The sequence below is a fragment of the Toxorhynchites rutilus genome, chromosome 3 (genome assembly GCF_029784135.1).
Source record: "Toxorhynchites rutilus septentrionalis strain SRP chromosome 3, ASM2978413v1, whole genome shotgun sequence".
Taxonomy (NCBI): Eukaryota; Metazoa; Arthropoda; class Insecta; order Diptera; family Culicidae; genus Toxorhynchites; species Toxorhynchites rutilus.
The window spans coordinates 23,329,375-23,473,553 of NC_073746.1; the positions used below are offsets into that span (position 1 = coordinate 23,329,375).

At 38.5% G+C, this 144,179-nt stretch overlaps 7 protein-coding genes and 1 pseudogene across 11 annotated transcripts; 3 read left to right on the forward strand and 5 right to left on the reverse strand.

Annotated features, from left to right (window-relative positions):
* Positions 1-11,814: 11,814 nt before the first annotated feature.
* On the reverse strand, positions 11,815-22,573 carry LOC129778588 (zinc finger protein 91-like). Of its 4 annotated transcripts, none has more exons than XM_055785578.1 (7): positions 22,444-22,573; positions 22,239-22,381; positions 21,160-22,182; positions 20,999-21,106; positions 20,308-20,940; positions 13,192-13,299; positions 11,815-13,135 (listed from the first exon to the last, which is right to left on the reverse strand). In XM_055785578.1, the coding sequence occupies exons 2-7, from the start codon at positions 22,359-22,361 to the stop codon at positions 11,867-11,869; spliced, it is 3,264 nt and encodes a 1,087-aa protein (XP_055641553.1). In that variant the 5' UTR covers positions 22,362-22,381; positions 22,444-22,573; the 3' UTR covers positions 11,815-11,866. The 4 variants fall into 4 exon arrangements, with proteins under 4 accessions (XP_055641553.1, XP_055641552.1, XP_055641551.1 ...); XM_055785577.1 differs by having other exon boundaries at positions 22,239-22,392; positions 22,444-22,557; XM_055785576.1 differs by having other exon boundaries at positions 22,239-22,544.
* A 7,257-nt stretch (positions 22,574-29,830) lies between these two features.
* Positions 29,831-32,686, forward strand: LOC129776272 (uncharacterized). Its single transcript, XM_055781819.1, has 2 exons — positions 29,831-30,072; positions 30,210-32,686. The coding sequence occupies exons 1-2, from the start codon at positions 29,950-29,952 to the stop codon at positions 32,439-32,441; spliced, it is 2,355 nt and encodes a 784-aa protein (XP_055637794.1). The 5' UTR covers positions 29,831-29,949; the 3' UTR covers positions 32,442-32,686.
* Positions 32,687-37,096: 4,410 nt separating this feature from the next.
* LOC129776322 (zinc finger protein 729-like) lies at positions 37,097-39,832 on the reverse strand. Its single transcript, XM_055781902.1, has 2 exons — positions 39,603-39,832; positions 37,097-39,451 (listed from the first exon to the last, which is right to left on the reverse strand). The coding sequence occupies exons 1-2, from the start codon at positions 39,723-39,725 to the stop codon at positions 37,301-37,303; spliced, it is 2,274 nt and encodes a 757-aa protein (XP_055637877.1). The 5' UTR covers positions 39,726-39,832; the 3' UTR covers positions 37,097-37,300.
* A 2,143-nt stretch (positions 39,833-41,975) lies between these two features.
* Positions 41,976-46,988, reverse strand: LOC129772958 (DNA damage-binding protein 1-like; annotated as a pseudogene).
* Positions 46,989-48,490: 1,502 nt separating this feature from the next.
* LOC129777722 (palmitoyltransferase ZDHHC23-B) lies at positions 48,491-70,536 on the forward strand. 2 transcript variants are annotated; one of them, XM_055784165.1, is made up of 5 exons: positions 48,491-48,766; positions 63,310-63,558; positions 63,627-64,190; positions 69,265-69,340; positions 69,417-70,536. In XM_055784165.1, the coding sequence occupies exons 1-5, from the start codon at positions 48,603-48,605 to the stop codon at positions 69,522-69,524; spliced, it is 1,161 nt and encodes a 386-aa protein (XP_055640140.1). In that variant the 5' UTR covers positions 48,491-48,602; the 3' UTR covers positions 69,525-70,536. The 2 variants fall into 2 exon arrangements, with proteins under 2 accessions (XP_055640140.1, XP_055640141.1); XM_055784166.1 differs by lacking the exon at positions 48,491-48,766 and adding an exon at positions 48,811-49,000.
* Positions 70,537-75,093: 4,557 nt separating this feature from the next.
* Positions 75,094-81,670, reverse strand: LOC129779513 (calponin homology domain-containing protein DDB_G0272472). Its single transcript, XM_055787031.1, has 4 exons — positions 81,266-81,670; positions 75,779-77,768; positions 75,564-75,718; positions 75,094-75,383 (listed from the first exon to the last, which is right to left on the reverse strand). Exons 1-4 carry the CDS (start codon positions 81,529-81,531, stop codon positions 75,236-75,238), a joined length of 2,559 nt encoding a protein of 852 aa, XP_055643006.1. The 5' UTR covers positions 81,532-81,670; the 3' UTR covers positions 75,094-75,235.
* Positions 81,671-81,800: 130 nt separating this feature from the next.
* LOC129779514 (RE1-silencing transcription factor B-like) lies at positions 81,801-83,273 on the reverse strand. The gene is made up of 2 exons (XM_055787032.1): positions 82,949-83,273; positions 81,801-82,886 (listed from the first exon to the last, which is right to left on the reverse strand). The coding sequence occupies exons 1-2, from the start codon at positions 83,069-83,071 to the stop codon at positions 81,981-81,983; spliced, it is 1,029 nt and encodes a 342-aa protein (XP_055643007.1). The 5' UTR covers positions 83,072-83,273; the 3' UTR covers positions 81,801-81,980.
* A 10,413-nt stretch (positions 83,274-93,686) lies between these two features.
* Positions 93,687-96,399, forward strand: LOC129775987 (lactosylceramide 4-alpha-galactosyltransferase). Its single transcript, XM_055781306.1, has 2 exons — positions 93,687-94,677; positions 94,738-96,399. The coding sequence occupies exons 1-2, from the start codon at positions 93,905-93,907 to the stop codon at positions 95,099-95,101; spliced, it is 1,137 nt and encodes a 378-aa protein (XP_055637281.1). The 5' UTR covers positions 93,687-93,904; the 3' UTR covers positions 95,102-96,399.
* The last annotated feature ends 47,780 nt before the right edge of the window (positions 96,400-144,179 follow it).

The window sequence follows — 144,179 nt, forward strand, 5'->3', positions numbered from 1 at the left end:
ACCGGAATCGAAAGCATAAATAGGAAACGTTTGCGCATTTGCGCAAGCATGTGTTTGTCATTAAATTCACGCTAGCGAAGCTAGCGAAGAAGTGCAAAAGTAAACAAAGGAAGTTAATGGTCAGCGCGTCATATTATGCAATAAATAACCATCGGAACCTTGGCCTGAATTTACGACATGGTTCGCATGTTTATTTTGGTTGCACAGCGTGACGCACTTGCTAGAATTTTGTTGCCATAAGGGCATGTGTATCGGGTTGTAGGTGGTCCAGTGATCCTGTTACACCTTCCCTCTTTTTGAGAATGATGTAATCTAATGGAATCATTCGTGTTCAGTAAATTTCGCCTAGAATTCGTCTGACCTTACAATTATTCTGGTTTTTGTATGTATAAACATGTTTGTTTAATATTTGGAATATGTACATTTTTTTTTGTATTCGAGTTAATTAACTAACTAATTACTAACTTGGTAAACTGTTGTAGTATACAATACAACATAGGTATTTGAATAGGTAATATTATAAACTCGTGATCGTCTGGGAATTTAATTTAGTTATGCATTCCCTTCCCCCTAATGGAGATGGGTTGCTCATTAGTTGCATTTTATTATGCGATTTTTATGTATAGTCTGTTTGTTTTTAGTTTTAATGTCTACAATTGTGACATTGGGATGCTCAATTGATATTATTTGGAATGGTCCAAGGTATATTTTATCTAGTTTTCTTCTGTTCTCATTCGTTAACAGGACTGAATCTCCTATTTTTATTTGTATTGGTTTGGCAAGTTCACTTTGTTTATCTGTACGCTTCTTTTTTATTTTATCAATTAACTCTTTAGTAGTCTTTGCTGTAACTTTTAGTTTGAACTGTAGCTCTTTGTGGTAGTCTTCGAGATTGTATATTGGTTCTATATGTGTAGGATTTTGGATATTGAAGGGTAGTATGGCGTTTCTGCCAAAAACGAGTTCGAAAGGTGTGTAGGAAAAGTCTGTGTGAGGAGTCGTGTTGTAACAGAATGTGTAGTAAGGCAGCCAGTCATCCCAATCACTTTGTGTAGGGTTGACAAATTGTCTTACGTATTCATTCAGACAACGGTGATTCCTTTCTAGTCCTCCTATGGATTGGGGGTGATAGGGTGTCGAAAAATTTTGTTTTATCTGTAATAGTCTAGATATGTTCTCGAATAATTCATTCTTGTATTCGGTTCCTTGATCTGTTTGGATAACAGAAGGAGTGCCGTAAACAAGGATGCAGTTTTCGACGAAAGCTCTTGCTATTGTAGATGCTTGTTTGTCGGAGGTTGGTTTTATTATTACATATTTGGAAAGGTTACATTGGATAGTTAGGGCGTATCTGTTTCCGGAATTTGATTTATTGAAGGGGCCAATCGTGTCCATGGATATATGGTCGAAGGGTTTTTGAGGGGTTTTGGTTTGTATATAATTTTCGTTAGATGTCGTTAAGTGTTTGTTCTGTTTGCACTGTATGCAATTTCTGACGTAATCATAAATTTCTTGTTTCATTTTTGTCCACGAATAGAGTCTACTGAGTTTTTTGTATAGTCGGCTGGCACCAACGTGTCCGCCTATTGGTGTGTTGTGAAAATTTTTTAGGATACTTAGTTTTTCTTCACTGCTTTCTATCACACGCTTGGGTGTGTAGAGCACTATTTGCAAGTCTTTTAGTGAGTCGTTACAAGTCTTCTTGAAGAGTTGAACGCTGCATAATTGGAATATTGCGCTCGATAACGCTAGAGCTATCACGCTTATTCTCAGTTTCTTGGTCATATTTTCAATTTTTTGTAATAAGTTTCCTAGGGATTTTTCGTCATTGCTTGCAATTTCAGTGTATGTCGACATTTTTTCTCTATATCCTGTTTTGTTTGTTATTGCGCATTTTATTATTTCAGTTTCATTTTCACAAGTGATTTCATTACTTTCAAATGCGCGTCCGCATTGAAGTTTGGGTAGACTCTCCCATTCTCTAGGTTCGACTGCCTCGTACACTTTAAGTTGATCAGACTCGGTGTTGTCGAGTGCAGTGAAATTCGCTTTTTCGGGGTTATTTTCAATTCTTTGTGTTTTCCTAGTCATGGCTCTAGTTTGCATGGCCATCACTGTTTTCAGTGTTTCAGAGTCAATTTTTATTCTTGATAGGGCATCAGCCGTTACATTTAGTTTTCCTTGTAAGTATTCTACGTCGAAATTAAATTCCTCTAGATCCATCCTCATTCTAGTGAGTTTTGATGAGGGGTCTTTCATAGAAAATAGGTAAACTAAAGGTCTATGATCTGTCTTCACAGTGAATTTTCTACCATAAAGATAGGGTCTAAAATACGTTATTGCCCAGTGAATTGCAGTCAATTCCTGTTCAATCGTTGATTTATTTGCCTCACCTTTCGTGAAGGCTTTGCTCGCATAGGCTATTGGAAGTTCTATTCCGTCTTGTTCTTGGGTTAATACTGCGCCACATGCCACTTGCGAGGCGTCAGTTATTAGTTTGAATTCTCGTGTAAAATCAGGAAATTGAAGTAACGTTGGTGAAATGAGTTCATTCTTTAATTTATTAAATGCTATTTGACATTCGGGGGTCCAGTCAAATTTTACGTTTTTTCTTAGCAGTTTGTTCAATGGGTGTGCTATTTCTGCGAAATTCGGTATAAACCTTCGATACTAATTGCAGAAGGCTACAAAACGCCTGACTTCATCGGGAGTCGAAGGTGTGGGGTAATTTAATATTGCTGAAAATTTTGTTTGGTCGGGCTGTATGCCGACAGCTGAAATATTGTGTCCTAGGTATGTCACGTCGGGTCTAAAAAATAAGCACTTTTGGGGATTTAATTTTAGGTTATACTTTTGTAGTTGTTGAAATACATTTTCTAAATTGTTGAGGTGATGAGTTACAGAACATCCAACAACGATTATGTCGTCAATATAAAGAAATGCACATTGGGGAGGTAGTCCGCTGAGAGCTATGGACATCATTCTCTGGAAACTGTTTGGGGATATATTAAGGCCGAAAGGTAACCTAGTGAATTCGTAGTGGCCGTTAGACGTTGAAAATGCTGTGTATTTTTTTGATTTGTCGTCAAGTTCTATTTGGTGAAAACCTGACATTAAATCTAATGTGGAAAAGTATTTTGCTCTACCTAAATTATCAAGGATTTCGTCTATTCTTGGAAGTGGAAATTTATCTGGTGTAATTTTTTTGTTTAGTTGGCGGAAATCAACCACCAATCGCCATTTCTTATCTTGGTTGTTAGATTTTTTGGGAACCAGTAATATTGGTGAGTTATATGGTGAGATGGAATGTTGAATTATTTTATTATCGAGCATGTGATTAATTTGTTTATTTATTTCTGTTGTTTGGGCTTCAGGTGTTCTGTAATTTTTTATATATACTGGAGTTTTGTCTTCTAAACATATTTTTTGCTTGTAGAAATTGTTTGTTGTTAATGTATCTTTTTCCAAAGCGAAAATGTCGTTATAAGTTGTACAAAGTTTGATAAGTTTAGTTTTCGCATTGTCTGGTGTGTTTTCCAGTTTTAATTCTTTGAGTAGTTGGGTAATTCTATTCGGAGAATCCTGATTTATTGTTGTGTTAAGTTGATTAATGGAGTATTCGCTTAAAGGTATTGCTAGTGGTTTGAAATCTGTTGGTATTGTTGTTTCACTTGTATTAGTGTTTATGAGATTAATATATGATGAATTTTTAGAGATTATTGAGTTTGCGCAGAATAGGCCTGGTTTAATTTCTTGTGCTATTATGACGGTATCCTCTTCTATGTTCGGTAAGAAAAATTGTTTTATTAACTGACATCTTGGTGGGATAACGTAATTATTATCCCAGTTATCTTGAATTGGTATCTCTATCTGCGTATTATCATAAAAGAATGTCATTAGCCATGTTTTCAGACATAGGTTACATTCAAATTTGGTTAGAAAGTCTCTACCTAAGATGCCATCAGCTTTTATTGGAAATTTATTGCTGACGATTTGGAATTGATGTGGAATTTCTATGTCATTGAATATAATGTTTGTGCATGTGCTTGCAATTGTTTCTATTTTTCCTTCTGTAACTCCGTTAATAATGCATTTATTGTTGGTGTCTATTATTTGCTTTCCGTTAATTGGGTCTTCTTTGATTATAGAGATGTCCGCATCTGTGTCGATTATTAATGTGCATGGTCTTTTAGTCATTTGCATTTTTAGGGTGACGAACATTGAACAAGTTACGTCACATTTGTAAATGTTTAACATCGGTTTCCTAACTGTTGGTTTCCCTCCAATGACATAACCGGCTCGGACTGGAGGTCGTCCGTCGGAATTTCTTCGTTTCCCGTCAATCGGATGTATTGTACCGGACGGTTAAAATTAGCATTGTGTTGGTTGTTGTGATATCGCTGCGTGTTATTATTTGTAAATTGACCTCGAACTTGGTTCTGTCGGCCCTGGTTGTTATTATTTCTTTGAGGAAAAGTTGAGTTGTTGAAAAATTGTGCGTTTCTGCGTTGTTGATTATTAAAGCTGTGTTGGTTTCTACCTCTGTTGGTAGAATTAAATGGATAACGCTGATAATTGCCCCTGTTAGCAGGGTGGTTGAAATTGTTATTGTATCGATTTGTGTTTCTGTTAATTTGCGAATAGGAGAGAATGTTAACGTTCGAACTTGTGGAATTTTCTTCCAGTGCTTTTGTTGTTGCATCTGAAAATGAGTTGAAAGTACCCGCTCTGATGATTAGAGAGGTTTTTTCGTTTTTCAGTCCGTTAGCTAGGCTTTTTATTCCTTCCTTTGTTGCCAATGATTTAGCAACCTGTGTTGGAACTTCAATTCCGATGTACGCATTTTCTAATTTGTTGACCAGTATTTCGAGATCTTGGCAAAAATTTTCTATATTACCATTTTGTCTCAGACCGGTCATTTTTGCTATTATTTGAGCGGGGGGTGTGCATTTAATTGTCGATTTAAGGGTTTGAATGATTTCTTCCAAGGAAGATGGTGTGTCGGGGAAGGCATTTCTAGCTCTTCCTTCGAGTTTTGTTAAAATAACTGTTATGATAGTCGTTTTATTGTCATTTGTTTCTAGTGTTTTTACTAGGTTCAGTGCGTCCAAAAATGATTTTAGTTTGTCGATTGTTCCGTCAAATTGAGGGACTATGGAGGAAGTGAGTTTAATAGTTTCTGGAAGGTTTGCCATTTTTGATTTTATTTTGTTCAATCCTACTGTAAATAAAACCGCTAGTCCAATCTCTTTTAGGCTACGTCTTTTATACTGTTTATTACTAGTTATAGTTTCTCTAATATTTTGGATAGCTTCTTTAGCTGTTGATATGTAGTGGGTGCAGTCCGATCCCTTAATAGTATTTATATTTAGTTTTAAAATTCGTTTTACTTCGGCATATAATTGCTCTGCTTCTTGTAGTTTAGCCCTCAATGTAGTTTTTCTAAGATTTTTTACTATTTCTTGTTGGATCGTCTTGTTGATTGTTTGTAGTTTTTGGACGTTTTTATGTAACTTAGCTGTAGTTTGATCCATCTGGTTTTATACTAGGTCGGACGCCGCTTGCATTTTACGTGCCGCCTCCACAGCTTGAGCTGTTACCCATGTTTTGTAGGCTTTAAAAAGTTTCATGAGCGTTGTTATGATAATTACGCCTAGAAGAATACAAAGGATTGTTCCTTGGTATTCGTGCATTTGACCATGATTTTCTAAGTGGTTCAATATTTGGACCTGAGGGTCTCCTGTATTTGCTACAGTTTTAGAGCTAAAAAGACCCATGCTGGTCTCAAAACACATTGGGCAACAACTATCTATGTATTTATTTCTATGTATTTTTATCTATGTATATATTTAACTTTTAGTTTGAACTGTAGCTCTTTGTGGTAGTCTTCGAGATTGTATTCGTTTTTTTTTTGATTGATTTCGTTTTTTTTTTTTTTTTTTTTTTTTTTTTTTTTTTTTTTTATTAAGAACTGCTTATATATATAATGATTTCAGGAGCTCACCCGCCTTGCTTTTCCATCCGGCACCTCTGCATGTGATGGCTGCTTCCTGTCTGACTTAGTTGATTTCCTTCTATGTTGACGAGGGGGTAACACTTAGCGATGCTGTGGTGAAGTAACGCTACTGCTGCAGGTGGTACCAGTACGATTGCAAGTACCAACGGAATCACTGTATTGCGGGAACGCCTCTTTAAATGGGAATGCCTTGCTGACCGTTGAGGCTACCCAGTGGTGTGTTTTAGCGTCATGCCCTCGCGCACCTGTTTTGCTGCTTTCAATATCGATTCGCTGATTCTGTCATGCGTCTCATTTATCAGCACTCACAAATCACAAATCACTCTCTTTTTTTTTTCACCAGCACCAGCTAAAATAATTTTTTTGTCTTTTTGTCTCGCGCTGGGCCCCGACGGCTCGGTGGTTCTGATGTAAGGATAGGTTTGTTCAGTTAATGACTCTTTAAGGATTAGAGCACTTGCAGTTCAACGTAAACATCGATCGTGAATCAAACTTCTCAGCAGACAACGATGGCACAAACAAATGAGCTTCTCCAACCGACTCCGTGCAGGAATCATTTTCCTTCAACATGCTTTCCACTTTGCTGTATATGCTCGACAGCATGTCTTTATTGTTCAATCAATCCGGAACAAGCGATTCATTGTCGGAATTTTCTTCTTCTTTCACTACAATCTTTGACCAACGTCTATCACTCACTTTATTCTTTCGAGAGAAATAAATTTGTAGATCACTGTTTGCACCTTAATTTGCTTAATTGGTTTCTGTTCAGTCGCACATCAACACTTTCCGGCTCACCCTTAGTACCGCACAGATCACACTAGTCCTGTCACGGTCGCCATGTCGCAGGTCGCGGGATCGCCATGTGGACACCCAGTAGTTTCTTTCGGTTATATGAAAAGACTTTCACGTACGCGTTCATACTGAGTCCGCCCAACTGGGTCAGACTCCCTTTTATTCAATTCGTTTATTTCTTACAACTAGCTACAACCTAAATTCTATTATTATGCGTGGTCAGGCGAATTGTAGTAAAACACATAACACATGTGTCCGAAAAGATGTCAACCGGAATCGAAAGCATAAATAGGAAACGTTTGCGCATTTGCGCAAGCATGTGTTTGTCATTAAATTCACGCTAGCGAAGCTAGCGAAGAAGTGCAAAAGTAAACAAAGGAAGTTAATGGTCAGCGCGTCATATTATGCAATAAATAACCATCGGAACCTTGGCCTGAATTTACGACATGGTTCGCATGTTTATTTTGGTTGCACAGCGTGACGCACTTGCTAGAATTTTGTTGCCATAAGGGCATGTGTATCGGGTTGTAGGTGGTCCAGTGATCCTGTTACATCACCACACGGCCATGAACCATGTCTGTCGTAACAATATCGAACAGTAACCCATATTTCGTCATAAGCAGACCCGAAAGCAAATGTAAGTTGTTAAAAATAGAATGAAAATTTTTATTCGATGTTGTTTAAATACTTAGAAGACATAGTCCTGACCCTAACTTAACTATTTTCCAATAAATCTCCTTGCATTTCAGCAAAACAATCTTATCTAGAAGAGAAAATATTTATCAGAGACAATTTTCGTTCAAGATTTTTCCTTACCTGCAGAGAATGCAATTTTTCATTAATTGTGAATAACCGTATCCTCTCTTTCGTCTGCAATGATGTCAAGGCAAAAGTTTATACACACCAGATGGGCCAACCAGAAGGACTGCTGGGCCGCAGGTTGAGTATCGCTGGTCTAACGTCATGTGTATTGATATATACTAAATATAATAACTTTTCTGTATTAAAACTATGGAAAAATGTCATATGGTGAGTCAAATATTTTTGATGTGATGAATAGATGTGATGAATGTTTTACAGATATGTCTGTAAATTTACAAACATATTTGTAAATCTGGCATCTCCGGTGGTCTGAGAATTTATTGCAAGAAATCGCTTGAAAACATGCATGAATTTGCTTGAGAATGAAGTGGATTGAGTCCGCACCACTTAGATTCTATAAACAGTATCAATTATTCTACAATATAAAAATTATCATTGTGAATAATAATAACAGTACTTAATAACATCAATTATTCTATGAGCAGCGTACAAGGGGAAAATTACTATCGCAGCCTCAACCACATCAATTTCATATGCATTTCCAAAGTCTCGAGTACTCGAAAAATCACAGGAGGGTTGTGTCCGAGAAACGACCGCATAGTTGACGTAGGATTCCGTTAGGCTATCTGTTGATTTTGGATATGTTTGAAGAATTACATCGTTAAACTCTTTGATAATGATTTAGTAGCCCTGAGAAGGGCAATTTTGTTTGGTAGTTGGGTATTGTTTGTTCACTCCATCAGTGTTGACCGAGTGATGATGACAAAAGTATGGTAAACAGTCGTTGGGTGGTGCGTATCAGATAGAAAATGCCGAAATGGAATGAGATATGATGAAAACCGCCCTCTGTGACCCTAGGCGAGATGCCTCCTGTGTTATGTATGGATGAAATAGAGAAAAAAACTTAACAATGTAATATAAGATAATTACCAATACCGAACACAATTATCAATTTTTCTCATCAGTAAAAACATGTTATTTTAATATAGAGAAAACATATTAGAAAAGGAAAAGGTAATTTTCTTTTATAATTTTTACTTTCTGAGTGTTTATTCAACCCAATACGAATTCTAATTGGACTAACAGCACCTAATACTTTATGTAGAGCATATGGGAAATCACTTTCTCGAATATTTCTTCATTGTTCCAATTTTTTCTCGCCGCATGAACTTTCCTTGGGTGAAAATGAACACAACAAAACAGACAGCTTAAACCGAACGACCTGTTCTCGAACTTGGGGGGGAACATACTTGGTTTTTAATTATGAAAATTGAAAAAAATAATTGAAGTTCCAAATTTAAATTTTCTTTGCTAGAATTAATCGAATCACTCACCCTACTTGCAATATAAAAATGCCCCCGACTTGTATATATTTGAAATGCCGATTTCCCTCGGGCATCTTGGTTTTGATGTCTCTGTTAGTGAAGACATTTCGGTGGGAACAAAAGCTCCCCTTACTTTCATGTATTTGCAATGTCGATTTCCCCCAGGCAGCTTGGTTATGATGTCTCTGTTAGGGAACACATTTCGGTGGGAACAAAAGCTACCCCTACTTTCATGTATTTGCAATGTCGATTTCCCCCAGGCAGCTTGGTTTTGATGTCTCTGTTAGGGAACAGCCGCATGTGTCGTCAATTTCAACCAATTAGAAGTCGATATTTCCGTTAGGATAGAGGTTGAGATTTTTCAATTGTTCGATAGTTAGTTTCATGACAAATATTATTTTATTCAATATAAAAAATTGTTATGGAGTGCAGAAATCGATTGACGCAAAAATTTCAACAATCCATCATGAAATGACTGAGCAATAAGCGTTTGAAATTGGACAATTGTCACGATGTGCTCGATTTTCGATTTTCAATTTGTACCCCAATATGTTCCCGAAAGACGTAATCCTACGTCAAAAGATTCCGTTCCTCTTCCTGCTGCATCGCTCTGGTTTGCATTATTTAGGGACGGGGATAGCTGATTAACAGAGTGTCGGTAGCACAGCACGTTTCATCCGTATTTTGTTCTCTCGTGTCCCCATGAACAAAGGAAAAACATATGTTAATAATATTAAATATGTATACATGTAATGAAACGTAACATCAACAAAATGCTCACCTCCGAATATCTTCGTCTCCAAAAGAGAAATGGCAATTGCAAAGTGCGCGCTTCACAGATGTTAGGTATGACAAAAAAAAACAAGGTTACTAATGGTATGAAGTAACGTATACGAATCCTTGGTAAGAACGTTCATTGCGTCTGACACCACTTTTACGCGATTTTGGTAATATTTACAAAAAATATGTATATTTTACCAATGTTTTGGCTACTAAAGATTTGGTAGCTGCTTTTACTAAACTATTTCTCCAGTGTAGAGTTGACATGAACGGTACAATCCGCGTTGATGGCATGGCAATATGGGTTTGCAGAATGAATGAACGCACTTTCATAACAACTCAAACATAATTAGTACTCTATGTAAATGAAAATCACTTTTGCTTGCAAGTAGTGAACAAATATCATACAAAAATTGTGTCTAAAGATAATTTTATATTATAAAGTTAAGTTTTGATGAGAATATCAGAAAATTAATAGAAAATAGTTTAAATTAGGATCAGAACAATGTACTTCTAGTAGGTAAATAACGCCAAGAAAAAAATTTCATACAAATTTTAGCAACCTAAAACTGCCTTTGGACCGACTAATCTGATAGCAAAGTTTTTCGTTTCATTGTGGAAGCTACATTACTTTTTAACTTATTTATGATACCCGAATCGATAACATATGGGAACACGACTTCAAATCTCACTTAGTGACAAACTATAGTTAGGCCATTCGCCTACGGGAATGCAGTGACTTGAGCCATCTCACCTCACTCGCCGCGCGGAATAAAGGGGAAAGCTTATAGAGCGAGTAGGAGGGATATGAAACAGGAATACAACTAAGCATCTTTAAACTTTGAAGATTGAAGATTTACTGTTATCTCGAAAACAATTTTTTGTCTCAATTTTTTTTTTATTTTGACACTTGGTAGTTTTTCTGTCTAAAAAGTCGTTTTTGACAAAAAAAAATTCTTGAGATAACTGTAAATCTCGACGTGTCATGCAATTTTAAGACATTTGACAAAAAAATGGCATAAAAAACGGCACAGATATTTTCCGTAGAGATGCCAGCAATACAACCGTTGATATTTCAGTATCCAATCTTGACTTGATAGGGTCGTGCAAATCCGAGGACCTTCATGGTGACGATCATCACTCGATAACCATCAGCTTCAACGGCCATATGGTTCTTTGAAAGTGTTGAATGGGTAACCTTTCAAACATCCTTCGACTTCTTGCTGTCAAGAAACAATCCAATCACAATTGTCACTTCCAAGAAATAACACAAGAAACCGACCGAACCCTCCATCCCAAGAACGAAAACAACTCCTGGCAAAAAGTACTGCATTGGCAGTCCGAGGACATCAAAGGGTACGTCAAAAACGGGGAAAGTTTCTGCGTGCAGCCAAACGGCTACCAGTTGGAGATCCGATGAAGTAAGCTACCACGAACAGACATCGATCGCAACACATTAGGATAGGGTGGTTAATCCGAAAGGCGAAGTTAGACAATTGGACTGGTTTTCTGGAGTTTATTTCGAACACGCTCGGAAAATATTTCGTGGGATTGTCCTCCCTCGCCGAATGACACTAATTTCATCCGTCGACAGAGAGCGGATACCACTTCGGTCAGCAACTTTGTGATTCCGGCGGGTCGTCCCAATCACGGGACTCCGCTGGAACCTTATCATCGAGGAACTTTCGAGGCGCGACGCATTACGTTCCACCGAAGGTGAATTAACTGGTCCTGAAGGTATCGATTATAACGTGCTGAAACAGTTGTCTCTGCTCGGACAGTCCGTCATTCTCAGCATCTTTAACGACCTGTGGAGTAAACACGAATTTGCCGAGGGTTGGACAGCCTTGTTACTTTTGCACAACAATGAGAATGAAAATACTGAGCAAGGAGCGTTTAAAAATTTTCACGATGCGATCGTTTTTCAATTTTTACCCCCAATATGTTCCCGAAATTCGTCATCCGACGTCAGAAGGGATTCGGGTTACACACAGCGGAATAGCGAATATAAATACAACGTAAAGTTGAAATTCTACAAAGGATTTTAGTGTCATCGGAAGTAAATAAGAAACTAGAACGTTCATTCATTGTTATTCAATACCGTTAATCGCTCAACATTGTTACGAGCAGGTTACATGTTGGTGGTGTGCTCTTTTTCGTGATTCTTTAATGTTGAGCGAAAAACAAAACTTGCTTCACAATAATTACACTTGAACGGTTTCACGCCCCTGTGAACCCTCCTCTCATGAATACGTCGCGCTGCTAAAATTTCAAATGGTTCGCGACAAATCCGGCACGGAAAACAACGAATAGGCTTGTCTCTCGCCATTTTTGGTTCTAATTCATCGTTTTTGGTTGCGAAAGGACGTCCAGCATGTTCTAATTGGGGTAATTTTTCTTGTCCTGTCTGGTTGGGGAAAGACTCGTCAACATTCTCATCGTTGATGGTTTCACGTTCACTTTTCTCCCGGCACGGAAACTGATGACGACGTAACGAGACATCTGATGGAAAACCCTTGAAGCATTTCCAACAAACATAGTCTCCGGTGTTTTCTGAACGATTTTCTCTTCTTTGGAAATTGTGTACGATGTCAATATGAACGTTTAGCTTATCGCTGTTATCGAAAGATTTGTTACAATATTCGAAGCAACAATATGACGTTTTGGATTCACCATTGTTTTGAGTTGTAATGTTCGTTTTCTCACAAGCATCAATATGCACAATCACTTCCTTTTCATTTGTGAACTCCATTTGGCATTCGGTTCTCAAACATCGGTAGAATATTCTAGCCGTGTTTATTTCTTGATGTCTTTGCAATTGAACTGATGATGTGAATGTTTTAAAACATTTCCCGCACTCGAGCTGCGATGGACCGTGCGAACGCTTTCTCTTTCGATGAGCCTTAACCTGATGTTCCTCCAAAGTCGTTAGGTTAGCGCACAACTGATGGCATCCACAGCATCGGAGTTGTTCTCCTGCTACCACTGTTTCATAGAATTCGTTGGGAACATTTCGGCTATGCCACACCTTGCAGTGGGTAAACCAGGCACTGTTACTTACAATCATCGTTTCGCAAGAAGTGCAGAATAACAATTGACGGGATAGCTCAAGTTGCTTATGGTGTTCAATGCTATCTTTTTGGATAAGCCATTGATTACAGTTTGCGCAAGTCGCCAACGGTGCATCATAGCTTTGGTGCTTTTTATGCTCCGTTACCCGGTGCTCAGAGAGGGCCGTGTCGTCATTGAAAAACTTGCTGCACCCACAGCAGCGTCTCCCACGCATGGTGAGCACGAGGCAAGTTTCATATACCACAACGGAATCGATCAACTTTGCGGGGGGTTGATATGTAGCGCTCTGTCCGTAGAGCTTTTCTTCGTAGTCGGTTGGAAATAGAGGCTACGGAGATAACACTGAATTCAATATAGAGAATACTTGTACGCATCTAAACTAACCTCTCCTGACTTGAATCTGAGTTTCATTATTTCTGTTAGTTCCGTGATAATCCTTTTTGGGTTACCTTCGAGCATCACATTTGGTATCGTATTTTCGTTCACATATATCTATAATGGTAGATCATTTTATATCACAGTTTTGTTAATAAATATATAACAATACAACCATTCCATGTCAAACCGATATAGTGGTTCTCAAATGTTCGTGAAAAATTGTAGTTTTGTTCCTTACCCGAAAATATTAGAACCGTTTTTTTAATTTTTTCATTAGGCTGTCTATTCCCATTTTAGGGTGGTCCGAAAATTTTTTTTTTCCAAAAATCATAACTTTTGAACTATTGGACCGATTCAGATGATCGACTCCAAATTGAAACCAATGAGCCTTCTTTGAAAAAATAGTACACTTTGATTTTTGAATATGTTATGTAAGCTTTCAAGGAATAATATAAACAATCCAGCGCCTCTGGTTCCAAGACCATGTAAACCATGAAAAACAAATGCAATAAAAATTATGAAAACAAAATCAAATTGTTTTTACAAGTGTAAAATTTTTTGAAAAAAAAAACTAGCTTATTGGCTCCAATTTGATATGTCGATCATCTGAATCGGTCTAGTGAATCGAAATATTTTTTCTTTAAAAGGCATTTTTGGAAAAAGGGAAAAAATGATTTTCCGAACATCAGTTAACTTTGAAAACTGGGGAAGGCACATGATGTATCTGAAACAGAAAAGCCAACAAAGAATCAATTTTCTCTGAACAATAACCGGAACATGGTGGGTTGCCCATTCAGAAGTTCTCATTAGGCTGTATAAAACAATGATATTATCGGTGGTAGTTTGGACGTGGGACTACGTCTAACCGGAGTATATGGGAATGAAATGAAAACTTAGACACCGAACATGCTTCCTGCATGTTCTGTGTAAAATAAAAGATTCCGAATGCTCATAACTCGAATATTTCTTAATAGATCGGAAAGAAGTTTGCATCAATTGACGGGAAATATTTCTTTTGGCCCGATTTACGGTTTCCCCAACACTGACTTCAAAATCAATGTACCTATGGGAATCCGCTTTGCAAATATACGAGGGCAGTCTGGTAAGTGGAAAAGTTGCGATTTATATCTCAACATAGTCTCCTTTCAACTCGATACACTTGACCCAGCGATGCTCCAACTTCTTTAATACATCTGAAAAATACGGCGGCGATGACCTCCTCATTCGACTCAAATTTCTGGCCGGCGAGTGACTTTTTCATGTTTGGAAACAAAAAAAAGTCACACGGGGCCAAATCTGGAGAATACGGTGGATGGGGCAGCAGTTCGTAGTGCAATTCGACCTATTTGGACGTGGCGACGGCGTAATTTCAATTTTTTCCATTTTTTTTAAATCCGCGGATAAGGCCGCTTCCACACATGGTCAAAACAAAACTACGAGTCCGATTCGGCAGAAATTTTCACAGTAGCCGTTTACAAGAATGTACTCAACTCTTCTTCTTCGTATTCATAGTTCTCAAAACCATGAAAGTCACTTTTGTCACTCGCATCTCCATACACTGTTTCGTCGGGCTCTTCTGTCACTTACTCGTCTTGATCTCCCATCACAATCACTGTTGGGTCTTCAATTCCGTTGGATCTTCAGGAACAACCACAACCAACCTCATCCTGCTCGGAACCCATCGTGATCCGATCCGTATCACAGTACACGAAGCGATACGCCTTATGGTTGTCGGAGTATCCCAGGATGCTCAACTTCATCGCTTTCCGCTCGAACATTTTCCGCTTCACGTCCGGGATGTGCACGTAAGCTTGACAGCCAAAAATTCGCAGCCTCGATAGATCCACAGCTCAAACGTAGTTCGACGGTAGACGAGTCTGGATGTGAGCAGCTGTTAAGACTGCCTCACCCCAATAACGCTTAGGTAGTCGCGCGTCATTCAACATACAGTTTGCCATTTCTTGAAGTGCCCTATTTTTCCGCTCGGCAACACCGTTAGACTGAGGTGAGTAGAGAGAACTGAACTACGCCGTCGCCACGCCCAAATAGGTCGAATTTCACTACGAACTGCTGCCCATGATGTGGTTCCATGATGTGCGCTTTCAGAGCTTTCCAGAGTATTGAGACACAAGGCAGACAATCGGATATCCCCGTCCGGGATATTTCAGATTAGAATTAGGCGATCTTTATAAAAAGATCTATCTTGTCGAATTCATTTTCCAAACGGCGTAAGGATTGATCCACTGTTTAAATCGGTACCTAAGAATAGATCTTTGAAACATTAAAAGATTTTTTTTCGATTTATCTGCCTATTCAATAGGATTATCGTCTTTTCTTTAAGCAGGGAATACAAATTTCATATTTCTATTCAAACATCAAAAGCATTTTGTTTTGTTGTGCAGTTAAATAAAATAAATTAATTGAAAAAGATTTTTTAGGAATTCAACGGCCGCCCAAAACTCAGCTGATAATGATCCCATAAAAGCCAGTTGTGCCATATATATGTCATTTGATCGAAGACGATTCTTGATTTTGGTGCTATTTCCTGAAAACAGACTTTTGCCTGTATTTGATGTCAGCCCCTCAGTAGCTGCCGCTAGTTCTGTCTCCGTCAGCATTTGTACAGAAGTATATCGTAGAGGGAGCTATCCAAATGTTGACATTATTTTTAAAAAAATATTAGGTTGCCTTTGGCGAGAAAAAGCCGAAAACAAATCTACAAAAAAAAATCTAAGATCGAAAGCAAAAATAATCGATTTTCTCACTTTTATCGAGTACAAAAGATCGATCAAAAAAATCGGAAATCGAAATGGAAAAGATCGATCTTTTAAGAATCGATCTGAGATCGCCCAATCCTATTTTGGATAGCCGGAGTTCTGATCTTCTGCTTCATCTAAACCTAACATCTAATGATGTTTCCTCTGCTGTATCTCTGTACCTTATCTCTCCTATCCGACCAACAAACTTACTTAATCGGAGCAATACATACACATACTCTTCACAGATACAAACGACACGGGTCAAAGATAGTACACCCAAATCGGTCCAGTAGTTCAAAAGTTATAAATTTTTGAATAAATTCATTTTTGGAAAAAAAAATGAGTGGGTTATATCTATGATATAACCGCAAGGTTGACGTGGAACTACCTCAGCTTAGAAATCATTCGTTTGTTTTGATTAAATTCTTGATTGAATGAAACAGTTTCCAAATTCAATTAAGTTCAATATATTTGCTCTGTGAGTGAAAAAAATGAACAAATGCCGTATAAAGTCAATTCATTTATTGTGATTGATTGTTCTTCGTTACAAGTAAATTTAATGACGGACCTTTTACGTTTGGTATAATGACTAGAACAAAATATATGTACGGAAGAATTATCAAACGTTTGATGAACCAGCCTAAGGCTGAAAATCTTTCCAATAAAGACAAAAAAAAAATTATCAAACGATTATTTTATTTTACATTTCCCTCTGAAGTTTACATCCCAAAAGTGTGCATACTTCTCGAATCTCGAATTTGCTTGAAACTGGGAAGTTCATTCGCTTCTAGTGTCTGCACGATTTTCCCAGGTTCCTAAGTTTAGAAGATCATGTTAGGACAGACATATTCCACTCTGCACAAAGGCAAGCGAGGACAAAAGTACTCGCAGTTTGCATTTATTTGCAGAGCCGATTTCCCCAGAAACCTCGGTTTTGAAGTCTGTTAGGAAAACACATTTCAATCGGAACAAAAATACCCCCGATTTGTATGAATTCGCAATGCCGATTTCCCCACGCTTCATGGATTTGAAGTCTGTGTTAGGGAAACACATTCCAGTCGGAACAAAAATACCCCCGACTTGCATGAATTTGAAATACCGATTTCTCCAGGCACCTTGGTTTAGAAATCTCTATTAGGGAACACATTTCGGTGGGAACAAAAGCTCCCCCTACTTTCGTGTGTTCTTCTTCTTTTTGGCTTTAAGAGGGTTTAAACTTTTCAGTTCACTCGCCTCTAGGCTCTTTCGTGTGTTTGCAATGCCGATTTCGCTGCTTGGTTTTAAAGTCTGTGACATTTTTCGATGAGAACAAAAGTCCCCCTACTTTCATGTATTTGCAATGCCGATTTCCCCAAGGCTGCTTGGTTTTGATGGCTGTGTTAGGGAAACCGTAAATCGGGCCAATCAAAACGATGCAGTTAGGGCGTTTAGATAACGCCTAATATTTTACAGTTATTCAATTGTTTATCTAATGAAAAACATTTTGTTAGTTGCGATAGATGCGTAGAAATATTGTGATGCAAACATCTCTCCTATCCAGTACGAAATGTTCGAGCTATAAGCATTCGAAATCTTTCATTTTTTCCTGCATGTTCTGTGTTTAGGTTTTCATTTTACCCTCCATATATTCCGGTTAGACGTAGTCCCACGTCAAAAAAAGAGGAAATAGTTGGTTTTTCGGATTTCTGCGATAAAAAACAACAGTGTTTGCCAAATGATCCATATAATGAAAAAATCGCTTTCGTTCGTTCAAATATGATCACACAGAAATCATTACCCACAGCGGCATTCTTTTGTTGTTACGTGCTATAAATCACGACACAACATAGAACGAGACAAATCTGCATCGGTTCGCACTTCATGATACACAAGCAAGCAAAACCATCATATACGCTTTCGTTGCAGAAAGTTTATTTTCTTATTTGCCTCTAACATATACATATCGAACCTCTCCATGCATCATGAAACAGCGGGGTCGTACAGACTACGCAAAGCGAATGATTCATATTTAGCTAATGTAGCAGATCCTGATTTTTAAGTCTCAGAGAGTGTAAACTATGGTCCCTATTCCAGAAAACGAGACGAGCAGACGAGCGCTCGTCTGGTTTGTTTTTATATTCCAGAAGCCGAGCTCGACTAAAAACAGACGAGTAGTTCGTCCGGCTCGACGACCGTTTGGCCGCGCTCGTCGATGAATCAGTCGAATCGTCTAGTTTGTTTGATGTGTTTGTTCACCTTGTTGATTGAAAGCATCGGTATTCTTCTGCTCCGCCTTTATCTTCAAAAATTGTTTCACGGCTAAACCAGTATTGTATAAGCAATGTATGTTTTCAACTGCAATCATCAAATATAATAATAACATAACAAAACGTCTGAGTGATGAAAACATATGCTCGAGGAAAAATATCAATGAAACTAAAAGATATATGGAACTTATTCATTTTTGTTATGTTTTTTTTTTAAATATTTTGGCGCTGAGAAAAGAGTATCGATTGATCAATTTTAAAACTGTTTGTTGTTTTTCTCAAAACAAAAACATGTCTTCTCATCTGACATCACTGATCATACCGAGAAAAACTGACTGAAGTCTCTCCAGTCTAGCAAATAAAACATTTCAATTAAACTCGTGTACTGGAATGGGATATTTTGCTCGTCTCGACAGTGACTGAAGCCGAGACGAGACGAGACGAATTGCTCGTCTCGTTTTCTGGAATAGGGCCCTATATGATTATTTAGCTCGATAGAGGCCAAGGGAAGGGTAGACAGATCATATTTTCCATTTTTAACGCCGCTATCCCTTGAAATATGTATATTCTAACTACATGTTTTACTAACAACACCGCTCTCTTTTCCCATTCGTTGCTCTCCGTTAGAGATGGGCAAACCGTTCACGAACGGTACGAAAGAACTAGTTCGCCGAAAAGAGTGAACGAACGGTCGTTCTTTTTCAAAGAACGGTAGTTCTCCCCACGAACTGATTGCGAGCGAACGGTTTGTGAACGAACTGAATCCGAAAGAACGGTTTGCGAGTGAACTGTTTGTGAACGAACTGTTTACGAGTGAACTGTACGGGAAAGAACTGATTGAGAGTGAACTGTTTGGGGACGAACTGTTTGAGAACGAAGTGTTGGCGGGCGAACTGTTTGCGAACGAACTAGTGCAGCTGAACTGATTTGCGCTGGACGGAATGGATAAATATAACGAGAACGCTTGTAAGGAAAATAAAACGATATTGTCATTTATGAGCAAAACGCATCTAACGCAGGGTTTATTTTGTTAATGTATACTCAATTTTGGGTTAAAAATTAAATTAGATTTCCGTAGTTTTAAAAGCAAAACTATATATTTTCAATTTCATATATTCTTTCAATTCCGCGTAACATTCATATATTTCCTGATTATCAGAAAAAAATCTTGGCGAAGCTGGGGCGATTGATGGATTAGGTAAACATAAAATGTTATAGTGAGGGCAAAGTTTTTTTGTTGCTTTCAATTAATTGTTTGGCCTATTGCGTGTACGTGTTATCGTGATTGTTTGTATGATTGATTATTAGTCAAAAAAGCTGCTGATTTTTTCCCCTGAATGAATATTATGAAATATGATCTTACATGGAACCTGTGTGTTGTCCAAAAAGAGAATATGAAAAATTGCACATATTTTGTGCGCATCAGATTATTACATAAACTTTTGTCGACCGATAAAAATATTTTCACATACAGTTTGCGACTTTTAAAGAAGAAGCAGCTTATCTTCCCCCACTAAATTCCAAAAATATAATCCAATCCAACGATATCAATTGATAGCTGTCTATTGATGTTGGGTGCCGGCTAACATTCTATGTTGTTTTTAATACCGCCGAACGAAAGAGCGAAAGAACTGATTCACTTAGATGAACGGTTAATGAGTGAACCGTTCATCAAAATGAACTGTTTTGCCCATCTCTACTCTCCGTACATGGTGACCGAATGATGACGTAATTTTTCTTGTATCATTTATTGTCTTGCACTTGTCTGTGCAGTGGGTTTCGCTATAGTAGAGCGGAACGATATATGCGGTTCAAACTTGTATGCAGGCTTCGAAAATGGTTTGCGATGTTTGATACAGCTCGAATAAGCAAATAACAGTCTTCGTTCCTCTCTTGGTTTAATCATTTAGTGTAACACAAGTGATTACTGTTATTCATACAAGTATCTGAATGATCCTCTCATATTTGGTTATATGTTCGTGAGAGGTTACTTGCATGATACATTGTGTATCATTCGATTTTGATCGAAATCCACACACTGAAGAACAAAACTACCACTTTTCATTCAAATCTGAGAACCACTATATCGGGTTGGCATGAAATGGGTGAATACTTACATTGTGCTTACATCTAAGCAAATGATGCTGTTGAAGGCTGAATTTTCTGATGCACGAATAATTGCAAAAATCGCACTGGAATGGTAACAGCCATCGTTTTTTGTTGTCGCCAATTGGTTTACTCTGAATTTCCTGACACCCGTTATACCGGTGCATTTTAAGGGAACTTTCAGTCAATAAGAGACTACCACACGTTTTGCAGGAATACCTGTTTTTTTCCGGTTGTTTCCACCGCATGGCGTTCTCAACAGCATGTTTACTGTAGTGGCTAAACCAGGCTGTGTAGCTGACAATCACCTTTTCACAAAGAGTACAAACGAATAGCCTATCCGATTTCTTGACCATATTATGATAATCCTGGCTGTCGTGTCGGTAAAAAATGATTTTGCAATCATCGCAACTTAGACCATCTTTCAGAAGCCACGTGTTCCATCGTGGATGAGCCTGCTTGCAATGCTCAGCAAGGGTGAGGCTGTTCTCGAAAAATATGCTGCATCCGCAACACCGAACGCCGCGCATCGTTACCAGCAGACAGTTTTCGTATTCCGTAACAAAGTTAATTAATTTTACCGGAGGCATACACGTACTGGTTGTATCATGATTTGCAAAAATGTATTTTTTTGGAAATAAAGGCTACAAAATTCGTGTCTATAATATTGTTATGCGTATTTTTATGCTTCATGGTACCAACCTGTCCCGTTTTATTCAATAATTCCTCTATCACACTCGAATCGCTTATTATCTTCTTGATGTTGTCACCAAAGAATTTATCAGGGGTTTGAGTTTCATCGAGGTACGTCTGGAACTATTCCGTATAAAACTTCTAATAAAAAGCCAATCCTAAAAACTTACCGAGTCTCTGCACATCGCTGCATGATGCTTTATTAGGTTTCCGTTTTTGGCTGAGGAATAGTTACAGAATTCACATTTGAACATGAACGGTTGAACTTCGCTTTTGGTTGAAATGGCTTCAGGGAAGGAAACTGAACGTTTCTTATAGCTTTCTTCAGTTGCCGCTTGTTCTACTTGCTCATCCCTTTCCGAACTATCACTTTGAGCCTCGGGTTCGTCTTCAAACTGTTTGCTTTCCTTCAGTGGCACACATGTTTTCTTCATATGGCTCTTCAAACTGTAGTACGAGGCACGAGTCTGTCCACAATGCGGACAGTCAAACTTTTTAGGGCTGGCTTCAGATATAACAGAATCGAGAGTAGTAACATTGGAATGTTTCCACACTTTCTGATGACGTTTGAAATTGAGATGGCAGTGAGTCTGAAACTTGCAATCGACACATTTATATATATTTTGCCTCCCGCCAGATTTTTCTTTTTTTAATTCCTGTTTATTTTTGGCAGACTTTTCAGTGAGTACCTCATCGAAAGCAGAGTGCTTCTGAATTTTCTGATGCCTTCGGAAGTTGTAATGCACAAGCGAAGTGTAATCACATTCTTTGCATATATACTTATAAACAGGATTTGGGGAAGTTTCCATGGGCTGATTATCGGTATCATTCAGATGGACGGAAGGGGCATCCAGTGTATCCCCAATCGTTGTTTCATTCGGGACCACAACATCTTCTATCGCTGAAGCATTAACAGTAGTATCGCAGAAATCCTCCAATTCAATAACTTCATCCTTGATGGATATTTCTGAGCGACATTCTTGAATTGGTTCAGATTTATGATCCTCAAATTCAATCTTCTGATCTAGCTCAGCAGGGATAAACTCGAATTCGGATTCCGGTGAAGAGTTTTTGATCAGTTGCCGAAACTCCTCATCGGAACGATAGCATAGTTTTCGAAATGCGTACGACGCGTTTAATACAGTCAAACAATCGGCACATATGCGTTTCGGTAGACCATCGTTTGGCGAAATCTGTGTGATGGGGCAAAAGTAAGAATATGTACAAATAAATATGATACAAAACAAACCTCTAACTGTGTGCAGTAAATTAACATATCGTCAATTTTAACATCGGTGGCTTGTGAGACCGTCGTCAACACGAAACTTCGGAAATCATCGGCACGGGAGCAAATACGACAAAACTCTTCCATCTTGTTAATCTAATTTCATGCTACAGGTTACCTGTAATAATTCTGATTTATTTCATTCTATTTGCACTATTCTTTTCCGTACAATGTTATCAGTGGTGCTATCGTATTTTTATTATACTATTTTGATGCAATTTGAGAGTTTACATTCGCCTTTTCCCTCTGATGAGCAGCGATGCCATGTTTTCAGATATGTCGGTAATTTTACAGACATTTCACTTTTGATTCTTTTGTTACAGACTTTTGGGGTAAAAGTACCTAAATCATAATACCATAATACCTAAAAGTACCTAAAGCATAATACCTATTATGGTAATACGAGTGAGTTTTTCATTAGTTCAGAAAACATATCCCATTTTTAAAGGCGCTAATGTGATTTTTAAGAATCAGAAATCTTTTCTTCGTCGATTTTGGTACTTGATTCCATGCGAAACATCGTTCTTTTGTTGAAAAATTTGGTTTGAAAATAGTGTGTCCCATTGGTGCTTGCTTCTTAGCATTTTGATAAGGAATATGCGGTCGAAATAATCGGCCTGATTCTACGCGGCGTGCGAGGTGAGATGACAATTGTCACGTTTATCACGCGATTCCACCAGGCGTATGCCGTGAGAAATCTCACTTGAATGAACTCTCACCGTATTCCTGCTCTCAAATTTACGTGACGTTTGTCACATGAATTGGGATTTCTAGGTGGCAATCGTCAATATGTCTTGAGGTGTCGACAGCGCATGAAAACTTATCAAAAATGGAAAGTAAGCATCGTTTCTGGTCGTAAATAACCCAATAGTAATGGTATTGTATCAATATATTCAATTTATATTCAATTTTCACAATGCGTGTGACGAATTGCAAGCAGTTTGTATTTCTTGTGAACGCGGTAGTGAGTATGTTATCTCTCAATCGGGTGAATTAACATTCCGGAAATCCTTCCATTATATGAAATCAATTTATTTTTTCTACAATATATCTATTACATGAGTGTTATGTTTAATCTATCTAGTAGCGAGCCATCGACACCGAACAACATATCCATTCCAGAAGCCGTGGTACACATCGGAGCCGGAGCCGGAGCAACAAAAAAACACTGAGTACGCAGGGAGTAGCAGCAATTACGATCAAAACAAACAAAAGCGTAAAACTCTGCAGGATGCAAACAATCGTTTCTGCCATCAAGGGCGAACCAAGACGGGTCTATGGTACTAGGTGAGGCCGTTTCGTCACTAAGTTGGTTAGGGGAGCGGTATATGAAAACAGTACGGAAGAAAGCAGAAGGGGATTTTTTTCCTTGAAGTGTAAAAGAGACAGACTGATCACGAGCGAGCTTGGGCACAAGCGTATTGTGTTTTGTTTACAAACAAAACACAGTAGACTTCCAATATGGCTGAAGAGTGGTTTTAGCAAGTTGGCCCACCTTAGGATATACTTCTACGCGCCTTGGGGCGAACTAAATCTTAAACAAATGGTCTGATCTCTCTGAGCGAAATAAAAAAAAATCTGGGATGCCAGATGTGTTTTTCTCCAATTTATGCGATGAAAATCTGAAATATCTGTAAATATGTGCTAGTGTCTGCAAAACTGACCTGTTTCGTTTATCATCTGGAACCAATAATGTTTTGTTACTATTTTAATCAGCCTACAGCGGGAATAAAAGGTTGTGACAAAAGTTAAATGTTTGTAAATTCGTATGTGCGAATGTGGCATCTCTGATCTGATTTGGCAACCAGCAGAATGAATACCTTGTCACTTGCTATTCATCCTCTCACATACATAAAATGAACCTTTCACGGCATCCGATACGACTGTAGGAATAGAGTGAGGAGAGTTGCGTGATGGTGATGTGACAATTGTCATCTCACCTCAAACGCCGCGTAGAATCAGGACGAATGAGATTTTTATGCTGTGAAGTGGCTGTTTTGATGCAAACACAGTGTAGACGCATACATTACAACCTTCTTGATGGTGTGATTCGACTAATTTATACGATTTTATCGAAATCAACATGTATTTTTGTATTACCATAATTGGTACGATTTTACATCTACGTGTCAATTATCGCAATATCTAAAGCTGCCTTGTTCCGATTATGGTTGTACGAAATCGCTGCAAAGCTGAAAAGCAGAGCTTATGTGTTACTATTATGGTTGTACGTTGTTATGTTGTGGTTGTTATTCTATTATGGTTGTACCTCACGTTTTCACGCTGTGCAGACGGCGCTTTTGAACGCTCAGTAGTGTTGTGAAATAGCACTATGCGTGTCCGATCGAAGCATATTTGTTTGATCCACTCTGTTGAAAATCGAATCTTAGGTGAATGTGTTAATATCCTTTGTACAGTTCCTGAAGAAAAACGAAAACTGCATCCCAACCCTCACGACATTGTGATTCTCCTGTCAGGTAGCAGTTTTTTCTCAACCGGGAAGCACATAAAATAGTCTCGAGATTAAACGGATATTCGGTATCCTGCTTATCCGGTCAACATTTGGTATCCGGCCGAATATTAGAAAAAAAAACAATAATTTCTCATTAACAGAAGATAAATCATAACCGGAACTTGTAATGCTTGTTCATTCTTTTTTGATATGTAGATAATTAAGTGTATTCTCTCTCAGATTATCATCCCGGAAGTTTTTTTTAAACTTTGAATACAAATAATTGGTTGATGTTCTTTGCATATTGAAATTATATTGCACAAAATCTGTCTGGAAGGCCATGGTTATCGTGAGAGAAAGTCAATTAAGTGAATCGATCATAGCAAAAGCAAAAATTAGGCAAAAATTGCCGAATAATGAATAATAAATAATGAATCTTGTACAGAATTTATTGGAATTTTCAAAACAGCCTTCTGATTTGGGAATAATTGGAAATCGGAAATGAAAATTTTTCATTCTATCAAAACGTTTTCCTGTAGTAAAATCACCTACAGGAGCGTTCTTGGAATCAAATGAATGCTAATTGATAAGATTAATTGGATTTGCTATTGACTTGGTTAATAAAACACTGTGTTAATCTACAAAATCTTAAAAAAAACAGAAAAAAAACAATTTTTTTTCTTTCCAGTATTGTTATCCACTACAACTACACACAAAACTTGAAGTTTTAAAATGATGTACTATCTTCATGCGTTGGTTTTTCACAAAATTACAGCGTTTCTAAAAGCACTTAAAAACTTCGACTTCGTCCTCCGTTCCCATAATTTTTGTCGAGTGTAGAATCTACGACATAGTATTGCATACTAGGAATAATATTTAAAGGCATAGTTTTATTCAAAAATTATTATTGAAGAATTATTTGAATCCTATTAAAACTTTTTCCATGTGACACCAACTATTACCATAATAGGTACACTTATTACAAAACTCCAGGAACACTATTACCATAATGGGTACATGGAAGTGGCATTTTCAAACATGTTTTTTATACAATTTAGTCAATGAATCATCAGAATATCAGTGAGAATCTTCAAGAACAGAGTTCAAACTGCTAGAAAAAGTATGCTTTTGTATACTTTTGAACTAAAATAGAGTATTTATTCGCCAATTTCTGCAAGTTGGTGACATATGTCCTCCATAATTGGTACACTTACCCTACCTAAGATAAGATCAGACAATAGAAGGTCTTTTACGGACCAAATTTCTGTCAGTTCATTGGCTGATTTCGATAAATTTTTATAAACAAAGTCGGTTTTTCAGTGTTGCCAATATTTGTATCGAATTGGATTTGTATTGAATTTAGAAATAGTGAATTCAAAGCGTGTTCATTTTTGAAACTAACCCATTCCAAACTGACTCTGTAATAAAAAAACGTTTTCGGGTTCACAAACTGGGAGGTTTGTTGGTGTGCGTTATATAGTCTGATTTGTTTATATTTGCGATGACAAATGTCGACTTTTGGGGCGATATTAGTATTTGGGAGGTTAATTATTCTTTATCAGATCAGAAGGACCAGTGTAAAATTATAAATATTTGAATGAAGATTCCTACTTCATGTTGTTTGATTACCTAATACAGTAGAACCCCGATTATCCGCGTAATAGTCTGGCAAAGTCACCGCGCATAAGGAAAATCGCGGATAACGCAATAAAGAACTAAAAATGAGGTACAAACACGAAAAAAAGATATTTTGGCATGAAAACTATGATTTATTAATACAGAAGTCATTGAACTATCTATCATGCTGTGCACCAGTTGTCAGATAAAGTGAAAGCCATGACCAAAAAAAAAAGAGCATGAGCCTGTCACTCACTGACAAATTCCGAGAAACCTTATGTATTTACTATGCAACTCGCTTTCGCGGATAATGCGAACCGCGGATAATCGGGATTCTACTGTACATGTAGTCTTGACACTTACTTAACCATTTGTCGATACATTTCCTGTTTGTTCCACAAATAATTACCATAAAGTGAACGGCAAAACACTCATTTGTCAATTTAGCTTCGTTAGGTCTCCAATGCAATTTAATATTTCGGAATAAAATTTCCATTGCTAAGAAGAAATTGAAAATCTCATCATTCACTATGCAAATGGGAGAGTTGTTAGCTCTAGCTTAAAACATATAAAAATAGGGTTGGTTGATACAATCCAGGTTATGTTTTGCTGACTACCATTCTCTTGTTAAACTGTTGACATGTTCTTTCCCGCTTTTTGATGATGTAGCCAGCTATATAAAACAACGAAAGTTTTCGCTTCATCGGCATCGGTTTTCGCTTCATAGTCGAATTCAATATTCATGTCATTCATATTCTCACTAAAATTAGATGAAGCTGAAATTCGATATGATGTCGGTGCTGCTTCACTGTCCATCAATTTCTGGGCTAAACATTTTTCTCACCGCTTTGATAGCAAATCCATCAATCCAACAAACTGTTCTTGTGTATCGGTTGCATACGAAGCATTCCTTGTTCCTGAATTGCAATGGAGTTGAGCGCCGTTGTTTTGCACGAATCAACGAGAAAAGACTCTCCAGATAATCTTGGACGAGTTGTTATGGATATCATTATTATATTATAGATATGGGTATTTAAAAGACTCATTTTATTCTTTCAAAACATATTTTTGAGATTGTCTAATTGAAAATAAGCAAAATCATTAAATTCGCACCAACCAAATGTTAGGATTCATAAGAACAGAAATTTAAAAAATCCGAAATTTTATAACATTTGTCAACTCTGGCATCCTAATGGCCAAGGCGCCTAGAAGTATATCCCAAGACGGGTCTATGGTACTAGGTGAGGCCGTTTCGTCACTAAGTTGGTTAGGGGAGCGGTATATGAAAACAGTACGGAAGAAAGCAAAAGGGGGATTTTTTCCTTGAAGTGTGAAAGAGACAGACTGATCACGAGCGAGCTTGAGCACAAGCGTATTGTGTTGTCAAAAATATTCTACACAAAACACGACAAGCAAATATTCAATTATTGGATGCCTAAAATATTTTTTCAGTCTGTTCTTCGAACCTGTCCTGTACATGGTTAGGTTACCTTGAATATTTCAGTTGATTTTTTCCATGTTCGGTGTTTGATATTGTTTACTACTGTTGAAAATTGAAGAGTGGCAAACAAAATAGTGTTTGTGCACATATCAAATCAAACCTTATCTGTCAAAAAATAACAAATATTTGACCCCCGGGCAAACAGTGTACGGCCACCTTTAGTTGGTTAGGGGAGCGGTATATGAAAACAGTAAGCCAACCCAGCAAACATTAAATCGTATAATTTTGCACGTGCCAAGTCTTACAAGAAATCCGAATAAATCATAATCGCATATAATATCAATCAAAGTATGTATCGTGTATATTTGAAATCGCATAAAATTTAAAAACTCGATTTTATATACCATTATCAAATTAAGTCGCATATCGGTATAATAAACATCAATTTTATGATGTACATTGTCGTAAAATATATTTAATCCGCATCATATGCGTATATTACGCTGATGCAGTTTGTGTGTCGTATAAGCGTATAATTTGAATCGATTTAGTACTGTAGTAAATCGTGTTGCATGCTGAAGAAAATCATGAAACAGTAAATCATATTAGATCCTAATAAAGGACATATTACATCATATTGAAATGTCAATGAAATGCTGATGCACTCGAAAGTTTTAACCGCTGTTGAATTAAATTTCAGATAGCCGCGCGAGATAGCTGGTGGCTGATAATCCAGACGACAGGAGTTCGAACCCACATCGGAGCAGTTTCCACCAAACATCAATCTGTGTCATTTTAAACATTCATATTCCATTCCCAACACAAGTCAATCAAACAATTATTATTTCTACAAACATAAAGACTCATATATAAAAATGGCGTTTCGTGAGGCTATAATAAACATTTCACGAAAATATTTTGCGCCATTTGTTTTCTATGTCTGTAATAAATCGTATATGAGTAGGGCACAAGTCGCTATTATAGCCGGTCAAAGTTGCATATTCATCCAAACAAATTCGGTAAGCATTTGCCATGTATGTATATGGCCTCCACTTTTGCATGCATATGCCAGTTAGGCGCATTATATGCCAACCAAATTATAGGGCATATGATGATGATATATACGCTTGTTGTGCGATTTAATGTTTGCTGGGAATAGATAGAATATACAGGTAAATTCTTTCTATCCGCGTTGACGGCATTGAGCTACGTATTACGAAATGAGGGAGTAGGCATCACAGTATGAATTTGCAGAAGAAATGAACACACTTTAAAATAAAAATTGTTAAAATAAAAATTATTTTTCCCAAATCAAATTAGTACTCCATTTAAATTAAAATCACTTTTGCTTGCAAGTAGTAAAAAATATCATACAAAAATTGTGTCTAAAGATAATTTTATATTATAATGGTAAGTTTTGGTGAGAATATCTGAAAATTGATAGAAAATAGTTTCAATTAGGGTCAGAACAACGTACTTCTAGTAGGTAAATAACGCCAAGAAAAAAATTTCATACAAATTTTAGCAATTTAAAACTGCCTTAGGGCCACCTAAGTTAGTTGGCCCCATACAAACTAATGTCGTATCCAGATGCCGACACCATTCCGCCGTCAACGCTAACAAGCGAATTCACGTATCCATTGTTGACATATATCAACATAACCAGGTCGAACCAGGGGTGTTCTAGAAGAAACGTTGTGAGGAAAATAAGAGAATTAATTACTACAAGTAAGTTATTAGGACAAATTTTAATAGAAAATCAGACTCACTTGTAATTTCATGTTTTGACAGGAATATTATCTTTTTTCCCATTCATTTTGAATAAAATAACGAAATTTTAAATTATTCTCATCGCCTCGCAACAATGTGTAATCAGAGGATCTAATGTCCAATTATTCGTGTCGCGGTACAGGTCTCTCCAATTAGAGGCAAATCACTGTATGTACATGCAAAGATAATGGATTTCTTTCAATACATCCCCTATTTCACGCCCTAAAAATATTCCCACCTTTATATCCTGACGTATTGTCTGTTGTGTTTCGATTTGTTCGGCGAGCCTATCGATCTGTGCTGTTAATCTGTGTTATAAAATTTCTGCTTCAATTTCAAAAATAAAAACAAATTACCATCGTTTCTATGATTGTTCTGATCAAAAGCAATTAGCGATGGAAAACTATTGCAGAGTTTGCCTCCGATCTGATGAATTTAAGAAGGTACACCTCACAACCGTATCGCAGATCGGTGATATGCGAATTGACGATATGATTGCATTCTGTACACAATTAGAGGTAGGTTTACCGTAACAAGTTGCTAAATATCATGAAGGGTTGAATCACTATTAGCAGCCAGAACAAGAAAACTTTATTCAATATTTCGTCGTTTTACCATATGTGCTAAAGTGTTGAATGACTATACTATATTTTAGGTAAATACAGAAGACAGCCTCCCTCAACAGATATGCATCGAGTGCATGGCAGCACTCAATTCGACATTTGTATTTCGAAAACAGTTCTATCGTTCAGATACCACTTTACGCGAGATGTTTAAAAGGTTGGCGTGTGAACCATGTCTAGTGCCAGTGCGCGATTCAGATGTTCTTCCACAAGTACCAATCGCGTCTGATGATCTGAATAAAATAACAATCAAACAGGATTTTTCAGAAGAAGATGAATGTTTGACCATGATTGAATATGATGAATCTCTAGCAATAGATGCAAATGAAATATTGCCTTCCCAAGATCCGAAAAAGACGGACTCTCGAACTAAGAAAAGATATGTTTGTGAAGATTGTGGATACAATACATCTCTCGCTAACAATTTCAATCGGCACAAAAAAAGACGTCGAGATTGTGCGTTTGAAAAACAAGCTCGAATTTTGAGATCACAGAGAGATCTTCTTAGAAAGAAGCCCCGTTTATCGGAGATGAGAGATTTCTTTTGCGAAGAATGCGAATATATTACGAAGAGGAAAGCCAATTTGCAACGGCATCAACAAACGTTTCATCCGTATGCTGTGAATGACGCGCTTTCAGATATTCTGGAGCAGACTGTACAGAACATTGACCCGGTATCGAATAACTCGGAGGCATGTTGTGGACCTAAACTCGATGAACCGAAGGAAGCTGACTTCCTATCGAATGATGCGGACGCATCGCAAGGGCCGAAAGAGACTGTTCAGAACGATACTTCACTACCGGATGAATTGAAGACAGCCTTTGAATCGATCGATACGGTTACTTGTTATGCGCCTGTGTTGAACGACATTCCTGTAACAAGCGGAAAAGGCCGAGTTGTTCATGTATGCAAAAAATGTGGCTATAGCACAAGCAAGAGTCACAATCTTTCACGACACCAAAATGTGCGACAGCACACACATTTCGGAAGAATCACAATTACGATACCTGAGGACAAATCACATGAAAAATCCTCCGATACGTTGCGCACAGCATTCTTCTGTGAGGATTGTGGCTATCAAAATTATTCTCACTCGATATTCAACCGACATCAGGCATCCTGGAAGCATACCAATTTCCATACGTTCCAGAAATATTTTCCAAGAAAAAGAGCGGCAAGTGAATATGTGTGTCCACTTTGTGGTGAGATGTGTCCCTCTAGAGTTAGCCTAAGACGACATACCACAAAATGCTGGAGAACTTTGTACAAAGAAGAGGATACGGAGAAACAGGCATCTGATTCAGATGCCACTCGAACTGATCCCGCGGAACAGGATACAAATACAATATTTGCAAAACTTGATCCGACATCAGTACAGAAATCATTGAATATCAATATCGATCAAACATTACCGCAAATTTACGACCTCTCTTCGTTGACACAAACAACACAAGATGAGATAAACATCAAACGAGAGTTTTTGGAACCAGACGATTGTCTGGATTCAGCGGTGAATGAATATAACGAATCTCTAGCGACAGATTTAAATGAAAAAGAAACTTCCGGAGACACTGACGAGATGAAAATTGTTCGAGTTGCAGATTCACTTGCGAATTTTAAATCGCTCAAAATCGAACAGCAAAATTGTGCATCAGCAAAAAAATCCGTTTCGGAAATAAAAGATATATTTCTGAGGAGTATGAAATCTCTTTCGAATAACCCAAAGATGAGAGAGCGGAGAATTTATTTCTGCGAAGTATGCGGATACAACACAGTGAAGAAAGCAAATTTTGTTAGGCATCAGAAAGCGCTCCTGCATCATTCTCCAGAGAGCGACAAGCATGACGACTCGAAGTACACTGTCCAGTACTATGCTGCGCTGTTGGATGAAACGGAGGAATCGTTTGGCGATCCTTATAGTGCTCAGTGTGAGGATTCTCAACTGAATGATACGCATTTGATCCCGGAACGTACAATTGAAAAATCATCCACCCAAAAAAGATTGCAGAAGGGCTTCTATTGTGAGGATTGTGGCTATAAAAATCAATCTTTTGCGAATTTTATTCGACACCAGGCTTCCAGGAATCACACCAATTCCCACACGTTTAATGGACTTATTACGAGGCAAAGAGCGTTCAAACCAAGAAAATGCGTGTGCCCGCATTGTGACGGAAAGTGTATCAGCCGAGATTCCTTGAAGCGACATTTGATGAAATGTCAAGTTGCATTGAAAAAAGCAGAAATGGTGCGCACTGATGAGTAAGATAAGATCGATACATAAATAATCTGATTGCGTTGGAAAAACTAATCCTCGAATGTAACTGCGTCAAACTCTAGATCGTGTGATTTTTCAATACATACATTTTAACGTAAAACAGTACTATGACACAATGCTTATGTTGAGTATTTTTAAGGCAGTTATTGCTTCGTCCAAACCACATTGTAAATTGTGTACCGCAATAGAATATATTACCTTACCACATATAATGTTAATGTATAATAATTCAGGCGTAGTAAAAAGAAATCCATTATTTTCCAATTTATGGCGTTAGCAATCTGGTGTAGGGATTGTTAATCGGTTTTAATGGTAATACCGGGTCTTTCCATTACCGAATTACCGGTAATTTCACAATCAATAACCGGTAATTTCGGTAATTTTTCTATATTTTTATATTTTTATATTTAATGTTCGCCTCTATGCCACTCTGAAATATTACTCGAGAATCAAATAAGATCTATGACTTCCGACCTACGACCTCCGAACTTCAGTTCAAAAAATCGCTGCTCGATCTGAAAACGAAACACAGGATAAGCTTCAGCGATGAAGAACTGACAGCGATAAAGGAATTGGTTGATGCCCTCGAACCGGTTCTGGCCGCTGTTGATCTGCTATTGCGGAAGATATGAAAAAAAAATGAAATTTATGAAGCTGACGTCAGATTGCAATCGGAGCTATCGGAGCAACCATCGGACATTTCGAAGCAGTTGCTTGAAGCCCTGATTGGAAGGATTGCAGAAAGACGTTTCGTATATGCAGATTTGTTCCCGTATATGAATAATCATTCTGCTCGTGATCGTAACACAATTAATTATGAGTTTGGCGTATTCTATCAAACGTCACGGACTGCATTGATCAAGCAGACATTCGAGCAGAGTAACGAACCGAGCTGTTTTTCTCGATTTCTATAATTCCAGATTTTACTCGGTGTGAGAGTGATAGTGATTGTATCGAATTCGATTTCTATAATAGGGCCCATTCAGTTTTATTCAAGCAGTTAACATTTGGCCCTGTTACAGAAATCGAACCGAAGCCCCACATAGGCTTCGCGTGCCAGTCGCAAAACTACATTAATCTAGAATTGCATTTGCGCTAATCTTGATCATAATGAAGCAATGCTACTCTTTTCGAGGTTGTTGAGATTAACAGAAAGAGATTATTTCGTTTATTTAGTCACCATGAAAGTAAATGTCGTTCTGGAATTTTGTATGTGATTTGGTTTCGCTCGCCGGTATCAAAACTTTGTCCACTAAGGATGACAGCCGCGCTTATCTTGAGCATGAGAAAGTAATGCAACTTTTTTCGAGGCCAGTGATATTAGGCGTTTCTTTTGAGAATGACGCAAAATGATGAGAAGTGTTCATCTGTATGCATGCTATGGCAAACGCTTGTTTGGCGCTTGATTTACGTTGTACGCATGATACCTAAAGGTGCGATTCCACTGAGGCAATACTAAATAGCATGATATTTGATACTTGCAAATATTGTCATTGTTGTTGTTTCCATACGGTGCCAAAGATATATTGATGTAGTTATATGATGTGGAATAATGGTACTGGTGCAATAAGTATATAGTCGACTGTAGCCGAGTCTATGTCAATTGCGAAAAAGGCCATCGGAATAGCGTTCGATGTAAATTTTCAATGCATTGATATGAAACGAATTGCGACATACGATAGGGCTAGTGTATTGTTCTTCGAGGGCGAGAATGAATCATATTATCGATAATTGATTCTATAATAAAAAAAACATCTCAGGGTGATCAAATCATTCTACTAAAAAGTTATTTCTAAAATTTCACAGTATTATAGAATAATATCCGAAGTTATAAACAAGTGACATATATAAAATAACTACGTAGTTCTACGTCAACAATGCGGTCGTGCCTTGGACACAACCTGCTATAATTCTTTTTAACAATTAAAAAAAATTAAAATTTTAACAAAATTTAACAATTAAAAAAAAAATACCACCTTTTAGATCAAGTTTATAAATAAATAGTTACCTTCACTTGATTTATTTGAAACTCATTGTTGAAAAAAAAAAACAATATTTATTTGAAGTTCATTGTCAAAACATAAACGAAACATAACCTCTATTGAATTGAATGTATGGTGAAAATAAAAACACTTTTCATTTGAAATTCATCTTGAATTATTTTGAAGCAATTGTTTATTTTTTCCGACGCTTTGCCTTGGAGCGCTGTTGCTTCGTTGCGCTGTTTTGGGGTTCGAAGGGACAGGCGATGGTTCCTCATGAAGCTAGAAGCTCAATCCTTCCCTGCCAGTTTTGCAACTTGGTTGAATTCGTGCTGGAGGTTGTTGGCTTCCGTAAAATCAAACGACAGGTGCCTCAAATCTGGCTGGCACACCCCAGCAGAAGTAGGAATGTCAATAAAATGAGATTCAAATCATAAATTACTTACTGATACTGAGTTCCTTAGAGTTGATTCAGAAATACCGAGGTCTGCCGCAATCCGCCGCTTCGAGACTGTCTTCCGAAGCCTCTGTCGGGCCATTTGAGCATTTCTGGAGTGCATTTCTTCAGATCAATTCTCTTCTTGTGGTCCCGTTAAAAATTTGGTTGAAAACATTTTATAATTTTTTTCGAAAGCAAAACGCTGGTGCGCACTTTTACCCCACAAGCAATTTTTGAACTAATCGAATTTTTGAAAAGAGCTCTTGAACTTTTTCACAAAAACGAATACGCACTATCATCTGCTATTGAATGAAGGTTTCCTTGACAGTGTAGTTTCGAACTTTCCAGTTATTTAAGGTAAGTAAATCGTCATCCCCAAAACTCGCAAAACTCTTTTTGTCTCATAACTTTCTGCCACTTTCATGAAATGTATCATGTTTATATGTGTGAGCTGTAGGTGTAATAATGTATTAAACAAATGCACTGTTGTCGAACTTTGACGTGGGACTACGTCTAACCGGAATATATGGGGGGTAGAATGAAAACATGAACACTGAACATGCAGGAAAAAATGCAAGATTTCGAATGCTTATAACTCGAACATTTCTTACTGGATCGGAAAGATGTTTGCATCAATTGATAGGGAATATTTCTACGCGTCTATCGCAATTAATAAAATGTTATTTTGCATTAGATGAATAATTGAATAACTGTAAAATGTTAAGCGTTATCTATACGCCCTAACTGCCTCGTTTTGATTGGGCCGCTTTACGGTTTCCCCAACACAGACTTCAAAACCAAGCAGCCTTGGGGAGATCGGAATTGCAATTACATGTAAGTAGGGGGACTTTCGTTCTCTCCGAAATGTGTTCCCTAACACAGACTTCAAAACCAAGCAGCGTTGGAGAAATCGGCCTTGCAAATACATGAAAGTAGGGGGAACTTTTGTTCCCACCGAAATGTGTTTCCCTAACACAGACTCCTAATTCAAAGAGCGTGGGGAAGTTGGCATTGCAAATACATGCAATTCGGGGGCATTTTTGTTCCGACTGAAATGTGTTTCCCTAACACGGACTTCAAATCCATGGAGCGAGGGGAAATTGGAATTGAAAATACATGCAAATCGGGGCATTTTTGTTCCGACTAAATATGTTTCCTCAACACAGGCTTCAGAACCAAGGTGTCTAGGGAAATTGGGATTGCAAATACATGCAAAATGCGAGTACTTTTGTACTCGCTTGCCTTTGTGCAGACTAGAGTGCGTTTCCCTAATACGGTCTTCTAAACTTAGGTACAGCGCGAACTCGATTATATACGGTACGGTTTCTGATTTCTTTTTACTGTATATAATCGAATCCTGTATATAATCGAGTCGAAAAAATTTTTTATTCGTTTTTTGCATGTATTTTTTTGTTTTTTGAATATAAAAGAGGACTTTGGTTTTCGATTTATCCCCTTAAAGTCAGAAAACACCTTTCTCACACGAAAAAAATAAATTTATCCAGATTCTCTCAGGAGGTGATAGACGATTATATTTGATGAAAAAAATCCTTCTACGCATATTTCGAATTTCAACAATGACAGAGTTATATACCTTTTTTTTGTTTCGTACATTGTTGCCTCAAACCCAATTTCTTTCTTTCTTAATTTGGCTGCAATATCGATATAAACAATTCCTAGTGAAAATTCAAGCAAAATCTTCAGAAAATACCATTTTTACTCCACTGTACATGTAATAGCCACTTAAATTACACCTGAACGTTGAAAGGTTAGAGTTCTTTTTGAAATCAGTCATATTTGAAATATAAAAAAAATCCAAACTGTATACAAACGAGTCCAAAATTGTATATAATCGAATCACATATAATCGAGTCCGACCTGTACCTGGTAAAATCGTGTAGACACTAGAGGCATGGCATTTGTTCAAACTTTTTACTCACAACGTAAATATATTGAAATCAATTCGTATTGTTTCATTCAATTTCATTCAATTCAATTTAATCAATACAAACAAATGATTACTAAGCTAAGGTAGTCCCACGTCAACCTTGCGGTTATAACATAGATATAACCCACCCATTTTTTATTGCTTCAAAAAGGCCAATGCGCACTTTTGCCCCGCACTACTCTACTTGTGATGGTCATGGATGTCACCCCTCTAAGGGTCTCTGGAAATTGCCTTGGATTTCTTTTTATTACACCTAAATTCATCTAGATTGATATTAAAACATTCATGTGGGTTTAAATTATATATTTTCCAGCAGTACACTATCTGCAATGCGATGTAGACGATCTTGTAGGGCAATATTTGCCCTACAAAGATAAAAAAATAATTTAAGCAGTGTTGTAGTAATGTTTTACCTTAAAACAACTGTATTAAAAAATCACGCGATCTGGAGTTTGACCCAGTTATATCGACCCTTATCTTACTCATCAGTGCGCACCATATCTGCTTTTTGCAATGCCACTATACATTTTCTCAAATGTCGCTTCAAGGTCTCTCTGCTGGCACACTTTTCGCCACAATGCGGACACAGTTTGTGTCTTGGCTTGAACTCTCTTTGCCTGGTGAAAAGCCCATTGAATATGTGGGACTTGGTGTGCTTCGTGGATGCCTGGTGTCGAATAAAGTTCCCGTGCGAATAGTTCTTATAGCCACAATCCTCACAATAGAAGCCCTTGCGCAATCTCAGTTGGGCGGATGGATTTTCTAGTGCAAATTCCGTGATCAGATGCGTATCATTCAATTGGGAATCCGCGCACTGAGCAGTATTGGGATCGTCACACGATCGCTCCGTTTCATCCAACAACGAAGCATAGTACCGAACAGTGTACTTCGATCCGCTATGCTTGTCATTCTCTGGAGAATGATGCAGAAGCGCTTTTTGATGCCTAGTAAAATTTCCTTTCATCGCTGTATTGTAGCCGCATACTTCACAGTAATAAAATTTCCGATCTCTCATCTTTGGGTTGTTCGAAAGAGCTTTCATGCTCCTGAGGAAAATTATTTTTTTTATTTCCGAAACGGGATTTTTCGCTGGTGCACAATCCGGCTGTTCAGTTTTGCGTGGCTTAGCAGCAAGAACAATTTTCATCGCGCCAGTATCTTCGGGAGTTGTTTCTTTTTCATTTAAATCTGTCGCTAGAGATTCGTTGTATTCATTCGCCGCTGAATCCAGACAATCGTCCAGTTCTAAAATCTCTTGTTTGATGGTTATTTCCTCTTGTGTCGTTTGTGCCAACGAAGAGAGTCCGGAACTTTGCGGTAATGTTTGATCGATATCGATATTCAATGATTTCTGTACTGATGTTGGATCAGGTTTTGCCACCAATGTATTTGTATCCTGTTCCGAGGGATCGGTTCGAGTGGCATCTAAATCAGATGCCTGTTTCTCCGTATCCTTTTCTTTGCGCAAAGTTCTACAGCATCTTGTAATGTGGCGTCTTAGGCTAACTCTAGAGGGACACATTTTACCACAATGTGGACACATATATTCTTTCACCGCTCTTTTTCTTGAAGAATGTTTCTGGAAATTGGTTTGCTTCCAGGATGCCATATGACGTTTGAAATCAAGTGATTTATCCTCAGGTATCTTCATTTTAATTTTCCCAAAATGTGTATGCTGTCGCACTTTTTGGTGTCGTGTAAGATTGCTAATATTGCTTGTGTTATAGCCACATTTCTTGCAAACATGGATAATTCGGCCTTTTCCAGTTTTTATCACAAATTCATTCAACACACTCTCATCGGGAATAATGGCATCGTTTGATTCAAAGGCTGTCTTCAATTCATTCGGTAGTGAGGTTTCGTTCTGGACAGTCTCTTTCCGTCCGTGCGATGCGTCCGCATCATTCGATAGGAAGTCAGCTTCCTTCGGTTCCTGTTCGAGTTTAGGTTCACAACACGCCTTCGAGTTATTCGATACCGGGTCAATGTTCTGTACGGTCTGCTCCAGATAATCTGAAATCGCGTCATTCACAGAATAAGGGTGAAGCGTTTGTTGATGCCGTCGCAAATTTGGTTTCTTCTTCGTAATATATTCACATTCTTCACAAAAGTAAACTTTCACTTCCGTAAAACGGAGCTTCTTTCTAAGAAGATCTCTCTGAGACCTCAAAATGCGAGCATGTTCTTCTAACGCACAATCTCGACGTCTTTTTTTATGCCGATTGAAGTTGTTAGCGAAAGGTGTATCGTATCCACAAGATTCACAGACAAATCTTTTCTTAGGTCGAGCTTTCTTTATTTCTGTCTGTTCAGGACCCTGGGAAGGCAATACTTCGTTTGCATCTATCGCTAGAGATTCTTCATATTGCATTATAGCTGCGTTTAAACATTCGTCTTGTTCCGAGAAATCCTGTTTGATAGTTATTTCAGTCAGATCATCAATTGGTACCAGTGGAGGTACATCTGAGTCGTGCACCGGCACTAGACATGGTTCAAAGGCTGCCGTCTTCAACATCTCGCGAAGGGTAGTATCTGAACGATAACACAGCTTTCGAAATACAAACGTCGAATTGAGCGCTGCCAAGCACTCGATGCATATCTGTTGAGGGAGGCTGTCTTCTGTATTTACCTAAAATATAGTATAGTCATTCAACACTTTAGCACATATGGTAAAACGACGAAATATTGAATAAAGTTTTCTTGTTCTGTCTGCTTATAAACAGTAATTGAACTATACATGATGCTAAACAAGTTGTTACGGTAAACATAACTCAGCCTACCTCTAATTGTGTACAGTATACAATCATGTCATCAATTCGCATATCACCGATTTGTGATACGGTTGTGAGGTGTACCTTCTTAAATTCATCAGACCGGAGGCAAACTCTGCAATAGTTGTCCATCGCAAATTCCTGTTGATCAGAGCGATCATAGAAGTTATGTTAATTTATTTTTATTTTCAATGATTTCAGCAGAAGTCTGATAGCACAGATTAACAATACAGATTGATAAACACATCGAACAGCAATAGCAGACAATATGTCAAGATATAAAGGTGGGATTTTTTTTTGCAGCGTGATATTGACGAATCTACACCGAGAAAAAAATTCATATCAAATTTATCTGTACAACACATATATTTTTGCAATCTAGCCGGAAATCAATTTTATGTGCGGTTGCATATGAAAATGAATTAATTTTCAAAATGTACTCAAAATGGATTCTTTTTACTTTATAAAACTCAACATAGAGAGAAGTCAATTTCGGCAATATATTTACATATTGTCGTCAGGAATCCATATGAATATTCACCCTTATCATAGTTTTCGAACGAATAGGATACGTACGCAAATCCCATCCTTGTTTTCGTACGAGTCATTCGTCGTATTTTCAATTTACAGTCGTACTAGATGAAGTTATTGGTGTACTACATTATCGACATCGTTGACAGTCAGGAGGTGTTTACGTTTACAATGTTAAACGCAAATTCTCAGGAAAAATCAACAGACCGATATTTTGCGCTGAATGCTGATGAAAAACAACGTTGAGAATGCAACTGATCCACCACAAATGCAACAACAGCAACGATCAACCCAACAGCCGCGCTATCCATCCCAACGTAAGCTTCAGTTCCATATCCAATTCATAATGCAGAACGCTTTACTCCTTAAAAAACTGCAGGATCAACGCAAGACGCTTTGTGATCAGAACAGTCGAATTGCTGCCGCTGTGATTAACAACGGTGAACCAAATGCAGCTGTGCAGCAATTCATACAAACATGCAGCGAAGTCTTTTGGTTCTTAGTCAAACTGCTAACCGGCCGGTGATATATTTATACACATTTATCGGCAAAGCCGACTGCAGGAGCAACTATCTTCCGTCACGCACAAATTTGGCAACAGAAATGTGGGGGTCCCATGAGCGCTAGAACATCTTAGGAAACATCGAATTTCACAGATCAATTATTACATGTTACGAGAGAACCGGATTCTTACAATGCATTTACCAGTGCAGAAATGGTTATCTCTTGCAACATTCAAATTTAATGTTGTTTTGTACTATATATTGCCGTTATTTATATGATCACATTTTTATATGTTTGTGGATGTTCTTTTTCTTTTATTACCTTTTATAATAACGTGCTTCGTTTCAACATTGTCATATGTTTAATGCAAGCGGAATTTTAGATACACATTCTCACTGTCAGATTTATATTTTGCAAAATTGCATCGATTGATTTGTCGATAGCTTTTCCCATCAAGTATATTAGTATGAGACGATTGTTTATAAATTATAGGAACGAATGTTCATTCTTTTCGTTATGTTATTTCATTCTTTGTTATTTTTTGAGACTGCAATTGGTAAATATTTTTCGGAAAAGCCGTTGTTTACCCTCACCACCAGCAAGCGTTAGCATCTCGTATATTGCCTAAAAACTGGCTCAACTATTCTCATATGAAACTTTTACCCCTAGCTTCGCGTTCGAGGTCTCGAGGAGAAATCGAAAAGTGGTCTCGATGAGCGCGCTACCCTACGGAGGTCGGCATATTCGTCGGAAAATTCCTCCAGGAGTTGGACGGCACCCGGAACAGATTTGCTCACATCGATTTTTCGATGGTATGCTTGATCCTAGGAAGATCCGAACGATAGTGGCGGCACCTATTCGCCCAAATGGTCGCCCACTCCAATGCACACAGGCTTCAGTTGGAAACCACCACCAGCTTCAGTTGCACCAACAGCAGCAACAGGTACAGCTGGTCATTCTAATGTGGTTCCTCTGTTGTCATCTGCAGATGGAAATGGTCTTTCAGGTCTGCTCAGTGATGAAAGCCACGGTGGTGGTGTCATAATAGATTCGCTTGAGGCGGAGCTCTAGAAAGGCATCACACTGCAGGATCAGCTCGAGCGAAAGAAACTGTCGAATAAGAATGAGTAATATGATCGCATTCGGAGTAGTCAACTAACCTATTCATTCATTCGCAGGGTCGATAATGGCAAGTCCGATAAAAAGATTTTTTTTTTTTTTTTGTCTTTATTAGAGAGATTTTCAGCCTTAGGCTGGTTCATCTCTTGGATAAAAAGATGCGAACGCTAGGAAATATCCAACATGATTAATGAGTTGATTCATTAATAAACTTTTTTAGAAAAGTGTTTAATTTCTCGTTTCTACGACCGCTTCCTTCTTAGTTCCATCCACGTCGATCCGCAACCCTAATGCATCGTACATTTATTCCCGAATTAAATCCAGAAAACTTTCTACAAGGTCTCCATCAATAAATCCCTCGCAACGTTCCGTTCTTATTTCGGTGTGGAAACTAAGCTAATACGAATAATCAATTCTGCCAACAGATTTGTTTATGTCAGTCAAACTTTCTTGTAACTTTCGAAGAAATTCATAGTTCATAATCAGGTGGTATTCGTGTGATCAGACCAATTGCACCGCTGATTATGCCAAATAGCACACAGCCAGTTGTCGGCGTCGTTCGCTCACCGATGTTGTGCATCACGAGCGAACCGTGGCGGAATATATTCATCATATCACTGAGATGGGATTAAGCTACCTCTGGTATTTGCTGTCGTTCGTCATCCGTTGTTGCGCCCCTTCAAATAAATACAAAAAATTGTTCATATGATAAACCGAGCTACGGGAATCCTACTTACCCATCTTTTAGTCATCTAATATTTTTACTGCTGTCATTCAATTTGGTTTAAAGTCGCGAGCGGTCTCCTCAAAACAACGTTCCGTTGGATAGCCAATGCAGCAGCGTGATAGATCGCATCAAATCACCCACCAAAATAGAGCCGCCTGTTCAGAAAGAACGTTACTCTGAGGAAGACAAGTGATTGCATTAATTTAGCTTACCCCAAATTTTACAATATAAAGCCAACACATTATTGAAATGGCTACATTCAAGTCGCAAATCCTTATCATCAGTCCATTCATGCAATCGTACTTTTTAATTGAGGCTAGCCAATACTCGGCCGTTGAACTCAACGAGGGAATAGCACGCACCCTTGATGTCCTTCTCGCTAGTGATAGATGATAATCCTTCTTACTTTGGGTTCTAGTTCCTCTGGATTGACCAATGCTATGCCGACAATGTAAAAGTATTCGAATCGTTACACCGAAATCAGTGACATAATCTACTCCGTTTGCATGAATTGAGGTGCATGTAGCACCTCGAACGTATTCTGCTCGTTGATATGTAGATTTGAATTTCAGCTTCTTAGCCGAACTTGGCATTGCTGGCTCCTGGATTAAGCAGACCCATGTTGTTTGAGAAAGTTACATTTGTCGTCAGAGTTGGCGCGCTCTATCTCGAAGAAGTCAGTCCACTCGAGTCCTGAAGATCCATTCGCACCGTTATAACACCGAAACGACGTACCGACTCAACCATTGGTACCGTTCGAATGTGCAACTTTTGAACCTCATCAATTATACCAAAAATAACCGAATTTTTGATTGCAAGAGCCTGATCGGCATTTAGTGAGCACATATGATTTACTTCTTTCACGTTGACATTCGAGAAAACCAACTTGTTGTTAGAACTGTGAATATCGGTTAGGCAATCACAAACAGGTGAACACGTTTGTTTTCGAAAGTGACCGGAAAATTTTCAGAAGTCAGCTGGATTCCAAGCGTAACTTTCTTTGGTCTATTACTCTGTTGGTATTTTTCTCCATGACGAAGTAGAACATTGAACCGTCTTCGAGTGCGCACAATAAATAAGAGATATCCTCAAAGTAATCCATCAAAATAGAGCGAAGAATTGGTTCTAAAATAAAAAAACAAACAATAAATCCATTTTTTCCGAGATGTTTCTCATAATCATACCTTCTCCGAGTTTCTCAGTGTGAACAAATTCAAGATTAGGTATGCGAAGGATGCAAACATAGATATCGGTCCAAAAACCTACTGCAACCAGTTTCGAACGGCTGGAGCTTTCATTCATGGGTGAGTGTGACAGTGCTGAGGGAAAAGAACGTTATTATTGTGAACATGTGCAATTAGCCGTTTCATACCTCTTTTGCACCAACTTGTCTGCTTTAATTGCGATGTAATGTCGTAGGCAGTTGCACACAAGCTGGCTTGAATTTCACGCGACTACGCCAATGCGCTTATCATCCGGCGGATTCCATTCACATACTATCGATTTGTTATCACATTAGATCAATCGTGCTGTCATTGGAGTAACACGATAAATTTGCCTATAATCGACATTCGCACAACAAAATGTCTGTAGGAAATCGGAAACTTCGTTTTTTTTCTGTTTCTTCCTCCGATAAAGACTGTACACAATGCTCCTAATCGAAAACAAAAGTGTAAAAATAAAAAACATCTGTCATCGATGTCGATAATATAGTTTGCTCAGGTAAATCTAGTACACAGAAATACGGCCGTAAATGAGGATAGCTTTTTCTATGACGACGTATCGCATCCGACGAATGAATATACGGATACGGCCGTGAATGAGAATAAGGGTGGATATTGGTATTTGTATTGGTATTGAATTAGAGAGACTTTCGGCCTTATTCTCATTTACGGCCGTATCCGTATATTGATTCGTCGGATACGATACGTCGTCAAACAAAAAGCTATCCTCATTTACGGCCGTATTTCTGTGTACTAGATTCATTTTGGTAAACTGTTTTATCGACATCGGTGAAAGATGTTTTTTTATTTTTTCACTTCTGTTTTGTTTTCATTTGAGATTCCTACATTGGGTACAGTTTTTGTCTGGAAAAAACGGGAGTTCCCGGTTTTCTGAGTGATCCGCAGACATTTTACTGTGCGAATATCGATGGCCAAATTATTCAGGTTACTCCATAACAGCACGATTGATCCAATGTGACAACGAATCGATGATATGTGAATGGAATCCGCCGAAAGATAAGTGCATTAGTGTAGTCGCGTGAAATTCATGTCAGCTTGCGTGTGTAACTGCATGCGGCATTCATTATATCGAAATTGAAGCAGGCAAGTCGGAGCACAAGAGGTATGAAACGGCCAATTGTACATGTTCACAATAATAACATTCTTTTCCCTCAGCACTGTCACATTCAGTCTTGAACGAAAGCTCCAGCCGTTCGGAACCATTCGGCAACGGTTTTCTCAAATGTCAACCTGAAGGAAGTAAATCATATGTGCTCACTTAATGCCGGAGCGTATCAGGACAGTTTGGCTCTTGCAACCAAATATTCAGTTATTCTTGGTACAATTAATGAAATTCAAAAGTTACACATTCGAACGGTACAAATGGGACCAGGAAGTTTCTCAATAGTTTGGTGTTATAACGGTGCGAATGGATCTTCAGGACTCGAGTGGTCTGACTCCTTCGAGACAGAGCGCGTCAACTCAGACGACAAATGTAACTTACTCGAGCAATATGGCACTGCTTAAGCCAGGAGCCAGTAGTGAAATTCAGAATCTACTTATCATCGATCAGAATACGTTCGAGTTGCTACATGCATATCAAATCATGCAAACGGAGTATACTATGTCACTGATTTCGGCGAAGTTGGGTAACGACTCACTCATAACTCATTCAAAGAGATGTTCGAACTGGCTGCTGGACGAAGATCGAGCAAGCTCATGAATTTCAGCAATGGTCATGAAAAATAATTTCATGTTTGTAGGGTAATAAAGAAATTTCAGTGAACGTATTGTTTGCTACACATTATTTTAATTCGAATAGTCATGAATATTGTATTGGAGGAATATTAAAATATGTTATGGGATACAATTTATATTTCATTCAAAGTGATCAGGTATACCTATAAGGTTGGATATTTCCTAGCGTTCGTATTTTCTCATCGGACTTGACACTTTCAAGTGTCAAATCATATTCTGAAGAAATATCGACCCTACGAATTATTAAATAGGTTAGTTGATCTTGGAATGCGATCATATTACTTATTCTTATTCGACAGCTTCTTTCGCTCAAGCTGATCCTGCAGCGCGATGCCTTTCTTGAACTCTTCCTCAAGCGAACGTATTATGGCACCACCACCGTGGCTTTCATCACTGAGCAGAACTGAAAGACCCGCAGATGACAACAGGAAAATATTGCTGCTGCTGGTGCAACTGAAGCTGGTGGTGGTTTCCCAGTAAAGCATATGTGGATTGGAATGGGCGAATAGGTGCCACCACTATCGTCCGGACCCTCCTGAGACTAACGCTTACTATCGAAACCTCCATCACTTGTGTTGTATCCAGAATCGAAGTGAGCACGTCTGGTACCGGGTACCGTCCAACAGGCTACCGGAGGAATTTTTCGACGAGCGCCGACCTCCGTAAGGCAGTTTTTAGGCGACAGTTTTTAGGCAATATACAAGATGCTAACGCTTGGTTTTGCAGAAAATATTTAGCCATTGTAGTGTCAAAAAATAACAAAGCGAAAAAAAATTAACATTCGTTTCTATAATTTACAATCGTCTTATAATAATAAACTTGATGGGAAAACCTAACGACAAATCAATCGGTGCAATTTTGCAGAATATAAATTAGCTAGTGAGAATTTGTATCGAAATTCCGCTTGCATAAAAAATATAACAATGATGGAACGAAGCACGTTATTAAGAAAAACCACAAACATATAAAAATACAATCATGAGGAATGGTAATATATAGTACAAAACATCATTAAATTTGAATGTTGCAAAATATAACCATTTCTGCACTGGTAAATGCATTGTAAGAATCTAGTTCTCTCGTAACATGTAAGAATTGATCTGTAGAATTCGATGTTTCCTAAGAAGTTCTAGCGCTCATGGGACCACGTTTCTGTTGACACAATTTTTGCGTGACGGAGAGTAGTTGCTCCTGCAGTCGGCTTTGCAGAGAAATATGTACCATTAGGATATTTGTCACCGGCCGGTTAGCAGTTTGACTAAGAACCAAAAAACTTCGTTGCATGTTTAGACGAATCGATTGTACGAATTGCTGTACAACTGTATTTGGTTCACCGTTGTTAATCACAGCGGTAGTGGCAGCAATTCGACTGTTCTGATCACAAAGCGCCTTGCGTTGATTCTGCAGTTTTTTACGGAGTAAAGCGTTCTGCATTATGGATTGGGGAATGGAACTGAAGCTCACGTTGGGATGGATAACGCGGCTGTTGGGTTGATTTGTGCTGTTGTTGCATTTGTGGTGGATCAGTTGCATTCTCGACGTTGTTTTTTTATGAGCATTCGGCGACTAATCGATTGGCGAGGCCTTGATTGAAGTATCTTCATCGGATCCACAAAGTTCGATTGTGCCCAGGCGAGAGGTATGTCCTGCCGACACCCATTATGGCTCTTCCTCGTTTGCTGTATCTTGGTGTCGTTGTTCATCTGCACTTATAAAGTTTTTCACAGTAACATGTTGGTTCCGGTTGCTGAACTCGTAATTGCGACGGAACCTTGCTGCAAATTTTTACACATAGAGTCATCTACTGCTACCGGACGGCGGTTGCATAGCAGGGATTTTTTCAATGCCAATAGGTTACTAGTCGTCGAATGGGGCGGATACACACGTGTTGCATGTCCGATAGTATGATAGCCGGCAATCCGCAATTTGGAATAGCCGGATTTTATTCCTCTAGCGTAAGATTATCTGCGTTCAACAATTTCGAACAATCATATTATTCAGAGTACAAATCGTCCGGACATGTTTTAAGAAATCTTACCAGTTTTATATCTCGTTTTAATTAAGCTGCACAAATCAAAACCACACAAATAAACTCAAACGTTCAGATAACTCTGTATCATAAATTAAACACGTTCGATACGTAAACACCTCCTGACTGTCAACGATGTCGATAATGTAGTACACCAATAACTTGATCTAGTACGACTGTAAATTGAAAATACGACGAATGGATCGTACGAAAACAAGGATGGGATTTGCGTACGTATCCTATTCGTTCGAAAACTATGATAAGGGTGTTTAAACTCTGAGAGTTCATTCGTCTCTAGTTGATATTGATCATCGTTTGGTTATTTATAGAACAGCAGCCCGATATTTCTTGCAGAGCAGAGCAGTTGTATGGATGAATCGATCTTATTTCGACCGTGAATCATTCTCCATCGCTGATGATGGTTGCGTGGACGTAGTTATTCTATAACAACACAAAGATGGTCAATTGAGGGCCCTGAACTTGAACTCACGATCGATCGCTTAGTAAGCGTGGCTACGAAAACCCCCCTACACACAGTTGTTAGAAATGAAAATACTCAAGGTTACACATGCTATGAAGTAAAATGTACGAATCATTGGTAGGGATGTACATTGCATCTGACATCAGTTTTACAAAGTTTTGGTAATATTCACAAAAAATGTGTACATTTTACAAATGTTTCGACTACTAAAGATTTGGTAGCTGCATTTACTAAAGTTTTTCTCCAGTGTATGAATAGCTATTCATGTTGGGTTCCAGCTAACATCCTATGTTATTCTTGGTACCGATATTGATGCCGCTGAACGAAAGAGAGAAATTCTGAGGGCAATGTAATGGACGAGGATAGAGAACCGTGGCGGATTTCGACTTGCTGTTGCTTATGAATGCTTCCATAAAAATTGTATGAGAGAATAATTAACGCAACGTGACGTGGTTGTTGAATGTGAATCGCACTTTATGCAATTCACTCAGTACCGCGCAATTTCATTGCAATCGTTTGTTTATGTTTTCCTTTACAATTTCTGAGTGAGACAACTCTCAAATGTTCTCTATTTTTTAATTTATGGTGAACCTTGACAACATTGATCTAAACAATTAACTAAACTTTAGTTGAAGCTATGCAGCTTCAGTCCGCGAACGTGAAAGATTATTTTTCTCAAACGTCGGCGGAAGCGGATACGGATCCACTGTGTTGCTGCGAGTATCGTGATCGGAATGACGACCGCAATCACATTTTAGCTTGCTGCTGCAATTGTGTCGACGCTGACGAATCCTTCGATAGGTTTGTTCTAGCCTGGATTGTGGTATTATTCTAGGATAATCTGGGAGGATACGCTTACATTTGTTCTGAAGCAAAGTGGATCGATGATATCATACATCTGGATAGTTACGATCTGGAACAGTTGTTTGGCAAAGCTGATATTGGGGACTAGTTTCATGTTGGTGTTTTGTATATCACTCATATGTGCGGTAGTCAGGATGCCGGGAATGCCCCCGAAAGCAGCGATGAGCGCTAGTAGGTTTTGATAGATATCAGTCATATTGCAGGGGGTAAATGGGGTAAATGTGTTCATTTTCTTCTTCATGCTGTGTGGATATATTAGGGATGTTCATTTATTTTTATCCACACAATCAACGAACTGTTTCTCACCATATACAATAGATTGCACTTCTGCCTATATTCATAAATTTCATTTTCCAAAGATTTCGTGTTAGCGGCCCTCCTATCACCTCCTGTGAGAGGCTGGATATTTTTTTTCTCACTATAAGGAATTAAATAAAAAAGTTGATGGGTCTGAGCCTAGGGACACGGACGGGATCTTGACATAGGACTGTGATTGTGTGTAGTAATTGCATTTAAATTAAGTTTTTCATTGCTAAAAATCTGTATTTTTTTCTCTTTTGATACATCAAATGGATGCCCTAGAAAAACCGTTGCCTGTATGTACTTGAATCCTTTAAACGGGTTAGATGGCAACGTGATAGAGATCGGTACCGCATTCTGTTCAAAAATGTACAAAAAAAATACCATTAAAGTCATTACCCTTTTCTTCTGTTTATTCAATCATGCAGAAGAAGACAAAGAGTCATCATGTATCAATTTTAAACACAAGTATAAATATTTAAGACCTACATAAATATAAGCCTGAGTCAAATCAATCTATGACTACAAAAATATATTATAGCATTATCTCCTTCGTTACCACGTTGTCCGGAACATTTTTTGTAATAATTTTATAGCCCTGTAAGATAGCGACTACTCAAGCTATCATAATCTGATTTACGTGGGTATACCCTTTCGATCTACTAAATCAGCAGCCATTTAAATTCATTTATTGCATTTTCACATAACCAAACAACATACTCGATATTATGACATCCTGGACCACAATCACACAAATTGTTAGTATTGAGACCTACGCGATAAAAACATGAATTGAGCACAAATTGATTGGACAACATACAATATAGTATAAAATTAATGCCTATTATCGGTAAATGGAGAATAATTCATCATACGCATCAACTCAGATTATGAGCTAACGCCCAAATTTAGGCAAAAAGATTGCCCGTTGCGTCGGGGAGGAAGCTGGAGTGCAATCGAAAAAAAACATACCTAATTAAATCTTCAAATTGTTAACTTTTTTTACTATATTCACTGTTCATGTTTCCAGCAAAAAAATTTCCTTTCTAATGATATATAACACAACATATGTCGCAATAACCGTTTTGAGTAATATGCGTTTGAAAACTCTTAATAAATCGTTACATTTTTCGTAGAGTGACCCCCCTATATAGAGATCAAAGACATATTCCTATGTCTAAATTAAATTCTACTTTTATATACAAAATACCAAAAATGTGCATAAAAAAGAATATAAAAAATATTTTGGCTCGATTATATACAGAATTCGAGTCTATACAGTGAAAAGAAATCGGATGCTGTAGATAATCGAGTCCGCTGTGTCTATATGAGAGCTCGGTTGAAATTATGTACTCTAAGGGTGGGTTTAGACTAGTGATATATTCATGTGAAGAAATATGATGAGATTTATAGAAATCGCATCAGCCGTTTACACTAGCGTGAACTTCTATAATGAATATATTCATATTTTCGGTGAATTTATTCACCTGAAGTAGAACTGCATCCAACTTTAGTGATTTCTCACCAGTGAGAAATTCACAAGCGTTTACATATGCTGAATTTATTCAAGTTATATATACCTCGAATAAGTGTATCATATTTATTCTCACCCGTTTACACCTATTTTCAGGTGTAATATCTATAGCTATAGATCTCCCTAGTGTAAACCCGCCATAACTCTTGACTGTTTGTTCATGTTGATGTTAAAAGCAATATGTACCAGAGAACATTGATAGAATTCTCCCTCAAATCATCAAACTTTTGTCAGTAAAAACAGCAATTGTAGTAGTATAGGTAAATCCACGTGTAAAAATGGGATAATAGTGTTTGTGAGAGAAGAGCAAAGCACACGTAAATTCCCTTATCAGACTGTGTGGCGCTTCATTGACACGAGTCTTTGAATACATTTGAAAAAAATAATAATTCAATACGTTCTTCCGCATAGTAACTCGATGTTGAAAATTCCTTAATAATTTCCTTCATTGATTGTATTGTTTTCACATATTCACGTTGGAGAGCCTTAACCCTTCTCTTCGTTGACCGTGGCATTTTGATTTAATGTAATACTTATGACAGACATACAGCTGTACTACCGTTGCACTTCGAAAATTGTATGTCTGTCACCATGTACAGCGCTAGAAGCATGCAAGCAACTCGGTACAATCGCTGTACCTGTACCGACCTATTTTACCGCTGTACATGGCTACAGTTGTACTGTGCGCAGCGCCATAGACGGTTTGTGGTGGGTAGCATAAACAAATCGAATCAAAACACTTGGTAAACATTCTTTTCATTGACTTTCTCTTGAGTCAATAACTCAGATTGGAAACTTGTTTGTTGTGTTTGATAGTTTAGACGCTAAATAAAAACCTTTTTAATTGAAATATGAGGTGAAAATTGGTCAATTTTCTGATTTTCAGTTTGACATGCGATACAATGCACAACCAAAGTATGTCTGTCATGCTACGGGGGTACCTGTACAGCGCTGTACACGTACAACGCTAGTACAGCTGTATGTCTGTCCCTGGTATAATACTTTTCTGTGTACTGTTTTTGAAAGCATAGGCAGTCGTGGCAGTGTTCCGAGCTCTGCAATACAATTTCCTTAACCAATGTTAAACTTGCTAAAACTTACATTATAGACCCATTAAACGTAAAAACAATAATTGTATTGATATTAACACAATTTTATTTTATTGATTTTCATGACATGAAACGCCATAACTCAGGAATAACATTTTATTGAGTGGTTTTTATAGTTGTTTCGATGATTTGGTCTGGCATCAGTGTCGAAAAAATAACGATGCTTTCGTCAATACAAAAAAAAACATGGCCGAAAATTGGAAAATGGATATTTAACTTCCAGAGCACTAGATCGAGTTTTCCGACGTTTTCCATTATACATTGCGACGGCAGATGAAAATTTGATATCTTGTGAGTGATCGATTAGAATTTGGTTGATATCACTTGATGAGAAGTGTACGAAAACGATCATTATCTTCACACTATTTCGCTAAAATGATTGGTTTTCGGGCGAGGGGTGAGGGAGGGAGGTGACCTTCGCCTTAAAGTGTAAGAATTGAACTACAGCCAGAATAAATTTGAACAAAATATCTCAAAAACCGTTGTTTGCGTGTGAATGCGTCCGAGCGAAGGAATATTCGCACCCATTTACGCATTCGACCTGGTGTTCCCGTGATGCAATCCAATAGCATCAGTTTCTGTTCTGCTTTCGCATGTAACAGTCATGAAAAATTGCCACAAGGTTATATAGACTTTATTTCGTTTTCACCGTGAAATGGCGCCCTCAGTTTCTATTCTGCGCATCGAGTGATCATGAAAAATCTTGTGTTGTTCTCACGAATCACATATCAAACATCTTCAGTTGCTTTTACAAGGCCACTCAAATTTCAACGGTTCGTTTCGGGACCACGAACAAGTTCGAAAGAGTTGAATTTTATGTTGATAACAATTCCATACTTATACTCATCCTCCCACACACTAAGAAGAAAAACTTTCAAAATATTCATTCATTAATTAAGAATTGATTCAGATGCAATTTCAAATAAATGATTACCGAGCCAACGGTTGTCCAACGTCTACCTTGCGGTAATATCACAGATATAACCCACTTCTTGTTTTTTTATCCCATCTGTTTAGTTTTATTATCAGGCTCATCTAGCAATTCAGCTCTAACAGAGCCGAATTTATCGTGTACATTTTTCTCATGTTGTATATTATACAGTAGCCATTTAGGCGTAAGAGTATCTGCTATCTCATTGATTCGCATTTTTATCTATCACACATTGCCGTTTAGGCGTTAGAGTATTCCTATTCTATCGATACACAACACATGCATTTTTCGGCGTAAGAATATTCGTATTGCTCGAATGTTCACAGTTGAACACAGCGAGACTGTTGATATGAGGCTTCCATTGTTGTGTTTATAAATAGCACCAATTACCAATGCAGCAGATCGATCGTATGTGGAGTGAGAGGCTGGGATCACTATCACATGATGATTGTTGCGTAGCTAGAATAACACACAAAGCACACAAAGATGACATTGATGGTTAGTTGAGGGCCCTGAGTTATAAGCTCATGATTGTTCGCTTAGTAGCGTTAGTTAGTTGGTCATCGGTTCTCAGAGGATTATGTATTCTCTCATTTGCCTCCCGGAATGACGTTAGATGGTGATAGAATCAAATTGGAAACTTTAGCTTGAGTCAGCGAGTGTCTCTGTAGAATCATTCGTTTTTCACTCAAATAGCAATCATTGAGCCTCGATCGCGGCAGTAAAGTATAGGTAGATAGTTGAAATCGAGTTGTTTCCTGTGCACTATTGCAATGGCATTTTTTGTTTCTAATATGGGATGATTTAAGCCAACGCAAAAGACCATATTTACGCATATTATTAGTGTGCGGGAAGGTAGATTCATGTGCATTGCCAATAATAAATGCGCTTGAATGCTGACAAGGATGAGAGTAGAAAGACAAATAAAATGATACATACACGCAGATTAAGTCTATTTTGACTCACTCGTTGTTACGGACAGCTGAGGCTTATCGCGGATCGAGTTACAGATCCATAAGATAAGCAATATTTGAGATTATATTTAGAAAAGACCTCCAAGCGAGGTATAGAAACGTTTAGAAAGGACCAATGTAAGGCAATTAAAAAGATGTAAGAGCTCAAGTGTTTTGTTAGGCTAGAAAACGCTTGTAGTTCGAAATTATTGCCGGTCATAAATTCAGAATGGACGAATATTTAAATAGCGTCCGGTAAACAATTTAATGCATGCATCATTTAGGATGCATTTTTATTACCCTTTTCCATCCCTAGCTGCGCTCAGCCAGATACACCAGCAGGGTGTAATAAAATAAAAGGATGTTATTTAGAGCGAAGGATGGAAAGGGGAAATCCAAGAATAAGATAGGCGCACCGACGAGGTGCTATAAACTTAAGGTATTTTCTTAGGGTAGTGCAGCCGTCTCAGACTGCACGTTACCATACGCTAGAAGAAGGGACAAGGAAGGTAGATGATCTAAACGAAACCGATATGTTATCGGTTTTCAAGAGAGAGAGAGGAGATGTTCCTCGTCAATCTTAGTTTAAGGAACCATGTATATATTGTGAAACTTTTGAATAAATTTTTTAGTATTGTAACAGAACTCACGCGAAAGCGTTAAAATTTTTCTTTCAATAGAGAAATTTTTCATGGTGGCTCCAGAGAGGAGCAGTGAAGATTTCCAAAGTGGAAAAAAGTGAAACTCGCGAACTCTTCTCGACAGTGGATGCGAGAAGTGATAATTCGCGAAAATTTATCGGCAGTGGATGCCAACAGTGTTAATCGCGAATAAAAAGTCTTTTTCAAAGTTAATTCGCGAACTCTTCAAATAGCAGTGGATGCCAAAAGTGAAACTCTTCTCGGCAGTGGATGCGAGAAGTGATAATTCGCGAAAATTTATCGGCAGTGGATGCCAACAGTGTTAATCGCGAATAAAAAGTCTTTTTCAAAGTTAATTCGCGAACTCTTCAAATAGCAGTGGATGCCAAAAGTGAAACTCTTCTCGGCAGTGGATGCGAGAAGTGATAATTCGCGAAAATTTATCGGCAGTGGATGCCAACAGTGTTAATCGCGAATAAAAAGTCTTTTTCAAAGTTAACTCGCGAACTCTTCTCAGCAGTGGATGCGAGAAGTGATAATTCGCGAAAATTTATCGGCAGTGGATGCCAACAGTGTTAATCGCGAATAAAAAGTCTTTTTCAAAGATAATTTGCGAACTCTTCAATCGGCAGTGGATGCCAAAAGTGTTTCTTTCAACCGAAATAAACATTGTGAATTGATTAAGAAACCGGCAGTGGATGCCAAAAGTGTTCCTTTCAAACGGAGACAAATATAAGTGAATTAACCAGCAAAAACCTTAAGCAGCAGTAGACGCAGCAGCACCAGCAGTAGCACCACCAGAGGTGACAACAACATCCGAGCCAGAAGGCCTCCCAGGACAAGGAGAGAATCGCCCAAGCACCAACACGGAAAGACGGAGATAGGACCGGATCAACAAAAAAGGTGTGATTTTTCCATTTTAGTTTAGTCATGTCTTATCAATTCATTAGGAATAAGAATGGCAATTGCCGCTTGTGCAATGAGCCTGATTCTAGGGACGATTTAGTCGCGTGCGATGAATGTGACCGATGGTTCCATTTGACATGCGCAGGCCTAAATAAAAAACCTAAACAAACAGAAAGATGGATATGCCCCAAATGCAAGACCATAGAGAACGAATTGTTAAGACTTCAAAAAACACAACCAACACCAATAGAAGAGATGATGAATATCCATAGAGAATCTATGCGGGCTCTAGTAGAAACTCTTAAAATTAAGAACGAGGGTAGAGAAGAAACCCCTGATTCAAATAGACTGTTACACCGGCAATCTCTCTTAGACCTCCCCTATTTTGATGGGTCATATAAGATATGGCCTAGATTTAAAATAACGTTCGAAGAAACTACCCTTCAAGGAAACTTTTCCGATTTAGAAAATATAAATCGTTTACAGAAATATCTCAAAGGAGACGCGCTGAAATTAGTGAGCGCTCTTTTAATCGATAAAGCTAATGTTCCAAAAATAATGGAAAAACTAAATCTACGGTTCGGAAATCCCGAAACCATTTATTCGAATTTATTGAAGGAAATGCTAAATGCGAGGAATCCACATTTTGGATCACCCCAAACAATGATTGATTTTGTAACATCGCTTGATTGTTTCGTGACAAATATAAAAATACTAAAACACGATGAATATCTCAATGATCCTAGATTGATTCGTGATTTAGTTTTAAAACTTCCAAACGACTTGCATCATCAATGGATCAAGTTTGTAGCTGATACAAAGAAAACAAGAGATATAATTGATCCATTTATACCGACGCTAGAGGACCTTTATAATTGGTTAAAACCTCAAGAAGAGTTGGCCACGATGCTACAGTCGGAGAGGAAAGAAAAACCTCATAAGAGCGGATATTTGAATACACATGCTGTAAAGGAACAAAAATATAGGCCGAAGCGCCTACCAAAGTGTTTCGCATGCCGAAACGAGCATAAGACATCAGAATGTTCAATTTTTAAAAATATGAACGTTCAACAAAGGAGTGATTTTATTTTTAAACACAGGCTATGTTTAGCATGTTGTAATTATACAAACCACATGGCAAAAGATTGCAGGATCGCAAAGCCTTGTGGAATCGATGGATGCAAACTTAGACACCACGCATTACTGCATAGAGCAACTCAGAGAGATGCTAACCTTAATAATACAGAAAGCGTTAATTGTCATGTAAATAAAGAGAACAAAATACTGTATCAAATCCTTCCAGTTACATTGGGCTGCGGAAAAAAGGAAATTAAAACTTTCGCATTTTTAGACCCTGGGTCATCAGTAAGTTTGATTCACGCTGATATTAAAAATAAACTTGGAACACAAGGGCGTAACAACCCCTTAACGCTGGTTTGGACTAATGGCGAAACTCAGCAAGAACTAGATAGTGAAGAAATTTCCCTAAGTATACAAGGATGCAATAATCAACGTTATAACATACATAATTTGAGGACTGTGTCGGAATTATCTCTTCCCTCACAGTCAATGAATATTCATGAATTACGACGAGAATACAATCACTTAGAAGATATAACTCTCGAAGGATATGAAAATGCTATGCCAAAAATACTGTTAGGTTTACCGCATTCGTTTTTGATAAGCGGTAGGGAGACGCGATCAGGTAAATTTAATGAACCAGTCGCACAGAACACTAAACTCGGATGGGTTTTGTTCGGGCAAACTAACGAACATAAAAAATTGAAAGGACACGTGCTGATGAACGACGAAATTGATTCATCAGATTATTTCAATAAAATGATGGAAAATTATTTTAGCCTAGAAGATTTCGGGATAAAAGTACCTGTAAAAACCTTGATGTCTAACGATGAAAAAAGATCGATTGATATCATGAATTCCACTTTGAAATATGAAGAAGGAAGTTATGAAATTGGGCTGCTTTGGAAACAGGAGGATGTACAATTTCCGCATAGCTATCAATCAGCCATGAACAGACTACGTGGTCAAGAATCAAAAATGCGTAAAAATCAATGTCTACGTAAATGGTATGTTGAGAAAATAAAGGAATATGAAACCAAGGGATACGCTAGAAAACTCACTCCCACAGAACAGCAGCAACGTGATCCAAAAATATTTTACTTACCGCACTTTACAGTTGTGAACCTAAATAAACAGCCCATAAAGCCACGGCTTGTTTTTGATGCCGCTGCTAAGGTTAAGGGAGAGTCCCTAAACACGAATTTATTACAAGGCCCGGATGCAACGACGTCGCTATTTGGAGTGTTAATACGATTTAGAGAAGGAAAATTTGCGATAACTGGAGACATCAAAGAAATGTTTCATCAAGTTAAAATAAGAAAGGAAGATCAAAATGCCCAAAGGTTTTTATTTAGGGAAAACTTTGACGAAGATCCCGACGTGTATGTGATGCAAGTGATGACCTTTGGAGCTACCTGCTCGCCCGCATGCGCACAGTTTGTTAAAAACACAAATGCTGAGAAATTCAGAGAAAGTCATCTTCAGGCAGTAGAGGCCATTCAAAACAACCATTACGTGGATGACTACCTAGATAGTTTCGACGATTTAGAAAATGCCTCAAAAATTGTGAACGAAGTTATTACCATTCACAAATATGGGCACTTCAATATCAGAAATTTTATATCCAACAGTAATGAGCTATTGGGACAAATCCCGGAAGAAAATAGAACGGAAGTTAAAGAAGACTTATTAGGAAAATTTGAGGAATCATATGAAAAAGTACTCGGAGTGTATTGGGATACAAAAAAGGATTTTATTCGCTACAAGGTGGATATTCCTGTTACACAGGAGTTTACGAAACGAAAACTGCTTTCACAAAGCATGAGTGTTTACGATCCACTTGGTTTATTATCACATATAACAATTCAATCTCGAATTCTAATGCAGGAGCTCTGGAAAAGTGGAATAACATGGGATGAACAATTAAACCCAGCACTAAAGAAAAAATGGGAGAACTGGCACACAAAACTGGAAGAAGCAAGAGCAATAAGAATACCACGTTCATATGCCAATTCTTCTCACCCAAAAGAACGAGAACTACATGTCTTCGTTGATGCATCTGAGAATGCTTATGCAGCAGCAGTATACTTAAGGAGTGTATATGAGTCACACATTGATGTCAATATCGTGGCTGCCAAGGCAAGAGTCGCACCAACTAAAATGCTTTCCATACCACGACTCGAATTACAAGCCGCTGTATTAGGAAGCAGATTGGCTAAGACAGTAAAAAACGAGCTACGTCTATCAATAGATAGAGTAGTATTTTGGTCAGATTCCAAAACTGTATTAGCATGGATTCGTTCAGAACCACGCAAGTACAAACAGTTTGTTGCCTTACGGATAGGAGAAATATTAGAAACCACATACGTAAACCAGTGGAAATGGGTGAATAGTAGGAATAATCCAGCGGATGAAGCTACGAAATTATCAAATAGTAATTCAATCTGGTTTACAGGCCCACAGTTCTTATATGATAATGAAGAAAACTGGCCAAATGAAGTTCAGAGAAGCGACACTGACGAAGAATTAAGACCACTGCACACTATTCAATCGAAAGAGTTTAGTGGTCTGAAAAGCATTCACATAAATTGGTGTTCGGATTTTGTGAGATTGAAGCGTTCTGTTGCAATTGCATTCAAATATATCGATTGGCTGAAATCAAAATGCAGGAACCAAAGCTTCAATAAAAATATTGACAAGGAGGACCTGGATTATGCTGAGCTCGTTTTAATATATAAGGCTCAATGGGAGTCATATCCCAAAGAAATGGAACTCTTACAAAATAAAATGAAAATTCATAAGGGAAGTGAAATTCGAGCACTTAGCCCGGAAATTTGCACGGATGGAATAATGAGATCAAAGGGACGTATTGAGAACGCTAACTGTTTACCAACTTCAGCCAGAACACCTATCATTCTGTCCTACAAGCATTATGTGAGCACTTTGATATTACGTCATTATCACGAAAAATATCGACATAAAAACCTGGAGACTGCCATAGCGGCAGTGCGACAAAAATTCTGGATAACAAACATCAGAGTTGCTATTAAGACAGTTAGAAGGAAGTGCCAATTTTGTAAAAATATGTCTGCGGAGCCAATTCCTCCAATGATGGCAGCCCTACCACGTTCTAGAACTACACCATATTGTAAGCCATTCACGTATACAGGCACAGATTATTTCGGCCCTTATGGCGTGTCTATTGGAAGACGCACTGAAAAACGTTGGGGATGTTTGTTTACTTGTATGACAACAAGAGCAGTACATCTCGAATTAGCACAAGATATGAGCTCAGACTCTTTTATTATATGTTTCCGAAATTTACAATATCGTAGAGGTAAAGTGCAAGAGTTGTTCAGCGACAATGGAACTAATTTCATTGGAGCAAGAAACGAATTTGAGAAAATTCTTAGAAGGCTATCAGACGACGGAGTCAAATGGCATTTTAATCCTCCCGCTTCACCGCATTTCGGTGGAGTATGGGAAAGAATGGTGAGAGAAGTTAAAAGCCTTTTACCTCAAAAACAAGAAACCATACCAGAGTATGAACTTAGAACCATACTAACCGAAGTTGAATTCCTCATTAACAATCGCCCGTTAACGCATATTCCTTTAGATACAGAAGACGATGAGGTTTTAACTCCTAATCACTTTCTGTTAGGTTGCGCTGGTGAAGCTGTCATTACGATCGACGACGTTTCCAAAGCAGAAGCAACTCGTCAACACTGGAAAAGAGCGCAATCAATTGTTAAGGGATATTGGAATCGGTGGATAAAAGAATACCTCCCAACCCTAACTAAAAGAAATAAATGGTTGGAGAAGACTAAACCTATAAAGGTAGGGGATATCGTGGTTTTTGCCGATGAAGAAAAGAAAGGTAAATGGCATAAGGGCAAGGTGATAAGAACAACAACTAATATGGATGGGCAAGTTAGATCCGCTACCGTGGAAACAATTAAAGGTGAAATTACTAGACCAGCTGTAAAATTAGCAGTATTAGATGTAAGTAAGAACAATGAAATCGAGAGCTCAAAAGATACCACTATTTCCTCACCACCTCTTAACTTTGTTGGAGTAATTAAAAGTGCCCCAGGGAGTAAAGAGGAAATTAAGGGACCGCGAAATCCTCAAGAATGGGGAGTAAGAAAAACGGTTAACATCGAGCATGTAAAAGAGCTGGCGTCAAAATTGAAACCGAAGCCACAAACAAAAAAGAAAGTCATAGGTAAAATAAGACCATATACCGGCACGATACAAAAGGCTATCGTAACCGCAATGGCAATTCTAGTACTGGTAAATTTGACAAATGCCGTCAACATCCAGCCTATTGAGGAAGGGGGTTTAATGTTTGATCATGTTGGGTCATGTATAGTAAAGCGAGGAATTTGGAGGACAAATATTGTATCCAACTTAATTCCTAACGACGATATTTCTATGCTAGACTCTATTCATTCGAACTTAGAAAGAACCTTGAAGTTCATGGGGAATGTAACTCAAGACAGCGCTTTGACAGAACTTGTAATGTCGATAGAACGACAATGTAACAATGCAAAACAAGAAATAAATTTTTTATCACGATCAAAAAGGAGTCGTGGAATACTTGGGTTTTTGAAAGACCTGTTATTTGGGAGTAATGATGTGGAAGACGAAGTACAGTCTTTGCGTATTCACGAAGAGCAAAAACTTCATGATATCTCACAAACCATGAGACTATTGAATCAAAGAAGCAAAAATATGGGAGATGAATTAAGCGTAAGAATTCGTAGACTAAATGAAGGAATGTTATCTTTGAAGGGAAAGTATTCCGAAGAAAGAACTAATATATTCGCAAGAAAATGTTTTGAGACCACAACGTTAGCTTTGCAATTGATTGATGGCATAACTCGAAAATACAGGATAATTAAGACTCACCCTTTAGCCGAAAATGAAATGCAAAAGGCAATTCAAAATATAAAGAAGCAATTACCAGAAGGATACTCAATCCTTAGAGACCCACTTGCAGTTAAATACAACATTAAAATTGAAAATGGAACAGTAAATATAATAATGGAAAATGTAATTATTAATAAGGAAAACTTCGAAGTATTCAATGTAATCCCTATTCCTGAAAATGGAAGTGTTATAAAAATAGATCACCATGTAATAGCAATTAATAATAAACATGAATTTTTTTACCCAGATGGAAATTTAATAAAGCTTAATGAAAGTCATTATGTGGTAAATCAGCCAGAATTAACCAGAGTTCCAGATTGCATAGCTGGAGCATTACTTCATGAAACGATAAAACAAAAATGCTCAACAAAGATGATGGAAGAACCATACACCATGTTAACAAAATTGAATAAGATCAACTCTATATTGTACACAACGAGCGACCCTAGCAAGATAATAATCCATTGTAATAATGTAGCCATGTCACCGCCTTATAAGAACGCGATCATAGAACTGTTCCCAGATTGTAAGATCCTAACAGAAAAAACTATTCGTTATGCCCAAATATCTGGACATAACGGGGAAGCTAGAATATTTTTTAAACCTATTCAGAAACTACCATATGTACTAGAAAAACCAAACATAAATGAAAATTTGAATACAACTATCTCGAGTAGAAATCCATATGAAAAGGTAGATATAAAGGATACAGTAATACCTGAAGACGATTTTATAAAAAAGAAACACGTATATACATTTGGAGGTACCATAACTGTTATTTCAATGATTATAATAGTAGGAATTTACGTATACATAAAATTAAAGAGAAGAAGTAATAGACAAAATAATAGAAGAAATGATGATCCGCCTTCGTTATTAGACATGATACGGCTAAATAGAGTTCAGGAAGAATCAAGAAATATTCCTATTATTTTAAACCGTGATAGTTGTCTATAATTGAGTAAATCTATGTAGTAGATTTACGGAGTCCGGAATGTTACGGACAGCTGAGGCTTATCGCGGATCGAGTTACAGATCCATAAGATAAGCAATATTTGAGATTATATTTAGAAAAGACCTCCAAGCGAGGTATAGAAACGTTTAGAAAGGACCAATGTAAGGCAATTAAAAAGATGTAAGAGCTCAAGTGTTTTGTTAGGCTAGAAAACGCTTGTAGTTCGAAATTATTGCCGGTCATAAATTCAGAATGGACGAATATTTAAATAGCGTCCGGTAAACAATTTAATGCATGCATCATTTAGGATGCATTTTTATTACCCTTTTCCATCCCTAGCTGCGCTCAGCCAGATACACCAGCAGGGTGTAATAAAATAAAAGGATGTTATTTAGAGCGAAGGATGGAAAGGGGAAATCCAAGAATAAGATAGGCGCACCGACGAGGTGCTATAAACTTAAGGTATTTTCTTAGGGTAGTGCAGCCGTCTCAGACTGCACGTTACCATACGCTAGAAGAAGGGACAAGGAAGGTAGATGATCTAAACGAAACCGATATGTTATCGGTTTTCAAGAGAGAGAGAGGAGATGTTCCTCGTCAATCTTAGTTTAAGGAACCATGTATATATTGTGAAACTTTTGAATAAATTTTTTAGTATTGTAACAGAACTCACGCGAAAGCGTTAAAATTTTTCTTTCAATAGAGAAATTTTTCACTCGTTATTTTGTTTCGTGCGATCCTTCCAAAGGAGTATTCATGGATTGAATGTTGTTTTCCACTCTTTGTTTTGTTATATTCACTCTCAGTCCCGAATGAAGATTGTCGGGTAGTGTAAAATGATTCATCGTGCAATTTCACGATTGCTTGCTGCATTTTTTTCGCCATGATTATTCCAAGCAGATACAAGTGTGATTTATAATTAGGTGTGGAGAAATGAGCGAATGAACTTTTCCATACTTGACTAACACATAACACATATTTTATTAAAGTTAACATCGACACTGCTTGCACATCCCTCGAGCGTAACGAAAAATTGAGCACCTCCGCATTTGCCGCATAGGCTGGAAGTTGACCGCATTTGTTATTGATTTTTTCCTTGTGTGTCGTCGACTTTCGTGGCGGCTTGTCGTACATTTCAGTTTCATTTCTGGTCGTCCAATTTCGGTGGAAAAGCAGCGCGGCATGCTGCTGACTTTTCAGGACCGCCTCCGGATTCCCTGGCGGGGCGGTGCCAAGCAGATAACCGTGGACAATGTCCTGCCGGTTGTGCTGCTGGTTAGCCTGCAGCTCCTAGCTGCCCTGGATTTCTACTGTAGTTTGGTTATTTTTACCTTTATCCCCGTGCTGCTGGCCTATCTCAAACGGTTCCTGGGACGTGTACTGCCAAAGTGAGTAACATATTTGTTATACCTTCGGGGAGTGTGTGTGTGTGCTCACTGTTATGCTATCATTGCAGGACGAAATTCTTCTCATTGTGGCTCTTTTGGAGTGGTATATACTTGCTGATACTGTTCGAATCAACCGTGCCACTGTTGGAATTGTTACCGGAGGAGAATGCGGCTTTCGTACTGCTGATGTCCCTGTCATTTTTCTGCTTCTATAAAACTAATCAAAAAGCAACCCTCAACTATGTTAATCAAACGCCATACAAAGAGGAACAGTTGGCCAACGGCGATTCCCAGACGGCAATCCTGATCTCCGATCGGGAGGATTCGGATGAAGGTGACGGCCGGTTGGCATGCCAAACCTGTCGCAGATATGTTCCCCCGCGGACCTATCACTGCAAGGTCTGTGCCACATGTATCGTTAAGCAGGATCACCACAGCGTGTGGTTAAATTGCTGCGTGGGACGGGCAAATCATCGTTTCTTCCTGGTTGGTTGCTTTTGCTCGCTGTTGGCACTGTGGCTGTTTGCCAACCTTTCACTGACATCTGTTTGCCATCCGACGCCAATATTCACCCTGTTTGGAGTGACGGTTATGCTGCCAGATGATTGCACCGACATATATTTCCAGTATGAGTGAGTATTGATTGATGATTGCATCGTTTCTATCGTAGAGTTTGTTTGAACCCTGTTTGTTCGCCAAATAATCCGGCAAGTGTGTTGAGAGAGGTGACGGGTGTCAACACGACACAGAACAACATATGACATTAACATTTTTTAGCCCATGTTCGATATCAATTTCTAGCAAACTATTTTTTTTTGTTGCGACTTCAATGTGTTTTGATGCGATTGCAGGTGATCCAAAATGTAGGGCTCATTTGCATAATTGCTGATAAAATAATTGATGTTGGAGGAAGAATTTGAATTAATGCACAGGATTGCAATTTTATAACGTTGTTGGGTAGCGCTCAGGAGTACCGCTAAATTCTTCTGCTATGACATTTCTCGCGTTTCTTCTATTTGGTCGTAGCATTAAACACGTTCCGAACACAAACATTTTAAGTGAGTGAATGCCATAAAAACATTTTTTCAGATATGAAGCATTTTCGTGAAATCACTGTTCGATTCTTTGGAACGAAGCATTACATCCGATTCATTTCGTGCTATGATCTCCCACTCTTCTGGGCTAAAGTTCAGGAAATATTTCCAATTATTTGTCTGCATATGACAAATACACTAAGCTAGAAGTAGACAAACGGATTCTTTGTTATGTCAGAAGGAAAGCTTGTAACTGAATTTTATCTGTAGATGTAGCTGAATTAATGTAAGAATTCCATAGCAATTTAATAAAAGTTTGGATATTGTGCTCGAATTTTATTTCACAGCATAAGTGAGCCACAGCTCCTCATAGCGAATGCAGTGTTTAAGAAAATCATTCTCTATCTGACTGACTGACTGACTGACTTGGAGGCGGTTTTGGAATGTTAAAATTTGAATGAAAATTATTACATCGTGTTATTTGACGTTCCTAAAACGCGTAGTGCTGACTCGTACTTAATCATTTAGTTATACATTTCCTAATATTGCTAATATAATTATCTTCCACGGGAAATTTATCAAACCCAATTATCTGTCTTAGTTTTTTTATCAGCATCCGAAAAAGTCTATATTTTTTAATGCAAAAGATAAAAAATTAAATAATTCGAAAACAGGTTTTCCATTAGAACCTCATTACGATGTTCTCTGGTTGGACAACAACAATAATTAGAAAAATTTGGAATGCTCGTAAAAACAGAATTGCTTCAGCCAAATCTTCCTTCGTGGAGGCTCAAAGATCTGATTTCATAATTTTCAAAGCAGAGAACAGCCCTTTTACGCTGATTTGAGTTAGTGACAACGCAGTATTCGTTCGTGCAACATCCACGGTGAGCTCAGGAAACGTTGGAATTTTGACGTAGAATTACGGAATTGTATTATTCAATCCGTTTGTTTATCATTTTGGATATTCACCCTCATTCTTGTTTTTGAACTGGGCTCTCTCTTCGCCTGGACTTATCTTTAACAGGGCGTTAACTGGGGTGCAAAGTAGATATGTATCAATAATAGACGTTATCTTCAATTTGAATTATTGCTTCTGCTGTTTTGCAGTCCAGTGAGCGAGTTAATTTTTGGGTTAATTTTTCAGTCCAATTAACGAACGATCCCTGTATGGGTGACACACGTTGCTTTAATGAAATCTTGCATTAAATTAAAGTGATGCATGAAACTTTGCATCTGACAACTTCAACATGTTTACGTTCGAAAAAGGTGAACGCTTGAACGGATTCGTACGAAAACAAGAATATCTTTTTCGAAATTGTTCGAACGAAAGTCAGATACGGCCGTAAACAAGAATAAGAGTGAAGTTTTCTATCGATTGACGCATATATTTCTGCGAAAATTGTTTCCTATACCTATACAAGGTCATAGATTCTGGTATACGAAATATTGACCACAAATCATATTGGCCATCAAATCATCTTTTTATAAAATTTCTTTCCTAGTTTTATTCAGCTACTGTTAAGTAGCTACAAATTACACAAACAGGTTATTTGAAATGACCTACATTTGCCTTCCAGCATAGCTGGAGACGGTGACCATTCATCGATTGCAGCACGCTACAAATACTACTTCAATAGGAAAGTTGTTCACTACATGGGTGAGGGCGTACTAGAGCGACTCAATAAATGGGGGACGAGTAGAACAAGCCATAGCCTCTAACCAGCGTGATACACGAAACTGCGGGTAATTCCAAGTGGTTGCAAAGTGCGATAGATATCACCATTATCCATGCCACAGTTTTCGAGCCCACCTATCACAAAACGATTTTCGACGTGTCCCCACATGATTGTAAGCAACTGATACTACAAATTCATTTCGCAAAGATGAACTAAAAGTAACAACTGTCAAATATCTAAAGAGAAGGATTAGATACGTCTATTGCTGTTTGCGTGTAAAATACGTTTGCTCATGTACCAGTATGTATGACTATACTATTTAGAAAAATGGCAAAGCTTAAATCGCAATAGTTTCTCTCTCCTCTCTTATTGCCCGTACAACGAACGCTGTGTTTGATTCGTGTATCACGTATACGTTTGTATCTTTCGAAGGAAAGAAGCTCTACTCCATACTCCTCCTTCACTTGGTTTGAGAAAGGCAATCCACTCCCGATCGACGATCGCGAGCAACGATGACCATCAAACGAAAAGTTGTGTGAATTCAAATCTGGGATGGCTTATTTATACCAAAGAAGTTGAAAACGGACAGAAACGAATGTATTAGTTGCTCGTTATTGATGGTACGGGTAGGGTTAGCGCACGAATCGGCAGAACAAATTTATGGAAAAAGGGGAATTCATCCAGTTTTCATCAATTTTTCGATTCGATTGTTATGCAAATCATCCGAATTCGTTTGCGGTGGACATAGTTATTAACGTTAATTTTATTTCATAAAAACATGTCCTATTTTCTGATTTGGCACCCTTCCTGAAAGACGTAGTTCTACGCCAAATCAGCAAGTTCTGACGCGACCCTCTTCGATTCTACTGAAACTTGGTACAAATGAAAGAAGCTACCCAAAATCACAATTTTCATTATCATATGACCAATTTTGTTGGGGGCCTCCGTAGCCACATTGGTTGCGCGTTCGCTTAGTAAGCGATCGATCGTGAGTTCGAAACTCAGGGCCTTCATTGACCATCTTTGTGTTGTCATAGAATAACTACGTCCACGCAACAATCATCAGCGATGGAGATCGATCCACGGTCGAAATATGATCGATTCATCCATACAACTGCTCTGCTCTGCAAGACACATCGGGCTGCTGTTCTATAAATAACTCAACATTGATCAATCAACTGTCTCCGCTGTCCGGTCTAACATGATAATGGAAGAACAGATAGAAAACTCTTACGCCTAAATGGGCTGCTACTGTGTAAATGTGTACCATATGGAATGGTATAGAAGGAAATACTCTAACGCCGAAAAATGGCAACTGTGTAATGTGCTAATTATGGATATGATAAATATGTGACATGTACACGATTAAAATTCGGCTCTGTTACAGCTAAAATGCCAATGAGCCTAAAATAAATAAATGGGACAAAAAAAATATGACCAATTTTAATTACGACTGATTGTTTATAAGGTCTTTCTTTCAAAAAATCGTAACTCAAAATTCAGATGTCTGATTGAAATGTGATGTTTGACAAAGTTGATGAAAAATAAATGAACCGTTTAGGAAAAATGACATTTGAAATGTACTGTTAAAAATCTTTCCCAAAAATTAAATTCAATAATTAAAACCTTTATATCTCAAAACAACCCCCTTTCGATATTATTTTTTTATATTTTTATTGGAAAGTCCTTCCAATTTTACAAAGTTTAACGTACAGTGGTGCCGTGGTAAATTCACCAAAATAGGGATATAAATTTTTGAAATTTCAATATTTTGTGAAATCGTATTCATTGATAATAACTAACATAAAAATGTATTCTAAATGCGATTCTACATTAAAAACTATATCAAAAGTTTTTTCATAGGACTAAGATATAACCATAGTGAAAATAATGTTAGTGAAATTTCTATACGATGTCGAAACCTTAGTCGTAATATTCAGCAGCAGTATGCATTTTCTAATATTTCACGAACATGATTTTAATTATATTAAACTTCGTCCCGCCCAAAAATTAATTTTCGTTATCACATCCACGTTTTCTTACTAAGCGCACGTTTATGGGTCCAATCGCAGAACTGTTCATTGATTGATCTTCTAATTTACCCTTCAAAATTACCTTTTACTATAAAATTCCTAGTACTATCAGATTATTTTCAGACACAATTCTCGTTCAAGATTTTTCAACAATTTGAAAATAACATGTCTCTATCTAACATGATATAAATGTTTGATACAGAAAATATGATAGAATAAAGACAGCCCCAAATCGGACAATTCCTTTTTCGAGTTCTGCTCTTATCATGCACATTCGGTGATCCATTTTTATTTATCTAGATGAAAGACGATATAGACGATGCGTTTTATCACATTAAAATCCACTTTCGAACGAAGATCAACTTCGTTAGCGCAAACATCAAATGAACTAACAACGCTTGTCAATATGTAATTATAGAACATATGCGAATTGAGTTTTTTGAATTTTCCCATTTTACTTCAGCGTTTTCCGAAAATTTCCAATTCTCTTTTCTTTTCAAATATCTGTATTATTTTCATGGGATCCCCTCTCCATTCCAGAAGTGGTAGGGATGTTATACCATAATAGAAACATTTCTCGTACCCAAAAACCATCACATTTCAAATTTGGCTCCATTTGCTTGATTGTTTCTCGAGTAATGCAGAAATTTGTGTTTCATTTGTATGGCAGCCTCCCCTTAAAGAAGGGGGAGGAGTGTCGAACCACCATAGAAACGTTTATCGATCCTTAAAACCTGTATATGCTAAGTTTGATACCATTTGCTTGATTAGTTCTCGAGTAATGCAGAATTTTTTGTTTCATCTGTATGGCAGCCCCTCCTTAGAGCGGAAATGTATCGTAAGGGGTAAAATCCCAGCTCAAGACATCTTTTGGATTCGACGACCAATACTTAACAATACTTAAAAAGATAATATAACCAAAATAAAACAATTGTTTTTTTCCACTTTAATTTATTTTAGCGTTGCACTATGCTTCACTGGTGCCGTCTACGCCCTTCTGATGTCGCTGTTCATCCTTATCTCTCTACTGAAACAGGTAAGTTTTGCCAGTCCAGCGCATCAATTTTGTCGAGAACTTACGTTCTCCGTTTATCTCTTGTCAAACCCCTCAGTCCTGCTTGATCTCCCGTGGTTTAACCGGCACGGAATGGCAACGGGGCGAGCATATCAACCGGCGAAATTGTCTCTTTAACTGGAAACTGTTCTGCATGGGACAATAAATGCATTCTATTACTAGAGTATCGTTATGATCATTATATTATGAGATATCCAAATAGATACGTATTTTTAACCGTTTTAAACTGCAAGTATGTAATGCCCAGAATATAGCAACAATATACTACGAAAAGAATTCTCGCCTTCGAATTAAAAGTAAACCTTGTGAAGGTGAACGAACATGGAAAACAGTTGGGTTTTCTGTTTCATGTTTTCCTGCTCCTGCGATAACTATTTATTAAACGATAACTATAAGGTCAGTCATATATATATATAGTAAGTTTAGGTCAAACTAGCTCGTAAGTAGTACCTTTTAAAATAATCCTTTTTGCTCTTAAAACAAACAAAACGAACAATAACGGCAACAAGAAAACATAGAACTATTTATCCGCTACATAAATACTCATCCATCAGCGATGAACGAATGATAGAAGGCCCTCCTTTTTAGCAAGGAAAAATACAAGAGTCAAATTAGAATTGTTTTAATCAGATGAATCGCTGATGCTCAAAGATACAGCGAACAAAAGTAGACTGATAAAGTTTAGCGAAGAAGAAGGAAACTTCGCAATTTTATCCTTTCAACACTCGTAACCAATATCATATATTACTTTATCGAACCTAATCTATTCAATATATTTAAAACGTCATCCATAGCACAAATATATACTTATTTCATCGGTGCTCTTTTTGGGTGTAACACCAAAAATTAATTAGCTTAGGTTTCTCGAAAATAATGCATTTATAACCTTGTGTTCCAGCATATTCGGTAGCACGCAAATTCCTTCCTATATTTCCCCTAAAAATAAGTGCACCGTTCAGTAAAAGTCTTAACTATCAATTATCTGTATTCTCTGTCACACAGTTATTTCAATGAATAACGGAAAGATCAAATTGAAAGGATCAAACGCCACTGCTTGGGCCTGATCGGGCCCGATCGGGTCATTCAAATCAAACCAAAAGTAACAAAGTCAATGTCATACTTATTAATAATTTATGCGCCCATTATCGACACTCGAATCGAATGGTGTTCTTTTCTTGTATATCACATGCCCTTCATTCCTCGTCGATTGATAAAAAAAATTATAAACCCTAAACACAGAACACGCAGAAAAAATGGAAGATTCCGAATGCTTATAACTCGAACTTTTTCTAACACTCTGGCGTCCGGCGACACCACAGTGGTTACGTGCGCATAGTATCTCAGTTGCCGGCAACAGCACTTTACTGCCCATGTTTGCATAGGAGACGTAATCACCAACACCATTAGTGTTGGAAAAACGCAATTTTGTTGTTTTTTCAATTTTCAATGAAACAATGTGTCCAGTTGAAGGATATTATCGACAAAAAGAGGGCGTAGAAGATTTTGCGGGTCAAAACATAATTTTTCCATTAGGAAAACGCTTACGTCTATTTTTGCGGACAATCAATCGTTTTAATGAACATTTGTTCGCATAGCTAGACGTTATCACCAGGTTGCTCTGCCTGTAGTGTTAGTATTTACATTTCCGATAATCAATGTTTGCCAATTGATCCATTCACTGAAAAAATCGCTTTCGTTCGGTCAAATATGATCTTACAGAAATCATTTCCCCCAGCGACATTCTTTTGTTGTTACGTGCTACAGATCACGACACAAAAGAGAACGAGACAACTCTGCATCAGTTCGCACTTCATGATACACCAACACGCAAGTAAAACCGTCATGTACGCTTCCGGTGCAGAAAGTTTATTTTTTTATTTTTATTTTTCTCTATTATAGTGGCTTTCAACACATTTCGACTTGTTCGTCTTTTTTGCTTCCATTTTTGGAAGAATGTCGGGAGTGAGAATTGAACTCGTGATCTCTGCGTGAGAGGTATGGATGTTACCAATGCCAAAATATATCGGACAAATTGCGTATAGATGCACCGATTATGTTGTAGCAAACAGGATTGTCGACCTCGAGGTTTTTAACAGGAAGTTTCATATTTATATCCCTTCTCGAGATGTGTAGACAGAAGCCGTAGTCTCCAATGTGAGTCTGAATGTCGAAGAACTGAAAAAAAGCATCGGGTTGTTTTAAAAACTCGATAATTGGAGAGCTTGTGAAGATTCTGGATGTTAGGCAACTGCATGCAGCATCTTTGGAAGACAACCAAATAGTTTATAAGCCTTCACGCTCGTTTCCGGTGACTTTCGCAGGTTCTGTTCTCCCGAACTATGTGAAAGTAGATAGCATTTTTTCTGGTGTGATATATGTGGTGAAAAACACAGTGATAAATCCTATTTTCGGTTTTGTGAACTCAAGCATCGGACTCTGATTCTGATGAGGGTCAAACTACGGTTGCACTAGAATCTTTGATAATGGATGAATAATCAAGAAGAAAATTCTCTTCACCAACGGTGCAGTAAGGGTTCTACACCCAGAGAAGAGAGAAATAAAAAACGCTGCTGCTCGATCATCTCATAGTCGCGTCTAATCGAGGATTGATATCTTTTCCGGGTCGTGCACCCGTGGCCGAGTGGTTAGCGTCTCACATTATTATGCCGGGTGTTCGGGTTCGATTCCCGTTCTGGCGGGGGGAATTTTTCGTCAGAGAAGCTTGCCCCTCGGATTACATTCAAGGCGTGTTATTTGGCTTAAGAAATCTCAACTAAGTATTAATGAGTGACGCTAGTTAATGCCTACGTTGAGACGGCAAAAGTTCCACAGGGAACGTGAACGCCATTCAAGAAGAAGAGATCTTTTCCGGACATTGTGGCCTTCATATTAACCCATTAGTGCCCAGCGTATGAAATTTAATACGCAAAAATGCCCGTTTTTGAAAAACTGTTTTTGATGAAACTAAAGTGTTAAGCGCATTTTAAATGATACCACATGACAATTTAAGAGTGTTTTTTTGAGTCAGTGTCATTTTATCTGTCATTTTTGTTGTTTTGTTGTGTATTGATGCTTACATAGTTCGAGTTTCCCGCAAAAGTCGCAAAGTAAACATAACCTAGACCTGGGCAGTAATGAGTTAAACACGTTCAATATTCAAGACCCCTTAGAAGCTTCATTTCTGCCTTGCTTCCATCTTGGAAGTCTTATCTGAAGCAATTGACTAACGTAGTAGATATGTAGATATGATCACTGTGCTAAAGTGGAACTGTCGTGGTCTAGTGCCTAAACTAGATTCGGTAATTTTTACTTCAAAATTATGACTGTGATATATTTGCCCTCTCTGAATCATGGCTTTCTTCTGACACAGATATCAACTTCCACGATTTTAACATTATCCGTCTGGATAGAGATGATTCTTATGGCGGAGTACTTTTGGGAATCGAGAAATTCTACCCTTTCTATAAAATTCCTCTTCCCAGCTCTATCAGACTTCGAAATTGTCGCTTGTCAAATAACTGCAAAGAATAAAGAACTTTGCATAGCTTCAGTATACGTTCTCCCGAATACTTCCATTAGCCGTAGCCAACTTTGGAATCTAGTCTCGATTATTTTTTCTTATTTGTTTTTTTTGCCAAGAAAGTCGTAGGGTTGTATCCGAACCATGACCACATAGTTGACGTAGGATTACGTTACGATATTTGTTGATTTTGAATATCTTCGAACAAAATGAGATTCTAGATTCGAACAAGATCATCGTGAAATAATCAAGAGACGAGATTGTGTTACTTGTTATGTTTCAGGGGTATAGCTTGCGATTCGTTAAGGAGGAGGGAGGTCCAAAATCCATATTTTCTGGCGTTATGCAATTTGTTAACAATGCCATAATATCGATTTATTCACTATTCTTTTCTTTCTTCAATATTACCCGGTAAGTTATTTGTATCACTCTTCAGTTTCTTCCGAATTCCATTTATGTTGTCTACAGTTAGCTTCTGTGCATGAAAAAAATAATGCTATAACTGTTCCTGATAATGCGTATACATTTAGCATCTCGAAATTGTTCAGTTATTTTGTTTTAAATTTGCTCTACTCTCGTTTGTGCGAAGCTCCCGTTTTACCAACATCCCAAGATCAGAAAAGTCGCAAATTAACTCAACTCCTGATCACACTTTCTTAAAGCTTACGCTTTTCGAATGTTCACAAATGCTACAGTAAGTGTATTTGATAGTTTCGACCACATGGTTGTCGAGCTGTATTTATCGGAATTTATCGGCTGATTGTTTGTAAGAAGCTCATAACAGGAACGTCAGACCTCATGTCTCCTCGACAATCTGGCAAGCAATTTTGGAGTTTAACAGACATAGAAGATGACCTTTTGCAGGTGAGGGCTGACTTTGGGAATTGATAACGGTAATCTCAAGGATTTTCCATTCAAAATTGTTGTAAATTATAACACTTTTCATCGCTCATCACGATGTTTTTACAAAAACGGCGTTTCTAAACGTTTATAGAACAAGTCGCAGATATAGATGTGATTCATTGTGTTTATTTTGGTTAAAAAATGTGGAATCCATACGCCGTAGCAATTTGCTAGCTGCACCAGATGCTCAGGGACGGTGGTTTTTGGATATTTGTAGTGAATCTGTCAATTGATCTGTCGTGTACCGAATATTATTATTAATGGATTCCTCGATTTGATTGACATCAATGGCGGCACGAACTCTCCGGTCCAACCCATAGAAGAGTATTTTACAAATTACCACATTTCAATAGAGGGCAATAAAAAGTTTGGCTGTTAGTAACCCTTCTTAAAAGATACGAGCCGTGCACCTTTGAAAGAATTTGTTGTTCGTCTTCCAATTTTGCAGAAGCTTGGAAGTTCTGAAGAGATAGAAACGAAGTGGTTTTTGTATCATGAACAGCCCGCATCTAAGAAAACAATGTCGACTACTTTTTTTCTATTTTTTTATTAGCCTGTGATGTTATCTTCATCCTGACGGAATAAATTATCCTTTACTAACAATGAAAATAAATCGATCGCTCACAACTTATGTGCATTAGTTTCAGCATATAGATTTCAATGAGAAACATCAAGAAGAGAAAAAAGAGAGTTGTATGGATGCCGAGTCGGCACTCTCAGAGTCTACACAGTGCTAGCAACTGCTGAATCGGTCGAATCGATTCGAAACGAGTACGAGTCGGTTTTGAAAATTACATTCTACCTACTTAAAAGATTTTGTTGTTGTTTTGATACGGGTCAGTCGCCACATACATGCATACAAATTAGACGCAATGTATTTAAAAAAAATGTGTCCACGTGGAAATTATCTATACCCCCTCTCCCCTCACCGTGGACAAACGTGGACATTTCGTGAACCCTACCCCCCTCCCCCCTATAGTTGTCCACGTAGTATGTGGACAGCCCCTGAGAGGTATGGATGTTACCACTACGCCAGATCGCCTCCTCTGTCGTGACTATAGATTGTTACTTAGGTGAGATTTGAAGTCGTGTCCTCATATTTCATCGACTCGAATATTAGATAGGAGCTAAAAAGTAAGGTGGCTTCCGTAATAAAGGGAGAAACTTCGTTATCTCACGTCATTCGCCGCGCGGAATAAAAGGAAGTAAACAAATATTGAACTAGCAGCTCCGAAAAGTTTCCTTACAAATAAATAATTTAGAAATCACAAGATCTTAATGTTTCGTGTATTTCTTTATTGGGTACTATCGGGTAAAAATCAGTCAAAACTTTCTGCTACAAAACTGTGATTACAAACCGCAAATGTTTCTATCAAAATCTTTAAAAACATTAAAATCAGACTTCATTTCAGTGTAACCTCTTATCGATCGGTTTAAATTTCCTCCTCAATCGGCTTGTAGTCGGGCAGCAGCTCCCAGATCTTCATACGCCACCTCTGGCGACGCAATTCCGTCTCTTTCTCAATCTTCAAAATGATATGAAGTCGTTGCCAACGTTCGAAAACCTTCCATTTTAGTTGCCTGTGAATTAAGAAATAAAAAAATAAAAAAAAAAAAAAAAAAAAAAAATATATATATATATATATATATATATATATATATATATATATATATATATATATATATATATATATATATATATATATATATATATATATATATATATAGAGGAGAGTCTTGGATGGTTCCTGAAACACGCACCATTCATAATGGGCTGCCGCATGAGACATCTTGCCCTGTAATACCATCAGGGATTGTTTGGTGCGCCCAATCCACACCGAGATGACCTTCTCGGTTATATGTACCTCCCACCAATCGATTGCTACTTGCATCTTTTTGCGTTGTTCGTGGCAGTACTGGTGAAAAAAAAGGAAACAGTTAAAGTTATGTTACATGTAAAGGTATTCAAAAATCACCTCTTTCCAGTGGCTCATTCCAAGCTTTAGAAGCTTACTATGTGCCAATCCGTCCGCTTTCTGCTTCTTACTCTCCCAAACCGCATTCGTCAATCCCCACCACTTTCTGAAATATTTCTTCTTGGAATATCTCTTCCGAGCGACCTGCGCCCGACGTTCGTTGTCTCGTCTGATACCGAGGAGCAGCTTGAACGCGGTGATACCGATCCTCATCAACTTAATCAACCGAAACTCTTTGGCAATCTGGTTGTTTGCAATCCATGCCTGACGTTCCTGCTCGCGGATGATCTTCTGTAACTTTTCAAGTTTGCGCTTCTCGCGCATCTCCCGGTAGCGTTTCTTACGTGCTTCCTCGTCCTCCAATCTCTTGGCCTCTTCGATGGCCAATTTGTTGTCCTCGCGTTCCTTTTCCAGCCGCATGCGACGCTCTTTCGCTTCCTGGTGCCGTTGGCTACGTTCTAATGCTCGATGTTGCATCTTCACCAAGAATTTTGGTATCATCAATCCCTGCGCTTGGAGCTTCCGCTGCTCATCCTCTTCGCTGGTGTCGTTCTTTATATTACCCACGATTTGGATGCACTTTGCTTTAGCGCGCAATCTTACGTGGCCGGTTCGCATTGCCTTGTGCAATTCGCTTTGAATTTCCATCTTCGATATTTTAGCGGCTTCGGAGAATTTGGACAGCTTCAGTTCCGTGATGATTCGTTCCTGGCGTTCGAGCTTCAGCTTCTGTAGCTCAATGATGTCTTGCTGGACCTTGAGTCGGTGCTCGTAGTCTTTCCTCGCCGTTGTCGCTTGGGCAGTGGCTGCGCTCGGTTTGGGCGTCTTTTTCTTATTAGCACGGATGTTGTTGATGAATTCGTTGATACGTTTCAGTTTTTGCTCGCGAGTGGAAGTTACACCAGCACCTTTGGAAATTTTCTCCAGTATCGTAAACTGAAGCCATTTAAAGAAATACTGTTTGAGTAATGCACGATCGTAGTTCTGCATGAAGCCTTCCTTCAGCGCGGCACTTATTACTTTCCGCGATTCTTCAGATATCTCTATTTTGTCATCGTTTTCCGTTGGTCTGTAATTTGTGACGCGGAGTTTACTGTAGTCTTTCTCATCCATTTCGCAGCGTTTAACCATAATCAGATCGGCCTCATCCAGCGGAATAACAGGTTCCTCGATGATTTCCGGCTCGTCGTAATTGTAAGTAAGCTTCTCCTTTCCAAAATCGGTGCTATCATTGTTGGACGATCCACCTGAATCCTCGATACGGGTAACCGTAAAGCAATCGTCGCTAGAATAGGTTTGAGCATTGGTTTGCGGATGGTCCTCATTGGTGTGTTCAGAGGTGCTTTCTACGGACAGAAATTCTGCATCGTCGAATTCATCTAATTCGGAGTCCAACGACTCCAGAAACAGTTCGTCATCATCGTACTCGTACTCGGAGCCATCCAACGAGAAGGACGACTCCTCGGCTGGATATGTTATCACTTGGGTGTCGCCAAAGCGTACCACTTTGTTGCCATCCTCATCCTCTTCTTCTTCTTCCTCGATTTCTGATTGATGTTGGTTATCCTGAGGCTGATCGGAAATCTTTGAATCCATTTGTGTCGGTTCATCTATGATTTCCTCTATCGAAGCCGGTTGTCTGTCTATCAACAGTTCCTCATCGAAAAAGCTCTCAGTTCCGCGTATTGCTGTTTGATAGAAATCATTGGTGAATCTCTCGCACTCCTCCAGACTGTCGTAGATGAAACTGTTATCTATTTTTGGCAAATCGATGTATAGAAAACTTTTTTTCTGCTCGCTGATCTGGTGCTTCCGGCCATTTGTGCCGGCCTTCGAGATCTCCGTGCGAAATTTGCTCAGCTCGTTCTCGAACAGCGTCGACTCAATGGTCCTATTGTGGATCTCCAGATTTTCCTGCTGGTACACACGTACGGGATCCAGGGGAGGCTTACTGCGGGTTTCCTTGGGTTTACGCTTGATCATCTCATGTCTAAATTGTAAATAGAATAAAAACTAATTTGTTTCCACTCATTGTTCGATAAACATGAACATTTCAAAAAAACATTTTTTTGCTTATCAAATGCTGAGTTTGAATCTTCGTTCTATCTTCATTTAAATATTTCCATTAATGAACAGAGACATTTTGGATGTTTTTGAGGTGATGTAAGGGATGTGATCACGAAAGGATAGCTTCTCCACCGGATTAAATTTGAAGCTTATCAAAGATAGCTCGCGTGAACATTCCAGTGAATTTTACGGCATTTTTGTAGGTGCGTAACCTACAGATCTTTGACCTCAGACGAAACTATTTAGTTACTTCATTCAACAGCATTCAAAGTCATCTGGATATGGGAGTTAGAAGTACTGTTGACTCAAATTTATACCATTGCCGTGTATCGAAAAGTCCTAAACCTTAAAAATACCAATAGGTTGTTGAAATTTTTGGTTAAACACGCGCTATTATTGCTCATAGTGTTGACAGACAGTTGACTGACCTTTTTTGAATATACCATCTAGAATGTTCCAGTAACGTTCAATTGGTCGTATTTGGTCAATCGAGAGCCAGAAAAAGTCAAAATTTGGTCAATCGAGAGCTAAAAAAACAAAATTTGTTCAATCGATTGCCAAGTGAGTCGATTAAGCAATGTTTCGCTGCCGTGTTCCATTCAAATCAGTATCTAGTCGAATGGAATTCAAACCAGTTTGAAAGAATTCGGATGTAAAATTACCTGGAGGTTCTAAGATGGATAGGTGTAAGACAGCTAGGAATCGCTATGATCGTCTACGAAGTTTGATATCTGAAGGAGCAGCACCTACGAAACGGTTTGATCCACTTCGACTAATTCCCCATCTGTTTGATACACAATGAGATAATTATCTGAGAACTGTGGCGAGGTGGTTCTGAATGGGACGACTCTGACTCCGTTCGAATTTTGACACCCTGAGAAATGGATTGGAAAATAAACTAAACAGCTATCAAGCATTGGAGATACACAGGTTCCGAGTAGTGGATCGTGGACAAGTAGGCTGTATATAAGTGACTATCTGACCCGGCAAACTTCGTACCGCCCCCTCTTCCCCCTTAGAAAAGGGGAGGAATGTCTATCCAACATAGAGACATTCTCCCGTAAAACCTCCACATGCCAAATTTGGGTTCGTTTGTTTGATTAATTTTCGAGCTGAAATTCGTATTTCATTTGTATGGCAGCCCCCTCTTAGAGAGGGAGGAGAAGTCTCAAACTATCGTAAAAACCTTCTCCGGCTCCAGAAACCCCTACATACAATTTTTTACGTCGATCGGTTCAGTGGTTTCCGAGTCCATAAGAATCAGACAGACAGACAGAAATCCATTTTTATATGTATAAATAAATTCCGAAGGCTGCTCCGTTAAAACCGTTGTTCCCCGTTTTGAATTATGAGCCGCGGTAACCGGAATACCGTGGCCGGAAAAATCACAAAGGAAATAAGCGTAATGGAAATAACCACAGAGAAAACAACCGTAATGTCACAAAAGCCTACCAACACAACGACCCCGGCCTGAGCCAACACTCCACGTTGGGCGCCAAATGTAACCCGCGACGCCGTGAAAGCGCGGGAGTGGTGCTTAAGCGAACCGCTTACCTGCGGAAGAGATATCTCAAGAAACATAAAAATAGTTAAAACCTAATATATCTATATAAATAAAAATGTAAGGCAAAATCTGTTGAAAAACGGAAAATCCGAAGAAGGGATGGTCCGATTTTAGCCTTCTATATTTTGTTGTATTCGTCTCTTCCCGTAGGTCAATATAGTGGAGAGAAAAATCGGAAATTTTTGAAAAATCCTGAAGGAAGGTCGGAAAATTCGGAAAATTGAATTCCCACATGTTCGAAAATTACATCGTAATAAGCGTTGTTAGTCCAATCGATGTTTGCGCTCTCGAAATTGATCTTTGTTCGTAAGTGGAAACGGATTTTCAGGCGAAGTAACGCATTTCCATATCTTATATCTATTAATAAAAATGGAAGGCAAAATGTGTTGGTAAGCGCAAAAGCCGAGGAAGGAATGGTTCAATTTGAGTCATCTACATTTCGTTGTATTCGTCTCTTCCCGTAGATCAATATAGAGGAGCGAAAATCGGAAAATTCGGAGAATTGAATTCCCATATGTTCTACAATTAGCTAAGCGTTGTTAGACCATTTGATGTTGGCGCTAACGAAATTGATTTTTGTTCGAAAGTGGAAAAGGATTTTCAGATGGAATAACGCAATCCTATATCTTCTATCTATATGAACAAAAATGAAATGCCAAGTGTGTTGGTGTACCCTAAACCCGAGGAAGGAATGGTCGGATTTGAGCTGTCTTTATTTTGTAATATTCTCTGTATCAAACATGTATTCCATGCAACGGAGAAACATGTTATTTTTATAGACAATTTATAGTAAAAGGAAATTGTAAAGGGTCAAAAACCAATCAATCAATGAAGAGTTCAGTGATTGGACTCACTAACGTTCACTTAGTAAGAAAACGTGGATGTTTGAAAGTATTCAAATCAAAAAATCTATTTTGGGCGGGACGAAGTTCGTCGGGTCAGCTAGTTTTAAATATATTTATTTGGTTTTTCAAACTCACCCCTCCCCAAGGTCGGTGCACAAATATCAAGTTCGTTTCAAAGAATTTATGATACAAGTCCTTATACAAATAAAGTTTTCATTTTTCTCCTAAAACTAGATTTGAAATTTGGTTCTCTGGTGCATAACCTCATGGAATGGGTCAATAGTAGAATAGATATAATGCAAAAAAATTAAATGGATTGAAGCACTGGATTCGATTATTTTTTCCTCAAAGTGTTGTCTTTATCTTTATTTTTCTGAGCAGTGGTCTTAATGTTCTGTCCGACACTGTAGTTACCAGATGATAAAGGTTCTGGAATATCATGTTTGCATATTTCCTATAATCTTTGTCTCTGTGTTCTTGGTAAACTAAGAATTCATGCCTGTTTTTCATGTGTCATAAAAAACTATATAGAAGGATTTCTAGGCACTTCCTGCGACCTGTTTTCTTGTCGATATTATAAAACAATATCCCCGAAACTGTAACTGTAAAAATAACCATAAACCATCGATTAAATTATAGTTTACAGTTTATGATTCTTCCACAAGTGCAATTCTTTCACAAATGTAACCATTGTATTTAGCGAATAACTATACGAAAGTCAAACATTTGTGGTTGGCTTTTGTGCGTATGAATCTAACGACGAATAGCAAAGTCGTAGTTTTGATGTTTTCTAAGTAATGAACGAGTTATTGATTTCTCGGTCTCGGAATACAACTAAATATCAATTCAAAATTACGCTAGCAGGACTACGTTGAGACAGCAAAGTTACTTTAGGTCCATTTCAGACTAATCATGATGATCCTTTGTCTTGAAGATAATTCCCATAGAAAAAATAGACATTCGAATTGCAAAATAGTTTAAAATTAGGCGAGACGCTAACACCAAACTCACCTGATGTCCATCACAAGCATTGGGTTGAGCGTGCTCTTCTGACATCCATTCCCACTGAGTATTCTCATCTGTGCTTCGTCGACAAAGTCCATGTTGAAGAATCGCTTCACCGTCTTCGAAGTGACTGTAATACTATTCAGGTGCTTTCTCCGAATTCGATCCCAACGATTTTCTTTGTGTTTGGTTTGATTCAACAGTCTTTCCAAAATCTGAGCTGGTTCGCCAACTAAATCTGGCCTTTTGCCGGAATTTACGTCTCGGGACATTTTGATTTTGTGCTGGTGAGGCTCGACGTTTTTCGAGAATTTTCAATGTCGATATAAACAAAACCAGAGCCTGTCGTCAAGGTAACGATGGCCCGCCAACGAATGCAACAGCAGTTGCAATGGCTGCGTACTGAATAGAGATTACTACTTTATCAAAAAAAAAAAAAAATAAATAAATAAAATGCAACGAAACGTTTACTATATTTCTCAAAATATTTTCCAAAAGACGTTTACAATTACGGTGTGTTATGACAAACTTCCACACATTAAATGTTTTTATGTCCATTCATAGAACATTCCTGCATCACAGCATTGGGCTGGTCCTGGTGTTGTCGTATTGCATCGACTGGATTCTACGTGCCAATTTTAAACTATTCTTCTTCTTCTTTGTTTTTAAGAGGCTTAAAACTTTGCAGTTCATTCGCCTCTATTTTAAACTATTTGCGTGTTTAATCATCCATCAGTTGAGTCGATAGCACTACTTCTAGCTCCTGCTCTTCGTCATACATGTTGCGACTTTTGCCTTGGTGTTTGAGGCGCTGGTGCCGAATAAGGTTACCTTTAAATGCCGACGCGTAATCGCATTTTTCACATGAAAAACCCCTCTTTGATGTGGACTGTCCGCTCTCTACAATGTTCTGGTAAGGATTTACGCTAGAAGTTTGCTGATCATTAATTAACAGACTTGGTGTTTCGTCTGTCGCACTCTTCTTACGATATATACTAGTTTTAATCCCCCTGTGGTTTTGATTGCGCAAGTGCCGCCGAATGTTTCCCTTGAATTCAGAAATGTAGTTACATGTTGCACAGGAAGAGATCTTTAATAATTTGGGTGCTTTCAGGTTGGAACGCTGTTGATCATTGTCGGGGCTATCCTCCAGCAGACCAGAATGCCCCATTAGTTTCACATGACGAAGTGCATTTGGTCTGTATTGTGAGGTGTAATTACAATCACTGCATGTGTAACCTTGATATAACTTATGTAATTTATCCTTCAAAGTAAGTCTAGGTCGCCGTATGCGGCTGTGGATTGTATCATTTGACGTTGATTTTGCGATGTTATCGACATTCTGTGGAGCGGTTGCTGCATCCTCACCGACTTCTGTCGGTTCCGTTTTAATTTCAGATTCGAGAGACGGCTCCGATATGGTTCCATATACATCATTGTGTTCTCGTTCTTCTACCTCTAGTTCTACCTCGATTTTTATAGGCGAGGAGAGAATCCTTTCAGGATTCCGCAATCTCTTAAAGTAACTGTCCGATGTGAGGCTTACTTTTCTCAGCAGATAGAACATCTCAAGTTGTGCTTGGCAGAGACAGCAGATTTGTTGGGGCATACCGTCAGAAGCGGTGATCTAAATCGAATTGAAATCAAGTCTACCATATAGTTTTTTTTTAAATATTAAAAACCACGTACCTTTATCTGCAGACAATCTTCCATCACTACAGCCAGTATGGCACCATCGATGCGCGAGGATTCGTAAATTGACACTGATTCAAACTCTCCCGTACGCCGGCAAAGGCGACAAACGCTGTCCATTGTTTGCTCTGTGGCAGGGTTGACTATACTGTTTGTAGCTTTTCGAAACAGTTGTTTGCTGTAATATGTACGTTTACCGACGCCTCTCAATGCTTTGTTTGTTATGTTTAGTTCAGTTTTTCGTTTTTAAGAGGCTCTAAGCCTTGCAGTTCATTCGTCTCTAATTTGTTTACTACTGAATCCGCGTTGACGGTATTGAGCTTCGTATTACGGAATGGGGGAGTAGGCATGACAGTATGGGTTTGCACACGGCTTACAGAGACAAGGCTAGCTACTCCGGATCAGTCATTTTTTAGTGACGTCATCTGAGTCGTTGAAGTAAACAATGTGTTCTTATTTTTTATTTTTCGTGCTTTGTAAGTTTGTGCGTTGATAATATAGTTGATTATATTTAACACCATGAATAATTTGATAAAACATTTATCCACAAAGAACATAATTATCGGTTTTTCGGAAAGCGAAAGAATCTCGTTTTTGGCCCGATAATGTCATTTTCATAATTTATACACCCGCTCACAGCGCATTGAACCATTTTCGATTTTTCATTTCAGGAACATTTACGCGTAAGTCGGAAAACAAAATACAACTGGCGACTGTTTACACTGACAATTCGGATGACGTCATCAAAAAAAATATTTACTCGCTAAAGAACTAGCCTTGTCTCTGTAAGCCGTGGGGTTTGCAGAAGAAATGAACACGCTTTAAAAATAAAAATTATGAATGAAAATATTTTTTTCAAATCACATTACTAGGGGGTCTCCGTAGCCACATTGGTTGCGCGTTCGCTTAGTAAGCGATCGATCGTGAGTTCAAAACTCAGGGCCCTCATTGACCATTTTTGTGTTGTTACAGAATAACTACGTCCACGCAACAATCATCAGCGATGGAGATCGATCCACGGTCGAAATAAGATTGATTCATCCATACAACTGCTCTGCTCTGCAAGAAACATCGGGCTACTGTTCTATAAATAACTCAACAATGATCAATCAACTGTCTCCGCTGTCCGGTCTAACTTGGATAATGGAAGAACAGATAGAAAACTCTTACGCCTAAATGGCTACTGTGTAAATGTACCATATGTTATGGTATAGAAGGAATACTGGCGAATGGCAACTGTGTAATGTACTAATTATAGATATGATATCCATGTGACATGTACACGATTAAAATTTGGCTCTGTTACAGCTAAAATGCTAATGAGCCTAAAATAAATAAATGGGATAAAAAAAAATCAAATTAGTATTATATGTAAATGAAAATCACTTTTGCTTGCAAGCAGTGAAAAAATATCATACAAAAATTGTGTCTAAAGGTAATTTTATATTATAAAGGTAAGTTTTAGTGAGAATATCTGAAAATTCATAGAAAATAGTTTAAATTAGGGTTAGACAAACGTACTTCTAGTAGGTAAATAAAGCCAAAAAAATTTTCATACAAATTTCAGCAATTTTAAACTGCCTGAGGGCCAACTAATCTGATAGAGAATAGCTGGCCTCGTACAAACTAATGTCGTATCCAGATGTCGACACCATTCCGACCAAGACGGGTCTATGGTACTAGGTGAGGCCGTTTGGTCACTAAGTTGGTTAGGGGAGCGGTATATGAAAACAGTACGGAAGAAAGCAGAAGGGGATTTTTTTCCTTGAAGTGTGAAAGAGACAGACTGATCACAAGCGAGCTTGAGCACAAGCGTATTGTGTTTTGTTTACAAACAAAACACAGTAGACTTCCAAGATGGCTGGAGAGTGGTTTTAGCCAAGACGGGTCATGGTACTAGGTGAGGCCGTTTCGTCACTAAGTTGGTTAGGGGAGCGGTATATGAAAACAGCACGGAAGAAAGTAGAAGGGGAATTATTTGCTTGTAGCGTGAAAGAGACAGACTGATCACGAGCGAGCTTCGGCAATAGCGTATTGTGTTTTGTTTACAAACAAAACACAGTAGACTTCCAAGATGGCTGAAGAGTGGTTTTAGCAAGTTGGCCCACCTTAGTATATACTTCTAGGCGCCTTGGTTTTAGCAAGTTGGCCCACCTTAGTATATACTTCTAGGCGCCTTGGTTTTAGCAAGTTGGCCCACCTTAGGATATACTTCTACGTGCCTTGATTCCGACGTCAACGCGAATTTGGTTCAGGGGTTAGACATCAATTGAATCTAGGCTACCCAAAATCAAAATCAATATGGCGTCATTTGTTTATCAACATATCATTTACGAGGATTGAAATCGAAAAATGCGCTGCTTTATTCTAACTGCATGAGCGATTTTCATATTTCGGTTTCACATAGAGGTGTTCACATTTAACATGGAGTTTAAAGTTAGCCACTATTCGACTATATAACCGGACCGAGTTGTAAACAACAGTAATTGATTGAACCAAAATGTCAGTAAACCGCAGCAATATTGGGTACACTGGCAATATGAGGGATTTGACGTTTTAGTCGTACCCCTGATTTGGTTTGGTTCAAGGCGCCTCTATATGTACCAGGTGAAACAATCATATGAAATGCAGTTTCAGCCATATTGGAAATGCTGTCGGTATTGTTTACAAATAGCATCAGAACGCTGCCGGCGGCTCTCTACAAACTGCTACGACGCTCATTCGAACGATGCCTACTATGTTCGGGTTTCGCGAATTTATGTGAAAAAGAAAGTATGATTTTGTAGAATTTCATTCTCATAACCACTACTCTCGCATGTGAAAATGCAAAAATGGCGTATCCTAGCAATAACAAAACAAACAACCCCCGCTCCACAAACCGTAATCCCCTTCTTAATGAAGTGATGATGTTGCTTCACCTGTTATACATTGATATAAGCGCCTTGGTTTGGTTTAAGATGATACCAGAGAAGAGAAGTGGAACTTGAGAGAAAAAAGTGGCAACGATTTGTGGCAAGAAAATGTAAACAGTGAAAAAATTGACAGATGGTTTACGCTCTAAAAATTGAACTAATTGTTAAGATGTCTCTAAGAGGGTGGGAGACATCATATATAAGGTGGGAGGTTCGTATATAATGTTAGCATCATCATGATAAACACGGCGAATGGGATAGAAATTATGAACTGAAAATTGAATAAAATATACATATACACGCTGAAACGCTGTGGACAAATATTATAATGCATTTTTATCGGCTTATGTATAATGCATTATCAAAATAAACCCATATGTATTGTAATCATAACTTGCTGTTCTATTCATAACAACATTTATGGTCGTATTCCACCAATGATGACAAATGTGTAATTTACGAATGAAGCTTCGTCATAGAAACTGAACATTGAAAAAAAAAATTAAAATGTGGTAAGAGCATCAGTTGATATATTTTAAAGCATTCTCATCGGAATAAATTGAATGATACAATAATTATACGACTAAATAATGTATGTACGCTTAAAAAACAACTTAAAAATAATAATAAATTTCTGAATAAATTTCTTTTTTTTTTTCAGTTTCGAACACACCCCGTAAAAAGCCATTTTTTTAAATACCCTCTGTTGGTATTGTATCTAGAATTTACAAGGTAATGAAACGTTAACGTCAATTAGTTTTTAGTAAACAGCTTTTTAGCTGCCGGGGAAATTAACACCAAACTATATACTATATATATTCCATGCCAATTATTGTTCGTAATTGTTCTTTATAGTTTTCATTCAAGGGCGCTACATTTTTTCATATTTTTTCTCGAAAGCTGAGGATTTTTTAGACAACATATCCAAAAATGTGTCCTTCGTTTTTTAATTATGATTTTTCAAATTTAACCGATGGTTAAAAAAATCATGTTTCTCCTTTTTTCCAAAAATTACGTTTTTCAAAAATTCATAACTTTTGATCTACTGAACCGATTCAGATAATCGACATAGTTAATTCAAGTCAATAATTTCACACTTGCAAAAAATTATTTTTTTTATTTTTAAAAAAACAGATACAATTATTAATCACAAAAACAAAATTAATTTTTTTCGCAAGTGCAATATTTTTCCAAAAACATCTAGGCTTTAATTTGATATATCTATCATCTGAATCGCTCTAGCAGTTCAAATGTTATGAATTTTTGAGAATAGGAAAAAGGGGAAGAAATTAATATTCCGAACTATCGGTTAACTTTAAAAAATTATAACTCAAAAAAGAAAAAAAGAACATATCTAATTTTGAGTTAAAAATCCTCAGTTTTCAAGAAAAAATATAGAAAAATATAGCGCCGTTGGTCCCGAAACCATGTAAACTATAAAAACGGATACAATCAAGAATTACAAGAAAAAAATTCAAATTTCTTGCAAGTTTGAAAATATCAATCAAAATATCGATCATGTATATCTAAACTCGCATAAAATGTAAAAACACGATTTTCCATGTCATCGATGGATTGAGTGGTAACATTGTCGGATCAAATCGCATATCAGTCCAAAAAGCATCGCATATCGTTATATACGGCTTTATATGCGTACACAATATGGAATATACGTATATAGCCTCCACTTTTGCGTGTATATACTAGTTATATGAATCCAATTTTCAAAATGAATTTTTCATTTTCACGAAAATCTGAAAACCACTATATCAGTTTGGCATGGAATGGCTGCAATAATACTGCAATAGTTCACAAATTTCAAAGTTCGCGTTTTTCTTGTTGTTTTTCATGTCTTTTAGTGCGGCCATAATAATAATTAAGATTACTGCATTTGGATTGATGGTAGAAAATATCATTAACTTCCTTGAATAGTGGATGTGATATAATCCACTTTATATATGTATATATATTAATAAATATTTTCAAACGAATACATTTGTCAAACAAACTGCAAAACTAAATACTTTTATACTGTGCCTTAATTTTTTGATTTTAACGTTCAAAGACTCTTCAATAAAAATGGCATTGAAAAACTGAGTAAAACTGACATACAATTATGACGGATGATTGCTTCTTGATTGACGCGTGCTCCAACTGGCGAAGTGCCAATTAAAAGGCACTCCAACTAAAAAAGCGCTATAAAACTACTATAAAACTGAAAAATATATAAAAAATATACGAAGACTCTTTTTGTCGTTTATGAGTTTGTTTTTTTAAGTTACTACTAGGCATGTTTGCGGATTAATGGAAAGATATGATATGTTGATCCTTGATATGAGAATGAAAGTTAACAACTGGAAAAAAAATAAAATTCATGTGAATGGAGACGATTTTTGTGTACATCACATGCCACGTGGGCCTTTTGCTGATTAAATAAGTAAGATTTCTTCCAAAACGTCATAATTTTACAACCATTGAGTCGATTTCAAAAATCGTAATATCAAATGAAATCTTATTCTTCTATGAATCAACTTCAATCTGTCATTCGAACAAACTCAAAAATTAAATACTACATAAAAACTTTAATTATGAAGTGTAGAGAATTTGCGACTTAATTTTCTACAATTCGCTCTTTCACACCAAATTTCTATCTTGTCGCAATTTCAAACCTCTCAAAATGATAGGTCAAAGAACGAAAAGCAGGAAAAATTAACAAATAATGGGGGGTAAATAATAAAGCAAAGGTAATCATGGATTTTTAATAGATTAATCTCATAAAAATATTGAAAAAAAACATTCCTTTTTTAATTTCTCTTTCAAATTTTGATAAAGTTGCACTGAATAGTTAAATAAGGGCAATATTAATATTTGAATAAACTTATGTAATTATAAACATGTTTATATAAACCTTCCCATCTTCTCATTTTTCATTAAAGACCTTGCGTCAAGACAGCTAGAAATCCATACACTCTCAAATCAAGTGTGCCTGAAAAAATTATATTCTTCACGTAAACAAGCGATGAAAATGTGGACACTTTTTAGTGAGTGAATTGTATGGAGTTCCACTGCTGTGATGATACATAAACAAACTACACTGTTTATCTGTCACAAGCAAGCGCATGCGGTGCAGGGATGCAAGGCGACATGAAAAACTGAACAAAAATCATAGCTAAGTTTTGCAATAATATACAGTGATTTGCCAGAAGAAGATGCAACAGCACTTCGACGAACACCTGAATGACGGAGCAGAGGACCATGGCAGTGGGAAAAGCAATTTCGTCGGTGAGACAAGCGTGGTGCCAGTTCCAACGACAAGCGAAGTTAAGGACGCTGTCAACCAGCGGAAGAACAATAAACCCGCTGGGAAGGATGGCATCGGAGCGGAGCTTATTAAGATGGCCCGGAGAAGCTGGCCATTTGTCTGCACCGGCTGATTGTGAGAATTGGGGATGCAGAACAACTGCCGGAGGAGTGAAGGATGGGGATATCTGCCCGATCTAGAAAAAGGGCGACAAGCTGGACTGTGAGAACTATCGTGCAATCACCGTCCTCAATGCTGCCTACAAAATGCTATCCCAAATTATTTTCCGTCGACTATCACCAATTGCGAACATCTTTGAGGGAAGTTATCAGGCCGGCTTCGTTGAAGGACGGTCAACGACGGACCAGATTTTTACGTTGCGACAGATCCTTCAGAAAGGCCGTGAATACAGACTCCCCACGCACCATCTGTTCATCGAGTTCAAAGCAGCGTATGATACCATCGACCGCGAAGAGCTATGGAAAATTATGAACGAGAACGGCTTTCCCGGGAAGCTGATTAGACTTATTAAAGCTACGATGGATGGTACGCAGTGCTGTGTGCGGATTTCGAGTGGACTGTCGAGTCCATTAGTATCCCACAGGGGATTTCGGCAAGGTGATGGCCTTTCTTGCTTGCTATTCAATATAGTATTACAGGGTGTTATGAACCGAGCGGATATCAACACGAGGGCACGATTTTCAACGAATCTAGTCAGTTCATCTGCTTTGCTGATGACATTGATATTGTCGGTAGAACATTTGCGGCGGAGAATGAAGCGTACACCAGACTAAAACGCGAAGCAGCGAAGGTTGAATTGAAGATAAATGCTTCCAAAACGAAGCACATGCTGGCAGGGGGAACTGAGGCCGACCGACGCCTCTTAGGCAGTAGTTTAACCATCGACGGCAATGAGTTCGAGGTTGTTGACGAGTTCGTCTACCTTGGCTCACTGGTGACGGCGAATAATGACAACATTCGCGAGATTCGAAGGCGTATTATAAGCGGAAGTCGTGCCTGGGCTTCACAAGCAATTGCGGTCGAACAGACTGAGTCAAAGTACAAAGTGTACATTGTACAAGACGCTTATTAAACCGGTTGTTCTTTACGGGCATGAAACGTGAACAATGCTCGAGGAGGACCTGCGAGTGCTCGGAGTTTTCGAAAGACGAGTACTAAGAACGATCTTCGGCGGCGTGCAGAAGAGTATGGAGGCGAAGAATGGACCATGAACTCGCACAGCTCTCCGGCGAACCCAGTATTCAAAAGGTGGCTGGACGGATAGGGTGGGCAAAGCATGTTACAAGAATGTCAGACAACTACCCTGCGAAGATGGTGTTTGCCTCAAATCTGGTAGGTACAAGACGACCAGGAGCACATCGAGCTAGATGGTTGGACCAGGTGGAGCGAGATCTGGCGGTGAGTACGCGATGTCCAAGTAGTTGGAGATAGGCAGCCCACAACCGAGTGAATTGGTGGAATATTGTTCATCAGGCCTTGTCATAAGACGGAAAGCCAGTTAAATGAATAATAAATAGAGATTAGCCTCTAATTGGACATCTAACTAATTGGAAAATTCTGTAATGCATCGTTTGTCTGAGAAACTTTTTAAGCCCAATTGACGCATTTACGAGAAAACGACAGAAACCGCTTTTCTCAAAATTTCGACATGGTTTGTTGGTATCAGGATCGGTTACTACCAGTGCCACAAATTATTAAAATTTATTCATGACAGCAAGAATTAACTTTTTCCCAGTGTCTCATGAAGTCTCTTTTGAAGAAACACAACATCATATCTCTCATAGTGAGTCTCTTGCGTTCATTTCAATCAAGTCAATGACGCGTGAACTTTGTTCACAATATTCAATGAAAACAGCACGGATGAAGTTCGCGCACCTTCGTTACTATCAATAATTTGAAATGACTATCACGGATTACCAATTTGATATTCATCACTTGCAGTGATTTTTTTTGTTAAAAACAATTCCTAAATTAATTAAGAACCTCGTCCTGCATACAGATACTGCGGTTAAATGTGGCTTGATGATTGGATTCGATTTCAATGCGAAGAAGCCAATAACAGGGGCGAAGCATCCCATGGCTGACTCCACTTCACAAACTTCTAACTTTTTTAATTTTGATAATTTTATTTCGTTCATATAATTTTTGTGTTTTTATACAATCAATAAGCAGAAAAAGAAATATGGATATTAAAAATTTAATTTGTTTTATTTGTTCAGAGCTCAAAAAAACGTCCAAAAATCTTGCGTTCACACTAGCATACCCTATAGTCGATTTCACTCTCAATTGGTTGACGTTGAATTTTTATGTTTTGATTCTCACAAACACGCAATGATATTCAATTTTGATGATTCCAATATCGAGGCGAAAATGAAGATGCAATGAAAAATGAACTTCATATCATGTTTATGTTCATTTATGAGTCGGGGCTCTTTTTTGAACTGCGGTTCATGAAAGAACTGTGTTTCTTTTAAGAGCCGGCTTATTGGTAAAGAATCGAGTTCAAAACTCAGGGCCCTCATTGATCATCTTTGTGTTGTTACAGAATAACTATGTCCACGCAAGAATCATCAGCGATGGAGATTGACCCACGGTCGAAATAAGATCGATTCATCCATACAACTGCTCTGCTCTGGAAGACACATCGGGCTGCTGTTCTATTCTAAAGCTCAACAATGATCATTTCAACTGTCTCCGCTGTCCGGTCTAACTGTATAATGGAAGAACAGAAGGAAATCTCTTACGCCTAAATGGCTACTGTGTAAATGTGTACCATATGCAATGGTATAGAAGGGAAAACCCTAACGCCGAAACAATGACAACTGTGTAATGTGATAATTATAGATATGATAAACATGTGATATGTACACGATTACAGCTAAAACGCTAATGAGCCTAAAATAAACAAAAGGGATAAAATAAATTACGAGTTTTGGTAGAAGTGTTTGAAAGTATTTATATCAAAATATCAATTTTGGGCGGGGCGAAGTTCGCCGGGCCAGCTAGTATCTTATAGACAGTCCCATTCTTACTTGGTATGAACATTATGGACATAATAAATACATAATGGTGAATTGAGTCACCTTAAAATAACTAAGTACACCACTAATCTCTCGTTTTTTTTCTGAGAAACCCCGTAAGTCCACCAACTTTGAAGTGCTATATTTTGAGCTTAACCTGTTATATTGATGAAGTTGTGGTTCCAAATAATATGTTTCTAATAATCGAAACTGATACCAACAAATTGGAGGTCCAGGTCAAAATTTTGAGAAAAACTGTTTATTGTCATTTTCGGGGGCTTCTCAAACAAACGATTCAAATACTGCTTCCTCGCTTCAAGCAGCAAGGTTTTGGGGATAAAAGAAAGTACAACTATGCACACCAGTTGCTGATGAGGATGCCAAAAATGACATCCATAGAGTACACGCCTACGAAACTACCCCAACTCGTTGGTGATGAAGCGCGGTCATTTGTATGGGAGGAGGTTGAGGCATTGGTTGGCAATCTTCGATCCTGACACGATGCAAAAGCTGTTGCAATATCTATTGTAAATAAATATTTAGCGGAACCACATCTGTTGAGAATAAGCGACTCTTTGCTTTGGTGGAATGAAAGGAAATCTATCTCTCCGCGGCTCTACCATTTTTTTTAAACAGGAAGTAGGTTATATCTGTGGTATAACCGAAAGGTTGACGTAAGACTATCGTTGATTTAGTGATCATTTGTTTGAAGTTGAATCTGAATCCATTCCGAATGAGTGCATAAATTAATATTTGGGGGACTTCGAAAACGACAGCGTTACGTTGGAGGCACAAGGTTTTATGCATCCAATATTGGATACGAAAATATTCTTCTGATGGGGAAAAATAATCTTCAGAAGCTTTCCTGCTAATTGCACTTGATCGAAAATCACAAAAACGTATTTGGTCGCAGTATTATATGTACAGAAAATGTTAAAATAAACTCTTTCCCTTGAATGTAATTTTCAACTCCAAAAGGAACTGGCATATTATTTTTCAGCAACGATAACATCTTTCCAGATTCTTCTCGATGCTGGTTAACAACCGAACGAAAAGATTTCCGCGCGTGTTATGTGTATGTGGCGGCTGCTCCGATGCCTCAAGCGGAACCGTTTTTCGATGCTGGTACTTGGTCGCTTCTTCATAGGCATCAGTCTCCTTCTGATGGATTCCCTTCTGGCCTAAGGTGCACAAACAGTCTCTTGATGACACCGTTCATCAGCGCTTTCATGGTGAACATCACCACAACAGCGACAACATGCTCCAACCACTGTTCAATTATAACTGAGCCGTCGAGCCGGCTCTTTTCATTGAGCGCAAGGCTCTGAGCCGCTCACTGAAATGAACCGCTATGCCCATCTCCATTTCGTCGTGCGATGTATTTGTAGGGACTATTCCACTGAGTGTATTATTATATTTTCTGATACTGTTCCACCTTTGTGTATACACTTGACCTGACAAATTCTCAAATGTAAATATAAACATTACAGCTGCAATAAGTTGCAGCATCAGCGAATCTCACGTACATTAGCATTATTTAGTTATTAAGTTATTTTCGGGCGTCTATTTATTTATTTTTCAGTTTATAACGTTATTTTCAATAGTTAAACGGTTAAAAGTGGGAAGGACAAGTGTGTACATAGTATTTATTTCCATCCGGGCATTGATGAAAAATTTGGATAAGCTTTTGCGAAACTAGATGGTATTTTTGCGTTTTCTCAAAACCACATCGATCACTTGCACTCATCGAACGTACAACGAAGTCTTGAAAATGGTAGCGGTGATACCATTTCATGGAAATGGTAAAAGTAGACGAAAACTATTCCTCACCAGTTGTTTTCTGGTGGCTCTCATTTATATCATATATTCGATCGAATATCAGACAGTCAATAAGAACTGCTTTGCCAAGCTATTCCCGGATAGCAAACGAACGCTGGAGGATGTGCAGAAAGCTGGCAAGCAACCCGAAAGCGGGCAGAATATTTTCTTCCACGAGACATCCTGTTCTGCGGAAGGGGTGATCAAATTGAACGCCAGGCAGGCTTGTGCAATTGAATCGGCCGCTAGAATGAACCCGAACTGGAACACCTTTGTTTTGTTTGCCGCTCCGGTTGGTTTCCGCAACAAGACCGCCCTGCCACTGTTGGATGCGCTGCTTGCATATCCGAATGTAAACCTGCGGTTTGTGAATTTAACCACTTACGCAGAGAGCACTCCTCTGGATAGTTGGATGCAAACCGGAGAGATTTTTCGGTCCAAATACATGAACTCGCATCTGTCCGATATAATGCGTTACTTGACGTTGTATAAATACGGTGGAACGTATTTGGATCTGGATGTGGTAGTGCTTAAAAGCTTGGATACTCTGGAGCCGAACTACGCTGGGGCGGAATCGCCGCGGTGGGTGGCAGCCGGAGTAATGAACTTCGAACCCGAAGGGTTCGGTCACGAGATGGCGGAAATGTGTGTCAGGTGCGGCATGATATATGTTTCATATTGAGTTATATTTTTACACACGTTTCTTTATATCAGGGATCTATTGATGAACTTCAATGGTCGAGACTGGGGCAATAACGGACCGGGGGTTATCACCAGGGTGCTCAAACAAGTATGTCACACCAAAGCACCGCTGCTGATGACCCGGCAACGCTGTCGTCATTTTACAGTTTACCCACCGGAGGCCTTTTATGCGATCAATTTCGATGACTATCTGCAGTTTTTCGAGGAACGCTGGCTAGAGCGGGCTTTGGCCACCGTCAACCAGTCCGTGGTAGTGCACGTGTGGAATAAGTTCAGCAAAGATCACAAAGTGCGAGTGGGATCACGCGTCGCGTACGGTGTTCTCGCCGAGCAGTACTGTCCTCGGGTGTATAAAGCTAGCGGTGAGTACTTCTAGTAGATGCGGGTTAACTCCAGAGAGGGGACGTTTGGGTAGGTAACAATAGTTCACAGTCTCCAGTGGAGGATACACGATTCTGAATTTCCATGCTATTGATATTATTTGGAGATTTAAGCCAAAGGTAGACGATGGTAGACGATGGGATGGCTTAATGAAACCAAAAAGAAAAGTAGATCTGGTAATTTAGACCGATAAGAAAGTATCGAACTGAAGTAAAACATTCAAGGAGAATTTACTAGGAATGCAACAATGACATAGAACAAGTGCCAGAACATCTCGAATCAACTGAACACTCACAAATCTCACACATTGCGAATGTTTTTAATACGTACTACTTAGATCGTAAACTGAACGCAAACACCATTCATCGGAAGAGATAAGTATTTCTAAAAGACATTTGGAACCTAACGAACAAATTAAGTTATCGCACCAAGTTTAAGAGAAAACGTAAAGAAGCAAAGTGTTAAACGTACTTAGAATAAGGCAAGTATCAAAAAAAAGGATTGATACTATTGTTTTCGTCTTGATCAAATTCGTAGGATCAAACTGCATTTAATTTATTCCATAGTGAGTTGTGACTTCAAAAACTCTGCCATTCAATGGTACGTAGCGGAATCTATTCCGGTTATTCACAAAATGAATTCAAATGAAACACGTTACAAACGCATTCCATCATTATGTTTCAATTTTCATTTCATAATCACATAAATTACTCATATAAATGATACGTACACCATCTAAATGAAATTTTGTACTATACTTCTCTTTTATTAATTTATTATTGTTTCAAAGTTCATTTATAAAAAAATTAATGATTTTGTTTTTTATATACAAACATTCCATAGTTGTCGTGATAATTACTGAATTGATGTATGTATATGTCAGAATATACCAGTGAGTGAAAAACATACGCTCGAATATCAAAAAACAACAAAGAAACTCCAATCTCAGCTCAGGGGTACATTAACCAAAAAAAAAAAAAAAATAAAAAATGGGCAGATCAATTCACGCTTTGTTTGGAAAAGTTTGTATAATCCAGTTTTCTTTCTATAAAGACCCACTTTTTTATTTTTTGATAGAAATACTTTGTTAGATCATTCGAATAATTATTTGCACTGCTTGTGCAGAACTACTTAATGAAAACGAAGCACAGGAACGAGGAAGAATAAAAATCGAATTTTCTAGAAACAATAATTCTGTAACTTCAGTTAACACACTGTTCCAGGTTTGGGGGCTTTGGGTGCTGTTTTAATTTATTTTTTCTCTTAGAATAGTAGACGACTAATGAAATGTAACGCGTCTGAATAACATCCTTCGTGTTTAAATCTTTCCGAAATGCCCTTTCCTGGTGATAAAAGTAGATATTATTTGAGTTGATGACTTACTTCTAGACCAGCTATACAAAGTCTGTGGCCTGCGGGCCCTTTTGTTTGGCCTATCTGTTGTTACATTATTATACTTAAACTATTTTGCATGTGTAACAATGAAGCAAACCTAAGAAATCGTCACCTTTTTTACGTAGGACTACGTCTTTCATGATTTTATATAGAGAGAAAATTGGAATTTAAGCTCCGTCCGTTCTCGATTTATTAAGTGTAAACAAGCTATTCGCGATTTCCCAACATTTACGTACATATAGTACATACATTAGGTCATCCAGCTAGCAACCGAAATGAAGTTTTGAAATGGCCTTTTTTTATCCCATTTATTTATTTTAGGCTCATTAGCATTTTATCTGAAACAGAGCCGAATTTTAATCGTGTACGCATGGTTATTAGCATATTACACAGCTGCCATTTGCCAGTATTTCTCCTATACCATTGCATATGGTACATCTACACAGTAGCCATTTAGGCGTAAGAGTTTTCTATCTGTTCTTCCATTATCCAGTTAGACCGGTCAGCGGAGACAGTTGATTGATCATTGTTGAGTTATTTATAGAACAGCAGCCCGATGTGTCTTGCAGAGCAGAGCGCAGTTGTATGGATGAATCGATCTTTTTCCGACCGTGGATCGATCTCCATCGCTGGTGATTGTTGCGTGGACGTAGTTATTCTGTAATAACACAAAGATGGTCAATGAGGGCCCTGAGTTTTGAACTCATGATCGATCGCTTACTAAGCGAACGCGCAACCAATGTGGCTACGGAGACCCCCTGAAATGGCCTTTCTCAAGGATCAGAGTTTAGTTTCCCAAATCGGCCTTTTCCAAGGCGAGGCAAATTTGTTATAATTTTAAAGTCTCTTTAATTCAAATATATATCGGAAATTTGTAAACTCCGCCTCTACAGTAACCGCCGACGGATCTCTATATTCCGAGAAAGAACCTAAAACTATCGAGAACCAGAGTAGAGGGTCCAAAGTCCCTAAGAAGGCTGGTTGTAATAGCTGTTATCGATCGTTATTATGGAATGGAAGCAATGAATAAAATCACATCACTCACCACAGTGAATCCTGATTTTTACCTTCCCCCACTAACAACTGGCCCTTCCTTGATAAACGCTAGGGAACCACGCGATATACACAACCCTTCTGGCCTTCGGGCGGCGAATATCATACTAACATTCCTTCCTTTCCCTTAGTAACTGTAAGGACGTGGGTGGCGTTGTTGTGGACTATCCAAAGTTCGAATCACCGAAACTTGCACTCCCAAGCGTCATTCGGTGCGTACCTTGTACAATTTCGCTGGTTCAGATCAATCACGGAGAGCAACTATGAAATGTACGGTCTACCCAAGCTCAAGCTCAAAAAGTAACAAACATATAACGCGTAGACATTTTATCTTTCGAATTAAGTGGTTTTTTTTATTATTTCGTTTATTTTTACAGGCTCAGTTACATAAGTTTTAAGGAGCCGAATTCTTAATTGTGTTTTAATAACTATATATAAACAATTTCTTAATTCTATGGATAATAAGGTAGAAAACCTATTACTCGCGGTGGACTCAAGTTGACTTTTTTTCAGGACAAGGATGGGATATAAGGAGATTATAAAAATGTTGATGATCAAACTCAATTCTTGAATCTATTCGCATATCTATAGTGTATTTACATTTCAACTTATTCTACTGTTTATAGCAAGGGGGGCAATAATTCGCAGAAGAAAAAAAGGAGGGTGTAAGGATATAGAGACAATCATACACGAAGATCGATAGCTTAAAGGAAAACATATATTTGAGACATGTGAGATAGTGCCATCGAAGAAGAAGAAGAAGAAGAAGAAGAAGAAGAAGAAGATATTTGGGACATGTAATCAAGGTCTAACCGAGTCAATACATCTCGCACTGCCACCTTGGGTTGTCTTCCTCGGGCCCGAAGGGAGTTTTCTAAATTCGATCTGGCGACCAGATACACCTCGCACGACCAAACAACGTGCTCGATGTCGTGATAACCTTGGCCACAAACGCAGAGATTGCTGTTGGCAAGATTGAAACGGAAGAGTAGTGCATCTAACGAACAGTTATTGGACATGAGTCGGGAGAAGGTGCGAATAAAGTCCCGACTCAATTCCAGACTTTTGAACCATGGTTTGAGGTTTTGCCTTAGGGATAATCGAGTGAAACCACCGGCCCAATTCATCTTCGTTCCATTTGCGTTGCCAGTTAGCGATGAGTCAGCCCTCTGATTACTCGGAATTGAGCAATGTGAAGGGACCCAGACAAAGGTAATCACATAACAGCTTCTGGATGAAGCATTCAAAATTTCTCGTATTCTCTCAAGGAAGTACGGCGAGTGCTTTTCCGGCCTCACTGAACGGATAGCTTCGACAGAGTTATGACTATCCGTTACAATGTAATAGTGTTCAACAGGTCGTGAGGCGACGTTGTCCTTTTATTTCAACCGGTAAATATGCTCAAAATCTTGTTCCTCCAATGTAACGCTCTCGTTTTTGAAATCGTTTCATTCACCCCAGTATAGAAAAGACATAGTCCGACGTCAAAAAATAATTTTTATTTAAAAAATTCTTGAAAAAAATGTCATGGTGACCTGTCAATTAGTTTGTTTACAGCGTCGTTAACAACAAGTTAATTTTTTTTTCAACGATAATAAAGTAAATCATTCTATTGGTCGTGTGAAATTTTGTGTACCATACAAATGAAACATAAATTTCTACAAAACTTGAGAACCAATCAAGCAAAGGGGTAGGGATAAAACTCGAGGAATGAATCGTCCGGTTTCAGATGTCATCATTTTGATTATATTTTCTGTATCAAACATGTATTCAATGTAAGGGAGAAACATGTTATTTACAAGTGATTGAAATCTTGAACGAGAATTGGGTCTGAAAATCCACATTTGATATTATAATGACGATTTCTGGTAGAAGCATTAGGAAATTTATAGTAGAAGGAATTTGTAAAGGGTCAAAATTAATCAATGAACAGTTCTGCGATTGAACCCATGGACAGTTGGTCTCCCAAAATGATTGTCGTTTATTGATATTTTTTGTAGCTTCAGGGTTTAAAATACCGTAAAATCTGGTTGGTTATATTGCCTCAATGATAATAAAATATTTAAATTCAAGTTGTTTGTTGTACAAAGTAATAAAACAATTCAAGGTTATTCACAGAGCATGAATCTCGATTCTTAATTTTTGTTAAATATCCTCTTGTACAAATGACGCTTTCCTAATTTTTGAAATTGCAGCTTTTTTGCCTTTTTCAGTTCTTCAAGTTTTTCTTTCTGCTTCATCCGTTCTTCCTGCTCGCTCAACTTAGATAATGTTTGGATTTCTTTTTCTTCTCATTTTACTTCATGTTTCCTTTTCCTTTCCTCAAGTTTATCGTCGCTTCTTCATTCCAATCAACTTTTTCGCAGGTTCTACTTATTTATACAACACTAGCTGATCCGGCAAACTTCGTCCCGCCCAAAATTTGTTTTTTTGTTATCAATACCTTCAAACATTCACGTTTTCTTACTATGAGCAAGCTCATGGGTCCAATCGCAGAACTGTCCATTGATTGGTCTTCTAATCGACTCGGTTGAATTTACCTTTTACTATAAAATTCCTAGTACTTCTACCAAAACTCATCATTATAATATCAGATTATTTTCAGACACAATTCTTGTTCAAGATTTTTCAACCACTTGCAAATAACATGTTTCTCCGTTACATGGAATAAATGTTTTAATATATAAAATATAATAGAATAAAGACAGCCCTAAATCGGACAATTCCTTCCTCGAGTTCTGCTTCTATCAACATATCCGGTGATCCTTTTTTTGGTATAGATAGAAGAAGATACAGGAGAGCGTTTCATAACATTAAAATCCATTTCCAGTTTCGAACAAAGATCAATTTCGCTAGCGCAAACATCAAATGGGCCAACAGCACTTGTCACTATGTAATTGTAGAACATATGGAAATTTTTTTTTTTTTTTTTATAAATTCGTTTATTTTTACAGGCTCAGTTGCATAAGTTTAAAGGAGCCGAAATCTTAAATATATTTTTAACACTATATATATGAACAATTTTCTTAAATCTATGGTTAGTAATGTGGGAAACCGATTACTCGCGGTGAACTCGAGATTAGAAGGGTGACATATTTTTCTCAGGAAAAGGATGGGGTATAAGGAAATTATTACAATGTTGATAATCACACACACTCAATTCTTAAATCTATTCGTACATCTATTGTGAATTATATATGGAAATTGGGAATGGGAATTTTTACTAATTTTCCTTTTTTCCTTTAGAGTTTTCCGAAAATTTTCAATTGTCATGTTTGGATGAAATATGTGTAATATTTTTGTGGGACCCCCTCTCCATTCCAGAGGAGGGAGGGGCGTCATACCATTATAGAAACATTTCTCATACCCAAAAACCCTCACATCCCAAATTGTGCTTGATTAGTTCTCGAGTTATGCAGAAGTTTGTGTTTCGTTTGTATGGCAGCCCACCCTTAGAGAGCGGGAGGGGTGTCTAACCACCATAGAAATATCTATTGTATCCTAAAACCTCCACATGCCACATTTGGTTTCGTTTGCTTGATTAATTCTCGAGTAATTCAGAAATTTGTGTTTCATTTGTATAGCAGACATGTGTATCGTGGTTAGAAGGGATTTTCAAACGTTACAAAAGGGATTGTCGTTGGTAAAACTTTCGATAAAGTGCTAGAGATGAACCAGCTTCGTGCAACTTCCGGATTGTTTCGTTCTATATTTTGATCAACACGTAATCGGTTAGTCACAACATGATGACTTCTGAGCTGCATTCAGATGAATACAAGTCTTTCTGAATTTTCCAGAATTCCGCCTTCAGAGTTCCATATTCCCAATGTGTGCTTTTATTACTTCCTTGTGACTTAAAGGATAGTAATGATTTCAATATTCAATATTATTCAATTTTCGGCGTTTAGTCCCCACATCGCATGATACCATAATGGCAAGCACTGGTTTGGGAGTGGAAGCAGAATAAAAATAAATGTTCTTGATACATACATTCCATGGTACACAAACGACTTGAGAAATGGGCAAGTTTAAAGTTGGTAACATTCCGATTCCTTCAGCATATGTTTGCAAACTTCCCTCTAATTCATGTCATACCGCCATATACCGCGCAAACATTTGTTAATGAGCGATAAACAAGCATTCCACAGAAGTGTATTCCTTCAACTTGAATCCAACTGTGCACCGCTTCCATCGATTCCCAACATGCAATCGAGATTCGGCTCTGCGGCATTGTAGCAAAACTGATACACACGGGAATTATTTATGTTCCCAAAATTCCGACAATCGTAAGAATATTGTGTGCCCTACTATGGAGCGGAATTTTCAACATTTTTCATATGTATCTGGGATGAGGTATGTAAAAACCTGAGAAATGGCTTCACTTTTTGTGTGCGGAAAATACGGATAAGTAGATTTATTTTCAGCACCACCGGTTGTATGTAATGCCGGTTTGGTGTCGTGAAGCTAATTCTTCGATTTACTTTGCATGCCTTTGGATTCGTTGCTCCATAATAAAAGTTGCTTCCACAATATAACTGTGTTGATACAATAAAGTTGAAAAAAAAATTTTTTTTAGATCGATAGTTTGGCGCGCAATAGGAATCGAATGGAGAATTCGAATAAAAATGATGAACCACTAACCATATTGACGGAAACCGTCTGAAAGATTTCATCTTCTTTGAACAGATGCCTCTTTATGAAGTTGAAAATGATCCACCATACAATGCAATGATTGAAAACATTGGTATTAGATGTTCAATAACACTAGAGCAGTTGTAGAAAACCAGTGATCTTTCATATTAATCCTGCTCTTTCATATAATGATACAACGACTGACACCCACCCAGTAGCGTAGTGTGCGGGCGGCAAACCCGGCATTTGCCGGGGGCGCTGGCCCGCTGGGGCGCCAGGAATTTTGAATAGCATTTTTCCTACAATTATATTTCACAATTATTATATTTCATCTTTCAATTGAGGAAAAAAACATCCATCATAAGTAGTTGCTTCTGTCCGTACATTAATAAAACCAATAACCTCTCTCTGATTTTCGCAAAATTGGAACACCCAACACCACATTACTTTTGATTATTCGCTACGCATATCTGGGCGCCTCTCCATACAATGCAAAACAGATGCATGGAGCCAATACAGAGGGGCGGAGGGGCGCCGAAATAGGCCGTGAATGGCCGTACGATGTTTTTCAGTTAAAGCCTGTTTCAGTTAGAATTTGGTCGCCTAAAGTAGGACATTTCTTAGCATAGAAATAACGTATAAAAAGGGGAAGGGAAGGATGTTATTTTGTAGGTTTATCAACTTTAAGGTTAAAAAACATGAAAATTATTCGTCATCTGTTTGGATGAGTTTTCGAACTTTTCGTGTGATTTTGCTATCTTCTTGGAAAAGGGGTGCATTTGAATTGTATTTTCGATGGTTCTGCCACATTTCTTCAATTTGCCTTCGATATTGTCCAATATCTCTCGAAAATCCGAACAATTTGGTGGCCTGTTCTGACCACACTCCTCCTTGTAATTGTTGCCCCAGTGATGACAACCATTGTCATCGTTCCACAACTACAGATCCCTTGCCATATCATCAACTTACGGACTAATTCATCTGCGTAAACAAATTTGAACCTGCCCTACGCTTGACAAGGTAAAATTTGTTACCGACTTTTTGTCTGAAAATCCATTTTTACGTACCCTATGATCAGAAAGTACCAAGATTTATTAAATAAAACAAAATAGAGTTAAATTTCAGACAAATTTATCTCATCTCTTTCAAAATACGATTCATCTGAAGCAACACACATGTGCCAACGCTTGACCCAGTCCTCCATGCATCCTTGGTAGGCTAACGAAAGGATGGTTTTTAGTTCCCTCGTAACATTTTCTTCGATCTCATCGATCGACTGAAATCTTTTTCCACGAAGTGGCAATTTCAACTAGGGAAACAAAAAAAAAGTCACACGGGGCCATCAGGCTTACTCGGTGGTTTTTACTTGATGTTTGGTCAAATAATTCAGTACAATTCAGGCTCGGTGCGATGGCGCGTTACCATCATGCAAAATTCAAAAATTGTCGGCCCACATTTTTGGTCGTTGTTGACGTATAGCATCTCTCAAACGCTTCAAAGCGGATAAATAATATTCTTTGTTGACTGTCTAGCCCGGTGGAAGGTACTCATAGTGCACTACGCGTTGATAATCGAGGAAAAAAAGTCAGCATCACCTTGACTTTTCAGTGGTTTGACGCGGTTTTTTTCTCGTTTTCGAAGCGCTACTCGGACGATTCTTGCTTTGTTTCTATGTCAAATTCATAGACCCATGTCTCGTCGTCGTAATTATCCGTTTCACGAAGGATGGATCACTTTGGGCTTGAGAAATCAGCTTTTCAGCAACTGTCCTTCGGAACGAGCCTGGCTTCCACGTGTCTCACACCCAAACAATATGCTGTACCAAATGCAAATTCACTAGACATCTCTCTTAAGCTGGTATGACGATTTTCAAGCACCATTTCTTTCACTTTGTTCAAGTTTTCATGGGTGTTCGACGTCTCCCGGTAACGTTTGAGTACGGTATTTACAGTCGATTTTGGAAATTTGAGGAATTTTGCAATTTTTCCTCTCGACCACGTCGGGTTCTCAATGTGATTATGTGATTTTTTTTTCGTCTTTCGCGTTCCATCGTCGATAACTTTTGGATGTATCCTTCTATCTTGACCAATTCTGTACTACTGAATAAACAAATCACCCGGATCAAAACCCTGTCAATAGTTTCTCGATGTGACAACTAGGGGCGCTGAAGTGAATACAAATAAGCGACCAAATTCTAACTGAAACACACATTATTTCTTAAGCTGCGTTATAAGAACACATACTTCTGAATAAAGTATGTGTTATTGAAACGCAATTTTTGTGCTGGAATGAAAGAGCTTGCTAGTCTGGTTTACACTAAAGTAAAAATTGCACAGACCGCGCATCGTGCGAACACAGTTTCAGCAATCGTAAATTGATTGAATATTATCTGCGTTCAAGAATGAACCAAGACCGACTCAATGGCTTGGCAATTTTTTCGATCGAAAAAGAATCGTTAGCAGATCTTGATTTAAGTGCTTTTTAGGATCATTCTGCTCCAGTTCTGCAAGCGAGATGGTTTATGATTTTTCCTAACCTTCTTAATACGGATGAACTGCTCAAAGTGAACTTTGGTATAAGGGAGTAGCTTTCTCAAAATATCAGAAACTCAAAGTTAGTGAAAAAAAATCGTATAAAGTGGTATTTTTTTGGGGCGCCATTTCCATAGTTTGCCGGGGGCGTTGTCTACCCTCACTACGTCGCTGCACCCACCCATTGAGAGAGATGCACAAGGAGTGATGTCATCATTCACTCAAACTAATATTCTATTATTCTATCAACTGCTCGTCCACCAAGATTACAATAATATAGCTTGTGCCAAGTTCAATTCTTAGTTTCTCGACAAACAGCTGCTGGCAACGAAAGTACCAAAGCAACGAACAACTACTTTTCTTTATTTGTCCAACGACTTGACCAAACATCACTCGACATAGTCATCTCGACTTTAGTTGACATATCTCGCATAAGCACAGATTGAGCACCACTCAAATTGTGTTTTTCTCTCTTTCTGGGTATTTTGCTTGGTAAAAGGTTGACTTTTTGCCTCTGAATCCTAATTCGGGAACTGAAATGGATTGTTAGAAGAGTTGCAAACAAATCTCCCTGATGTGGCGAAACATCGCTTGTTGAACTTATTCAATCGGTTTCTGGAGCATAATATTGTTCCAGATGATTGGAGACAAGTACGAGTTATAGCTATTCAAAAACCCGGAAAACCCGCGTCTGACTTCAATTCGTACCGCCCAATAGCAATGCTGTTTTGTATACGGAAATTGTTGGAGAAAATTATCTTGTTTCGCCTTGATCGATGGGTTGAAACTAATGGCCTACTCTCAGATACACAATATGGGTTCCGCAGGGGCAAGGGGACGAATGATTGTCTTGCGTTGCTTTCTTCAGAAATTCAATTGGCTTACGCCGGAAAAAAACAAATGGCTTCAGTATTCTTGGACATAAAGGGGGCCTTTGATTCTGTTTCAATAGAGGTTTTGTCAGACAAATTACACTCTCGGGGTCTGCCGCCTCTATTGAATAATATGTTATATAACTTGCTTTGTGAGAAGCATTTGAACTTTTCTCACGGAGATTCGGCAGTAAGTCGGGTCTCTTACATGGGACTCCCCCAGGGCTCATGTTTAAGCCCCCTTTTGTACAACTTCTACGTAAGCGACATTGACAATTGCCTTACACAAAATTGCAGCCTAAGACAACTTGCAGATGATGGAGTGGTGTCTGTCGTAGGATCAAACGAATCCGACCTGCAAGAATCCTTACAAGATACTTTGAACAATTTTTCAACCTGGGCCATTGGGCTAGGGATCGAATTCTCCACGGAGAAAACAGAGATGGTGGTTTTTTCTAGGAAGCATAAACCAGCAAAACCAAAGCTTCAACTTTTGGGTAAACCAATCACTCATGCTATGTCATTCAAGTATCTTGGGGTCTGGTTCGACTCTAAATGTACTTGGGGGGCCCATATTAGGTATCTGAGTAAAAAATGTCAACAAAGAATAAACTTTCTCCGTATAATTACCGGCACCTGGTGGGGAGCCCATCCCGAAGATCTTATAATGTTGTATCGAACAACTATTCTCTCAGTGATGGAGTATGGCAGTTTCTGTTTTCAATCAGCTGCCAAAACACACCTCATTAAACTCGAGCGAATTCAGTATCTTTGTCTCCGTATCGCGTTGGGATGTATGCCCTCAACGCATACCATGAGTCTCGAGGTTTTGGCAGGCCTACTCCCACTAAAAGATCGCTTCAATTTATTATCTCTTCGGTTCTTCATCCGGTGTAAGGTCATGAACCCATTGGTGATCGGAAATTTTGAGCAGCTGATCGAGCTAAATTTTCACTCCGGATTCATGAGTTCATATCATGAATTCATCTCCATGCAGGTTGATCCTTCTTCGTATACTCCCAACCGTGTTTGTTTCCCTGACTACATCAATTCCTCTGTGCGTTTTGATCTGTCCATGAAGCAAGATATCCATGGATATTCAGATTATCAACGATCGAGGATCGCTCCAACGATCTTCGATGAAAAGTATGGGGGTATCAATTGTGATAATATGTACTTTACTGATGGGTCCACTATAAACGAGTCCACAGGATTTGGAGTGTTCAACGAATTTTTTAGCACCTCACACAGTCTTCAGAATCCTTGCTCAGTGTATATTACTGAATTGGCAGCGATACACTGGGCGCTGGACAGCGTCGCCTCACGACCTGTTGAACACTATTACATTGTAACGGATAGTCTTAGCTCTGTCGAAGCTATCCGTTCAGTGAGGCCGAAAAAGCACTCGCCGTACTTCCTTGAGAGAATACGAGAAATTTTGAGTGCTTTATCCAGACGCTGTTATGTCATTACCTTTGTCTGGGTCCCTTCACATTGCTCAATTCTGGGTAATGAGAGGGCTGACTCATTAGCAAAGGTAAGTGCAATTGAAGGCGATATTTATCAGCGTCAAATCGCCTTCAATGAATTTTATTCTTTAGTCCACAAAAATACCATAGTTAACTGGCAACGCAAATGGAACGAAGATGAATTGGGCCGGTGGCTCCACTCGATTATCCCTAAGGTTAGCCTCAAACCATGGTTCAAAAGTCTGGACTTGAGTCGGGACTTTATTCGCACCTTCTCCCGACTCATGTCCAACCACTGTTCGTTAGATGCGCTACTCTTTCGTATTAATCTTGCCGATAACAATCTTTGTGTTTGTGGCCAAGGTTACCACGACATCGAGCACGTTGTTTGGTCGTGCGAGCTGTATCTTGTCGCCAGATCGAATTTAGTAGTCACCCTTCGGGCCCGAGGAAGGCAGCCCATGGTGCCGGTGAGAGACGTGTTGGCTCGGTTAGACCTTGATTACATGTCCCAAATATATGTATTCCTTAAAGCTATCGATCTTCGTGTGTGATTGTCCTTATACCCTTAGTTTTTCCTTTTCCTTTTCCTTTGTGAGAGATCGGATCCCTTCTTAAGAATAAGATGAAATGTAAATACATATTAGATATAAGATAGGTTTAAGAATTGAGTGTGATGAGTGTGATTGAGAGTGTGATTGAGAGTGTGAGTGTGATCATTGTCAACATATCCTCATATCCCCTCCTTTTCCTGAAGAAAATATGTCACCCTTCTAAACTCGAGTTGACCGCGAGTAATCGGTTTCCTATATTATTAACATTAGAATTAAGGAAAAATGTATATATACTAGTAACAATACAGTAAGGAGTTAGGCTCCTTTAAACCTATGTAACTGAGCCTGTAAAAATAAACGATTTAAATAAAAAAAAAAGTGTTGCAAACGGGAAAAAAATGAACAAGAATTGAGAACTTTTTTGCGCACACAATCATCTTGCACTGAGTGGATTCTCCATCTCGCACCATCATTGCACCATCTCGTATCTTAAAGAGTTCACTAATCGGTGAATTGTAGTATTGTCTCATCTTTACATTACTATGAATAATATCGAAGAATCAACACTACATCAAAGCGTGGAAAGCCAATGAAAATAACCGTCACAGGTCTGAAACATTTCTGCCGATCTCCGTAACCGTAACAGATGAGGAAAAACTGCTAGGGAGAAAATTTACATCAGTTGAAGTAAATTTTCTCCGTTCACATCATCTTGCTTGGATTTCCATTCCTAGCATGAGAGTTACTTTTTTTGTAAGGCAGCCAAGGGTTTTAAGTGGTCTTTTATTCGCTTCATTCAACAGCTGTCATTTGTCGGCAGCTGAGAAGAAGGATTTTGCAATGGATTCCGAAGGCTTCTCGGTAAGTTGAAACTCTTTCCATATCCAACGATAAATGTAACCATAATATGTCTGGGTGAATGTTTTGAATACAGAACAAGAAATCTGGACAACTGAGTAAAGAAATATAACTTACGTTTGAGTTTGATGTTTTGCAATTTTTCATCCTTTCGTTATTTCATTGCCTTTCTAACAGTAGAACATTCTGACGATTCATTTCAATTTTTCACATTTAATCACAAGCATCTAAAGTACACTAGAAGATTATGAATCCCCTGTTAGAAAGGTTTCCTTGTTGATTCAAAGATCTGCCCGTCTGCCATCTAATGCCGAAGTTGAAAGCTTACAAATAGTAAATCATTATCCGCCTCCATTGATTCCCGATAATGGAGGAGTCAGGAAAATGTATGGAAAGATGTACAAGCAAATGTCCATTTATCCATCATTTTGACACCTCTGCATAATTCATGCAGTTGTAAAGAGGTGCCGAGGATAATTTTGTTTGAAAAACTTCCCATAGTATAAGTACAGTATAAGTCTAATATAATATTTTTCCAACAATATCTGCCAGTCCATGTCAAACCGAAGCGTTGTGCAGCCAAAGCTCTCTATAACGACAATCTTTATAACGACAAATCGCATAGAAATTCTTCTCTTTATTCAGACATTACTCTGTAACGACACATTATCGCTTCTATTTACTAAAACATAACATTCTTTATCGCGACAATTTTCAATTCCACTCCACTCATAGTGTGTATGTGCGTGTGTGTGTGTCAGTGCCTACGAACGTAAATAGTCTATGTTGTGTATTATAAGGTTTAATCAATTGTGAACATCTGTTCACGCTCAACTGATTTAAATTTTCGGATACTTACAAAAACAGAAATTTAAGCCATGAAAGATTTAAGCTATAAAAGATAGGCAAATTAATCGGAGGATTGTTGTACAAGAGTCCCGTCCTAGAGCAAAAGAATGAATTGCATTTTGCAATAATTTAAAAATGAATGTATTGTTTACGCAATTGTTATATGGATAAAGCTTTTAATATCGAATTCAGGCAGTAACTAGAAGTATCGTTCGTTTCACTTCGAAAACATTCACTGCCCAAAATGAGTTTGGAATAGAGTGAGAGAGATAAAGAGAGGAATAGAGAGAGAGAGAGAAAGAGAGAAAGAAAGAGAGAGAGAAAGAGAGAGAGAAAGAGAGAGAGAAAGAGAGAGAAAGAGAAAGAAAGAGAGAAAGAAAGAGAGATAGAAAGAGAGATAGAAAAAGAGAGAGAGAGAGAGAGAGAGAGAAAGAGAGAGAAAGAGGGATAGAAAGAGAGATAGAAAGAGAGGGAGAGAAGAGAGAGATGCAATTCTTAGGGTGCTCATACACTGGTTGACCGAAGTAAAATACTTGACTCTTTTTGACAGATAAAATTTGATCAACGTGTACTGATCAAATATATTCGGCACAAAATACGACAAGCAAATATTTAGTTATTGATTGCCCAAATTATTTTCTCGGTCTGTTCTTCAAACCTGTCGGTACATGGTTAGGTTATTTTGAATATTTCAGTAATTTTTTTTTCTATGTTCAATGTTTGACATTGTTTGCCACTGTCCATAATTTAAAGGTGGCAAACAAAATAGTGTTTGTACAAATATCAAACCAAACTTTATCTGTCAAAAAGTGCGAAATAGTTGACCTCTGGACAAAAATGGTATGGCCATGGTATGGCCATATTGATTTTTGGCAGGATCAATTTCCTAGACAACCGGAAAATAAATTTTCCGAGATTTATTGGGATAGCTAGCGAGAACCGTAAATTTTACAATCTCGGCTGGTAAGCTTCTTTTAACCTATGGATGACCCTTTTTGACATCGATAAATTATTACCCACGCAATCGATTTGGTTGGAGAAGTATATATTCGATTTCGATAACTGTATTAACACAAAGCGGCTTTTCTAAGTTTCTTGAGGAGCCCAACTTGCGGATAAATTATCAAACTAAGTTTGTAGACAACTTTTACATGATCTAGCAATATTTTATTTAATTTGAAGATGAATTGACAACAATACCACATGCTAAAGTCATATTATATGGATTTTGCAAGAGGCTGCCATCCAAACCATCCGCACTATAAATGAATAAAAAGTACAGTATAAACATTGTAATAATATGGTTATAATTTTATTATTTTTTTACATATCCTATAGTTACACTTAGGAGGCTATTCTATCAAATTCCTTTTTAAAATTCTATTAAATTTGAACGAAGAAAGTGTCACCCATATCTGGGTAACGGGGCGTCGAAAGTATTAATGGAGGAAATCAATTAATGAATTTTATTCGTTATTCATTGTAGGGGAAGTTAGGGTATAGTGGTCACCCTAAGGAATATGCCCATTTCCAGCGTCCACATACCGCTTCAATTCCCGTTCCACGCAGAATATTACAGTTCAACTCATTGTTGTTCAAGATAGCAAACGGCTTTTACTATAAAAATTCAAAATAGTACACCTTTCATCATTAGAAAAAAAGGTGGAAAATCGAACATTTTTTTGCTTGCAGGCAAAGTGGTCAGTCGCAGATATTAAGTTAAATGGGATAGATTTTTTTTCGTCCAAATTTGTTCAAATCATTATTGAAATAGTAGGTACATGTATGAAATAAGCTCACCTAGAGTCTCAATTTTAATTTTCTCATGCATACAAAAACATTGTAAGAAACACATAACGTTCCGCATAATGAGGCTTGGTTTAGTTAGAGTGGCATATTTATCCAGGGTCAAAGTCACAAAAGGATCCTCTCAAAGGGCAGAATGTGATGCGGTAAATCAGCTTTAGTAAACAGAACATTGTAAGTTGTTATTCACCTATGACCACTTTGCCCCCAAACATCAAAGTATTTTCTATGTTAATTAATCGCTGAGATTAAACAAAATATCTGTTCACCTCTCCTAGAATATATGAACAGTCGTCCAAACCGATGATTTGTCCAATACATCAAATTGAATAAACTGAATTTCACGAGAAATTCCTTTGATACCATTCGCACAGAACTACGGCCTAATGGCTATCGAGAGAACAATTTCTGTTTTTATTGATATTCTGACATGCGACAGCTCTACTGAAGTACAGGGTGACTTAAAAGTCATTTAATTCTTCAAACATAAGGTGACTATCAATACGGCATCTATAGTCAATAGTTATACTACCAAACAATCAGGTGACCACTATGCCCTTCATGACCAATTTGCCCCCACTACCCCTACCTGTTTCCATTCTTCATTTCCAAACCAGCATTGCTGACAGAGAACGTTTGTTCACATAATTCGTCCGTTGAAATAGGGATCAAAGTGATTAAATTCAGTCACACGTTGGTACAGAAAATCAGCTTCCAACGGAGTGGAAAAGTGGCAATACAGCATCAGCCGAATCGCTCTGGAATGATAATTGTCATTCGCAGGTGGGAAAAGAGAGTGCATTTATACGAATGCACGAAGTTGCTTTATGGGATGGGGCATTTTCTGTCGCGACTGGAATCAAATTTAATGTTGACCTTTCTGTGGACGCGAAAATGTACTTATGATGGAAAGAAATCACTTGGACCAAAACCTGAAATTCTCACATAGTTACATAAATCAGACGGAAATAGTATCTGAAAATTGTACTTCCGGTAAATTGAGGAGAGTTGGTCGGAATCCTTCACACACGAGTCAGGAAAGCGTGAACCGTCTTTCGTATTCGCAAATAGCTTTCCATTTTCCATCGGTGGGGATCCTGGAGACGGCATAACGTCTTGTTTGTGTCTGTCTGTTAAAACTCTCAACACGCACGAATATCCATTTACGTGCATTTGTTTGTAATTGAATCTAAATGTACTCCGCGACACTTGTATAATCGATGAACCGTTCAGTTACCAGATTGCTTCTGATGCTAAAATACAGTGGGGAAAATTCGTTTAAACGCAGCGCCTTATTTTAGTGATTTAGTAAGTCAACAAACAATAATTGATTCACAGCAATTGCAAATGTTGATCCCTCCAAATCATAGTTTATTACAGTAAAGGGTGTGTCGCATCAAATTGCATCACGGAAAAAACGCTGTAGAAATTTAATTTTTCGGAATTATATCTTCAGCTTTTGCTTTAAAATCAGATAAGAGTGTATAGATCACGTTGGCCATGCTTCACTGTCAATTTTTCGTAAATTTGGAAAAATGTCGTCGAACGAAAAAGAGCGTCGTGAATTAATCCTGTGCACTCATTTCGAGAATCCGGAGTTGTCACATCGGGACATCGGTAAGATGCTGGGAATCGTCCAATCCACGGTCAGCAGAGTACTAAAACGATACTTCGAGAACCTAACCATCGACCGGAAGGTGAAGAACGGCAAAAATGGATGCTCCGTCAGTGAAAAAGATCACAAGCGCGTGGTTAAGCAGTTTAGACGTGATCCGAGAAGTTCGGTCCGGGATGTCGCCAATAAGCTGAATTTGTCAAGTTCATTCGTCCAGCGGACCAAGCAGCGGGAGGGCCTGCGTACATACAAGGTTCAGAAGGCTCCTAACCGCGACGAAAGGCAAAACATGGTGGGGAAGACGCGAGCCCGGAAGCTGTACACCGAAATGCTGAAGAAGCCGCATTGCCTGGTAATGGATGACGAAACCTACGTCAAAGCGGACTTTCGTCAGCTGCCGGGCCTGTTGTTCTTCTCCGCAGAGGACAAATTCAGCGTTCCGGAGGAGATTCGCATACAGAAACTATCCAAGTTTGCCAAAAAGTACATGGTGTGGCAAGCGATCTGCTCTTGCGGAAAGCGGAGCGCCCCCTTCGTGATGACCGGCACGGTAAACGGGCAGGTTTACCTTAAGGAGTGCCTACAGAAGCGCTTACTACCACTATTGAAGCAGCACGAGGGCCCGACCATCTTCTGGGCGGATCTCGCTTCGTGCCACTATTCAAAGGACGTGTTGGAGTGGTACGAAGCCAACGGGGTCACCTTCGTGCCAAAGAAAAAGAACCCGCCCAACGCGCCGGAGCTTCCCCCAATAGAGAAATATTGGGCGATTATGAAGCAGGCCCTCCGGAAGAACCTAAAAGTTGTCAAATCGGTGGCGGACTTCAAGAGAAAATGGATTTCTGTTCAAAAAAAACTACAACCTGACGTTGTACAGAACCTTATGGACGGGGTAAAGAGGAAGGTACGAGCATACGGGCTTGGGCTCGAAGTATGAAAAATGGAAAATGCCAAAAGTTGTTTAATAGTTTTTATTTTACTGTCTAAAATTTTCAAAAGGATCGGTCTACTGGGCGAATTTCTACAGCGTTTTTTCCGTGATGCAATTTGATGTGACACACCCTTTATTGCTTCCAATTCTAAGTTCTTCTATGGCTGAATAAGAAGAAAAAAAGGTTTTGAGAGAGGAAATTCGTTTAAACGCACTTTAGTTTTTATGAATGAAAACAATACTTTAGTTAATAATTTAAGGAAAAAGAATAGTCAATATTTAGTTTGTATTCCGTTCTTGCGAATAGAAAATTCTGTTCGGCATGGAATTAACATGATTTTCAAGCGTTGCAGCCGCGATGGATTTCCAGGATTCTCTTACAGCAACTGCCTTCCACCGCTGTACACACGTCGTCCAAGAAATTCCCAGAGGTTCTCAATTGGAGTTGGGTCTGGACTACGTGCTGGCCAGTCCAAGACCTTGATGTCTCGCTTCGAAAACCACTGCATACTTCTCTTACTGACATGGATGGCTGCATCGGCTTGCTGAAATGTGAAGCCTTCAGGCATACAATCCTCGGTAAATGGTACCATAACGTAATTCCACGTACTTTTCTGAGTTCATCCTGGTTGAAATTGTTCCGCCTCCAGAGTTTCGGCTCATGTAGACCTCGGGTTATGCTAGTAGTATGCATAAGAATCAGGGTACTCTAAATCAAACTTCTTTTCATCCGAAAATACAACGTTATCCCATTCATTTCGCCATACCACGCTTTTTGACGAAATTCAATCGAGCCTGAACATGTGCTGGGGTAAAATTCGGTTTTTGACGTGGGACTACGTCTAACCGGAGTATATGGGGGTGAAATGAAAACCTAAACACAGAACATGCAGGAAAAATGCAAGATTTCGAATACTTATACCTCGAACATCTCTTAATAGATCGGAAATATGTTTGCATCAATTGGTAGGAAATATTCCTACGTATCTATCACAATGAATAAAATGTTATTTTTCATGAGATAAACAATTGAATAACTGTGAAATGTCAAGCGTTATATAAACGCCCTAACTGCCTCGTTTTAATTGGCTCGATATACGATTTCCCTAACACAGACATCAAAACCAAGCAGCCTGGAGAAATCGGCATTGCAAAAACATGCAAGCAGGGGTGTTATTTTTGTTCCCATCGAAATCTGTTCCCTAACACAGACTTCAAAATCAATGTACCTGGAAGAATCCGCTTTGCGAATACATGCAAGTCGGAGGTATTTTCGTGCACAAGGAAATGTGTTTCCCTAACACGGACTTCAAAACCAAGGTGCCTAGGCAACAGGCATGCCTGGGGGAATCCGCTTTGCAGATACATTCATGTTGGGGGTATTTTTGTTCCCACCGGACCTCAAAAGTAATGTGCTTGAGGAGATTGGCATTGCAAATACATGCAAGTTGGGGGAACTTTTGTTCACAACGAAATTCAAAACCAAAGTAGCTGGGGATATTCGCTTTGCAAATACAAGTACTTTAGTATTCACTTTTCTTTGTGCAGACCAAAATATGTTTCCCTAACGCGTAATACTGAATTGAGGAGCCTGGGAAAATCGTCATTCCAGATACTAGATGCGAATGAACTTACAAGTTTAAAGTATAGTATACAAAGTGAAAGTTGAAATTGTTGATCCATTTTGATTCATGCCGGGAGTATTTTTGTACCCGCATTTTTTTGCACTCTGAAATATGTGCCTAACGCGGATTACAAAAGCGGGTACGAAAACGGCGTTTTGGCTCGGTTATTCAAGACTGCATTTGAAGATATGTCTTCATATCTTCTGATCACTGGATTCCTACGCATACCGTTTGATGATTAGGCAAAATGATGTTATCAAATTTACTCGTATTGAAAAACATAATCTATTACAATGCATGATTTGGTGTTACGTGGAATTTGTTCAAATTCTTTACTTACAAAGCAAATATGTTGAATTCAATTGAATTTGAAAAGTTTCACTCAATCAATAATCTAATCAATACAAACAAATGATTACTACGCCAACGATAGTCCCACGTCAACCTTGCGGTTATATCTTAGATATAACCCATTCATTTTTTTGGCCTTTTTAGTGCGCTTGAAGTAACCAGATCCCCGCAATATCTGTGCAATGTGCTTATTGGTAATCGGTAGTCCAGGTTCCTTTTTTATTTTCGATGCACTGAACTTTCAGCTTTCGGCCAGCTCCAGAATTCGATTACTGTCACGATTGCTTATTCTGGTACTCCCCTTAGTTTTCTCCTTAACGCCATATTTTTCACCTTTCTTCAGCACATCACGAATGGATGTTTCGGATTTGTTTACTCTCCTTCCTATTTCTCGGTTACTCATACCAATTTTCTTCAGCTCACAAACAACACTTTGTTCTGATTCCCTCAAATATTTTTTTTCCGCATTTTTCTTCCCAGATCAACAAATTGCCAGCACAAATGAATGTTTTGCGTACAAACACAACAACAAAACTGAAATAAGAGATTGTCAAAGTTTATGGTATCACAGGTGCGCCAGTCGCTTATATTCGATTGTGTGCGTTTTAATGAATTTCCTTCCCAAAATAAAATTTTGCCTCCTATGAAAGGTATACGCAGTTTTCAAATCAATTGATTGTAGGTTTAAATATTAAACATTTTTTCTACAATCAAATTCAGCAACTTCCATACAATCGACGAGGGGCACTGACATCACTTCTCAAGAGATTTTACTTCATTTCTTCAAGTTGTACACACACAGATGGCTGCTACTGTATATTTTATCTACAATAATATCGGAATCGTTCATTTTTGCTTTACCTACACAATCCCTATTTACCTATAGCATTTCACAATCTTTCTCATATCGTTGCCATTCTCCATGAGCAAATAGTTCAAACAGTATCGCGTTCGGATAGAAAAAAGATTCGACGTCTCTGGAAACTTTTCCCCTGCTGGGAAACACAACAGTTAATCGTTGTTTCTGGTATTGCCACGGGCAAAGTATAGTCTGAAACATGTAACAAAAAAAGAACATAAGCACCACAAAATCGAACGAACGGAGGAAAAACTCAACCAAAAGAATCCCTGGCATCTTGGTGCTGTCAGGGGATGAGAATTCAGTCCGCGTCACAGAAACAGAAAAAGGCAGACTGGAACACATGTAGATTTTTATTGGAATTATTCGGTGTTACCGAAGTGGCCATAATTGTGTTATCGTTTGCCGCAAGAAAAAAAAAACCGGATCCATCGTTTCGTTTCAGTTTTCACAAATGTTGATCTTGTTGAGTGATTGTGTGACTTCCAGTCAGACGTGAGAAGATTTAATTTGAATATCAATGGACAAATGATTTGTTGGATTATCGATGAGATTTTTATAGCAAACAACAACCTCAACAAACTAGTAGTAATTTGGTTGCTGTCTCTTTATTTTTGCATCAATGTAGGAGACAGTTTTACTTCTTCAACGGATCAGACTTTCCTGGATTCGAGATATTGAAAAGAAGGATTCTCCCCCTTTACGCAATTGAAGGATTCTAACCTAACCACACCTGTTTGGCTTCCAAAGTACTCCACTCTCCTTTTTATTTGATTCTTTCGTGCCAAAATGAACCTATTTTATCTCGTCCCCTCTCGACAGCCTACGCATAGGAAAAACGGTACCAAAGGGTGGCATACTTTCATTCTGTGAAAAGTGTGATTTGGCTTACAGATTACAACATCTGTTAGGGGAAATGGGGGTCGGAAGGACATGTTAAGAAGAACTTCAATTATATCTTTGGAAACTCATGTTTTCCAAAACATAGAAGCAGTTTCTTACAGTTCAATATACAAAACCTAAACACAGAACATGCAGGAAAAAATGAAAGATTCCGAATGCTTATAACTCGAACATTTCTTACTGGATCGGAAAGTTGTTTGCACCAATTGATAGGGAATATTTCTACGCTTCTATCGCAATTAATTAAATGTTATTTTTCATTAGATAAACAATTGAACAACTGTAAAATGTTAAGCGTTATCTAAACGCCCTAACTGCCTCATTTTGATTGGCCCGATCTACAGTTTCCCTAACACAGCCATCAAAACAAAGCAGCCTTGGGGAAATCGGCATTGTAAATACATGAAAGTATGGGGACTTTTGTTCTCACCGAAATGTGTTCCCTAACACAGACTTCAAAACCAAGCAGCGTTGGAGAGATCGGCATTGCAAATACATAAAAGTCGGGGGTATTTTTGTTTCGACTGAAATGTGTTTCCCTAACACAGACTTCTAATCCATGGAGCGTGGGGAAATCGGCATTGCAAATACATGAAAGTCGGGGGTATTATTGTTCCGGCTGAAATGTGTTTCCCCAACACAGACTTTAGAACCAAGGTGTCTGAGGAAATTGGCATTGCAAATTCGTGCAAGTCGGGGGCATTTTTGTTCCGACTGAAATGTGTTTGTCTCTAACACAGACTTCAAAACCAAGATGTCTGGGGAAATCGGCCCAGCAAATAAATGCAAACTGCGAGTACTTTTGTACTCGCTTGCCTTAGTGCAAGTGCCTGAAGTTCATCAAATCAAGCAAATTCACGATTCGAGAAAAACGTACCCTTGAGAGATGCAAACTTCAGAAGGAAACGTAAAATAAAATAATCGTTTGATGATTCTTCCGTTCACATATTTTGTCCTAGGCATCATACCAAACGTAAAAAGACTGTCATTAAATTTACTTGTAACGAAGAACATAATCTATCAAAATGCATGAATTGACATTATATGGAATTTTTACTCACAAAGCAAATATATTGAATTCAATTGAATTCGGGAATTGTTTCATTCTATCAAAAAATTAATCAATACAAACGAATGATTGCTACAATAAGGTAGTCTCACGTCAACCTTGCGGTTATATCATAGATATAACCCACCCATTTTTTTTATGTTTTTTACTGAAATTTAAACAAGCCGAGAAGTAGAACATTTTTATCGATGCGGGTATAATGGACATGTAGTGGGGGGAATATGGACAGGTCAATAATATACGAAGCGTAGAAGTTTATCGCTCACGGGAGTAATAATTTCGCTCTCTCTTGGTGTTTGTGTGTCCAGTAACTGAAATAGAACAAACAGAGAAAGCAATATAAAAAAGAGTTGAATATTCTTCACTTCACTTCCCATCATGCATTGGATGTGATTATGTTTTAATGCACCCACCATACAGTTCGGACCAAGCGATTATGGGATCAAGAAAAGATTGCAAAAACCTATTGCTAGAATTTTTTGCCAATAAGGATCAAGACGTCTGTGATGAAGAAATTATGAAGGTACCTTTAGAATGGCAACAAATTGTATAACAAAACGGTGCATATTTGACCCAAATCGGACAATCCGAAGCATATTAAAAATATTTTTGAATTTCACCCAAAAATAATGGATTACTCTTACCCTAACCTAATGTTATTTGTTTTGTTTGTTTAAAGCTAGAAAAAACGTTCAAAAACATGTCTCTACCAGGGTTCTGCATAGTCATAGTCATAGTTAAACGACTTATCAGTCAGCCGGGCGTTTAGTCGCTATCTCCCTCTACCGACTCGACTATATCATTTCATTCTTCCCAGTCAAATTGCCCTCATTGCATTTTGAAGTTACTTCCCCCAAAACGAATTCGTTCCTCTCTTTCTCTCTCCCCCATGTACGTGTACATGCATTGATGCTCGAGTTCAACGTGGTTTGAAATACGCCACAGGTGAGCTAGATTCTTTTGTATCGTACACGAAAACTACTCACCCGTATAAAAAAGTGTGCAGTGTGTGTGCGCTATTTTGCACGCTATTTACAAACCTACTAACGCGAGGAGCATAGCATACTTGATAAATGTCTAAGTTCGTTGGTTTGAATTCACGATGGGTAGACAATAAACCGTCCATTGATGGGGTAACTTCTTTTTTGCATCAGAAATCATGTTTTCGTTCCTCTTTATATGGACGTAAAAATAAGATTGCGCACGCGGGTATAAAATTAGTGTCAGGGGGAAATAGAAGTGTGGATTGAAGTCAGTTGAATGAAGAGGTATATTTGTATACATTAGTCGCTAGTCAACGCTAGTCAATTCATTTTCTAGTCAAGTCACTTTTTGTTGGCGGCGACTGCCGCCGAAGCAGTTCTAGTCGAAGCAAAGCTACGGAGAGTAGAGTCGGTTTTCATTTTTCACCTTCGAAGATTTCGGGCCATGGTCTCTACACCTTTTAAATTTATTAATCCAATGTAATTTAATAATTCAATCATTGGTGACAAGCAGTGTAAGGAATTTTTTTTTTTTTGTCCCATTTATTTATTTCAGGCTCATTGGCATTTTAGCTGTAACAGAGCCGAATTTGAATCGTGTACATGTCACATATTTATCATATCTATAATTAGCACATTACACAGTTGCCATTTTTCGGCGTTAGAGTATTCTCTTCTATACCATTCCATATGGTACACACATTAACACAGTAGCAGCCATTTAGGCGTAAGAGTTTTCTATCTGTTCTTCCATTATCCAGTTAGACCGGACAGCGGAGACAGTTGATTGATCATTGTTGAGTTATTTATAGAACAGCAGCCCGATGTGTCTTGCAGAGCAGAGCAGTTGTATGGATGAATCGATCATATTTCGACCGTGGATCGATCTCCATCGCTGATGATTGTTGCGTGGACGTAGTTATTCTGTAACAACACAAAGATGGTCAATGAGGGCCCTGAGTTTCGAACTCACGATCGATCGCTTACTAAGCGAACGCGCAACCAATGTGGCTACGGAGACCCCCTAGTGTGTAAGGAATGAAAGAAAACATTTTCCTCCGAATATGCCTCTTCTTTTTTGTGCGAAAACTCGGCCGCCATATATCAATCTCGGAATTTCGACAAGCATATCACGTTTCAATTGCTGTCATTTTGGTAGGGGTAGTGGGGGCAAATTGGTCATGGGGGGCAAAGTGGTCACCTGCTTGTTTGGTAGTATAACTATTGACTATAAATGCCGTATTGATAGTCAGCTTATGTTTGAGGAATTTAATGACTTTTGAGTCACCTTGTATTTTAGTAAAGCTGTCGCATGTCAAAATATAAATGAAAACAGAAATTGCTCTCTCGATAGCCATTAGGCCGTAGTTCTGTGCGCATGGTATCTAAGGAATTTCTCGTCAAATTTAGATCATTCAATCTGATATACTAGACAAATCATCAGTTTGGACGACTGTTCATATATTCTAGAAGGGGTGAACAGATATTTGGTTTAATTTCAGCTATTAATTCTCATAGAAATCACTTTGATGTTTGGGGGCAAAGTGGTCATAGGTGAATAAGGATTTAAGATGTTCTGTTTACTAAAGCTGATATACCGCATCACATTCCGCTCTTGAAGAGGATGCTTTTCTGGCTTTGACCCTGGATAAATATGCCACTCCAACTAAACCATGCTTCATTATGCGAAACGTTATGTGTTTCTTACTACGTTTTTGTAAGTGTGAGAAAATTCGAATTGAGACTCTAGGTGAATAGGCCAAGCTTATTTCATACATGTACCTACTATATCAAATATGATTTGACCAAATTTGGACGAAAAAACGCATAAATCTATCCCATTTAGCTTGATATGTGCGAGTGACCACTTTGCCTCCACTAAGTGACCACTTTACCTCCAAGCAAAAAAATGTTCGATTTTCCACCTTTTTTTTTTCTTCTAATGATGAAAAGTGTACTATTTTGATTTTTTTAGTAAAAGCCGTTTGCTATCTTGAACAACAATGAGTTGAACTATAATGTTCTACGAGAAACGGGGAATGAAGCGGTATGTGGACGCTGGAAATGGGCTATTTCTTAGGGTGACCACTATGCCAACACTTCCCCTACGCTTTATTTCCGAGCCCAAATTGTTGGAAGTCCATCGACCTCAGAACGTATCTTGACTGCCCAGAGAAATACGATTAAAATCATGAATTCTAATCGACGAGAGCCATGTTCTGCTCTCCAACCACGATGACCATGTGCTGTCTTTTCTCACGTACATACCCTCCTCCCACACACGGAGAGTGTGTGAGCAAATATTGGACTCTCATTAGGGGAAGACGGAAACGTGCGTAAATATGTTACATAGCTGTCTCCGTTAGAATTTGTCCTGAAGGCGGCGGACGGAAGCTTACGGTTGTCCTAATGTGCGTACATCATCGGAAACAAATTCGTCTCGAGATACGCCAAATGTTGGTGTAAGATTTTTGTTACGCCTAGGGGGATGGGGGATTGACGCATATGTGCGGGATGAAATATAATCAAAACATCAGAACGTCGTGGGGAAGAAACAAGGGACGCCATCCACATCAAGGAGATAGCTTATTGGTTGATGAAGATGAGGATGATGTTGTGACGAAGTGGTGATGAATTATGTGCTACAGGATAAAGTTTTCTGTTACTTACTGTTCCAGCTGTTGGAGCAAAGATAAAGTTCCTCAGGATAGATACGGTGCAAGTCTAATGTGGGAGAGTAAAATCAAGTTAATTATGGTCGAACGATAAGTTCGTTACATGGAAAAAATTTCGATAAGTTGTATCCGAGACACGATCGCTTTGGACGTAGGACTACTCAACCTTTTTTTTAAATTTTTTGGTTTATCATTTCGGATATTATTCGCGAACACGTCGAAATTTCATAAATAACTCTTTGGCAAAAAGTTCCGGGGACTCTGAAAAGGTCTAATGGCTTGCGTGGTTTTGTAGAATCATTTCGAGAAGCAACGATTCTTACTTGCCTTTGCGAGAACAATACATTAATTGGTCATATGTCGCAATCTGTTTCTTTATATCAATGCACGCATTGCACTGAGTATTTAACGAGAGGCATCTTCTGTACATTGCCATTTAACAAGCATCAAACACGCGTCTACCAAATGCACACAGTTGCAGCGATAAAAATGAAACATCGCGCAATTGACCGTTTATGAAAAATCGACTCTCGGTTAAAACCGTCAACAAGGCTAGTAGCTTGTTGCGTTAGAACAGAGCCGATGCGCACGAGAGCAAATACGAATGACAACTAAAAGTATCGAAGGTGTGCTATTCACATGTACAGGAAATGAACAAGTTCTAAGTTTCGCGCAACGAAAACAAGCAACACACATAAAGCGAAACACTGATGGCCAGAAGCGACCTATGATAATTTGCACTCTTCTCTTTTTTCGCCTGCTTTGTCATGGCTCGGACGATTGTGTTAATTGCAATGACAGATGAACTTCAAATGAAATGTTCGCTAGCGCTCAAAGCTCGAGGGGACCATAAAGCACAAAACGAGCAGAATAAGTGATCTTTGTTTCGGGCACACTAAGATTCTGAGAACTTTCCTCAATGGAGATGCAATACTTATACGCTAGCGACTCCTCACGCTGGAAGTCACACACAACCAAATTTCGGACCTGTGTTGAGATTTGCTTTTCCGGAAGCTTCATCAGCGTCAAAAACATGTTTCTACGCACGAAAAGTTGACTAGGAAAATTATGTTTGAGTCAGATGTAAACAACCACGGCTTACAGAGACAAGGCTAGCTACTCCGGATCAGTCATTTTTTAGTGACGTCATCTGAGTCGTTTTTTTTTTATCTTCGCTTGTTTTACGTCGGCATATTTCCGTCACTTTAGTGCCAATCACCGACATCAGGGAGGCGACTCCACCTGTTCCTACCTATCAGACTCAACAACTCATGAGCCGGGCCAACTTCTTTTACTTCCCTTCCGAAGGAAGACGTAACCAGAGATTTTTCGCCTCAGAAAATCCCAACGACGCCAGCTGGGATTGAACCCAGGCCGATCGGATTGTGAGGCTGTTACGCTAACCACACAACCACTGGCGTCCTCTGAGTCGTTGAAGTAAACAATGTGTTCTTATTTTTTATTTTTCGTGCTTTTTAAGTTTGTGCGTTGATAATATAGTTGATTATATTTAACACCATGAATAATTTGATAAAAAATTTATCCACAAAGAACATGATTTCGGAAAGCGAAAGAATCTCTTTTTTGGCCCGATAATGTCATTTTCATAATTTATACACCCGCTCACAGCGCATTGAATCATTTTCGATTTTTCATTTCAGGAACATTTACGCGTAAGTCGGAAAACAAAATACAACTGGCGACTGTTTACACTGACGACTCGGATGACGTCATCAAAAAAAATGTTTACTCGCTAAAGAACTAGCCTTGTCTCTGTAAGCCGTGGTAAACAACCAGCTGTCAAAATCGTAGGGTGCATCGATGAACAAAACACAGTAAAACAAACCTACGCAAGTGGATTTTTTTGTAAGTCATACCATAAAAGTACCATAAAAGTACTGGACCGATTCAGATGGTAGACTATTAAATTGAAGCCATTAACCCTCAACGGGCCGCGAGAACTAAGCAGCTTTAGAGAACATAATCCTTACATGGGGAAGAACACATATTTACCTTCGAAAACATTTCAACTATTTAAACAGTTGAAAAAATTGATGGCAACATAGTTGCCACTGCTCGTTAACCCCAAAACACTTCACTTTATTGCGCCTTTGGTTATGCAGAAAATAAAAACAATATTTCTAGTGCAGCGATGCCGATTATTTCAGCGATTTACCAATATTTCTAATGCAGCGAAAAACCCTGTTTTTTATATAGAGTTTCAAAGAAAAAATAAAAATTTGAAATTTTCATCGAATACATAATTTATTTTATTGAAAAAAGTGCATGATCTCACACAGTAGATCCCAAACAGTGCATTTACAATGAAAAACTTTTCAACATGATGTATTCTCAACCAATTAAAACAGTTTCGCCGGCGCTCTAAAATCGTGGTTTTGTTACATAAGAATGTCTCCCAAATTATTATCGTACATTTTTATCAGCCAAAAAAAAATTGGAATATTGCCAGATACCTTTAGAAGGCTTTGGCTAGGTAAAATATTGTAAGAATATTCCAAATGCAGCAAAATGTATATTTTTTGTTGGTGGCAGTATAGTTGCCAGTACCCGTTGAAGGGTTAAGCTAGTCTTGTCTGATTAAAAAATTACACTTGAAAATATAATGAATTTCATGCGGATGCAAAGGTAAGCGGATTTTAGCGGATGCAAAGGTAAATCATGTATTATGCATTCTTTCTTCTATCTTCGTACCCATGGATGTTGTATGCAACACAAAATTGTGTGCAATAATTCGTTCTAGCAAACAAATTAGTAAGACCTTTTTCGAATGTTCAGATGCAAGATTTCATGCATCACTCAAATTTCATGCAAGATTTCATCAAAGCAACGAGATAAGTGTCACCCATAAAGTGATCGTTCTTTAATTGGGCCGGAAAATCAATTCAATTATCGAATTTTACTCGCTAACTGGACTGCAAAGCAGCACTAGCAATACTTCAAATTGAAAATGACATCTATTATTAATACATAACTGCTTTGCAGACCAGTTAACGTACGCCCTGTTATAGATAAGTCTAGTTGAAGATAGTCCAGTTAGCGAATTAATTCTGTTTATGACGGGGTGACGAACATCATAAGCGAGTGTCTTCCAGGCTGTGGCAACGCGGGCAATTGTACAGCGAATAGTGATATATACTAGGAAAATGGCAGCGAGTATCATGCGAGGACTTATTGAGATCGGGAAACGAAATGAAATATTAATAATCTTCATGACTCATATTCATGATTCTCAATAACTCAATTCCTTCAATGATAGATTGAACAGTAGAACCAATACGACTTGATTGTGATCGTTTGCAAACGAACATTATTTCACCGAAAAAGCTACGGTTTCCGATGCCTTAGAATACGACTAATAATAAGAATAAGACAATGGAAAGCACACACACTACCAGAGTTATTAATTGAAAATAAAGCAACTTCATGATTTCATGTGTATTTTACCTCAAAATATCACGAAATCGTAAGTATTTTCAATTTGTTTTTTGTTTCTTCCCCATAAACTTCATATTCAATGTAATCAATGACGGTATATTGTTTTGTTTACCGATCCACATATACTTCATCTACCATTCCATCCTGTTATGCATCACACTGATGTTCATTGGTCATTTTCAGTTAGACAGCTGAACTTCCTGCCAGAAGCTTTTTTTTGTTCGGTACAAACCGGCCCTTTTCAGGGTGATTATTTGTAGTTTCAAAAGAGTTAAACTAACAGATTTCTGAACAATGAAAAAATATATTTAGAAATACAACTGTTCAGAAGAAGCACAGTCCTACGTCAAACTTCCGTTTGTGCCCCTAGGCTCAGACACTTCTACTTTTTTATATTTTTTCTTGAAAGCTGATGTTTTTCAACATAACATATCCAAAAATCGTTTTGCAAGCAAGCTTTTTGCAAGTCGGGAGGGAAGATTTCCCCTTCAATCAGCAACCTTGATACAACTTTTAATTGATGCACAACATCGACAGCATTAGATGGCACAGAAACTAGCCACAGTGATGATATGGCAGAAACATCAATCGCTTTCGCCATTACGTCCGACAGTAACATAATAGCCGCGTCGGAGCAAGGAAGCATTCGCTCTGCTAACATCCATCGGGCGATAATATGGAGGCGGGATCCGACAAGCGAAGGAGATTCCACGCAATTGATAACCACACATGGCGGAAATAAACACGGAAATTGTGGCTAATCGAGGATTTGCTTATGGGCGATTTGCCTTTGTTGGCACGTTGTAGACCAATTGCGTAATATGGGGGAAAATGGAATTGAGCAAACATTACATAGGATTCGGGACAAGCAGCATAACAAAACTCGGCGCTCCCTTGGCCGAGTGGTTAGCGTCATAACTAACATGCCGGGTGTTCGGGTTCGATTCCCGTTCTGGTCGGGGGAATTTTTCGTCAAAGAAATTTCCTCCGACTTGCACTGTGATCACGCGTATTCTAGAGCTTGCCACTCAGAATGCGTTCAAGGCGTGTTATTTGGCATAGAAATCTCAACTAAGTACTAATAAAAATGACGCAAGTAATACTACGTTGAGACGGCGAAGTTCCTCTAGGAACGTTAGTGCCATTGAAGAAGAAGAAGAAGCATAACAAAAACTAAAATGTTCAATGTTTCACATATTTCCATCGGAATATCAGAATATTGAGTGGCGATTAAATATAATACACAATCATAGTTTCCAATTCGATTTGAATTCATTCTCAGGACGAATAAGCTTATGAACCAATGAAAGGTTAAAAACTTTTCCCATAATCCTAAGCATGGGTCACCGAAGTCGACTGTTGTTGGAACGATTTTCTCTACCGCTGTCGTTGTAGCTTGTTGTGGAATCTTGCAATTTTTTGGGAGTACATTCGCTTATGTTGTAACCAAACGGTGAGCTTACCGCAGCAAACAGAACATGGCTAAATCGGAGGACGGTTTCAATGCTAATGTATTTCAGTTATCATTGAAAACCATAACCAGTTACTTACATTGGATTCTCTTTGTTGAAATATTGAAATAAAGCTTTTTGTCCAAGATAACAAATATCGAAAATGGTTCGACCTGGGGCGTAAATGAATGCCACATTTATCATAATTGATTTGGGGACAACTTCGTCAAATTGCTTCCGGCTGGAACATTTCACCGTGAATTAGGACTTCTCCTGAGGATTTTTTAATGAGATTTTCTTATTAATCCACATCGAATGACATGATCTTTGATTTGATTTCCATCGATTGATTGAAGAAAAGATGCCAGTCATGCCATATGTCGTGTGAACGATAATTCTAGCCCGGCAATAACAATTTGTTCAGAATATAACCATGTAACAAGAAGTAATTCGAATTTATGGTTTAGCTTCTTGGAAATCATTCCACGGAGACAGAAGAGAGATCAAATGAAAAAGACTCTGTCGTCGCACCTGTATGTTGACAAATATCATTTTCCAATTTCATCCAATTGCAATTTCGAGTGATGGCATATGTTTCCACCCGTCGTTACCGGATTTCCACAATCACTGTCGCCGGATTTTCACACAGCGCCTCAACATGATATCAAATTGATGGCTGTTGATGTGCATTGAACCCAAACGCTCCCTTGAGCTCTCTGGTTCGAAGTGACGGCAGGAAAAAAGAAAGAGAGATTAACATGAACTGGTTTCCTAGATCTCGTGCATATTGGTAATGGGTATGACTACAGAGGAAAATCCATCCATTCTCACACTCGTGGTGTTTTCCAACGTTTCTCTCAATAAGCAAGGTTTACTTTCTTTGGATTCGCAGAAGTTTCGCTCCACTGGCATGTGAAACTCTGATTGGATTAAGCGACTGCTGCTTCTGAACGACGATGACACTCGCTAAGGAAGTGACGATTTCCTTTGCAGTGTGCAGTCAGCGTAATGTTTCTATATTACGATCGATGTGTCTCGGCTTTCCGTTTAGTTTGATCCCTTTCTGTTGGAATATGTCGACATTTTGCTACTTTACACTGAATGTTGAAAAGCTACTGAGGTGAAGAAACTCATAATCTGATAGTTCGAAAGGTAAATTACATTGAATAAATTTCAATTTTGATATACATATTGATCGAAAAGGATGGTCATACTTGGAAAAATACATAAAACTTCCAATATCCATACTCTAAACGTTAAGGCCAAGCCAAAGCTATCTCGCGTAACCCCCAATCGAATACTGATTAGCATCCTCTTAAAGTATAGAAATTTGTTTTCCCCCAGTGATTTTCACTCCAGGTGGATCAAGTCCCATTCAGAGAAGGAAACCAAAATTGACGGGAATTAAAATATGATCGTTATCATTATCCGCACTGCGACACAATCCACCCGACTGGTAAGTTCCAGTACCTATGATGAAAGAGGCTCTCTTCGCGAGCTCTAAAGCGGATTGAGCGAAAATGTACAATCAACGAAGTGGAATCGACCTCACGAGCGATTCTGGCGTCTGTCGGCGTCGAACTAGCTGAATTGAAAATTCAACCGGTTGACCCCATCCCTCCTACGATGCTGTCCCACCTTTGAATTTCCCCTTGAAAAGCTCAGAGTGGAAGATAAACGGTGCTTTGACACCTTTCTGTCGCTTCACCCACACCCAAATGGATTCGTGAAAACGGGAAATTCGAAAGGTGAAAGATGCTGTCTCGTGGGAACAACAAGCAAGGTTCTTTTGCACTCTTTTGAATTTATTTCTTCTTAGACGCCCGTGTGACATCGTAAAAAAAACCATGATTACCCGCGCCATCGGAAGTGAGGTTAAAGTCAGTCGGGGTTTCACATGATAAATCGAGAAATGATGGAACCAGCATATAATATTTGTTTACGTGTAAGTGAATCGCGGGAAAACATGCAATGAAAAGGACTTTCGCAAAATGTTTTACCGGTCAGCTATCATACTAGTTTGTAAAAGAATTGCGACATCTGTCATAAAGTATACACACCTTCCTTTATTAGACATCGTGCACAAATTATGTAACGCTGAAAATCCGAATTTTGGAACCCCTCCCCCCCTACGTAACGCAATTTCCAATCTATAATACACAGTAAGCAACGTAATCTCGAAATTTCAGAAATCACTACTTTGTTTTGATGTAGTTCAGCGTCTTTCCGTAATGGTGTCAAATCAGAAATCAGGGCACCTCAAAGGCTATCTTATTAGGCCTGCACCCTCACCTCTAAGCTTCCACAATCTTACCAATCAACAACAACAACGCATCCTTGCCTTCAGCACAGGCACTGTGGAATGACAGCTTTAGCGTTAATTGAGTGAGTAAAACTCATAAATTGAACAATACCGAGCAAAAACAATAGTCCAAAGTCGAAAAGTAAAGAGTTTTTTATTGCGTTTCATGATAAAATTGTTTTATCCTAAAGTTTACTTAGCGGTAAATTATACTTCATATAATGCCTTATGAATAACTAATCTAAAAATTACTTACAAATATAAAGGGTGTGTCACATCAAATTGCATCACGGAAAAAACGCTGTAGAAATTCGCCCAGTAGACCGATCCTTTTGAAAATTTTAGACAGTAAAATAAAAACTATTAAACAACTTTTGGCATTTTCTTTTTATTCATACTTCGAGCCCAAGCCCGTATGCTCGCACCTTCCTCTTTACCCCGTCCATAAGGTTCTGTACAACGTCAGGTTGTAGTTTTTTTTGAACAAAAATCCATTTTCTCTTGAAGTCCGCCTCCGATTTGACAACTTTTGGGTTCTGCCGGAGGGCCTGCTTCATAATCGCCCAATATTTCTCTATTGGGCGAAGCTCCGGCGCGTTGGGCGGGTTCATTTCCTTTGGCACGAAGGTGACCCCGTTGGCTTCGTACCACTCCAACACGTCCTTTGAATAGTGGCACGAAGCGAGATCCGGCCAGAAGATGGTCGGTCCCTCGTGCTGCTTCAATAGTGGTAGTAAGCGCTTCTGTAGGCACTCCTTAAGGTAAACCTGCCCGTTTACCGTGCCGGTCATCACGAAGGGGGCGCTCCGTGATCTTTTTCACTGACGGAGCATCCATTTTTGCCGTTCTTCACCTTCCGGTCGGTGGTTAGGTTCTCAAAGTATCGTTTTAGTACTCTGCTGAACGTGGATTGGACGATTCCCAGCATCTTACCGATGTCCCGATGTGACAACTCCGGGTTCTCGAAATGAGTGCACAGGATTAATTCACGACGCTCTTTTTCGTTCGACGACATTTTTCCAAATTTACGATAAATTGACAGTGAAGCATGCCCAACGTGATCTATACACTCTTATCTGATTATAAGCGAAAGCTGAAGATATAATTCCTAAAAATTAAATTTCTACAGCGTTTTTTCCGTGATGCAATTTGATGTGACACACCCTTTAGAATTCGCATGGGGATCTTCGTAGCCTACCTGGTTGCGCGTCCGCTACTAAGCGAACGATCATGCGCTCATAAGTCAAGGCCCTGAATTGACCATCTTTGTGTGTTATCTAGCTACTACGTCCACGCAACAATCATTACGTGACGGTAATCCCAGTGTTAAGGGTAAGGGAGTGGTAAGATCACATTTTCGGTCTACTGCATTGGTAACTAGTACTATTAATAACACAACAATGAAAGCCTAATATCAACAATCCCGCTGTGTATGGTCCAACTGTGAACATTCGAACAATAGGTATATTCTTATGCCGAAAAAAAGGCGACACGTGATAGGAATACTCTTACGCCTAAATGGCTACTGTGTAATAGAAAAAAAAGTGTATTGATAAGATAGCTGTCATCTTCTCAGCAGGCAGTCATCGCTCGGCTTCGGGCGGTCTTCGATCATCCCGCAGACGCTCATGGGCACCCTTTTTGGCGATCCTGCGAGGAGCAAAGATTAAACGGGATGATCGGAAATCGCCCTGAACCGAAATATTTTGACACGTGATCCTTCAGGGGCTCTATGTGGAAGTTAAGTGAGACAAACGTTGCACGTTTCCGAAGTGCAGTTGGTGTGATTCCCACTGTGTGTGAAACATTCCAAGCAGAAATTAGAGGAAACAGTTTGTTTTTTTCTCATTAAAGTTTGTATGTGTGCGAAAGGGGAGTAGAACCTTTTGGGGGAATACTTGATATTACGAGCCAACACGGCACTACCCCGTTCGAGGACAACTTCAACTATCAGAACTATCCTACCATGGGAGGCATGAAGATTATCAGTAAGTAAATGACACGTTTGAAAAAAATATAAAAATAAACAGCAGGGTTTGCAGAAATTCTAATGCTCTATGTTAAACTGCAAGTTACTTGAATGATAGTAAAATTGAAACTTGTTTCCAGAAACAACGATTTATTTTTCAATCAATGCAGCTCAAGACTTTGGTTGCTATAGGGTAACAAACCAAATTATTTAAAAAAATTATGTTTCTATGCTTAGTAGGCAATATTGAAAAAATAAGTACTGATGCACATCAGTCTTGTAAATTGCATACATACATATTACTTCGCAGTAGCGCATTGAAACTCAAGATCATATATTAATAATTAGCGTTACTTTAAATATGCACAAGGAAAACGAACAAATTATTAACATCGATGTTTTCCACTTTTTTTTTTTAGATATAGCTAGGTTCAAATTAATAGATTTTTTAAAATAGGTACGGAACAGGACGACCGTATAATGAAACGTTAGAACTCAAGTGGATAAGCGCGGATCGAGACGACCGCACAAACAAATATGGCTCCTCGGGACGACCGTATGAAAAAATCATGATGATAAGAGTGCAGATCGGGACGACCGTATGGAGGACAGAAATATAATGATGAACACGTGGATCAGGACTGAATTGCTGAATGAGCCTAATAAAATAAACAGATGCGTTGAAAAATATGGAATTCAGGCTAATCATACCTTGCATCATGCTCTCCGAGTCCAATACTATTAGAGACCGGTGAGAAATACAGTATGGCTTAAAAAATAACTTATGTATAATTAACATAACGTTATTACTAGATATTACTACTGAAACACAGATATCCTAGAATTGAAAATTGGAATTATTAAACGGAACCAAACGTGGGTAATCTAATTGTAAACCATTAAGCCATTGTAAACGATTAAGAAAATTATGGTAGATGAGAAATGCCCAATAAGCCCAATCGTTCAATGAATTTTTATTCTCACACTATATAAATTTATTGAACAATTGGTAGATATAAGTTATACCTGTAAACATAATCCTGTAATGGAAATTATTATGAATTAATGTATTTATATTTATATTTGTCTACAATTATGTCTTTCGACAGGAAACTTGTATTCACTCTCTCTAATAAAATAAATTACGGATCAAAAGGATTTTATTTATTATTCATTTCCGTATTGGAGAATCATAGTTTTGGAATCCCGTTGAATCAATTTCAACAGTATGAAATAGAGATGATAAACACAGCGTTCGTTTTACGGACAATGTGGATAGAGAAAGTATTGCAATTTTAGCTCCGCCCGTACTCATTTTATAGAGTATAAACAAGTTATTCGCGTTTTCACTGCATTCACGATTCATCAGTCATCCAGCTAGCGACCAAACGACAGTAAGCTGTTTCAAATGGCCTTGTTTCAAGGCCGAAAGTTTGGTTAACTTTTCCAAATTGGTTAGGCTAGAGAAGAATGAACTGAGAAATTTTAAAGTTTCGAACCATGATCATCATTATTTAAGTTACGATCCTCGATCCAGCCAGCAGGCAGAAGTCTTTTTCAATGCTGATGTCAGACACAGTTGTTTTGCTCGATACAAAGGAATAATGCATAAATATCGCACACAGTGGTGCAATTTCGTTCAGTGGAGGCACAGCGTCGATTGTCATACCGTTTGGTGGAGAGTGCTTCTGTACTTTTGCATTACGTCATTTCTGCTTCTGTACTGGGGTGTAAGATTAAAATTTTGAAAACGAGTTCTGTTCGGAATAACTGAATGATGGAAACTCTTTATAGCAGCCCTTTTTTAGCGGCATCTTAAAGCTGTAAATAAATTTTATTTTCAATAATTCTATAATTTAGTTCTTTTATAAGTTCATACAAACTGTAGTTTCCCTTAACAATTTCTATGGCAGACAAAAAATCTTTTCTTTATAATTTCTCGTCTTTTCGCCCCTTTAATTTCTGGTTTTATTCTCACTTTCAATTTATAACTTTCGCTTTTGAACTTCTAATATCTTATAATTTCACCTTTGATCTTTTTTCTATTCATTGGTTTAAATCTCCTGCTTTATCGACCATCAATCGACCAATCAAAATTAGGACGAGGACTAGGATAGGATTCTAACGAGGGGCATTATCACTACCCTGCGGTTTTGCGTCCAACATATCCCCGACCCGTAATTCTGGTTCAGGTGTATCTTCAGAAGTAGTATTACCTCCTTCAATTTCCAAAACCGCAAGTTTCGCCGTTGGTCTTCGGAACACACCTCTGTTAGTCCTAACAAGTGCCTGACGAACCCTTCCGTCACATGATGTAATCGGTTCTTCGACGACTGCGCGTATCCAGGCTTTGCGACGATCACCTTCCACGATGTACACTAGATCACCCGTTTTTAGTGGTTTGCATTCTGCGAACCACTTGGAACGTTGGTTGATTGTTTGTACGTATTCCTTGACCCATTTTCTCCACATTTCGTTGGCTAACTGCTGTGAACGCTTATATGCGTCTCGGAGCGATTGTGCAGCATTTGTTGGCGGTACAAATTCGTGAGGCTCGTTCTGAGCATTACCTCGAATGAAATGATTCGGCGAAAGAGATTCAGTAGGAGAAAGCGAAGAAGCATAAATCAGAGGCCGACTGTTGATCATGCCTTCCGCTTCTGCTAGTATAGTTATAAGGATTTCGTCGCTGAGTCTTCAGCCATCATCCAAAGCAGCCATCACATCCTTTACTGAGCGCACCATGCGCTCCCATACGCCACCCATATGGGGAGCAGATGGTGGATTGAAATTCCATCGCGTTCTTGCATTAGTAAAGTGCTCAGCACACTCAATATCCACTTGTTGGATTTGTTGCAGAAGTTCCTTACTGGCTGCACATAAATTGGTTCCGTTGTCAGAAAAATATACCGATGCTGGGCCACGACGACATATAAATCGCCGAATTGCCATGATGCAAGACTGTGCACTTAAATCATACGCCACCTCTAGATGGATTGCTCTCACTACGAGGCAAGTAAAAACCACTATCCAGCGTTTCTCTGAACGTCGCCCTATTGTCACTTCGACTGGCCCCAAATAGTCCACACCGACAAATGTGAACGGCCGTTGATTAGGGATAAGTCTCTCAATTGGAAGAGCCGCCATCCTTGGCAATTGCGGATTATTTTTTCTTATTTTGCACCACATGCATGTTTTCTCAACCTTCGACAGGACTGAGTTGATTCTCGGAATTAAAAACCGTTGTCTGATTTCATTCTTAACCGTTCCTCGAAACACATGACCATATTTCTCATGATATCCGCGGACCAACTTCTCAGTGATAGCGTGATCTTTCGGGAGTATGACCGGAAATCTCATGTCGAATGGCAAGAATTCTGCTCTTTCAACTCGTCCTTCCATGCGAAGTACACCAGCCGTGTCAATGAGTGGCGTTAGCTTGAAAAGCTGGCTCGATTTATCGATACTAACCCACTCATTTGAAGGTCGTTGTTGATTCCTCAGGAATACCTTAATTTCATCTCCAAATGAGTGGAGGCGATCTGGCGTAGTGGTAACATCCATGCCTCTCACGCTAAAGGTCACGAGTTCAATTCTCACTCCCGACATTCTTCCAAAAATGGAAGTAAAAGTGACGAACCAGCCTAATGAGTTGAAAATCACTATAATACAGATAAAAAAAAAAAAAAAATCTCCAAATGCTTCACTCTGGGCGCTCTTGAACAATATATTTTCAGCTTCTTGATATTCGTGTTGCCTCAGCGGTACTACCAACACTGGAACGTCGCAGATTATTATTTTCTCTTGTTGCTTGGTTGCTTTGAAACTTTCGATCGGTTCATTTCGAGATTTTCTTCTGCAATTGGAAATGAACCTTAATACACATGCTACGGTCCGTACTAAGGCGTTCCATTTGGATATGTTATCGAAATTAATTAAATTTTTTGGTAGAATTATTTCGTGAAACAAATGAATCGCCTTCATTTCTGTTTTGACGTTAGCAGACGTTTCACGCTGTTTTGGCCAACTGTCCTGGACCGAATAGAGAAAGTTGGGCCCTCGGAACCACGAACTTCCCGGTGATAAATCAGGAGATCGAGACCACTTCGTTAGCAAATCTGCAATGTTTTGCTTCGTAGGTACCCAGTTCCACTCCGATATTTTTGTAAGGCTGAGTATCTCTCCAATTCTAAATCCGACGAATTGTTTGTATTGTCGTTGGTCGGATTTGATCCAAGACAATACTGTCTGCGAATCAGTCCAGTAGAACATTTGTTGTATATTTAGAGAATGATTTTGCCGAATTGTCGTCGCCATTCTAGCTCCCAATACTGCGGCTTGCAGTTCCAAGCGTGGGATTGAAAGTTGCTTTAAGGGCGCAACTTTGGAACGCGCCATTATCAGCGAGCACTTAACGATTCCCTCAACTATTATCCTCAAAAAACCTACGCATCCGTAGGCACTCTCTCCGGCATCGGTAAAAACATGTAGTTGGATCGATCCAAAGTCGTTTGAATGAACGTTACCGAAATAACTTCTCGGAATCTTTATTTCGCCTATGTCCATGATCAGATGCATCCACTGGATTCACTTTTCGTAATTTTTTCCGGCTATAGGCTGATCCCATTCACACCCTGTACGCCAGAGATCCTGGATCAACATTTTTCCCAGGACAGTAACTGGTGCCAACAAACCCATCGGATCGAAGAGAGACATTACCGTGCTAAGCACAATGCGTTTCGTAGGACGCTTTACTTCATGGGCATTTGAACTGCAGTGCTCCTTGGAGGGAGCCAGAAACGAAAAAACATCATTGATTGGATCCCAAGCGATACCAAGTACTCGTTCGTTTTCGGTCGTTTTATCCAGGTGGAAAAGAACCAGGTGTTCAGTTTTGTTCTCACCTAGAGCACGGAGCACTTTCCGTGAATTCGACGTCCAATTTCTAATTTGGAAACCCGCCATGGAATGGATGAAGCGAATATCAGATGCGCGCTGCACGGCATCTTCCTCCGTGTCGACACTGTCGTAATAGTCATCGAAGTAGTGGCGATCGATGATCGCCATCACTGCGTCTGGGTACTGAGAAACATATTCCTTAGCGTTTTTATTTTTTATAAATTGTGCTGAACAGGGGGAGCTAGTCGACCCAAACGTTGCCACATCCATTATGTAAACATCTGGCATGGTCGTGGTATCGAATCGAAACAAAAATCGCTGCGCTTGTTTATCAGATTCTATGATTCGTATTTGATGGTACATTTCCTTTATGTCACCTCCCACGGCAATTCGACGTTCTCTAAATTTGCTGATAACGGCAGGAAGAGATGTGAGTAAATCAGGACCTTTTAATAGATTCGTATTTAACGACGATCCATCGACTACCGCCGCTGCGTCCCAAACTAAGCGCACCTTACTAGGTTTTTTTGGGATTGAGGACCACATTTAGTGGTAAATACCATACTTTGGAAGGGTCTGTATTTTTCAGCTCATCGTTGGAGGCTTTATGACAGTAACCTTTCTTTTGATAGTTCCTGATTTGATCAAAAATATTTTGTTGTAATTCAGGGTTTTTTGACAATCTATTCTCTAGCGCCTTCATTCGTTTAAATGCCATAAAGTAGCTATCTGGGAAGGTTGGATTGTCATGCTTCCAGATCAATCCCGTCTCGAAGCGATCGCCTATGCGTTTGGTTGTACGTTCTAAAATATCTCGTGCTCGAATTATCTCGTCCGACTCGGGTTGCGTTACGCCAGAAATGCCACCTTTATCTAGTTTATATTGTATTTGGAACAAGTCATGTATATCTTGATTAATGATCGCCTGGATAACATGATGATTAATATACGCTTTTGATGATATTCGTTTATCCTCCGGACCATAGATCGTCCAACCGAGTAAAGAACGTACAGCGATTGGCTCGCCTGGCGCTCCTATACGAGATTCAAGAGGCGCGAATAGGTGTAAATTGTCTAGACCTATAAGAACTCTCGGTACATCACTATTGTGATCAACTACACGAATGCCATGCAAATGCTCGTAGCGCTCAACGATTTCCTGGAAACGTGGACATTGTTGTGGTAATACCAATTATTTCACCGTCCGAACTGCGCATAGCGAATATTTAACTGTCGAATTCCTGGCAGAAATAGAAAGATTCAGCCTTCTGGAATCGTTTTCATATCGCTTTATATTTGCTGTCCACATGACTATCAGTGGCTCGGGAATACCTTTTGCACTAAGCTGAGCTGCGACATCACTCTCGGTCAGGGTTGTGGATGCCCCTTCATCCAAAAATGCAACGGAATCAACTGCAGTTTTGCCATAATAAAGTGTGATTGGAATGGTTCGAAAAATTACGGAACGACCTGCGCAAACATGCGTGTTGAACTGAACTCGAGTGACTTGCCCCACTTCGTCTACTCTATGGAGTAATGAATGATGCCCTCCTTTGCAGTTCCTCACATTGTAGCGTACGTTATAAGTGCATTTGCTTTTACCGTGCTCACACAAGCACAATTGGCAAAGTTTGTTAGTTTCAACAATTTTAAACCTTTCCTGCAGATTCAACTTGGCGAAATCGTCACAGAATCTCACCTTATGGTCCGTTCTTTTACAGACAATGCATGGTCGTTTACTTTTATGAATTTGATTATAATCGCTTTTAGTTTCAGAGCTACGTGTGTTGTGAGTATGGGCAAACTCTTTCCTTTTTCCTTTGGGATTTCCCCGTTCTATAATGATCTTATCACCAGTTTCAAAATCAGCTACTTCAGATACTTCAGACACTATCTCGCTAATGAAATCTGTAAATATTCTTAGTGGAGCTCCTACTTTGCCACGCTTGAAGCGTACCCAATCTAATTTGTATTCTGAAGGAAGCTTACTAACTAACTCCTGGACTAGCATTGGGTTGTTTAAGTGATCGTGTAAACCTGCCGCTTCAAGATGATCACACAACTGTTTCACGGTGATCCCAAAATAAAGGAATGTTTCCAGTCTGTCTAAACGAGGCGATTGTGTTCTGCGTACTTTCGCTATCAGCGATTTGAGAAGTTTCTCCGGACTGCCGAATAGTTTCCGAAGATCCTCGATCACATCTGGAACCGAATCGGGTAGTAGTAATCTGCTCTGCACTGCTTCTTTCGCCAATCCTTGCAAGCTGTCTTGAAGTCGTTTCAGGTTATCGGTGTTAGTAAAACCACAAGCTGCTGTTGTATATTCATAACAACTGATGAATAGAGGCCACACCTCTGGCTCGCCCCTGAATACGGGTAAATTCTTAGACACGGCCTGTCACGCAGCTAGCTGTTCCCTGGTCGGACCCCGGCATACAACATCTCGAGGCAACCCCGACCGGTATTGTCTCCTACGGCTCAATACATTTCGGGTTACAGCGGCTTCCTGCTCTGTTAATTCTCGTTCACGTATCGCTTCATCCAAATTAACGTCTTCGTAGTCCGGGTCCTCTATGAGCTCACGAAGTATTCTCGTGGATGCTGTTGGTGGTACTGACTTCACTTGATTTTGATTTTCTACAGTTTGGTTTCTGTGATTCATATTAAGCGTTGGATCAGACGGTGCTCTATCACGCAATCACGCAAACCCATCGACCCTTTCAGGGCCACCAAAATCTTAAACTGAGGAGAAGTTTCGATGCATTCTAAAATGATATTCGAGGGAATCAAAAGCAAATTAATTTTTCTAATTTTTCATGGAAGAGTGATGTGTAATGATCAACGTTCTCAGTTCATTCGCCTCTAGTCTTGAGAAAGGCAATTCGGAAAGCCACGCTGCCGCTACCATCTACTCGCTAGCTGGATGATCGATTAATAGTGAACGACTGATTGGTGACTTTTTCTGATCGAACATTTAATTTGCGTGAATTCGAACATTGTTTTCGGAATAAAGTGACGTCAATGAGCAGTAAACTTCAAGCTGGATGTGAGATAGGTATGTTTTCAGCTGTGAGAGCAGAAAGCGGTTGCTGTCCACGCTGCCGCCCCAGCACACACCCATATTCTGAGTGTTCTTTGAAGTGTTGTTTTTGGGAGCGTTGGAAATGTGATCTCGCTAAGAGATACTGGAAGAACTAGTTTGTTATTCAGTAAGTTCAGAGTTTTAGTGACGCTCTAGACAGCGAGCAATCAACAGTACATATTAATTCTGAGAGAGGTCTATTTGAAGACGAAAATTAAATTTCAGATGATAAACAAAGCACTTCTTCAAAAACACAAATTCTCGGTAAATATTCCACAGAATGTGAAAGTGCATTCCACTAGGAAAGTGCATGAAAGTCAGTGTCTTAATAATGTAGGATTGGTAACACTGATTTGTATGTTGAAACAGTCATAAAATCTAAACTGTCAATTTCATTCGAAAGCCTTTGCATGATGAAATGTGGCGAGGTGAACCATAAAAATACCCATTCATCCATCCAAATGATATCAACGATCAAAGTGTGAAAAAGTGTGTTCCACACTCTCGTAACGTGATTTGATCCCTTGCGTTACTTTGGTGTCTGGTCAATCTGACTTCTAATCAGAAATTAGTCACAATTACTCGGAAGCGTCCCTAGGAGTAACAACACTCTTCAGCAAAGGGAGAGAGAATGTGAGCCTCATGCCCTACCGAAGTGGGATTAGTGAGGTGCCAATTTCGTGATTAATTACAGAGCCAGCTGCAGAGATTTTGGTTTTTCTAGGTAAACGAGAGCAAAACATGAAAAAATTGTGTTATCAATGTTGCTTGTATCGTGTGTTCCGGCCGGTGAAATTCTCACCTCGTGCAAGGATGGACAAGGATATTTTTCTCAATTCAGATTAGGGCTTATTGGATGGGATTTTCGAACCGGGGACATCTAATGTGGTGTGGTGTCAGGTAGAAGGATAATGGAGTTCTGAATTTGCGGAAACAATTGAATCCTAGAACGGAATATGTTCCAACTTACAATTTTTGATTACACAGGATCGAGTTGATATTGACACTTATGTTAATTCGAAATTACAACTTCGCCCAATGACTCGAGCCCCAGCAAAAGTCAGACCATCATGTTAATGAAGTTGATTAAAATTACTCGGGCCAACGTGTTAATTTTCTCACAGCTCTGCTCATTAGCATATTTTTATTAATAAAAATTCAACAGCACAACAAAACGGCCCGTGCTCGTTTCTGTGCGGTTTCATGCCAAGCATGAACAGGATGAACAGTACCACTTCCGTTTGACCTTGTGATCTACTTCGAGTGGTTGCCTTTACTATTGAACACAGTTTGAATGCACTTTCAGTACTGTTTGTGTATTTTCTGTTGGTATTCAATATAACAAAACTGATAGTAGCAAGGAAATGTGAAAATGAGAAAAGAAGACTATGTGATATGACTGGATGGGTGGAAAATGGATACAACTGTTGCCCTGGAATGAGTAGAAAGTTTCGTGTTGCTCTTCCATCTACCGCCATTTGGAATACAAAAACTATCGAGTCATATTACACAACCACCTGTTTCACGCGTGGTGGGATTTTCTAAACGCGACGAATGAAAAAGAATAATCCGATTTCATTCAAATGCGACACAGGTACAACTGAACTGCCTCAAACTATTTTGGAGGGAGCTCCAAATTTGGACACTACGGTTCCACCACCATCCACGTCGTTTATCATGGACATATTTCCGAATGTAAGCAGCTTACAACCGGATGACAAGCATCGGAAAATCCGAATTTCACACTCATGGAGGAAGTTTAAATTTTGCGGTTGTTTGTCGTCAGTCAAGAATAAGCTTGATGGTTTGTTATGTTCAGCAAATGCGGGCTATTATCATTGTTTTCCACAAAATGCTCTCATGGAAGGGTCAAGAATGCAGTTGTTTCGCTAGATGGGCGTTTAGTTTCATAGAATTGAAAGTGCAAACGTGTCTCTCAACATCATATCGAGCAATCTCATTATAGATTCGCATAAAAACATAACCATACTCATACCACACTTGCTTTTTTATTCGTCATCAATTGAATCAAATCGTTCCAATCACTGTTTTGAGTCTGCGTCTGAATAAATCATTGTCTGAATTCAGTTATTTCCGCCTTTTCGGAAGCGCTTATGCTCAGCTCCAACGAAACTTATTTCAATAATTCAAACAATCCAACCTTCCTTGCGGAAGGATAACTGGGGAAGTTGTGATAATAGAACAACTCCAATCGGTATCTAAAGATAAGACGATCAAACAGAAAGAGATGCTCTATTTGGTGCAAATATCATGAATCGAAACGTCTGCAGTCGAATTCAGGAATTGATAAGTAAAATATTTACCACATTTCAGTCCACGGATGATGATTACTTTACATGCTTCACCGTGTTCCATCGCCAATAAGCGAGTGACTGGAAATGTTTCTACGATACTGATTTTTGATTAGTGAGAGAAGGAAGTAAGTTCAATGTGTGATTTTAGATAGAATTTTAGAGAATTTTTTTTGTATATGTTATGCATCGTATTTTTGAGCGGCGCGGTCTCTTATTTTTATAAGCTTCCCGCATAGTCATGGAATAGCTTTGCTTTATATAGCTTCTCGCATTTTTTTTTCTTTTCTTTGATGTTTGTTTTTTTCTCCGAATGTCACCATGTCTCTTTTCTTAAACTCTCTCTCTGCTTCCAATTATTGCTTTTTAGTTGTTTTTTTTTTCGCCTATGATTTTTAACTGAGTTTCAAACATCGCTAATCTTGCTGCAGACTCTATTGAGATCCTTATTTACTATAAGTTGTTTCAACGGTTTTCACCTGTAGCATCAATTTCAAGCTGCAGTAGTTCATGTGTTTCAAATTAAAATATCTTCATCTTAAACGGAATAACAAAGTTGGCATATTTTCTCTAGAAAAAAGTACAAAGAATCATAACCGCCTTTTTTCACCGCCTTTAAGAATAATTCACAATTGTCTCCAGATTGATATATCATTTGTCTTGTTTCGTGCTATGTTTTCTGCAACTCGTAACGCTGCAACGCAATTGCGAGACAATCTGATATAATAAATACTATTTTTGGCATTTTCTTTTAAAGAAAAGTCTCATTCATGATACTAACTGTCTCTTTGGTCTCAACACCTCGAAAACGACAAAAAACCCGAATTTTTCAATGATTTCGCCTAATTGCTAAGACATTTGGAGTTCTGTTCCGTATAAAGCAGAAGCGTTCGGAAATTTTCATGCGAAGTACTGGTAGTAAGGGAACATCACTGAAACTACGTTCCAATCATTTCTGGTCGGATTTAAAAAAAAAATCACAAACAATACACTAGAGTACAGTAGACTTTCAATATGACCATAGGTAGGTTTAGCAAGTTGATACACCAGTTTTCACACACCCAGAAAAATCCTTGGTAAAACAAGTTACCAAATATTTGGTAATGCAAACATTAGTATGAAAAATGAATGTCAGATGCAATACACATCCCTACCAACGACTGGTACATTTTACTATACGGTGTTGGTAAGTTTAACGATTGTCATTCCTGACAACCGCGAAGAAAATATATATCTGTCACCATTTCAAATTTCACCGCGGATAGCAGCATTACATGAATTATTTTGAGCAGAAATCTGTGACGCTAACAAATGTTGTGATATCAGCCACGACAAACGGAAGCGGCCCAGGAAAGGCTGCTAAGTTAAATAAGAAAAAGAAAAACAAGGGCTAAGGTGGACCGAAAATCAATTGGAAGTACGATAAATAGCGCTGTGTTTTGTTCGTCCGACGGAACCAATGAACTGGCGGTAATGTAATATTATCCAGCTATTTGTAGGTGGCCAAATTCCCAGCCAGGATATGCTGATGAACTTAAGAGCAGCTAATATTGAGTTCGCTCAAGCCAGCGAAAAAACCAGAGAAGGTACTTAATATAGCTTCCAAGTTCCGACTTACATAGCCGGTGCCTAAGGGACGGATGAATAGAACCGATAGAAACAGACAAATCCATGTTTAGATTCGATTATAAGTGGACTTTCTTGAAGTGAGCACTTCAACCATATGTTGGTGCTCGGAATGCCACTGTGGAGTAAGAGTAGTCAAGTTCGGTCGGCTGATATGATTCATTTCGGCTATTTCTGGCACTCTCAGTGCAGAATCAGAAGGGTAAATCTTACTGGGATCTGTCGGGCGGTCTACACGGGAGGTGTTGTGCTGCCAAAACTAGTCGCTTCTCGTCGCCACTGCTGGTTGTCGCCAAGAAGCTGGTTGAGGTAAATTCGGTTTGGCTTGAGAGATTTTTCGCAGATTAGCTTATTGATCAAATGGCTGCAGGTTAAATTTTCCCATCTCTTACGGACCATGACGATGCAGAGAACAATCAAACTAGATAAACTGTCGGGTAATACGAAAACGGTTTCTGCAAAAAACGAAAAGCGGATTTGAAAGAGACCTTTAATGCTGGAGAACAAATTCCCTCACTGGTTCTTGTCCATGTGTCAGACATAGTAGTCCACCACTGCAGGTTTTGCAATGATAGCATCCCTCGAACAGACTCATTATTAACATCTTCCTCAGTCACATCCGATTTCGCAACAACAGCAACAATATTATCACCACCAACCAACCTAAATTGGTAGCTTCAATGGAGCGAAAAAAAACCCTTCAATTCTTCCCGAAATCATTGGTTTTTCATCAATAAGTAGACAGTAACGGGTGTTAAATAAAAAATGAAAATTTTTTCAATCACATAAATTTTTTTTTTCATCGATTTCTGTATTTTTTTTATTAATAACATAATGTATTTTCTTCAAAAAAATGTCAGTGAATGTTTGAGTAAGGGCCGTGGTCTGCTGTTCGACGCAATTTTGTCGCGATGCTCTCACAAGAGCGTTGTACGGCACTTGCGTC

Coding starts and splice junctions, on each gene's coding strand:
- LOC129777722 (XM_055784165.1), top strand. CDS start 48,603: ATGCAGCTTCAGTCCGCGAACGTGAAAGATTATTTTTCTCAAACGTCG. Junction 63,559..63,626: donor CTGGGACGTGTACTGCCAAA/GTGAGTAACATA, acceptor CTATCATTGCAG/GACGAAATTCTTCTCATTGT. Junction 69,341..69,416: donor TTATCTCTCTACTGAAACAG/GTAAGTTTTGCC, acceptor CAAACCCCTCAG/TCCTGCTTGATCTCCCGTGG.
- LOC129775987 (XM_055781306.1), top strand. CDS start 93,905: ATGGTATTTTTGCGTTTTCTCAAAACCACATCGATCACTTGCACTCAT. Junction 94,678..94,737: donor ATGGCGGAAATGTGTGTCAG/GTGCGGCATGAT, acceptor TCTTTATATCAG/GGATCTATTGATGAACTTCA.
- LOC129776272 (XM_055781819.1), top strand. CDS start 29,950: ATGGAAAACTATTGCAGAGTTTGCCTCCGATCTGATGAATTTAAGAAG. Junction 30,073..30,209: donor CATTCTGTACACAATTAGAG/GTAGGTTTACCG, acceptor ACTATATTTTAG/GTAAATACAGAAGACAGCCT.
- LOC129779514 (XM_055787032.1), bottom strand. CDS start 83,071: ATGGACAGCGTTTGTCGCCTTTGCCGGCGTACGGGAGAGTTTGAATCA. Junction 82,887..82,948: donor AAGATTGTCTGCAGATAAAG/GTACGTGGTTTT, acceptor AATTCGATTTAG/ATCACCGCTTCTGACGGTAT.
- LOC129776322 (XM_055781902.1), bottom strand. CDS start 39,725: ATGGACAACTATTGCAGAGTTTGCCTCCGGTCTGATGAATTTAAGAAG. Junction 39,452..39,602: donor TATACTGTACACAATTAGAG/GTAGGCTGAGTT, acceptor ACTATATTTTAG/GTAAATACAGAAGACAGCCT.
- LOC129779513 (XM_055787031.1), bottom strand. CDS start 81,531: ATGTCCCGAGACGTAAATTCCGGCAAAAGGCCAGATTTAGTTGGCGAA. Junction 77,769..81,265: donor ATGCTTGTGATGGACATCAG/GTGAGTTTGGTG, acceptor TTTACAATTTAG/ACATGAGATGATCAAGCGTA. Junction 75,719..75,778: donor GAATGAGCCACTGGAAAGAG/GTGATTTTTGAA, acceptor TTTTTTCACCAG/TACTGCCACGAACAACGCAA.
- LOC129778588 (XM_055785578.1), bottom strand. CDS start 22,361: ATGGAAGAGTTTTGTCGTATTTGCTCCCGTGCCGATGATTTCCGAAGT. Junction 22,183..22,238: donor TTTACTGCACACAGTTAGAG/GTTTGTTTTGTA, acceptor CCCATCACACAG/ATTTCGCCAAACGATGGTCT. Junction 20,941..20,998: donor TATTGAATAAAACGGGACAG/GTTGGTACCATG, acceptor CGAATTTTGTAG/CCTTTATTTCCAAAAAAATA.